We start from the raw sequence: 139,911 nt of genomic DNA on the forward strand, positions 1-139,911 counted from the left end.
CTTCGTCCCCACCCAGTGTTGTCACATCGGGGAAGCCGGCTGGGCCATCATCACTGCAAGTGGTGGACCATCACACACACACACGCAACAGGTGGGCCCACGTGCTCAGGGGCCTTGAAGGTCCCAAGTCCTACAAGCCCTGCAAACCTCTGCTCTTTACCCAAAGGAACTAACATGACGGTGATCACATGACCCACCTTGCCTAGAACAGTCCTGATTTGTGCCCAGCTTCTTAGTGTCATTTTTAACAGCATCCCCATTTGCCTACAACATGTCCTCGTTTGGTTCATAGATTCCATGGTCACCCTAGTTCTAATGGCCTAGGTGTTCTCAAGACAAACACATGTCCATCCACGGGCTCCCCACTCCATGGAGAAGTCTTCAAAATCTAGCAAGTTAGATGTTTTTGGTTCTTCCCTGGAGAAGATCATGAAATCTATGAAAAGACTAATTGACGATAACAGTAAGGTAAACTTAGAGAGTCTCATCACTGTGAGAGATTAAATTGTGGGGTTAATATTCTGAATTCTACTTTAGGAGAAATGTCAACGTTTATGCCTCCCACGCCACCTCGTCCCCGCTCTGCCTTTCCAGCGAAGAGCAGGAAAGCAAAATCGCACTACGAAATGATAATAATGTGCAAAATATGTTGATTGATCTTTCCTTGTGGGAGAAGAGGGAGGTGGAGAGGAAAGGGGATCCTGGAATAGAACAGGGAAGGGGGAGGAGAGGATGTGATGACGGGTGGAAGGACGGATGGATGGATGGATGAAGGAAGGAAGGAAGGACAGCAGGAGGGAAGGAGAGGGGAGGGGTTGGGTGGGAGGAAGGGGAAAGGAAGCAGGAGGGATGAGGTGGGAGAGTGGGTGGAGGGAGAGAGAGAGGGAGCCAAGTGAGGGTAAGTGTGATGTGAACAGCACCTGAGCAGAAAAGAAGAGGAAGAGTCAGTCGTTACCATGGTGATGTGGGCGGGTGGACACTTGATTTCCAGTCTCCAATTCTAACCACAAGCAGAAGGACGTTTTGTGGGGTGGTTTCAGCAGTGACACTCTCAAGTCATTGAAATCAAAATAAAGATGGACCCACCTGTGGATTGGAGGCAGGTGAGGCAGGGTCATTTTCCCCATCTGCTTGTCTTACACCTTCCTCTTTCCATGTTGATCTTTTTTTATATTTTGTTTTCTTGTTTTTTTCAGAAAATCGATTGCTTCTTCTCAGTATTTGTTATTCCCTGGTTTGAAAAGTATAAAGTTCTGGCCAAAAACTGCACGGATGGCTAGGTGTCCCAGAGTGCAGCCCACACGGAGTCACTGTGTGTAAAAGAACCCTGCATTAAACAGCAGTTCTCAATATAGAAAATAAATGTTGGTCAGCCTATTCTCTTAATGCTTTGAATGTTTATGATTCCACTCTTTTTTCCCCAAAATTCTTCAACTCATAATAATATGATCTGAAGGTCTTCTGGGCTAGGGCAGTTTGGGGGTCCAAATGAGGTGACATGTATAATTTTTGGCCTTATAGCCTATACCCGCGGGATAGCAGACCTTCAACCTCATCCTTATATCAAGTAGGATTCTTTAGATTTTAAAATAAGGAGATGAGAAAAAGGAGAAGGAGAACGAGGGAAGATGCTCTAATTACTTAAATGAACAGCTAAGAGATACTGGCAAGAATGCCTGTGATGGCATCTCTGAGGGACCCAATGAATCTTGCTTGCCTAAAGTGTGAAACAAGGGGAAACAAAGAGAAATAATGCAAGTAATTGAAAAGAGGAGGGCCTTTGTTACTGGTAAGAGCTAGGTTGGGAGATGTGCCTTATTTTTGCAGACACATGCACTTTCTGATACCAGACTCCAGAATTAGACTCACACCTCCAGCATCAGCAACATTGGACCAGAGCAGGTCCCTTCCCAGAGGGATTCCTCTCCCAGAATTGGCAAGGAAACCGTGGGCGCCTGTGAGAGGAGGAGGACGTGGGTATAACGCCCCGTTTATTCTTCCCAAACAGACCCATCTGATGAATTCCTGCAGGAGGGGAATGATCGAGGGCAGAGTGAAACCAGGAGTGCTGCATTAAAGTGGTGCCCTTTTCATGGATGTCACATTAGCAGTGAGGAATAAGCATCCCTCACCCACCAGCTTGATTCAGTGTTTCAAATAATGTCATCAGGCTCAGCTCTCCCCTCGACTTCCTCCATGTGGTCTCAAGACGGTGCCAGCAGTTCACTGGGTCACATCTGCCCTCGTTCACATCCAGTAGGGAAAGGACGAGCCCATCCGCAAGAGTTCGGGCAAAAGCCTTGGGGTTTAATATCGCAGGGGAATTCTAGGGACTCTGTGGAAAACACACCAGCACACACAGCATCCATCAACCGGCAGAGAGAGGGAGCTGGGGCATTTATCCCCAGTTACTGGCTGCAGGACAGCTCCTGTGGGGCATTAATTCCCTGGAACCTCTGGCCTGGGGTGGCTCAAGGGCAGAGCAAACAGCCAGAGGTGACAGGGCACAGGTGTTGGAATCTGGAGCTGGTGTGCACAGAAGGATGAGATGTGAGAGGGCACAGGCAGAACACCAAAGGGACAGGTGAATAGTGAGCTGACAGCGGCCACCCACGTCCCCACCAGCTGGAGAAGGCTGGAGCTTTGAAAGAACAATGTTTTTCAACTTCTACTCTCCCTATGAAAGTTCCGGAGTCCTCAGGACCCCGTTTCAGGTGGGACCCAGGTGAGAGTTCCCTCCGCCAACTGTCTGGGAGAATGCTAACCTACAATTTCTTCATCTTTAAACAAGAATGACAGTACCTAGTTCTTGGAAGAGTTGCAAAAATTAATGATGATAATGCTTGTAAGTTGCTTAACACAATGCCTAACACAAAGCAGATATTCAAACAAACAGTGACTCGTAAGAATACGGGCACTAGCAGCCTAATTTAATACTAATCAGCCATGCAGCTCTCTTCCGGCACTTTGGTTACTATGTCTGGAGGTGAGGGTTGGAGGGGAGAATAAAGGAAAGGTAGGACATTTGTGCTCATTGATTTTGGATTTCTCAGCCCAGTGGGTTTTTGAAACTTTTTTTTATTTTGAAATGTAGATTCACAGGAAGTTACAAAGCGTACAGAGCGGTCTCTTGTACCCTTCATCTAGCTTCCCGCCATGGTTACATCTTTTGTAATTACAGAAAAATATCACAAGCAGGAAATTGACACCGTACAGTGTGTATGTGTGTCATTTTGTCATATGTGTTGATTTGTGTGGCCGCCACCACGAAGACATTCTGCACTAACCCCTCTGTAGTCACACCTTTCCTTCACCATGTCAAACTCCCAGCAACCACTCACTTCTCCATCTTTATTACTGTGGCAATTCAAACGTGTTGTGTAAATAGAATCATACAGTGTGTGCCCTTTGGAGACTGGTCACAATGCCCTTGGGATCTATCCAAGTTGTTTCATGCAACAGTAGTGTGTGCCTTTTAATTGCTTAGTGGCATTCAATGGCATCCTCAGTACCACAGTTAACTATTTACTTATTGTAGGTGTGTTAGTTGCTTTCAAGTTTTGGGCTATTACAAATGAAGCTTCTACGTACAAGCATGTAAGGTTCATGTGTGGACCTAAGTTTTCGTTTCTCTAGGTTAAATGCCCAGGAATGTAATTGCTGACTTGTACGCTAAAGTATATTTTAGGATTTTTTTTTTTTTTAAAGAAACTGCCAAACTTTTCCAGAGTAGATGTATCGTAATGTTCCTCTCTATCCCTGGTGATAGTCTTTGCCCTGAGGTCAACTTCATCCGATATTAATATAGGCTCTCCTGCTTCCAATTAATGTTCGCATAATATAACCTTCTTCACTTTTTTACTTCCAACCTACCTGTATCGTTATATTTAAAGTAAGTTTCTTGTAGACAGCATACAGTTGGGTCACTTTTTTAATCCACTCTATCATTATCTGTCTTTTAATTGGCTTGTTTAGACAATTTACATGTGGTTTGTACATACCATGCATGACATTATTAACATGTCAGGGCTTACGTCTATTTTACTATTTGTTCTCTGTTCTCTCTGCTTTTTATTTGTGTTTTCTTTATTCTTCCTGTGAGTTTCTTGAACACTTTTTTAAGAATTCCACTTGCACATATCTATACTGTTTTTAAATTATTTATTTATTTATTTATTTATTTTTGGCTGTGTTGGGTCTTCGTTTCTGTGCGAGGGCTTTCTCTAGTTGCAGCGAGTGGGGGCCACTCTTCATCGCGGTGTGCGGGCCTCTCACTGTCGCGGCCTCTCTTGTTGCGGAGCACAGGCTCCAGACACGCAGGCTCAGTAGTTGTGGCTCACGGGCCTAGCGGCTCCGCAGCATATGGGATCTTCCCAGACCAGGGCTCGAACCCGTGTCCCCTGCATTGGCAGGCAGATTCTCAACCACTGCGCCACCAGGGAAGCCCTATACTGTTTTTGAGTGTATCTCTGCATAGCCTTTTTAGTGGTTGCTTAGATGTTACATTATGTATATAAAATTTGGTCTACTGGTGTCAGTATTCTACCAGTTTGAGAGAAAGTTTACCTTCCTTTACATTCCATTTCTAGAAGTTCAGCCAATAGGCCAGCCTTGGCTGGGATGTTAGGATCTGGACAGAGTTTCCTTTGGAGGCTCCTGGCCTGTGATGTGGGGATAAGCTGCCGTTTTATAGGGCTGTCAAGTAAGGTAGTGAGGGCAGCAGGCAGCACCAGGCCCCCAGGCAGCCCCCAGTGACATCAGATTTGCAAAACCAGATGCTTCCAGCTTCCCTCTTTTTTGCACAAGAATTTCACCACCTTTAACCCTTCACCTCCATCCTCCCCTCTGCCTCAGGCCCCTCCGGCAAATGTGAGTTTCTGGCTTGTGTGTTTACTCTTGCCCCTCCGGAAACACTCTCTCGAGTTGCCATTGTGACTGATGGTGGGACTGCTCCCTGGGGAGGAGACCAGCTGGTCTGGGGGCACATCTCAGCCCACAGCCGCTCCCTGTGTGTGATCCAGGGCACACCTTCTCTGCTTGACTGTGAGTCACATGACGGAAGACACCGTGGGTCTCACTCCACCAGCAGTGAGCCCGTGAGCGGCTCGAGAACTCTCTGTCAGGAAGACCACCCCACGGCCAGCCCAAGACACGGGGTCCTTGGAAAGGCCTGCTTGCAAAGTCGGCCTTGGCTGGAGTCTGGGAACTAGGACGGTAAACCATTCCCGATATAAAACTTTCCCTAAGTGATAAGAGGGCCTCACTAGGTCTACAATGTTTATACAAACAATGGGATTTATGCTGAGCACCCGCTTTCTTTCCAGAAATCTGAAATTTCGGTACATGCTGGGCAGAGGCTGCCTATGTGAGCAGCTCCAGTGAAATCCCGGGGCACTGAGTCCCTGGGGAGTTTCCCTGGCACACAATTTACCTAATTCTTGGAAGAATGAGGCGTGTCCTGTGTGGCTGCCCCCGGAGGGGACCCTGGAATCCTGTGCCTGGTTTCGGGGACTTCTCCCCACGAGCCTCTTCCCTTGGCTGATTTTGTCCTGTATCCTTCACTGTAAAATTCACAGCCCTGAGTATGACTGTACACCTGCCACGTCCTGGGAGTCCTCCTAGTGAATTCCTGAGCCAGAGGGTGGGCGTGGGGACCCCTGGCACACTCACAAAGACAGGTGTCAGTCACAGAGTTGTACGTGCGTGGGACAGAAACTGGGGTCTCCAAGCTCAAGTCAGGATGTGCCTGACGCGTGAAAAGCCTCAGAGGTGCGGGCTGGAGGTAGAAACTAAGTGACGAGCTTCCCCCAAAGGAATAACAACCTTCTACTCAAACCACATCAGCCGCCTAAAGACCATTGACTCTGGGCATGAGTGTGTGAGTGCACATGTGTGAGGTTTGGGTGGCTGTGATTGTGCATGTACGTGTGAGCGTGTATCGAGATCCTGATGAGGGATTCAAGGGCCTTTCAGATTCTACAATGCAAAGCACACAGCACGACCACTCAACGTTTCATCAAGGATCTTTGCACATGTGCACCTAGGCGTCCAGACAGGAGTTGTTCCAGAGCTGGTAGTGGTTCATCCAGGGTACAGTGTATACAAGAAAGTCACAAATGAAACTCTGTGGAAGGAGAAAGGAAACGGACAATCAGCTTTCTGGGAAATATTTTTTTGAAGGCAACAAAAATTCCTGTCCCCACCCCCAGCCCCTGCCTGGGGAGTCTGGACCCGGCCTGACACGTGGGCAAGGCCAGATCTACTCACTGGCACATGCTGGGGGTGAGAGGGTCAGCCGAGCTGGCACAGGAGTGTCACCCTGGGCTCCCCCGCCCAGTCCTCCTGCACCTGCCAGCTTGCAGGAGGTGCTGCCAAGAGGGACCAGGAGGAGGACATAGGTTGGAAGACAAGGAGGTGACTGGACAATCCACGTGGACCCAGCGGTGCAGACCCAGACACAACAAGGTCCCCGAGGAAGGTAAAGCCGCTTCCACCTAAGGGCCGGGGAGTGTGCCAGGTGGGTGAGGCGTCCAGTGGCCGGGAGGCCAGGGGCCAGGGCTGTGCCAGTGCAGGGTGGGGAGACACCCAGTCAGAGGGCTTCCCTTCCCCCTCTCCCGGCCCCAGGCACCACCGGTGGCATCAGGCAGCCCTGGGGCTGCGTCCTCGCTCCGTCCCAGCCACACGGCCGCCAGAGCTTCTGACATCCTGTCCATGTTTCCTTGTAAAACGTTTATTCCCCCCTTGACTGGAGCGCCTTCTCAGACAGCTGTGGGCACACACCTTCTGCAGCTTCTTCTTGCTCTGAATGGGGCACCAAGGGTTGTTCGTGCTGTTCCTCTTGCACTTGGTCCGGCTAATTTTCACTGTGACCAGGTACTCTACACCTGTCGTCAGCTACCAAGAAGCAAAGCCTGTTAGATTTGTTTGTTTGTTTGTTTGTTTTTTAAATATTTATTTTGGCTGCGCCAGGTCTTAGTTGTGGCACATGGGATCTTTAGTTATGTCATGTGGACTCAGTTGCGGTATGCATGCGGGATCTAGTTCCCTGACTAGAACTAGATCAAACCTGGGCCCCCTGCATTGGGAGCGCGGAGTCTTACCTACCGACCGCCAAGAAAGTCCCAAAGGGCTGTTAGTTTTGACTCCAAGCATTGCTGATGCTCCTCAGGAGGAGCTGGGTTGGAGAGTGAAGTCCCAGGAGCCTCTGTCCCCATTCCCTCCTCCCCTCCTGGCTGGAGGATGCCCAGTGGTCCCCAGTCAGCGCCCAGCATGTGCGGAGCCCGGTCCCTGCTCTGCACCGGCTCCACTGCTGCAGCCACAGGTGGCTTCTCACCTGTCTCCCGCGCATCCTTGGGACCAGGGAGGCAACTTGGCTGCAGCCCCATCGTACCCCCTAGTCTGCACAACGGTCCTCAGAATGCATGGATGGATCCTCATCTGTTCCCTGGGCTCTGCCTCTGTCCTCTTCCTCCCTCCCCACTGCCTTGTCCCAAAGTCAGTGGTCAAACCAGTGAGAAAGCTGGGCACTCTCTGGGGTGGCCCCTGGGAGGACAACCCCCAAAAAACCTCAGGGCAGAGCAGCAGGGGAAGGGGCCTGGGGCAGGACCACCGCCGTGGTCCCGGCAGCCACTGGAAGGACCTCAGGATGCAGGGCTTCTGGCTCTCCATCGAAGGACGGCTCTATCCAGCTTGTAGGGCTGGTGCCTAGACGTTTCACACTGACCCTCAGCACACCCCGCATGTGTGAAGAAATTAAAACACTGGTGGCAAATTTAACTAACATTTCAGAGTGCACAGTGTTTTCTTATTCATTGTTAGGCTCGTTAGTTAAATAATAATAGGAATAATCGTGATGATACAAATGTTTTCACAGGTGCCGCTTCACTCTTATTCTGCCCACTTTGCAGGTCAGGAAACTGAGGCCTGGAGAGTATGGATGGTGCTTGACCAAGACTCCACGATTAGGAGGAGCTGGGTGTCAAACCCAGAAGGGGGACCAGGAGCCCAGCAGAGACGGCCACCGCATCCCCTCCCTGCCCTCTGTGAGGTACAGATGGACACAATCACGGGGCAGCAGGCGATTGTCACCCAGCTACCCAGGGGTGCACCCGCTCTGTCCACTAATCCGGCTGAATGACATCAAAAGTTTGCTTATAAACAATGATTTCAGTTAACTGTTAGTGATAAAGGACCAACTCCACACGACTGGTCTCCTTGGGTTCCAGCTTCACCCCAGAGACTGATGGGGGAGAAAATGCCAACTTGGGCAGAATTTGGTGGATGGCTGCCACCTTGTGGCCATGTCACCTCAATGTCCTTGGTGCCATAAGCCGCCGTCTTGCAGCAAGAGTGTGTGACTCAGGCAGACAGGCTGCTGTCCACCCCCTGTGTGGCCCCTTAGCGTCACACTAGCACTGCCCGCCTGCCCTGCCCCACCCTGACTGGTTTCTGTGTTCCTGCTGTCCCTCTCTCTAGCCCTTTTCTCCTAGTCAGATTTTTTCCAAATCCAGTTAATTGAACGAAGATGCATTATTGCCTCTGCCCTAACTCATATAGTTTACTATCTAAACTTGAGGGCAGGTTGGACCAACAAAAGGGGTTTTTTAACAACTTTTCTTTCCTCTATTATCCTTCAATTGATGTATTTCAGAGAAACTTTATATGTAAAACAAAATGAGAGATGACGTGCACCTCCAGGTTCCTATAGGAGCCTACTAGAGGTCCTCTGTGTCATTCTAGCTTTCTGAAGGACACAGCTAGAACATCCAGACTCAGATTTTACAACCCTGGACATGGAAAAACTATCGCTGAGGGGAACCTACAGAGAACACTTATGTTTTGCCAAACGACAGGAATAATAAAGGAGGCAAGACCATCCTCATTTGCTGCCCTTCTGGCAAATTTCTGAATGAAAGCGATACTTCCCTCGGGAGAGCAGCTAAGGAGCTCAGGGACACTTCCGTTCAAATGAGAGTAACCTCGGTGCTCAGGCGGCTCTGGGTCTGAACAACCCTGCTCCCGGGAAGGCGCCCCCTGGTCCCCTCTGGGAGACATACCTGTGCCCACGAGGCCCTGCTCACCCGCTCTCACCTGCACCTGGCTTCGGAGCAGCTGGTCCACGCGGAACAGGTAGGAGTCATTGCTGTTGTTGTTGTACGTCTCCATGAAGAAGGCGAGGGTGGAGTTCACATTCTTCGGGCTCGTGGACTCCTGGAAGCCGCTCCACTGTTGCAATTGACCCAGCCTGGCCACCAGGGCCAGGGCCGCCAGCAGCAGCAGAGGGTTCCCCCAGGGTCCAGCTCCCATCTCTGTGGCCTCAGAAGCCTCCTCTCCACCGGGCCTTCCAGGTAGAAAGGTGCCAGCCTCGTCCACTCACCCTCTCTCCCCGCAGCCGTCACCCACGCAGGCTTCCCCAGGAGATGCCCGCCTGCCATAAAACAGAGACTGAGGCCCCAACCCCTTCCTTCGGGGCCTGCCCATGACTTGACCGGAGGACCCGCCGGGGAAGTCTTCCCGCGCGGCTGCCCAACCCGCTGTTAGCTCGTTCACCTTTCTTGCCTCTTGGGTTCTTCAGTGATTGAGGCAAGTGTGATTTCCAAACACCCACCAAGGCGGGCAAGACCCTCTCGTTACCTTCACACCCAGTGAGGACAAAAGCCCCCAGAACAGACCCCACAGGCAAGAAGAGCTGGTGTATCAGACAGAGAAGGGCCATTGGTGGGACTCGGGGCAGGCCATGGAGAAGGTAGTGTTTGAACTGGGATGCAAGGAATCAGGGACACAGAACGGGATACATTCCTCATTACCTACAGTGGGTTCCAGCTGTCTAGCCCGGCCATCCACTATTCCTTGCTTCGTCTAGACACTGGATCTCTGACACCCACTCACCACAGAGTTCAGCCTGCTGGATCGCACTGTGCCTGCACCCCAGCGCCAGCTCTTACCATCTTGGTGTGACACCAGCAGAACTTTGTGAGGTAATCCCAGCCCTTCTGTGAGGGAGGAATGAGCTGTGGGCCTTATTCAGAAATTAACCCTGCAGACCCCTGAAGGTTAGGTGTTGCCCGTGTAGGGAAGGGAAATGTCCTCTCCCTTCTTTGGGTCTCTGGCTGGGCCTAAGAATTAAACTGACAGAAGGTAGATGAACAGGAGACAAGTATACAAACTTTACTGGCTTTGACATGTACGTGGGAGACTTCACAAGAGAATGAAGACCCAGAGAAGTGACCAGAACGGGGAGCTTTCATGCTTTGTAGATAGGGACACAATAAATCTGTGAAGTTGCCAAGACAAAGGGGTTGGGCTCAGGGTGCCCAGTGGTGAAGGGGTAACAAGTTAGTTTAAGCAGTCTCCTTGGCCCTGCCTTCCCGTCTCTGGTTACCAGGACATCCTCTATCTTCATGTGCAGAGAGGGGACCTTTCACTTGGGACATTGATCTCCTGTTTCAGGGAGGAAGGGCCAGTGGGAGGTCAGAGTGACCTTCCTGCTTCTGCCATTTTTTCAGACTCCTCCAGCTTAAGACAGTCCATAAGCCAAGGTGCCATATTTGGGGGTAGCATGTCCTGAACCCCATCACCTGCACCCAGAAGCCTGTAAGAGCTCCCTTTTTTTTTTTTTTTAAAGTGCTTCTATAGCACCTTGTATTTTTTTTTTTTTTAATTTATTTATGGCTGTGTTGGGTCTTCGTTTCTGTGCGAGGGCTTTCTCCAGTTGCGGCAAGCGGGGGCCACTCTTCATCGCGGTGCGCAGGCCTCTCACTATCGCGGCCTCTCTTGTTGCGGAGCACAGGCTCCAGACGTGCAGGCTCAGCAATTGTGGCTCACGGGCCTAGTTGCTCCGCGGCATGTGGGATCTTCCCAGACCAGGGCTCGAACCCGTGTCCCCTGCATTGGCAGGCAGATTCTCAACCACTGCGCCACCAGGAAAGCCCAAGCTCCCTATTTTTAAAACACTCATTAAGGTGGGATGCTGAATGGGGTTCTGCTCCAGAAGAACATTAGTGGGACAGTTGATGAAATGTGGATAAAGTCTGTAGATTAATAGCATAATACTGCTGATACAAATAATCAATAACCAATCTGTAATAGGAAGAGAAAAGAGTTTTATCTGAGCCAAACTGAGGACTATAGCCTGGGACTCAGCCTCTCAGATAACTCTGAAGAACCGCTTCGGAGAAGCATGGTCTTCAGCACAGTTTTATATCTTGTCAGAACAAAGAACATCAACAAGTCAGGGATACATTCCTTCAAGGTTTCAAAAAAAAAAAAAAAAAACCTGGATCAGAATGCATACAGAGAGTCAGTACAGCCTTGGCACCTGGGAAGGGAGTCTTATCATCAAAGGAGTCCCAGCATTGACGTCCCAGGGAGGAAGGCATTTATCTCTGTCTTCAGGCATTATTTACTTCTGGATAACGTGCCTTTTTCTTTAATGATTAAAGCAGATATGCAATGTATGTTTGATGGACCACAAACAGGCTGTTTTAATTAGCAGAAAATTCAAGTCAACTCACGTATAAGCCAGAATGACTACCTCTTACCTCAATATGTGAACATTTCTTCCATTAGTAAGAATGTTAACTCCCTGGTTTCCACCGTTGTCCTGGAGTTATGCAGGATGTTAGCATGAGGGGAAGTGGGGTACAGGGTATATGAGTACACTATGCTATTCTTGTAATCTTTTTTGTAAGTCCGAAATTATTTCAAAATAAAGGTTAAAGTGTTCAAAAATAAATAAATAGGATCTTGGACTTTGAGAAGCAGCACGATATGGCGGGGGAGGCACAGGCCTTGCAATCTGGCTCTCCTGGGTTTTTGCTGGGTTCGTCTCCCCAGCCTCAGTTTCCTCATCTGTAAGATGAGAACGGGGAAAACGACTAATCTTGGATTGGGGTGGAGACAATCAACGTAGGCGAGAAATCTGTTTCTCAAGCCAGGCAAGAACACCCTCCATGTTAGTCTGTTGTGACTCTGAACCCACACGCCGAAGCCCGTGGCCTGCCGGACCCCAAGTGTCCTGGAATCCAGACCACCCTCTGGCATGAAAGTCCTGCTAGGACCTGCCACGGTGTCCTCCCTGACCCCACGGCCTTGCAGGGCTTGTCCAGCTGGGGGAGGTGGCCGCTTTGGAATACCTGAGCCTGGGCGGCCGGAGTGCCATTATGAAACAGATACGGAAGGACTGAGAGGGATGTGCGAGATGCTTGGGTCTGGACCAGCTCAGCCTGCCCTGGACGTCTGGGTGGACAGCCACCCTGGACATGCCATCAGACTGTGGACCTGAGGAGGGGAAGGTGACGTCCGTGAGCTGTGTTAGAAAACCCGTGAACACGGGGCAACGCACACACCAAATAGATCTGCTTAAGAACTGTGGGCCTTGGCGACACCCATAAATTAAGAGAAAATGGGACTCTGGTGATTTCCATGGAATGAGAGGAAAATATAGACCCTGGCTATGTCCATAGAATAAAACTAAAAGAAGCCTTGTCGTGTCACTCCCGGAGTTCTTGGGCTCATGGCAGTGTCACTCCAATCCACGCCTCCATCTTCACATGGCCTCCCCTGCCTCCCTTGGTCTCAAATCTGTCTCATCTTTCTCCTATAAGAACATCAGTCTTGGGGCTTCCCTGGTGGCACAGTGGTTAAGAATCTGCCTGCCCGCGCAGGGGACATGGGTTCGAGCCCTGGTCCGGGAAGATCCCACCTGCCACGGAGCAACCAAGCCTGTGCGCCACAACTACTGAGCCCACGCTCTAGAGCCCGTGAGCCACAACGACTGAGCCTGCCTGTCACAACTACTGAAGCCCACGCACCTGGAGCCTGTGGTCCGTGATAAGAGAAGCCACTGCAATGAGAAGCTCATGCACCACAATGAAGAGTAGCCCCTGCTCACCGCAACTAGAGAAAGCCCACGCAGCAACGAAGACCCAATGCAGCCATAAATAAATAAATAAATTTTATAAAAAAAAAAAAAGAATATCAGTCTTATATAATCTCATCTTAACATCCTTCACTTCATTAGATCTGTAAAGACTCTGTATCCAAGTCAGTTCCCATTCTCAGGTACTAGGGGTCAGGACATGGCCGTATATTTGGGGGGTAACACAGTTCTACCCACTGAAGCGCCTATGGTATAAGAAGAAAATTGACAGTACAGGGTCGTGTGTTTTCGTTTCTGTGCCTACTATAACACAGCACCACCAAATTGATGCATTAAAACTATAGAAATGTATTCTCTTGCAGTTCTGGAGGCCAGAAGTCTGAAGTCATTTTCACTGGACCAGAATCAAGGTGCCGGCGGGGCCTGTCCTCCCCCAGAGGTTCCAGGGAAGAATCTGTTCCCTGGCTCCTCCAGCTTCTGGGGGCTGCCAACGTCCTTGGCTCGTGGCCTCATCACGCCAATCCCTGCCCCTGTGGTCACGTGGCCTCCCTGCTCCTCTCTGCCTCCCCCTTATGAGGATAGAGGGGCGACACTCAGAGCCAGACTGGAGAATCCAGGATGTCTGCCCACCTCAAGATCTGGAACTTCATCACTTCTGCAAAGTCCTTCTTTACCGTTTAAGATTATGTTCACAGGTTCCTGGGGTTAGGATGTGAATATCTTGCGGAGGGACGTTATTTAGCCTATCACACGATGACTAGGGGAAAATCGGAGGCTGATTATATCCATGGAACAAGGGGAGGACAGGGGCCCTGGTCACGCCCCAGGAAAGGGAGAAGGGGAATGAACACATCCGAGGAAACAGGAGGAAATGGGAGGAAATAGGAGGCCCCATCAATTCTATACCTAAGGGAAAAGTAGGAGTCCCGGTCATGCCTGTGGAATGAGGAAAAAGCAGGGCTACGGTTCTCCCCAGGAGTAAGGATGCAGCAGGGCATGATCATGGACTAAGGGGAAAATGGCATCCTGGTCCCATCCACGGAAAGGGAAGAATAGGGGCCGGATGACATCCACGGGGCAAGATGAATCAGGCAGCAGTACTCCATCCATGAATCAGAGGGAAAATACAGAGGACGGATTGTTTCCATAGTTGAGGGGGAAACTGGGGCCTTGGTCATGTCCACGGTAGAAGGGGAAACAGGGGCTTGGTTAAGATCATGGGATAAGGGAAAATAGCTGGAACACGCTGCGGGGGAAGGCAACAACTTAACGTCCATAAAATAAGGGGAAACCGTGGGCCTGTCATGTCCATGAAATACGGTGGGAATAGGGGCCTCTGTCCACAAATTAGGAGAAAAATATTGAGACTGATAAAATGCATAGAAAGGGAGAGTATGAGGCCTGATTGCTTCGTGGAGTCATGGGACAGTGGAGCCCTTGGTGTCCAGCAGTGAGAAGAAAAGAGAAGACGCGGCTATGTCCGGGGAATAAGGGGGAACCCACGGCCTGGGCAAGTCCATGAAGTCAGAGGAAGGGGCCTGATCACATCCATTAACAGGGCAAACAGGGAACCTGGGCATACCCATGGGATTAGGGAAAGGAGGGTCTCTGGACGTTTCTACGGGAAAGGGGAAAATCGGTATAAAGGAAAAGCTCAGCTTTCCACCTGTGTAGGAAAAACCCATTTCTCCCCGACTGTGTCTTTGTTTCCCATGAATCTCCTTTACTACTCCCACTAAACACATCTTCTGACACTTCTGGTTCCCAAATAGGTGGGTGTTTTCCCCACAACAAGCAACTCCCTGTGACACTGGCTGGACGTCCTACAATTCAACTCCATTCTGACACCACCTACCTGGAGATGGCATCAGACCCCACAGGGTAAGGGTTCAGGCCTGCAAGACGCCCCCCGCCCCACACTTCTAGGACAACCGCAAGTCCAGTTCGTCACCTGTGCTTCTGACTGACCGGCTGGAGATCGGAGGTCACCATGACCCCCTCCTCGGGTTCGATTAATTTGCTAGTGAGGCTTACAGAACTCAGGGAACCATTTACTTAGGTTTACCAGTTTATTATAAAAGGATATAAGGATAAAGGATACAGACAACCATCCAGATGCAAGAGACACGTAGGGCAGGTGTGTGCAGAGGGGTACGGAGCTTCCACGCCCCGCCCAGGCACCACTCTCCCAGCACCTCCATGTGTGCACCAACCCCGATAGTCTCTGTATCCCATACTTTCGGGATTTTATGGCAGCTTCATCAGGTAGGCATGATCGAACTCCATTTTCAGCCCTTCTCCCTTCTCAAAAGAAAGCAGAGGTAGGGCTAAAAATCCCAAGCTTCCAACCATGGCTTGGTCTTTCTGGTGACCAGCTTCCATCCATCCAGAAGCCACCCAGAGTCACATCATTAGAACAGAAGACACCCCATCACCCAGGAAGTTATGGGGTTCCAGGAGCCCTGTGCCAGGAACCAGGGGCAGACACCAGTATGTATATTTTCTATTATCTCACAATAGGGAACTTGGTTATGTCCATGAAATAACTAACAGGGAACTAGAGGCCCTGGCTCCGTATCTGGCCCAATCATGTCCACAGAACAAGGGGAAAATAGAGGACGTATTTATTTCCATGGAATAATAGGAAAATATGTTGCTTGGTTACAGCCAAGGGGTAAGAGGAAAATAGGGAGCCTGACTATTTCCATGGAATAAGGGTACATTCGTTGATTATGTTCATGAAAAGTGAAAAATGGGAACCCTGTTCTTGTCAATAGAAGAAGGGGAAAATATGGCCTGGTTATAGCATGGAAATATGGGGCCTGTGTATGTCCATGGAACAAGGGGTGGGAAGGAGGGAATGCAAAGGGGCATGAGGAAACTTTGGGGGGTAGATGTGTTCATTTTTATGGATTGTACAGATGATCTCAGGGGAGATTCGTATGTCAAAGCTCATCAAAGTGTGAGTTTAAATATGTGAGTTCACTGTATGTCAATTATACCTCAAAAGAGCAGTTTGGATGGATGGATGAGTGGGTGGGTGGAGAGGTGGATGGAAGGACAGATGGATGGATGAACAGATGGATGGACGGATGCATGGACAGATGGATGAATGAGTAAGTGGACAGGTGGATGGAAGGACAGGTGGATGGATGGACAGATGGATGGATAGGAGGATGGATGGACAGTTGGGTGGATGGAGGGATGGATGGATGGATGAGTGAGTGGGTGGGCAGGTGGATGGATAGAAGGATGGATGGACAGTTGGGTGGATGGATGGATGGATGGATGGATGAGTGAGTGGGTGGGCGGGTGGATGGATGGATGGATGAAGGGTGGGCAGGAATAAGCACAGAGCTTCCTGTGGAACAGACACTCAGACTGGAGTCCCCCTCCTGCCACCACCCCTTTTCATGACTGGTACCCGGGCCACTGAGTGGGAAAGGGCTGCCCCTGCAGAGCCTTGCGGGGCAAGGATGAGAAGAGTGAGGTCTGTACCTTGGCCTCTTCCACCTGCCTGGACCCAGGCTACCTTCTCGTCTGCTGCCATGCCACCCAGAGGAAGACAATAGTTGGTTCTTAAGAAAGAGGAAGCATCTTTCCCAAGAGTCCAACAAACCTGACCTCCTGACTCACAGGCTGAACCTGGTAGCAGAGCCATGGCTGCACCAGTCACGGTGGCAAGAGGATGGGATTCATCTCAGATGAGCCCTTGGCTGGTTGTGTGTGGGTCAGGTAGCAGGGATCCAAGGGGGGCCCCTCTGTGAGCTGCACAACTTCCTCGTTTTGCTGTTGCCAACCAGGCTTGGGATTTCTTTATCAGCTGCTCCCAAGGGAAGATAAGCAGGAAATGAAACTGCCTTCGCACTCAGCAGAAAGGCTCTGCTTGTGAGGCTGGGGTCTGGAGACAGGAGTTTCCTGGCTGTGGCTTTTAACCCACTGCCTGGTCCTACCTTGGTCATTGCTGTGTCCCCCACCCCTGCTGCCCTGGTCCCATGAAGTTCTCAGGGCCAGCACAGATCACCCTGGTCAAAACCTCTGCTCGTCGTGTTACGCTCTGTCTGGACATCTGAAGTGGGGTGCCATTGCTCCCCAAAGTGGGGGGGGGGGGACCTGGAGGTCATGTAGCAGGTGGGAACCCATGCCCTAGGGCGCCCGGCATGCTCCAGGACAGGTTGCCAGGTAGAGCATCCCCTGCCCAGCCAGGCTGGGTCCAGACATCCGGGCTGGTCAGTGGTCAGTCTGGTCTCGCTGTGTGTCCTGGGCTGCTGTGAAGGGGGGCGCTGCCCAGCAGGGGCTGAGGTGGGGCAGCCTCGCCACTGTGGCTTGGCCATTGCTTTACCTCCTGAGTCTGTTTCTGAGCCTGTAAAATCGGTGTCATAGGAAGCAGACTGTGAAAGTTAAATGATAAAAGGTACAGAAGTGCCAGCATGGTGCCTGGGTCAGGGCTTCAGCTGTTTTAATAAGAAGGAGGAGGTGAGGCAGGTGGACTGGCCCCAGGCTTCTGGCCATTCCCTCCCTCCATCCCTCTGCCACTGCCGGCCTGGGCCTGGGACACGGGTCACAGTGTCACGCTCTCTTAGGGACCTGCGTCTGCCCCCGAGCCTCTTCTCCTCTATCTGGGGGAACAAATGAGCCCTTGCAAACAGCAGGCTGGCTTCCTCTGGGTTCTTCTCTCCACCGTCTTTTTGTTTTGTTTTGTTCGTGTTTGTGTCTGATAAGCTCCGCCTTGTCCCCTAAATAGTCCTGATCTGGCCTGGCTGCTGACCTGGATGTAACCCAGGCAGGAAGCCAATCTATTTGAGGCTCACCCTGCCACCAGAAACCCTTCAAAGAGAGCCCAGCAGGGAGCAGCCCCGGGATGGAGGGGTGGCTGTCCCGCACGCTCCCGGCGGAGGCTGCAGGGGACACTGCCAGCCGCCAGCGGCAGCCCTGATCCCTGGGCTGCAGCAGAAGGACGTGGCTAACCCCGACTGGAGAGGCCTGCTGGCCCCGGGGAGCAGGCCAGCAGCAGAGAGCCAGCAGTGACGAGGCGGAGCTCCAGATGGCTTGGAGCTGGCACCACCTCAAAAGGCCCAGCGGACGTTTGCTTTTTCCAGACTAGGACACCTGAGAAACCATGGGACTCAGAAGGTCAGAGAGGTCACAGGGGCTGGCATTCTGTCTCCATGGGGCTTCCACCTGGGGACCGAGGGTGGCGGGTTTGTCACACGCCGTTGTCCTTTGTCACATTGCTTTTCTGCAGACGGTGTCCATAATCCTGCAATGTTGGTTTACCAATTCCTAAGCAGGCTACTCCACTTAAACAGCCATCAGGCCCCATCCTGAAAGCAAAGAAAAGGCACCCAGGCCCTGCAGGCCACTGGCTACTTCCCTGCTGTCTTTCTGGTTTTCTATGAACAAACTACTGTCCTCCTGAGGCAGTGAGCAGCAAAAGCTGAAGAGGACCCAGACTTTGTTGTAACCTTCAGTTCTTTAAGTCCTTTGCCCATGTTTTCTATTTGGTTGTTGGTCTTCCATTGATTTGTAGAATTTCTTTACCCTTAATAATAATTATCTGAGGGCAAATGTGCTGCAAATATCTTTTTCTGGGTTGTGGTTTTGTCTTTCTGTCGGAGTCATGCAAAGTTGGTGAAAATAAATCTTTCATCTTAAGGGAGTGAATATCGATTTTTTCTCTTATGGTTTGCAGTTTCGATGTTTATTTAGGAAATCAAGGTCATAAAGCTTCTTTCCTGTATTTTCACTTAAAACTTCTTAAAGTTTAGCATTTCACATTTATGTCCATAACCATCAAGATTTTTTTGCATGGTGTGCTTGCTAATGTTTGTTTAAAATTTTTGTGTTCATGTTCCTAAGAGAGACTGGCCCAAAATTGTCCTTTCTCACACTGACCTTTTCTGGTCTGGGTTTCAAGGTTATAATGTCTTCAGACAAAGAGCTGGGGAGTGTGTCTGTCAGGGTCCCAGCAGTAAATAGGATACACTAGCAATAGGGGGGCTTATTTATGGGGTGATCTACAATGCTGCAAGGGCAAGGGAGCCCAGGGCATAGGGCCATCATTTGCTACGAGATGAGGGGAGCCTCAGCTGGCCACCTGGTCGGGGGATGTCCCTTTCCTTCTGCCCTCCACCACAGGCTGGGCACCTTTTTGGCCAGACACAACAGGAAGTCAGAGGTCAGGGCCCCATTGATGGAGTCCGTACAGGTCAGCACCACAGGACAGACAGCACCTCACAGATGGGTGGTGAGTGGGGCTGGGGGCAACGTGATCTGACACAGGGAGATTTCTCTGTCTTAATTCTCAGGAAGAGTTGCTAGATTTTTACTTTATCCATTTCTTTTAGGGAGTGGGAAAGAGAGATTCCCTGATCTGACTTCATTTCATTGTCTTTACCAGATACCCTCCTAATGTAGTTGATTTTCATCATTCGAGGTAGTTCCGTTCTGTAAAGTCAGCACATACCCTAAATTAACAAAGACCGAACCATCGCCATCCCAGAGTAACATAGGTTTGCTTCCCGTGAGTGTCTGGTCACCCATCAGTATGTCACCATCTTGTATATGAAATATATCGTTTTATTTGACATCTCGTTGACTCATTAACAGGGACTCACAGCCAACAGCCCTGTAACTCGTGCCTGAACGAAGCTTATCCAACAGACGTGTTTCCTCTGGAGGGCATGGCCCGCCTTCTCCCCTAAGGACGCTAGATAGCACTTCAGCACCATGCTCGGGGGCCGGTTTAAATAGCGAAATCGCCGACAGAAAGTACAAAATGTGAAAGATGTGGCACTAAATAGACTACGAGAAGGACAGTCATTTACAATACGAGACCAGCGTGTGGACTCGTCCTCGTGTGCATCGAGCACGCCAATATCTCCTGCTCTGCACACGTCTGCAAATGACCGCAAAAGTGCCCTGGGTGTTGATTTTGGTTACAAATAAATGTTAGGGAATTGGCACAGTTGCAGGCACAGAATCCGTGGGCAACAAGCATCACCAGTGTTTCCGGATCCCGTCACCAGTACAGAGGGGCGGAGTGTGAAGAGGGGCTGACACCACACCTTAGAGAAGCTGAGTCCACGTGACCGCTGCTGGGAAAACGCTTCTTGCACTTTGGGACGGCCCTGAGTGTTTTGGTAATAGCCAAATGTGACAAAACCCAAATATGCCACAATGGGGAACGGATATGTTAAATTCAGTGCAGTGAACTATTACCCATGAACAATCAATTACAAAGACTTGTAGCAATGTAGAAAATGCTTCTTTCCTAAACAAAATACAAATATACACCCTAATAATTCCTGCATATTTGTAGGCTTAAAAGATATTTAAAATATTTATTTTATTTTATTTATTTTTTAACTCTATTTTATATTAGAGTATAGTTGATTAATAATGTCGTGATAGTTTCAGGTGTACAGCAAAGTGACTTACTTATATATTTTCCCATTTAGGTTGTTACATAATATCGAACAGAGGTCCCTGTGCTATACGGTAGGTCCTTGTTGGTCATCCATTTTAAATATAGCAGTGTAAAAGATAAAGATTTGATAGGAAAACATATTTGTGAAAAAGAAAGTCTCAGGTAGGTAGAAATATGGGTGAAAATTTTTTTCCTAAAATTTCATTTAATGTGGCATTAAATAATAATGTGAAAGGAGGGACTTCCCTGGTGGTCCAGTGGTTAAGACTCTGTACGCCCAATGCAGGGGTCACGGGTTCGATCCCTGGTCAGGGAACTAAGACTCAGTGCAGTCAAATAAATAAATAAATAAATATTAAAATAAACAAATTCCATTAAAAAGATAATGTGAAAGGATATCAGAACAGTCCAGGAAATAAACTATTTTTTCCCTTTAAGCCATTGTACCTGTAGCTCAGAACCATAACTTTGAAAAGAATTATATTAAGCTGAAAGAAGAGAGGTCTTTGAACATATCATATGAATAAAAGTTGTGTCATCTTTGTTTTTATGCCTATTTACCATATTTAAAAGCATCAAGCTAATTTCAAAACACGTTTTAGAGTTTCATATAGATTAATTAGAAGAATAACATTAACAACAATACTATTTTTTCATGAGTATTTATTTTAAGATTTTCTATGTTTCCTATAACAGATATTGTGTATTAAATTAATTTTACCTTTTCTAATTCCTTGTTCTAAATTTTATAAAATAATTTCTTAAGGAAATGTTAAATAATATTAACAAAGCCGCCTTTGGGAATATTTCTAGAAATTTTGACATGGTGTGAAATGTCTCAAACATACACATACCCAAATGTTGTTTTGAAAAGTAAAAACAATTGTAATAAAAAAACACAGATCCAATGATTCCTCTGAAGCTCCCCATTCAATTGCTCTTGCGTTTTGCAAGTCCTTGAGGAAAATGAAAAGAACCACTGGAAATAAAGTAATTAAATTCTATCCTTAATGCTGCAAAAAGTACAGAAGCCCAACCTCATCAACAAGAACAGAGAACATTCGTTGTCCTGATTTCGTTACTTGGATGCTTTTGGATGAAGGGCCTTCTGGAATGGCTTCCTTTTTCCCTCTTTCTAAAGGGGAGCAGTGGATGGGGCCTGGCTTTGACTGGCTGCCTCTGAGCCACTCATGCTGCAGATGGAAGCGAGGCCGAGATGTCCTTGGAGGAGGCAGCTGAAGACGGGGCAGAGCCTGTCAGGGCTCCAGGGCCCTTGGAGGCAAGGGCGGCTCCCAGCTTGGGGGCTCCCGCTTCCCGGCTTTGTCAGCACAACCAGAGTGGACCAGGGTGGGGGCTGGCTCCCTGAAACCTAACTGTGGAGGTTTTAACATGTCTGCAAAGCCTTTGAGACCCTCCCCTTGAACACGGGTGAGTGATTTCCTTCCGGGAAACGGAAGTGATGCCTGGAAACTTTGGAGACTAGGTTAAAGGTGATGGGGCTGCTGCCTGGGTCCCGGCCCCCAGCACCTTTGGCTCTTTGGCCACCACGTGAGTCCAGAGAGAGCCTGCGAGGGGCCACATGAGTCTTCCCACCCCCGGCACCAGGTGAGTGGGAAGAGTCAACCCCAGCTCCAGCTACACCCTCACTGACAGACCCCGAGTGAGACGCCAGACATCCCAGGCAGCGCCTCGACCACGGGGGATGACAGTGACAAATGGCTGTTGTGGTTTTATACCACGTTGGAAGTGGGAACCAGAGCCCTGCGTCTGCAGTGACCCACAGGTGAGAAGCTCGGCTGATGAACTTGCAATGAGCACGGGGGCCGGAACGCACCTACTGGTCCTCAGCACACACTCTCCCCGTCCAGACTGGTGTCCTCCCAGAAGCAGACCTCGAGACAAGGATTCTAGTGAGAGCAGTTTGTGGGGAGGTGACACCACTAGGCAGCGCCAGTAGGGGTGTGGGGACAGGGCAGGGAAGGAAGCCAATGCAGGGCGGGCACCGAACAAGCTACCTTCTCCTTTCGGCAACAGGGGCTCATTCCCACTGAGCGCCTCGGGGGAGAATGTAGAACATTCCTCAGCTGTCCCACCAGAGGGGTATTTTATCCTCCAACTTCTAACAGTCGCTGATTGAGGGCTGCTCCCAGGAGGCAAAGGGGCGTGAATTCCCCTGTTCATGAGGTTAATTACCTCCCCCTTGCCTCCCGCAGCATCCAATCAGAGCAGGCTGGAAGGCCAGAGAGAACTGTCAGGAGAATTGCAGGTGCCGGCAGGTGGGAGCTGCAGGCACAGGAAGATTAAGTGCTAGTCACCGTCGGAAGTTTCCTACTGACTTTGGAACAGAGGGTGACACTAGGTAAGCTGTACCTGGCAGCTGCCGCCTGGCCACTGAGCAGTCAGAGGCACCCTGATGCAGGCCGCAAGGGCGCCCGCTGCCCCCGCAGCTGCTGGCTCCACACGGGACCCCCATGCTGCAGCCCCTCTGCGAGCACATGCAGACACCACACCTGGATTCCCATGTGGGTCACGTCCTGACCCGCCTTTCCTAGAGCTGCAGCTGTCACAGGGCCTGTGTCTGCCTTTGCAGACCACCTCTCAGGTGGGTGGGTGGACACGCCATTCCATCTACTCCTGTGTGTCTGTCACCTGGCCTGCTCACAGGGATAGGCCTGCAGCTTCTGCCTGGTTCCGTCTCGTTCGGGGTGAAGCTCCTCTTTTCCAGCTCCATCTTCTCAGAAGCTCTGAAGCCGTCTTCCTCTTTTCTTCGAAGTGTCCAGAGCTGCCGAAAGGCAAGGTATGCACAGGCCAGTGTTGTCCACTAGAACTCTGTGCAGTGATAAAATGGCAGCCACTAGCTACATGTGGCTGTTCAGCAGTTGAAATGTGGCCTGACTGAGGGGTGAAATTTACATTTCATTTCATATCATCTGATCTAAATTTAAGTGGCCACCGTCCTGGCTGGCACAGGTGCGGGCCACGGCTCCTTCGGATCTACTCCAGGGCCTCGCCGCCTCCTTGGTCCACTACAGCTCCTCCCTCCTGCTTTGAGGATCCCGCCTCCGTCCCTCTGGTCAGTGCTCATTCTGAGACGTCTGTCCCTCTGCCCTGCCGCCGGGAAAAGAAAACACGCACTTGACACAACAATGAAGGTTTGAAGTTTTTTCCCACGGGGGTGTGGTCTGGGGGGAAGGCTGGGAGTGCCCGTGAGAAAGAAGAGACTGAGTGAAATACCCAGAAACATCAAAACTGTCCAGATGTCCCCCTGCCACCCATCACGGCAAGTTCTGGTTTAGAGGAGGCGGTCCATCCTGCCTCCTTCTCTGCTGACTACAGATTTGAGAATCTAGAATTGCATGCTTCAGAATAGTGGTGTTCTTTCTTAAACGTACACTTCCTAGACTCCAGCTCCACAAGATGCCAATACAAAGAGCGAGGGGCTTAGGGATCAGTATTTCTTGAACATCCTTTGGGAACTGCTTTAATCAACACACTCACGCTGCACTGGGAGTTTTCAAGTTGCACCCTCCACCAAATCCCCACAGACTGCTCTGCTTCTCGACTGCTCGTGTCCACTTTTTGCAGTTTTTCTCTTTACTCCTGCATTTACTTCCTCTAATTTCCTGCTTCCTTCTTCACCAATACTGCTCCAGATTAACTTTTTGAAGTTAGAATAATGCATGTAGTAAAATAAACTCTGCCTGAGGATCTGAGGCTTCCTTCCGTCTCTAGAGTGGCTGCACTTCAGGGACTCTGTGACATACGCTTTAGTGACCTTTCTTATTAGGAGTTTGGCCCTTCTTGCCTTGCTCTCCCAGTTCAGGCTTCATTTGCTTAGATGTATTTTGTGTGCCAGTGCCCACAGTGTATTTATTAATAGTTTGAAACTGTCTCAAGTTCTCATTTGGCAGCGATTTTCATATTTGCTTCACCACCTCTGCTTTAGCATTGCCAAATGTAAATGGTCTAGACTCTGCATTAAAAAATAACTCCCTCTGACCTTCCAGGACAGGCCTGGAAATCGTTGGCACAGGGTAGCATCTATCTACAGCTACTTCTCCTAGGAGATTATAAATTCCTGACAGGCAGAACTGTGTCCCAGGAGACCCACTCCACACTATGGCCAGCATTATGTAAAGAATAAGAGAGCTCAATGGCTCACATCCATTGAAAAGAATTCAGTCAATAAAAACAGAGGATTATGCACATATCCCATATATGCAAGTCTTCTTTAACCAAGGAAGAGGACCGACAGAAAGCTACAATATGCGGAGACTGAAAAACAACTCTGAATTTTTTTAAAAAAAAATTTTATTTATTTATTTATCTTTGGCTGCGTTGGGTCTTCTTTGCTGCACGCAAGCTTTCTCTAGTTGCGTCTAGTGGGGGCTACTCTTCCTTGTGGTGCACGGGCTTCTTGTTGCGGTGGCTTCTCTTGTTGCGGAGCATGGGCTCTAGGCGCGCGGGCTCCAGTAGTTGTGGCTCGCGGGCTCTAGAGCGCAGGCTCAGTAGTTGTGGTCCACAGGCTTAGTTGCTCCACAGCATGTGGGATCTTCCCAGACCAGGGCTTAGTACCCGTGTCCCCTGCATTGGCTGGCAGATTCTTAACCACTGCACCACCAGGGAAGCCCCAACTCTGAATTTATATTGGGGCAAACGTTTCCTTCTTAAATGCCTTGCTCTGAAGATAAACGTGGTTCCTCCTGCTGCTGGAGCTGGAGGGTGGGTGGGCGGAGCATCGCAAGATTATTTCAGCTGCGTCCCTGGCCGCCTTACATCACGCTCGCGGAATTCGCGGGCAGTGAAGCTTTCCAGCCTGCCACCCGCCGTGTCCTCATCCACCCCGTTGTCCCCGCGTCCCTGTCCATCCCCTGGCCACGGTCGTGCTGGGCAGAGACTCCTGATCCAACGTGATGCTTGAGCTTGAGGCGGTCTTCTCTGGAAGCCACGGGCTCTTTTCCGTTCCCCACATCCTTAAAAGATTAACGTTCCCCTTCGCAGAGGGCCCTACAGAGGGTCAGGACCCCCACCTCCAGGCCCTCGACGCCCGCGGGCTCTGCGGCCTTCTGGGTATGGTAGTGGACGCCTCGCTCGCTCCCGCCGCCAGAGTGCGGCCTGGACTACAACTCCCGACAGGTTGCACGGCGCGCCTCCGCGCCCCGCCGCTGCGAGAGGACGGCCCGGGCGCGGCCTGGACTGCAACTCCCGACAGGCTGCGCGCCCCGCTGCTGCGAGAAGACCGGGAGGCGCGGGAGGCGCGTCCGACCCGGAGAGGAGGTTGTGGCGGCGGTCGCGGCTGGCGACATGGACAACGCGGGGAAGGAGCGAGAGGCGGTGCAACTAATGGCGGAGGCCGAGAAGCGAGTCAAGGCCTCCCACTCCTTTCTCCGAGGGCTCTTTGGGTGAGCGCCGGACCGCGCGTGCCCTGAGCGGGGGTCTCCGTCCTTGGCCGGCGGTCCCCCCACTTCCCTCGGGGCCCCCCAGAACGCCCCAGGGCCCCCCCCCCCACTCTCCAGGGACCTCCTAGGACCCTCGGAGTCGCCCACCTGCCCTCCAGGGATCTCCTGGAACCCCCGGAGCGCTCCCCACCCACCCCCTGGAACCCCACGGCGCTCCAGGGGCCCCCAGGCGCCCTCCAGGGATCCCCTAGGACCCTCGGAGGCTCCCCCCCCCCCCCCGCGCGGGTGCGGAGTCCCACCGGCCGCGCTGGTGTGCGTGACCCTTCCCGCGGCGGCCACACCGGTTTGTTATTTCGCCACGAGTGAACCGACGTAGCTCGGGAGACCCGTGCGGGCGTGAGGCACCGGGGAGCGGCGGGTCCCGGACCCCCAGCCCCAGCGCCTGGCCCGCGGTCTGTGGGGGGCGTCGGGCTGGCGGTGGGGCCGCGGCAGCCGCATTCCACTACCCGGTGCCCGTGCGCCTTGCGCCAAGTACAGGTTTAATAAATATCCGTGGGAGGAATGAGTACGTTTTCTCAAACTGGTGTCTTTCCTTCACTGGAGATTGATGTGATACCCAGGGCCTCCTGTTGGATTAGGGATAACGCAACTCCTCTAAGTCTGCGTCATTTGGGAATCCCGTTCATTTCCTATAATTCTTCTGTGCTCTCCTAGGGAAGGTCTTAAATTCGGACTTCCCAAAAAGCAGAGCCTGCATCGACAGTCCTTGGAAGAATTCTGGGCGGTTGAATATGTGAATGATTCAGCTGTTTAGGATGAGAGAGGCAGAAAGTTCGTGGTGGTTTACTCTTTTTCCTTTTGGAAGTGAAAGGTCCTCGGCCAACACCCAGAGCATGTTTTTATTCTGAGAAGGACCGGGGATCCGTATTTAACTGTTGCATTATTAGACGCAGTTTTATTTCTGTACAAAATCGGTTTGGAATTTGCTAGTCTTGCCACCTTCGGTCTTTTGGTAATACTTTACCGTTGTTGATAATCTCCAGGAAATGCTCCTATGCAGGTTTCATGCAGTGCACGTAGTGTAGGGTGCAAAGATGCAGAAAGGTAAGGGTTCCTGTCCTCAAAAATCTCTCGGGGCACTTATCCCAGCTGGTTTCTAAATTTCTCATGTGATGTGTGGTCTGCATTGTAGCAGTGAATTATAAATTTGTTCCCCTTTAAAAGTTATGGCAATACATAAGGAGCACTGCCTAATACTTGATGCTAACACCAAACAACAGCTCCTTTCTCTGGTTGTTCGCAAAACAATTACAGTTTATTTATATAAAATGTAATGTCATAGCACCTCAAGCTGGGAGGTGATCGTAATGGCACAGCGTTTCAAGTCCAGATGTGCTTCCCTGGAAGAGAATCTGTAATTGGCAGAGGAAAAAAGCCGGAGAGCACTTGATGCTTCTCAGGGGCGTGCTCCTTTCTGTGAAGAGGTGTTGCGTTATTGTTTTCGTGAAAGTAGGCCAGGTCTTGAATCAGTAATCCTTAAGGGATTTTAAAAAGGCCTTTTGCCTTTCTTCTCCTTGGCTGTTGATCACCTGTTTCATTGGCAGGCTCTATAGGAAGACTTCATCCTCACCATTCACACTCAGTTTGCTTGAAAGTCATTGCATCCTAGGTCTGACGTGGATCCAGTAGGTCAGTTTATTATCCTCGCTTTGGGACCTCGGGCAAGTTCCTTAGCCCCTCTGTGCCTCAGTTTCCTCGGCTATGAAACGAGGGTAAGAGAAGTATATCTCATAGTGAGTGAGGGTTTTTTGAGTATATGCTTGTAAAACATTTAGAGTCATTGAAGATGGGGATTATGAAATATTAATTAGTATCTTCATCAAAATTTTCAGGCCCAGTTATTTATCAAGGAAGCAGCCAGACAGATCAAAGCAGGATTTCGGACCCAAAGACCTTTTGGACTGTATCATTGGTCTTTTAATGAAATAAAGTATTTGAAAGAGCTTTGCACCATGTAAGGGTTATTTATACTGTGGAAGACTGTGTTTTTAGTAATACTTGGCTCCAGAAAAACTTGGGGGAGAGGGTACTCAGAGTTCTGTGAGGTTTAATAGCGTTACATAATTCTTTGAAGCCAAAAACCAGGCCTAGTTTCTCTCTCAGTGACAGTGGGAAGACAAATTCTGTATCAGTTTCAGTCGTTCAGAATCTGATGTTACATCTAGCATCACTTGCACCTGTCATCACCCTTCTAAGCCGGGATGTATGTTACTCCACCCTGCCCCCACTCCCTTAGCCAGAGAATTTTCCCATCTACTTGTTTTCCTTTATTTAAACCACAGTGTAATCTATCTTCATGTCAGGCTCCTTAATTAACAAAACATACCTGCATGAGTATCACCAGTATCACCGAGCCCATCTGTTTAAGGGCTGACAGTGCTTTAAAGGGGGCAGGGTGATGCTGTTTGGGGCTGTGGCAGCCATTACAAGGTGCTCAGTGTACTTTACTGCAGATGTGTCACACCACGGACTCATTATCCCAGCTGCAGGTTAAAACCTGTTAGAAGTGGGTCCCCTTCACTCAGTGTTGATCCACCACCCACGCTGGTTTTGTGGCAATGCTGTATTCTCACTACTGTTCTGTAGCTCTTCCTTTTTTGTTGCTTTCAGTAAAATTAGATGAAAATATGCATTGTGTATTCCTGAGAAAAAGTCAGTCATGCATTCTTCTGTGTGTAAGTCACAAGTCTAGGCTTGTCTGCAAGATGTCAGTGTTCCTTCCCCGCGTCCCCCTGCAGGAAGGGAGCTGCTGAGGGATGCAGCCATCACAAGAAGCCACTGTCGTGGTGGTCTGTCTTTCTGTTTGACTGCCAGTTAAACAGTGATGTGTTTTTGTAGTTGTGGAATGAAATTAAAACTTATTCTTTTGCTGACTGAGCTTAGTATAGCAAAATTACCACCAAAAGAGTTGTGTTTTGGTTTCATTTGTTTCCAGAGATGAGTTATTGAACTTTGTAGTTAATTTCAAATTTTAATTTAGCATCTTAACTACTGGTATGATGGTTAGCTGACCTGGGTCTGACAGCAAGATAGCTTTGCATTTCTCTTGTTATAGGAGACCACACTGGGTACACTGCCCAGTGCACATGGAGAGAGTGGCTTAAGGCTGACCGTGGGAAGATGTTCTGGATGGTTAATGCTTCCTTCTCGGGCTCTTGAATGTTCCCCAGTCTCAAAGCTTATAAGGAGCTGTAAATCTGGCAGTGTTGAAGTAAATTTAATGAAAGGCCCTGTAGGGTTATCTTGAAATAACTGTAAGTTTATAATTTCTTAGCTAGTTGTGAAAATTGGGAATATTTCTTAAGCATTATAGGCCATTATCAGTATTCTTCACTCAGCTTTATTTTGGCAAAGATTGTGTTTAAATTTTGCCAAAATATGGTGGGGGCATGTGAAAGTATTTATAAAGCATTTAGGTCTGCCTCAGTTACAGTAGATATTCAAATGCAGATTAAACTTTTAAAAAAAACATTAAGCTCAGATTTACTCAGAGACAGGTAGTATAGTATAAGAAATATATATGTATATTTACTCTTTATTTCCTATGTAATAAGAAATAGAGGACTTCCCTGGTGGCACAGTGGTGAAGAATCCGCCTGCCAATGCAGGGGACACGGGTTCGAGCCCTGGTCCGGGAAGATCCCACACGCCGCGGAGCAACTAAGCCCATGTGCCACAACTACTGAGCCTGTGCTGTGCTCTAGGGCCCTCAAGCCACAACTACTGAGCCCGCACGCCACAACTACTGAAGCCCGCGCACTTAGAGCCCATGCTCTGCAACAAGAGAAGCCACCACAATGAGAAGCCCACACACGCAAACGAAGAGTAGCCCCCGCTCGCCGCAACTAGAGAAAGCCTGTGCGCAGCAATGACGACCCAACACAGCCCCAAAAAAAGAAAAAAACAGAATAACCTATATATTGAATAATTATATATTATATAAGGTATATTATGTATGAGCCATAATAATATATACTATTATATGTAAGAAGACCAAATATAGATTCTAGTTTACTAGCTTGGTGATCCTGGCCAGGTAAATCATATTCAGAGCTTCTGTTTTTTCGGCTTTTGAATGGGCAGAGGGAAAGAATTTACTTGTCAGAGTTGTAAGGATTGAATGAGGTATCAGAATGCTTATTAAGCTGCACAGAGCTATATTACTGTTACTTACAATCATTTGGTTTCCTAATTTGAGTGTCAATGTCAAGTTACAGTTTGCATATCAAGTGATAAACTCTCACAAGATAGGCCTTTTTCTGTCTGCATTTTTGCAGTGTTCACCATATATTCTCTCATTCTTGTGAGCCCTGCGAGGTGCAGAGTCCTTTACAAGAAGTAGGGAGGACTGTGGTGGCCTGTGGCTCTAGGATGTAAGGTCCTGGGGCGTCTGCCTTAGTTGGTGGCTTTGGCCCAGCGCTTCGCGCAGCATGTGGCTATGGCAGGCGCGCGTGGACTATGGTGAATGCAGATACAGATGTTGATTTGTTTTCTTGTACTCTTTTGTGTAGTTTCAAGAGCAAAGGTAACAAAGAGCGGGGGAGTTCACGTCACTTTCTTCTGTTTTCTTGAATATGTGTTTGTAGTAAATCCATATATGGTAGGAAAATGCAAGGAGTACAGAAGGGTTTCAGTTGAAAAGTAAAATTTTCCCTGAGTCCTCACTCTCCTAAATCTTACTCAGCAGAAGTAACCATTTAACTTTCTTTTTGATTCTTTTGATGGTTATTGCCATAAGTCTAAGTAATTTTAGAATACTTCTACTACCAGATTTATTAATTTTAGATAATATTTGTCGATCCTGCCACATAGCTTATGTGGCAGTGCATTTTCTCCTTCACCTCTTGTTTTTAGTTAATTCTCAATCTCCAAATATTATCTTTTATATGTAAGTAACATTTAAATTTATAATTCTGCTTTAAAAATTTTTCAGATATTTCCCTATTTCTGTGAGTTACAGAGTGGCCGTGAGTATCATGTCCAAACTGGGATATTTTTGAGTTGCGAAGAAAACGGGTATATCCTAGGAGTGTCCCCGCAACCAGGACGGAGGATCATCCTAGTTAAAGGCGACTCTGTAATCTATTTTTATGCTTTCACTTTACATTTATTTGATTAGATGATAAAATGGGTAAAACTTCCGTACCTTAAGAATTTTCAGTTAGTGATGCTTGTGAGTGCACAGTAAGGAGACTTTGAAAATAGAATCTCAGAGTGTTAATCACGTCTGTATTTGAATAGAGCTTATCGTAAGTAATGGTAATTTAATTAAAATCTAACAAATAATAGATTAATTCTTTCTTGGGTTAAAATATGTTTTTCACAGTAAGGAAGTATCTTCCAATTCGGTTTTAATGGGTGTTTTCATTAGGGATTGAATGAGGGCCTTTTCAATAACTGTCAGGTAAGCGTGACTTTTTTTCTTAGTTATTAGTATATTAACTAATGGATAGCCTCATACTGAACTCTGCTTGCATCCCTTGAATAACCCCTCTGGATTATAATGTATTATTTTTACTGTGGGATTCTGTTTTTAAATATTTTACATCAAATTCTTTTATTTACAATTCTTTTGTGTATAGTTTTTCTCAGATTGAAGTATTGATGTCACAGGCACTCATGTCACAGGTACTCTCATAAAAAGAATTTGTAAGTTTTTCTTTTTTCCCATGCTCTGGTCTTTGGATTTTTAAATAGAATCCTCTTACAGTGAAATCATCTTGGGCTTTTTGGTGGGTATTTCTTTGATAACTTTCTCTTTTCTCCCTCTGGAATTTATAATGTTTAAACTTTCTATCTCTGCTGAGGTCAGTTTTGGTAAATTGTATTTTACAAAGAAATTATTCATTTCATCCAAGTTTTAAAATTTATTTGCAGAGTTGTGCAAAGTAGTCTTTTATGACTTTTAAAATGTTATTGCAGCAGTTATTTCCCTCTTTTTACTTCTTATGTGTTAGTGCTTGTCCCTTTTTTGTCTTGATTCTTTTTCTTTAAACAACTGATATTTTGACTTATGAGTTTTACTAGTTTCTTGTTTTCTACCTTATTAATTTCTCTCTTGCCTTTATTACTTTCTTTCGTTCTTTTCCCTTGGCTTTTTTGGGGGGTGAGGGGTGGTATTTAATTCATTATTTCTATTTTATTTATATGGATCCAACTATTCATGGATGAATTTTCCTTTAAAACTGTATTACTGTTTTAATTGCATCCCATAGATACTGGTATATAGTGGTTTTATTTTAATTTGTTTCATCTTTGACCCAGGAGTTCTTTGAGGGTTTTGTTCCAGGTAGAAGGACCTTTTTTGTATATTATTAATTTCTAGCTTCATTTCATTATGATTAGAGAACGTACTGAGGTTTTCTTTGCCACCTAATGTGTGATTGGTGTTCATGCATGGTCCATGTGCCCTTAAGAAGAAGTGGGTTTTCTCTTTTCAGAGTGTATGACTTGCTAGAGATCCCTGAGGTCTGGTTACTGATTATGTTTTCTAGGTCTTTCATATCTATATTTTTTGTCCACTTGACCTGTTTTGGACTAAAAGGGGTATATTAATATCTCCTTTTATGAGTGTATTTCTGTCTTCTTGGATCTATTGTAATTTTTTTTCTTTTTTTTATTGTAAAATACTCATAACATTTACCATCTTAGCCATTTTTAAGTGTAGAGTTCAGTAGTATTAAAGTACATTCATATTGTTGTGCAGCCATCACCACCATCCCATAACTCTTGTCATCTTGTAAAACTGAAACTCTATATGCATTAATAACTCCCCATTCTCTGCTCCCCCAGCCCCTGGAAGCCACCGTATACTTTCTTCATGATTTCAGCTGTGCTGAGTACCTCATATAAGTGGAATCATACAGTATTTGTGTTTTTGTGATTGGCTTATTTCACCTAGCATAATGTCCTCAAGATTCATCCATATTGTAGCATATTTCAGAATTTCTTTCCTTTATAAGGCTGAATAATATTCTGTCGTATGCATATACCACATTTTGCTAATCCATTCATTCATTAATGAACACTAGGATTGCCTCCACGTTTTAGCTATTGTGAATAATGCTGCTATGAACATGATTGTACAAATATCTCTTCAAGACCCCGCTTTTCATTCTCTTGGGTATATACCCCAAAATGAAATTGCTGGATTATATGGTAATTCTACTTTTAATTTTTTGAGGAACTGCCATACTGTTTTTCCACAGTAGCTGTACCATTTTACATTCCCACCAACAGTGCACACAGGTTCTAATTTCTGAACATGCTTGTCAGCACTTGTTATTTTCTGTTTGTTGTTTTTTAAATTAATGGCCATTCTAACAGGTGTGAGATGATATCTCATTGTGGCTTTGATTTGCATTTCCCTAATGATTAGTGATGTTGAGCATCTTTTCATATGCCTGTTGGCCATTCATATATCTTTTTTGGAGAAATGTCTATTCAAGTCCTTTGCCCATTTTTGAATTGGTTTGTTTTTTTGTTATTGTTGAGTTTTAGGAGTTCTCTTTATATTCTGGATATTAATCCTTTATCAGGTATGTGATTTGCACATATTTTCTCCCGTTCTGTATGGTGCCTTTTTACTCTGTGAATAGTGTCTGTGATGCATAAAATTTTCTTAATTTTCATGAAATGCAATTTGTCTATTTTTCTTTTCTAACCTGTGCCTTTAGTGTCATATCCAAGATATCATTGACAAATCCAGTGTCATGAAGCTTTTGCTATTTTCTTCTAAGACTTTTTTGTTGTTTTTTAAGTATCACATTTAGGTCCTTGATCCATTTTGAGTTAATTTTTGTGTAAGGTGATAGGTAAGGGTCCAACTTTATTCTTTTGCAAGTCAGTATCCGGTTTTCCCAGCACCGTTTGTTGTAAAGACTGTCTTTCCCCTGTTGAATATTTTGGCACCCTTGTCAAAAATCATTTGTCCATATATGCAAAGATTTATTCATGGGTTCTCTAGTCTGTTGGTCTATATGTCTTTTTTTATGCCTCTACCACATTGTTTTGAGTACTGTAGCTTTGTAGTAAGTTTTGAAATCAGGAAGTATGAGCCCTCCAGTTTTGTTTTTCCTTCTCAAGATTGTTTTGGCTTTTAGGATTACTGTAATTTCTGCTGTAGAAAGGTGGCTGCCAGGTTTTGGTACATAGATATTCACAATTAATATAATTTCATTTGAATTGTATCTTTAGCATTATGAAGTGAATTTCTTTATTTCATTTGATACTTTTGAGCCCAAATTCTACCTTGTCTGATGCCAGCAATCCCTGCTTTCTTGTTACTTGTGTTTGCCTGTTTTAGAGCTGTGTTAGGTAAGAGGATTATACCTGATGCCTGTTGCCATGTGGCCTGTGCTGCCTCGCCCCAGGGAGAGGGCACCTCCCCTCCCCGTTGAGTCCAGGCGCAGTGGCCTGAGTCCAGGCAAGGTGGCCGGGACTGACTTTGAGGTAGGAAGTGAGAGCAGAAGCTGCAGGGGTCATCTGTGCTTCCGTCATGAGAGGAGTACACCCGATGGGGGCCACATTCCAGAACAGAGAGAAGACCCACAGAGAAAGAGCCAGCAGAGTCACAACCAGCACAAGGTAGAGTGAGAGAGAGAGAAGCTTTGGGAAGACTGGGGGATATTTCTTGTTGCAACAACTCTAACAAACGCAGGTCGACATATTTGGCAAACTCCCGACCAGCTCTTTATCTTGAGGCTTTCAGAATAGCTTTATTTTAGTTGTGTCTGTCATATTGAGCACAGAGTTGGGCTTTGTTTGTTTAGATTTGTGAGCAAATCTAAAAATCTTCAGCACATTTACATTATTGGTATGACTGGCATATGGATGATTTTTAATTCTGTCATTTTGTTATATTTGTTATGGACAGCTGACCCTTGAACAACATGGGTTGGAACTGCGTGGGTCCACTTACACGCAGGTTTTTTTCAGTAGTAGGTACTGCGGTGCTGCCCGATCTGTGGAATATGAGGGTGCGGGCGGGGGACTGCGTGTTTGGAGGGCTGGCTGCACCAGGGTCAGCGCACCAACCTCCCGCACTGTTCAAGGGTCAACCGTATTATGTTTTATTTGCAGTTTTTCTTCACGTGATCTCTTTCCTTTGCTTTTTATTTAGGAAATTTTGTAATTTTATTTTACTGGCTACCTTTATGCTATGAATCTTTTTTAATACCCTTCGCTCGGTTTCCTTACTTAGGCATCTAGTATTTTGTCTGCCCTGGAAAAAATCCATTACCTACCTATGTGCCACTCAGAGAGGGTGTTCTACTTACCCCTTTATCCAGGGTGTGTGTGTATCGGAGAGGTTCAGTTATTCTTCCTCCGCTTACAGTGGGGTTATGTTCTGATAAACCCCTCATAAGTTGAAAATGTATTTAATACACCTAACCTACCGAACATGATAGCTTAGCCTGGCCTTCCTTAAACATGCTCAGAACACTTCCATTAGCCTACAGTTGGGCAAAACAATCTAGCACAAAGCCTATTTTATAATAGTGTTGAATGTCTCTTGCTATTCATTGAATAGGTACTGCAAGTGAAAAGCAGAGTGGGCATCTGGGTCCAGAATGGTTGTGAGTGTGTCGGTGATCACATGGCTGACTGTGAGTGCAGCTGGTGTCCCTGCCAGACCCATCACAAGAGAGGGTCTACTGCATATCGCTAACTTGGGGAAGGATCAAAATTCGAAGGCTGGTTTCTCCTGTACGCTCCGCCTTCTATCAGTACGTTAGTGCGGCTTCTTTGATGACTAGGGTCATGGGGGTGGGTTGGGGCTTGCTGCCACTCCAGTTCTGCCTCCTCCCGTTTCCTAAGACCCTGAGTTTATTTCCACTTCCGCTTTCTTTCCCTTCACTGCCAAGCCTCCTCTCCCCCTCCCTCCCGCAGAAGCACATCATCTGGAGTCTGCCGCCTCTAGCCAGGCCACCCTTCCAGCCCCCCAGGTGCTCCAGGTCTCATACCTGCCTCCTTGACCCCACTCTGCGGCACCCCCTTGCCAGGATCTTGTGGTCTGTGAGCTGCTGTTGCTGGGACCCTGCCGCACCCCCTCTTGAGTCCAGCCGTCCCCTCCTGATTTCTAGCAGGGGCTGTGTCCCTAGCTCTGCTAGTTCAGGGTCTTTATTTCCCCAGCTTTATTTAAATGAAGTCTTGTTGAATTCTGTCTGCTAGTTTTGCTGTGAGTGTATTACGGGTGGTTGTATCTGCTCCTTGTTGATCTGTGTGGTTCTGGAGGATGTGAGGACGTGCTTGTATTTAGGCAGCCATCATTGTCCTATGGGAATCACAAGTCTGAAAGATTAAATTCAGTTTAAAAATTGAATTTTTATAAAGATTGAAATTAAATATAAAAACTTCTCTTGGCAAGTCATGTTGTGTGTGTCATTTCTGAGTTTATCCAGTAATTCCTATTTTTGGCTTCCTTGTAATATTTAAGTATCTTGGTTTGTTTTACTAAAAGGTCCAGTCTATATATATCTCCCCTCTTCAAGGGAGATGACTCCTCATATCAAGTCAAGGCATTGGGACTATTACCAAAGAAAGTCCAAGTAGCTTTCTTTGCTGTACCTGTTCTTGTAACTTTATTTTAGCAAGTTATGCTTAAATGCAGATACTTTTGTCAGACAGTCTTTAAATGTCTCAGATTGTTTCCTGTGTCTGAGAATCTGTGATTATTTTTTCTTACATAAATGGAAATAAAGTGAGATGTTCTCAGAAGATGGAATCCCAGGGTCCAGGGCAAAGCACTGAGGCCACCTGTCAAGTTTGAGGCCCCAGCTTGTCTTCTGCCAGCTGCTCTGGGGGCGGTGCTCTGGGGCTTGGAGCTGTGTCTGCTCTTGTGGGGGGAGGGAGGGAAGCAGATAGATGCCTGCGTTTGTTGGTAGGCAGTCCACTCCAAAGCCTGCGTGCTTGCCACTACTCCTCCTGTTACTGGTTTGTGAAAAAGCAGAGGACTTCAGTCAAGCAGGTACAGGAGTTTGGTATAAGAATTCAAATGAGCTCTAAGAAAAGTATCTCCCTGGGGCCTCTGCATTCCACCTGCTGCAGGCACTCTGCTTCCTCATCACATGGAGGAAGCTGGACTGTTTACAGTCATATTAAACCCAGAACTAAAATAACCCTGAAAGGGTTAAGTTTATGTAGGAAAACTCCCAAGTTTTAGAATCTGTGGAGATAACAGATATGAAGTATCAGATGAAAGTAAATTGCTTGTTGGAGGGTAAAAAGTAGAATAAATAGTTGTATATGGCTGTGATGTTGTGATACATGAAATATATATTTGTTCTCCACCCTGGGTTCCTGGGACAGAGCTGGTAAAGGCTTGCAAGACCCTGAGTGGTGAGGGTGAGAGGGGCGTCTTGTTATTCATAATAAGCCCCTTTCAACCCTACCTGGGTTATGCTAATGAGGTGACTCAGGGTGGGTCCTTGATGGCTTCAGGATGGGGGCTGGTTGTCAGAGGAAGCAGCCAGTGATTAGAGGGCTGGAACTTTCAGTCCCACCCCCGAGGGGATTGAGTCAGTCACCAGGGTAGTCAGTCTCTCTGCCATGAGCCTTGTAAAAACCCTACACGACAGGGCTCAGAGAGCTTCCGGGTTGGAGACACGTGGAGGTGCTGCTCCAGGGGAGAGGGTGCTCCTGGGGGGAGGGGGGCTCCCGGGGAGAGGGGGCTCCGGGCGCCCTCCCGACACGCCTGCCCTGTGCCTCTCTCCCGTTTTGCTGTTTCTCAGCTGTGTCCTTGATAAGAAACCAGCGATAGGAATGTGTTTCTCTGAGTTCTGTGAACCCTTCCAGCAAACTATCGAATTTGAGGAGGAGGTTGTGGGAACCCCTGATTGTAGCTGGTCGGTCAGAAGAACGGGGGGCCCAGCACTTGCAACGGGCATCTGAAGTGCGGGTGCTCAACCTGTGGGGTCTGTGCGGAACTGAATTGAATCACAGGACATCCCGCTGGTGGCCGCTGGGAATTGGAGAGTTGCTTGGCATAGAAAACCCACGTTTGGTGTCAGAAGTGTTGTGAATAGAGAAACTGTTTCCTTTAATGGTAGAGATATTTTAAACAGACTTTGAATTTTTCACTTCTTTTCGGGAGGCTTTCTGTATTTGCTTGTTGTTTTGAGGGACACGTGGGAAAACTTGCAAATCTGTGATGTGGGCTGTTTCTTCCATGCAGACGCTGGGTCTTCAGCCTCGTGACTGAGGCCTGTGAGCCAGGCCCTGTGCTGGACCCTGTCCCGGCATCGGCCTGGTGGCTGGAGTGGTGTCACTAGTGAACGAGGAGGAGGAGCCTCTCCCAGGCCCGGGAAACTCAAAGTGATCCCTGTGTTCAGTCTTTCCACACGGTTTGACAGCCCTTCAGGGTGTTCTGGTGATGAAGCTGAATTTTGTCTCTAGTCCTGCTTTGGCATCATTACAGCTCTGTGATTGTCACGCGGTAGGACACTTCTGCTCCAGATCTCGTGGGTTAAGAGCAGCGTTCTTTCCGCCTCAGCAGTTGCCCCGCTTCTCTGGGGCATATCTCTTGGTGTGTGTCGTTGGTCCCCACGGCTCTTGATTTGGTGTCTCTGGCCCCCACCTGCGCACGTGCTCAGTTGCAGTTTCCCGCTGCCCCCAGGTAGCTCTCACTCACCATGAGGAAAATGCAAGACTTCGGATGAGTGGAGGATTAATAGGCTTGTCTGCGTGTAGATGTCATCGGAGCTCTTTGGAATAACGGGCTGTGATTTTTCCCAGGCTGATTTTTTTTCCTCCTAAACATTAAAATGGGAACAGGTGGGGGCCGGGGGGAGGTAGTGAAGAGAGGCAGGGGCTTGCAGGCAGGCTCGGGCCCAGCTCTGCCGCTCCTGGGGGCTGGGGGAGGCGTGTGACTCTCACCCCATCTCCTTGGAACCTGGGGTGGGGATGTTAGACACTCTCAGACTTCTCCAGCACTGAAGTTAAATACTCTTCTTGGCATTCTCACCTCCTCCTGGGTAAGGACTTTGTTTTCTTCGTGATTTCTGGCAGGTCAGTGCCATGTACTGTACTATATCACTTTATAATGTAGACTCCCTCAATGAAACTTGTTTCTGTTTTTGAGGATCTTCTACCTCACTTATAGGGGCTCTGGGTAATGATCAGTTGAATTATTTGAATGTGAATTCTGAATATTTGTCCTTAAAACTTATAAAAATCAACGTTCATGGGTGTAGAACACAGTAGGCATTTGGAGTGACTTAAAAGTATATTTTTTTCATGAATTCTTTAAGTTATGTCTGTTTATGACACATGAGTTCTCTGGTGCTTTTAACATGAGATTTTTTCTGGTGATTCTGTTTTAGGAGAGGTGAGGCAGGGTTCATTCATTATTTTTATAAACATCGCTGAACCTGTTATCAGGTGTCAGCTCCACCACTGACCTTGGCTGGATGACCTTGGGCAAGCCATTGACCTCCAGGTACAGTTTTCTCTTCTGTAACATGGAGATCTTTTGTGGTCGTTGTAATAATGAAGATGACGTAAGGCATGTGGAAATATGCAGCATAAAACCTAGCATAATGTAGGTGTTCTATTATTCCTAGCTGAACCTGCTTCTGAAAATAATAGGATAAAGTACATTTTAATTAAGCTAGTTTTATTTGGAAACCTTTAATAAGAACGATTGCACTGGACTTCCCTGGTGGTGCAGTGGTTAAGAATCTGCCTGCCAGTGCAGGGGACACGGGTTTGAGCCCTGGTCCAGGAAGATCGCACGTGCTGGGGAGCAACTAAGCCCATGAGCCACAACTACTGAGCCTGCGCTCTAGAGCCCGTGAGCCACAACTACTGAGCCCACGTGCCACAAGTACTGAGCCCACGTGCCACAACTCCTGCAGCCCACGTGCCTAGAGCCCGTGCTCTGCAACAAGAGAAGCCACTGCAATGAGAAGCCCGCGCACCGCAATGAAGAGTAGCCCCTGCTCGCCACAACTAGAGAAAGCCTGCGAGTAGCAACGAAGACCCAACGCAGCCAAAAATAAATTAAAAAAAAAAAAAAAAGAATGATTGCACTATAATTACAGTTCGTGATTCCTGGTACATGTTAGAAAAATAAGACACAGAAAGTGGCAAGCCTTTGTTAGCTCCAAGGAGCTGTGGCTAAGATTGAAAGCTTTCTCAAGTTGGGAATTTTCCACTGGGATAATTAGCTTTTTTTTTTTTTTTTTTTTTTTAATGTAGCTTTGAAGTAGAGAAAAAGGAACATGAAAGTGTGAGTGAGAGAAGGCTTTGCCTATTCTGACGCTTCATTTTTGGTGTGGTTTGTTGCCATCCTATCATTGGCTGTGTGACATAGCTTCCAAAGGGTTTTTTTTTAGAGGGAAGGGGAACAGCTTTATTGAGATATAATGCACATACCATACAATTCACCCGTTTAAAGTGTCCAGTTGAGTAGTTTTAAGCATATTCACCAAGCTTTGCAACTATCACAACAAGCAGTTTTAGAACATTTTCATCACCCCAGAAAGAAACTCTTTACCCTCCCCCCCTCATTTCTCTCTAGCACTTCCAGCTCTCGGCAACCACCAGTCTGCTTTCTGTCTTTGTAGACTGGCCTGTTGTAGACCTTTCATGTGAATGGTGTGCTCCTCTGGGACTGGCTCTTCACTTCACATGATGTTTTTTGGAGGCTCGTCTACGTTGTAGTATGATCAGTACTTCATTCCTTTTTATTGTCTGGTCTCCTCCATTGTGTGTGTACCTCCTTTATCATTTGATGGATGTTTGGGTTGTTTCCATTTTTGTCTGTCATGAATAATGCTGCTGTGAACATTTGTGTACAAGTCTTTGTGTGGACTAATGTTTTCATTTCTCTTGGGTATGTACCTAGGAGTAGAATTTCTGGGTCATATAGTAACTATGTTTAACCTTTTGAGCAGCTGCCAAACTGTTATCCAAAGTGGCTTTTTATACAATTTGCCACTTGGACCGGCAGTATATGAGGGTTCCAGTTTCCATACATCCTCCCTAACACTTGTTAGATCTGTCTTTTGATTCTAGCCAGCCTAGTGGGAGTGAAGTGATATCTCGTTTGTGGTTTGATTTGCATTTCTCTGATGGCTGATGATGTTGAGTATCATTCATTCATTCATTCATTTATTTATTTATATTTTTGGCTGCGTTGAGTCTTCGTTGCCACGTGCTGACTTTCTCTAGTTGTGGCAAGTGGGGGCTACTCTTTGTTGTGGTGCACGGGCGTCTCATTGCGGTGGCTTCTCTTGTTGCAGAGCATGGGCTCTAGAGCGCAGGTTCAGTAGTTGTGGCGCATGGGCTTAGTTGTTCTGCGGCACGTGGGATCTTCCCGGACCAGGGCTCGAGCCCGTGTCCCCTGCATTGGCAGGCGGATTCTTAACCACTGGGCCACCAGGGAAGCCCTGGGTTTTCTTTTTACTTTTAAGTCTGAATAAACATAGTGCTGAACTCTTCGATGTTAAAAGTGTCAAGATGTCTTTATCCTAATTTCCTTTGAAAACTATACTTCTCATTTCTCAGAATGAGTAAAACTTCAGTTTTCATGCATGGAAAAGACTCTGGTTGAGGGTGTAAGCCCTGGGTCCTGCCACATCTGTATTTGAGTCTCAGTTCTGTGACATCCTTGCTGTGTGGCTACTTTCTTAATGCCTCAGTTTCCTCATCTGGACAAGAGGGATAATTAGAGTAACTCCTTTGAACAGCTGTTAAGGTTCTCTGATGCTGGTCTGGCGCATAGTAACTGCTCATTAAATGTTTATTATTTGAAGGAGGAGGGGAGGATTAGGGATGTGGATGGTTGTTATAGTAAAACTTAACCTCATTTTAAAATTTTTCTCAGAGGAAACACAAGAATAGAAGAAGCTTGTGAAATGTATACCAGAGCTGCAAATATGTTCAAGATGGCTAAGAATTGGAGTGGTATGTATAAAGTTTTTGTTTGTTTGCTTTTTAGGCAAATAACTTTAAAATCACTTTGAAGGAGGAAATGACTGTCTGCCTTCCCCTTAGAAAAACTGCTGGCTGTGGACCGGGAGAGGGGGGCCTTGATCTGAGGGAACAAAGCTTGAAATCCTGGCTGAAGTTTAAGCATAGAGGCTGTGTCTGTTTTAGTGTCTATAAACCACTTCATACAGTGGGCATGTGGTGATTAAAAAGACTTAAAGTTACTTGGAGTTAAGAATAGTAATCTTTGCTTTTTATTAATGTGCTTAAATAAATTCAGTACCACAAGGAATGAAAGCTGTAGTAAAACATATTGAAAACAAGTAGGATAAACAGGAGAGTCTGCTTTTGTTTACCTAAACCTTGGTGGAGAATTTCTAACCGTTCCTTACTCTGATAACTGATTGTGGTCCACTGAGAAATGCAGCAGTGGGAGGTGTTATTTCTATAAACCCTGACAGACTCGTCAGTTTCTAACATAATGCTTTCTACTGGGGGAAATGACACAAAATAAAATCAGAATTCTTTTCATTGTTCTGAGAGGGGATGGCTCTTTCTAACACTGATTTGAGAAACAAATTTATCCTCTACCCCTGGAGAAAGAAGTTCTGTGCTGGGGTTTTTCTGTAGTGCAGGTGGAGAGAGCCTTTGACGGGGCAGGACGTGGGTCTCCAGCCCCCTCGCACCTGCGGATGACCTGAGGCGGGGCCTTGCCCTCTCTAAGTGTGTTTCCCCGTGTGCTTTCCCAGCTTGATCGAGATGTCAGTGACACATCGCATCATGTAAGCGTGAGGTGTGCGGTGTGACGATTTTCCCCCTTGCTTTTAAGGCTGACACTTTAAAATCATTTCAGTGAAGAAAATGCTGTTGAACTAGATGACCCTAAAAGGTCCTTTCTGGCTGTAAAATTCTTTTTATAGGTTTAGTTGTAGGTTAAAAACGTATGTTCTGTTTCCAAAGTGCATTTACACCTGAATTGTAATGTATGTTAAAATGGAGGAGAAAAGAGTATTAGTATTCACATCTTCTGTTTGGTTCAGGTCCTGTAATCATACGTAAAAAGTGATCTTATCTAAAAAGACCCTTTATTTATTTTATCTGGTGACCAGATGTTCTAAACTTTGGAAATTCCTTTCAGAGGGGCATTACGGGTTATGTAACCGAGGGGGACGTGTGTGCACTCCTCACCCCGACCCCAGTGATCTCTTGCCTGGACTGTTACCTCCCTGCTTCTTTACTTTCCTAGTGTGTTTTAATGAAGAAAACAAAGTAATCCCGTTAAATCTTAAGTCAGGTCATGTTATTTCACATCAGAGCTACAGTCCTTCATGGTGCCCTTCAGGATCTACTCGATCTCCCATCCCCTCCCGACTCTGGACGCTTCTCCTGCCCACCCCCTCCTTCCCCAGCTCTTTCCTCTGAGCCTCTGCCTGTGCTGTGCCCTCCCTCTGGCACCCTCTTCCCTACAGTAGGGCGTGGCCAGTCCCTGTTTTTTCCAGGTCCTTCTACAAATGTCATCGTCGTCTTAGTGAGGTCTTCCCTGGCCGTCGCTTTTAAAGATAGCAGTCCTCTCTTTGGGGAAGCCCTGTTCCCTTTTCTCCGATGCCCTTACCACCATCTAGCAAAAATAAATGAAGTACATTTGTTCAGTTGTATTGTCCGTGCTTTGATTATGTTCTAGTGAGCTGTCCCTCACTAGAACATAAACCTTAGAAAGCCAGGGTGTTTCTGGGCTTTATCTCTGCTCTACCTACAGGCCCTGGACCAGTATGTGCAACATGATAGATACTCAGCATATTTGTGTAGTGAATTAATAAGTATTAGGTTCTTTGAATTTGGGATTAACAGATACACACCACTATACATGAAATAGATAAACAACAAGGACCTATTGTATAGCACAGGAAACTATACTCAATCTTTTGTAATAACCTATAATGGAAAAGAATCTGAAAATGAATATATATAACTGAAACACTTTGCTGTACACCTGAAACTAACAGAGCATTGTAAATCAACTCTACTTCAATTTAAAAAATGGTTAAAAAATGAAATAAGAAACTGAAAAAAAATCTGGTTCTTTGAAATTACTTCCATGTCCTAGTGGTGGTGATCGTGACACCACTGCATTTGTTTATAGTTTTAGAAGTTCTTTTGTAAACTAATTCATCTGCTACTCCAGTTTTGAGAGGTCATCCTGGCAGGTGTTAGATGTTTACAGTTGAGGAAATTGGGCCTGAGAAAGTGTGTAACTTTGTCTTTAAAGGAGCATGTATTAAACCACTTCCGAGTTTGGAGAGATGGAGCTGGCGTTTGTTAGCGGTGGTTGGAGTGAGTACTCAGACTGAAAAAGTGAGCCAGCATCTAGTCTTGGAAGGTGGGAGCGTGAAATTGTAAAATCAAAGCTCTTAATATTGTCTGGGGAGGACTTCCCTGGTGACGCAGTGGTTAAGAATCCGCCTGCCAGTGCAGGGGACACGGGTTCGAGCCCTGGTCCGGGAAGATCCCACGTACCGCAGAGCAACTAAGCCTGTGCGCCACAACTCCTGAGCCTGCGTGCCACAACTACTGAAGCTCGCACGCCTAGAGCCCGTGCTCCGCAACAAAGAGAAGCCACCACAATGAGAAGCCCGCACACCGCAACGAAGAGTAGCCCCTGCTCACCGCAACTAGAGAAAAGCCCGCGCGCAACAACAAAGACCCAACGCGGCCAAAAAATCAATCAATCAATCAGTAAATTTATTAAAAGAAAAAAAATCATCCGGGGAAGTGGAGCCAACACGGCAGAGCCTGGATGCCGTGCTGTTACCCTCAGCCTGGGAAGGATGGACCACGATTGGTTCTGGGACGGCCAGCACAAATAAACTGTGAAAAATTAAATTATTGGTGGGAGAGGGAGGATTCGGTTGTAAAAGAAGCGATGACATTTAAACACAGCAAAGCACAGGTGTTCTCTAAGGACAGATTTACGTGTGATAATGACAGTGGCCAACACCCGTGCACGTGCCTGGGGCCAGGCCGTTCTGAGCGTTTTGCCTAGAAGGTACGAGTGATGGCTACACGCTTCTGAGGCTGAGCCCATCAGAGCCACTGTTTGGCCGCTACGTTCCTGAACTGCCACCGGGAAGTTCACAGCTGCCCGGAGGACCTGGGTGCCTGCCCACCACCCTGGCAGTGGCTTGGCCCCTCCTCTGGGCCTCTGAGTTCACGGTCCACCAAGGTAGGGGTCAAGGCCTGGCAGGCAGGCTTCTGCAGTCCCAGCTCCAGCCTCAGGCCAGTGTCTGCTTGGACTGGCAGGGCCCAGGCCACGCTGGTGGGTAAATATTTTCAGAAGTGCCTGGGCGCTCTTCTGTCTTGCACAGAGCAAGACTTGAATCTGGGCAGCCTGGCTCAGGGGTTGTGCTGCCTCTTCTCCCTTGGGTGACGGTCCAGAAACCCCAGTGGGAATTATGTAGTTTCCTCTGGGAGTGTGGTTGGGACACGGAGAGCCACTGAAGCTTCAGTGGAATTGACTGTTCTGTTTCTGAAAAGAAATTTAAAGTAAATGTTTAATACCATCAGGGTTCTTAGGCGTCTGTCACTATTTTTTATACTTTTCTGAATGTCTTTGAAACGTTTATGACTGAAAATTTTTTTTAAGTACCAGGAGGTTTTGTGATACTCTTGGTGGTGCCTCTCCTAACGGGGCGAGCTCTTTCTCCATCCCTGCTAGTCCTGACTTCCGACTCCAGACCCTCACGAGCCGCCCCCAGTCCTGGTTCTCCCCTGCGCTTGAGGACCTCATGGTGAAGTGGGTTCATCCTCGTCCAGGTCCCATGCTGACCTTCACAGCCTCCTGGGCGGGCCTGACCTCTTCCGCCCCAGCCCGGTCCTTCCTCCTTTGTTCCTCCATTTCAGCCCCACCAGAAGCCACGTTTCCTGATCCAGAACCTTTTCTGGAAAAGCTGAGTGCGTGAACCTCTCACGCTGTGCCCCCGGGCAGTACCCGTGTGACTGCGGGGAAGTGTGCCAGTTCCACACCAAGTGGGACATGCACAGTTCAACCTCATGGGTCTCTGTCAGACTTTGTCGTAAACTTAGGAAAGAGCTTTGACTTTCGAAATTGTGGGCCTCATCCTCACTCCTTGAGAGCCTGCTCTATCTGGGAGCCTTTGTCGCTGTTTCTCCGGTGATGCCAGCAGAGCCAGTGGACACAGAGAGATGGGCGGTGCGCATCCTCGCCTGCGGGCCCTCCCAGCCTCACGCCTCCGCGGAGACGCCCTGTTGGTGCGGGGCCTGTGCCGGGGACAGAGCTGAACACTCGCCGCCGGGCGGTCAGTGTGGAAGGAGGCCTGGGGCTGAGAGGCGCCCTTGTTGCTGTCCCCCTGGGTCCTGGGCGTCTTTGTGGCCACCCGAGGTGTACTGGGTCACAGGCCCGTGTGCTGCTGTCAGGGATGGGGCCTTCCCCAGGCAGGCGTGGGCCCGGCTCCTGGAGCAGGGCCGCTCTGCAGGGTGCTTGCTCCTCTGTGTTAACTTAGTCATGTGTCTTCTTCAGCTGCAGGAAATGCGTTTTGTCAGGCAGCCAAGCTCCATATGCAGCTGCAGAGCAAACACGACTCCGCCACCAGCTTTGTGGATGCTGGGAACGCCTACAAGAAGGCAGACCCCCAAGGTGAGCCGCGCTCTGTCCCGTGCCCGCCGGACCTCCCGCAGGTTGTGCTGCTAGAGCGAGATGCTCGCGCTTCAGGACGGTGGAGATTTGGGGATTTTTAACTGCAATCATCTGAAGCTTTTATGAGGAGAAAATCTGTTAAATTTATCCAGCTTAGTGCTCAACACCATTTTCTTGAACTCCATTGTGGAGTTGCATTGTGGACAGTTTTTTGGAAATTAGCGTTAATTTTATCTAAGTCTTATCTTAATTGTGTGAGTGTGTACATCGCTCACTAAAGGAAACGAGTGTTCCCTCGCTCCCGAATAGTGTGTGTGGAGATCCAGTTAATGGGAGGTCGTAAAATCCTGTAGTTGAAAACAGCTTATTCACACGGCATTCATGTGACTTCTTTAAAAAGTGTTTTTCAGACACTTCAGGTTTTGAGGAAAGAATGATCTTGGGTATTCGAAGAGGTGAAGTTTTGCAGACGTTCTTTCTTTTTCAGTTAGAGGAGTGCACACTTAGCGCCTGAAGGCCTCATCTCCTCCCTCCACACGTGCACTGGTGGTTGTGGAACCTCCCTCCTTGTTTCAGCAGCCCGTTTAACACAGAAATCCCAGCTCTTGTGAATATATCACACTGAAATAAGCTACTTCAAGGGCTGTGGAACCTCCCTCCTTGTTTCAGCAGCCCGTTTAACACAGAAATCCCAGCTCTTGTGAATATATCACACTGAAATAAGCTATTTCAAGGGCTGTGGTATAAGGATTAGCCACAGTTTATTTTCCAAAGGGGAAAAACTGGGCACAGCCTAAGTGCACAGTAGAATCACCTCACATCAGTATTTCAGAGTGTGCTGCAGGCACTGAACCCCTGGCTTCAGGGTGTCTCACGGACCTGGGAAATGTTCTCACGGCAGCTGAGGAACCATGGAGAGCTGAAATCTGAAATTCACAATACGTCAGTGCTCATAGAAATGCATCCAGAAAACACAGGGAGGAAAAGTGCATCAAATTCCTAGAGGGGGGTTTGAGTGGGTTTTGTGGGTAGCTTTTCTATTTTTCTGTATTTTTAAAGGCATAACAATCCACATTTCTTATGCAGCTTAGGGGGAAATTGCTTTTATTTACACTCATCTACTTATCTTTCTGATCCTTCGGTCAGGCCTTTTTGCTCTGCTGCCTCTTTAGAGCAAAAGCAGTAAACTTGGAGCCGCCAACCGCTTGCCAGCGTTGTAAATGCCACCGTGTGGTGGGGAGCTGTCGGCTCACTGTTTCAGAAAATGAGTGTCATTAGCACTCTCGTTTATTAGATTTTTTCTTCCTATTGGTATTTGTTAGTACACCGAAAGTTAGCGTCTTTTAACACTGTACAAAAAGTACTGTCTTTCAAAATTAATACGTACACGTGATGCCAGCGAGGGGTGCGCTGCACTTAGGCTTTAGTGGATAGATTGACAGGTGGCGATGACACTCCGTGGACAGGCTCCCCGAGGGGCTGGACGTGTGTTTGCTTCTCGCCAACCACCCTGCCCCGCCCCGCCCCGCCCCAGCGGGGCCCCTTAGCCGTGTAGAAGCAGCCAGGAAGACAGGCTCAGCGAACCCTCTGACTGAATGGATTTTTCATTGTTTTTCTTGAATGCCTTCGCTTCAGAGGCTATCAACTGCTTAAATGCAGCCATCGACATTTACACAGATATGGTAAGACATGCCTTGCTTGAGCGGCCGTGGGGTGGAACCCTCGAGATAGCTCACGGTTAACCGGGATGTGACTGCTTTGTTTCCTCCCCAGGGAAGGTTCACGATCGCGGCCAAGCACCACATCACCATCGCGGAGATCTACGAGACGGAGCTGGTGGACATCGAGAAGGTGTGCGGACGGGGGTGGGGGGCGGGCAGGGACCCCAGGCCCCCCTGCAGTGGACTCGTGAGGGCAGAGGGGTGCGCGCGCAGACAGGGTCACGTGGAGACCTTGGGCTGGGGCGGGAGGGAAAGCCCTGCCAGCTCCCCAGGCTGCCTCCCTCCAACTGGGGACGGCGTTTATATAAAACCGAGCGCCGTGGGAAGCAGGCGCGAGTCGGGGAGGAACGGCTTGCACTGTCTGGGGTGGACGCTGAGCTCTCAGAGGTCACCCTTCACCCCGTGCTTGCTGCTCGCGCTGGACCGTTGTCACTCTTGTCTCTCTTCCTCTCCTGTTTCACCTCTTCCCTCGGCCTCTGGAGCACGGCCCCTGCTTGGTTCTTTGCCCCCCACCCTTGGCTGGTTCCTCCTCTCTCCCCTCGGGGCTGGGCCCTCATCCGCTCTCACTGTGCTCGCTCCCGTGGTCCTGTCTGTGCTCACGCAGCATCGCAGCTTGAAGTGTCCCGTGTACACTGGTAACTCGCCATCCTCGTTCGCAGGAGATCAGATTGTTTCTCCGCTGCTTCCAGCCTTGCAGGTGGCCTCCTGCGCCCCACGGATTGGCCCCTCACCCAGCGCCTTTCAGGCTCCCCTCCTCCTCCTCCCGCCTTGCTCTCCTGCTCCCCCTGCAGCAGCCACCCTGACCTCTGCTGACCTCTGCTGACTCTCGCACAGGTGTGCTCCGCCTCAGGGTCTTGGCGCTGCTTGTCCCTTTGCCCTGAGCTCTTCTCCCGCATGTCAGTTGTCCTTCAGAGCTTTGCTCATTTGTAACTGGGATGAGCACTATCACAGCCACCTAGTTAACACTGGGACCTCAGCCCTCACGGGGACACACCCGGACGCCTCCCCCACCTCGGTGGCCCCCTTACAGGCGCTGTGATGGCCTGCTCACCATCCCTGTGTTGCCGTCTCCCTCCACTGGAGTGGGTGCCCCACGTCAGCCCGAACCTTCCTGTGGTTTACCAGTGTGTCCGAGAGCCCAGGCTCTGATGAGTGAGCAGAGGATGCCCTCACTGTCAGGCTGCACCTGCCAGAGCAGCCGGAGTCTCGGGTGGGGAGGCCCTCTCAGTGCTGCAGTCAGACAGGCCTTGTTAACGTCGCCCTTTGACTTCATGCTGATGCCCCTTGTGGTCACGCAGCTCAGAACTCTCTGGCTCGTTTCATGGACTTCGCTTTGAGCCATTTTTGTCCTACTGTGCCATGCTCTTCTGAGGCTGCCCTTAGACCTTGACTACGTCAGGGCCATATGCCCCTTCTCTGGGGGGAGGTCTTCTGCAGACCCAGGAGGAGGTGATGAGCCCCAGACCTGCACCCTCCTTTGTTCCCTGGTGCAGAGTCGATGGCAGAGCAGGAGGAGCTGAGTCTGGGTGGCTGGGGTGGGCTCCACGTCTTTACTGAGCTGAACCACCTTGAGGGGATGAGCGCTGGGGGGCAGAGTGTTTCTGCAGCCGAGGCCGCTGCGTCCGCTCCTGTCCTCGGTGGTCAGTCCTCTGTCTTCCGGGGTGGTCTTGGGCAGCCTCTTTACTACATGCGTCTCCAGAAGATTCAGGGCGGATAAACGACCTGTGGTGAACTCTTGTTTTCCTTCTTCTTGAACAAAGTTGACAGCTTGTCACGGGAGCTTCTGCAGCCTGTCACCCACGGTGTTCCTGCCATTCTGCAGGTTGCCCATGGGCAGCACCTCCTGGCGCTTACGTGGGGCGTGTCACGGTGCGTCGTAAGGACCACACCACTCAGCGCACGCGTGGGGTCAGCTCGTCTTGTTCCCTCATGTTTGGGCTCCTGTGTCTAGAAATGTCCTCACCCTCGCCTCCATGGCGGGACTCCCCAGGTTGTGTTGGAGGCGCATGATGTTTGTTTGAAAAATCAGTTACACTGAGGCATCTTACGTCTGATTCATTATGTTTCTTCCCTGTTAATGTGGCCACGATGTGTTCCCTGGTTCACTCAGATTTTAGCTGGTGAACAAGGAAATGTGAAGTTCCATAAACTCACGTTACTCCTTTGACTTCCAAGTAAAACATTAATATAATAATAATCAGTAATAATCAGTGACCCAGAGGAGCTCTGGCTCGTGTCCGTCTCAGCCCCTGGAGAAGGTGATTTCGTGTTGTCTGTTACAGTGTAGGGTAAGTGTCTATGGCAGGTTCTCAGGGCGTAGGTTCTGAAAGAATGATCCCATCTGAAGGCTGTTTAAGGCTGTTTCACCTACGAAGTGGGCTCTTGAGCTTGACCCTTAGCTGTTGCGTTTGCCTTAAGACTCTGGTGGTGACCGCAGTCCTAGAGCCCAGTCTCTGCCTTCAGGGCCCAGTGTTCTCCAGCACCGTGACGCTTACCAGACTCCCCAAGGAGGAGTATTGTGATTCCTTTGGCATGCTACCCAAATTACAGGATAATAACTGATTTTTGTGTCTGGATTTATTGTTAATGTGTGCTGTTGTTATTGGCGGCTGTGTTCTACTTTTGATATTTATTATCATCCTTGAGATTGTAAGATACTCTGGGCTGATTTCTAACGTGTAAGGGTCGACTTGTGCCTGATTAATGTCACTACATGTTAAAATTCCACACTAGTGTGAACATCCAAAGATAACCCGTGCCCAACCTCTTTTCTCTGAAACTTCTCTGTTAAGCGCTAGGTAAGTTTTTTTTCAACTAGTTTCTGTCAAAACTTGGGAATACCATGAAATTTGATTAGTGGTTTAATTAGCATTATTAATTATTAGAAACCAAACAGAATTTTTCTTTTACTATGATAAATCTAGCTGTAGTTTAGAGCTATAACATCTTGATGAACCAGTGTCATTATTTACTAAGTGTCAGGTTAAACCATGTCATCCGCACTTGGCCTTTTTTTTTACCCTCCAAAACAGCAGTTCCACATGGTTCAGCCCAGCACTGTTCCCTGAGTTCTGGGCGGTAAGAGCCAGGAAGGTGAGTAGTACGTATGCTCCCTCCCTGGGAAGAGGTTATACAGCCTGATACTCTTTACACAGTGATTTGTTATTGTTTCCCATACTTACCCCATTATTACGATGGGAAAGGGTGCAAAGTATTTCAGAGAATGAGGACAGTTCAGAGATAATGTTTGATTAATCAGAAATTCATGGGAAACCTTTCTTTGGTAGGCATTCCCATCAGTCATGATGGTGCTGGTAGTGTAATCCGGACCGCCTGTGAAATGCAGCTGCCCACGTCCCCTCAGCACCCGTTTGCTGAGCACCCGCTGTGTGACAGGCGTCGCACTGGGCTTGAGAGCAAAGCCGCGTGGGCCTGCCTGCCCTCAGAGCTAATGGTGTAGTGGGAGAGTAAAGCGTGCGCGCGCGCGCGTGTGTGTGTGTGTGTGTGTGTGTGTGTGTGTGAGAGAGAGAGAGAGAGGGCTCTGACTGTGCTCCAGAAGGGTGGATTCCAGGTGTTTCCTCCACTTGTCTGTATTTGTATATACTCTTTTCTGACTGTTTTTATTTACCATTTCATGAAGAACTTTCGTACTGATACTTTGTATCGTTATTCTTCATCTTAGCCGGGTAGCCCATTATGTTTAACCATGGGGTCACTGCTCCAGCAGGCACGGTTCTGCTTTCTGAGCTGTCAGGTGCTTGATTTTACTAAGTCTTTTTTTTTTTTTTCCCTAAATACTTTAGAATGTGATTTTTTTTTTAATTAATTAATTAATTTTTATTTTTGGCTGTGTTGGGTCTTCATTTCTGTGCGAGGGCTTTCTCTAGTTGCGGCAAGCGGGGGCCACTCTTCATCGCAGTGCGCGGGCCTCTCACTATCGCGGCCTCTCTTGTTGCGGAGCACAGGCTCCAGACGCGCAGGCTCAGCAGTTGTGGCTCACGGGCCCAGTTGCTCCGCGGCATGTGGGATCTTCCCAGACCAGGGCTCGAACCCGTGTCCCCTGCATTGGCAGGCAGATTCGCAACCACTGCGCCACCAGGGAAGCCCGATTTTACTAAGTCTTAAGCCGCAGCATGACCAGGGCTTCTAGCTTTCCAAGCTGCAGCCTGTTTCCTCTCCACTTGATTGTTCACAGCTCCCCCCATCTTAGGTGGACGGCAACACCTTTATTCTGGATGACCCTTAGGTATCCGTGAGGAACGTCTGTGCTGCTGCAGCAAGCCATAGATCTGAATGGAATAGGGCCTCACACGTCTCTGAAATAACAGTCCACTGTCACTGCTTGGGGTTTGGCGGTGGTGGGGACATCACTTGGGAACCAGGCTGACAGAAGGGCTGCCATGTTCAGTTTGCGGCTTCCAGCATCACTAGACGTGGCCCTTGCCTTTCCAGCTCACGGGAAGGGGACAGGCCTGGAGAAGGCTGCAGAGTCAGATGTGTGGGCCACGTCTGGAGGTGGCCCACAGCGTGTCTGCTTACATCCCATTGGGAAGGACAGGTCACCTGGCTGCGCCTAACTGCAGCAGGCCTGGGGAGACGGGGTGGCAGGGCATTTGTCGGGTGGGAGGTAGGGAAGAAGAGATTTTGATGGACAGCAAGCCATCTGCTGGGAAGCGCATGCTTTCTTGTGTTCCCAAAATAAATCAGGCCGGGTTGTGAAAGATTTGTTGCTGGAAAAGGTTTATTTATAGGAAAAATATCTGTGCAAATGTAGTTTTTAAATGCAACTCTTCAAACAAATAGTTTGAATAAAACGTGTGTGTGTTTGCAGGCTATCGCCCATTACGAACAATCAGCTGATTATTACAAAGGGGAAGAATCCAATAGGCAAGTATTATTTTTCTTGATATAATTCAGTGGGTTTTGTTACATGTAATAAAAGACAGACCTTCACTCTGCTCTGGGAGCCCCTTGCATCATACCACGTGAAGGTGCACTGAGATGTCTTGTCATTTCTCTTCGGGAGTGTTTTCTCTCTGCTCTGGTTCTCGGTTTCAGCTCGGCTAACAAATGTCTGCTGAAAGTGGCTGCGTACGCCGCCCAGCTGGAGCAGTACCAGAAGGCCATCGAGATCTTCGAGCAGGTGAGGCTGCAGTCTGCGCAGCTTCCGGCAGAAGGCATTCTGAATCTTCTTTTTAAATTCAGCTTTTTATTTAGTAATGATTTTTATTGAGATATAATTCATGTATCATGTAATTCAGCCTCTTAAAGAGTACGCATCAGTGAGTTTGCATATATTCACAAAGTTGTGTAGTCAGCACCACTGCCTGGTTCTAGAATACTTCCATCATCGCACAAAAAAATCCCATCCTCCCCTCCTCCCAGTCCCGTGGTGTGTGAGTCCGTGGACGTGGAACCTCGGATATGGGGGGCCGACTGTGGGATTTGAGCATCCGTGGACACTGGTATCTCAGTGGTCCTGGAACCAGTCCCCCTTGGATACCGAGGGGGGGACAGTAATACTCCACAGTTTGGAGGGGTCACTCCAAACTGGATACCGAGGGGTGACTGTAATACTCCATAGTTTGTTTAACCATTTGTCAGTTAATGGACATCTGGGCTGTTTGCATTTGGGGGTATTATGAATAATGCAGCTAAGAATATTTGTGTTCAGGTTTGGGGGGCATGTTTGCGGTTCTCTAGTTTATATACCTAGAATTGGGATTGTTGGGTCATGCGGCAAGTCCCTTTTTAACTATCTGAGGAACTGCCAGATTGCACCATTTTACATTCCCTCTGTCAGTGTGCACATGTTCCAGCTCTCCACGCCTCACAAACACTTGTTTTCTGTTTTAACAATAGCTACCCTAATGTGTGAAGTGATATCCCATTGTGTTTTCGATATCCATTTCTCTAGTGATTAGTGATGTTGGGAATCTTTTCATGTGCTTATTGGTCATTTGTATACCTTCATCGTAGAAATATTTGTTGAGTTTCTTTGTCCTTTTTTTAAAATTTATTTATTTATTTATTTTTGGCTGCATTGGATCTTCATTGCTGCACTCAGGCTTTCTCTAGCTGCGGCGAGTGGGGGCTGCTCTTTGTTGTGGTGCACGGGCTTCTCATTGTGGTGGCTTCTCTTGTAGCAGAGCACGGGCTCTAGGCACACGGGCTTCAGTAGTTGTGACGCACGGGCTCAGCTGCTCCGCGGCATGTGGGATCTTCCCGGACCAGGGCTCGAACCCGTGTCCCCTGCATTGGCAGACGGATTCTTAACCACTGTGCCACCAGGGAAGTCCCTCTTTGTCCCTTTTTGAATTGGGTTGTTTTTTTCTGTTGAGTTTTAGAAGTTCTTCATATATTCTGGATATTAATTTCTTATTAGATATGTGATTTGCAAATACTTTCTCCCATTCTGTGGGTTGCCTTTTTACTCTGTTATTAATGTCCCTTGATGCATAAAGTTTTAAGTCCTGATGAAGTCCAATTTGTCTGCTTTTTCTTTTGTTGCCTGTGTTTTTCATGTCAGATCCAAGAAATCATTACCAAATCCAATGTCCTGAAGTGTTTCCCCATGTTTCATTTTAAGAGTTTTATAATTTTAGTTCTTAGGTTTATGTTTTTCATCCATTTTGAGTTAATTTTTGTACGTGGTGAAGGTAAAAGGTCCAACTTCATTCTTTTGCGTGTGCACGTCCAGTTTTCCCAGCGCTGTTTGTTGAATACACTGTCCTTTTGCCGTTGAAGGGTCTTGGCACCCTTGTTGAAAGTCATGTGGCCATATAAATGAGGGTTTATTTCTGTGCTCTCTATTCTATTCTACTGGTTTTCTGTCTTTATGCCAGTACCACACTGTTTTGATTACTGTGGCTTTGTGTGGTAGGTTTTAAAATCAGGAGATGTGAGTCCTCAACTTGGTCCTTCTTTTTCAAGATTGTTTTGGCTATTTGGGGTCCCTTGCATTTCCACATGAATTTTAGGATCAGCTTGTCAACCTCTGCTAAAAAGTCAGCTGGGATTTTGATGAAAGTATTGTCATTTTAACATTAAGTCTTATAATCTGTGAACTCAGGGTGCTTTTGCATTTATTTAGATCAGCTTTAATTTTGTTCAACAATGTTTCAGAGTTTTATAGTGTGCAAGTATGGCATATCTTTGGTTAAATGTACTCCTCTAAGTATTTTATTCTTTTTGATGCTATGTAAATGAAATTGTTTTCTCAATTTTCTTTTCTGATTTTAATTGCTAATTTTATTTACTGCAACTTTGCTGAACTTGTTTACTAGCTCTAATGAGTTTTTATGGATTCCTTAAATTTTCTTTATACAAAATCATGTCCTCTGCAAGTAGCGATAGTTTTACTTCTCTGATCTGCGTGCCTTTTACTTCATTTTCCTGTCATTTGCTCTGGCTTGATCCTCCAGAACGATGATCAGTAGAAGTAGTAAGAGCAGACATCCTTGTTTTGTTCCTGTCTTAGAAGGAATGCATTCAGTCTTCCACCATTGAGTGTATGTCAGCTGTGGGTTTTTGCAGATGCCTTTTATCAGTTTGAGGAAGTTTCCTTCTCCCAGTTTGTTGTTTTTATCATCAAAGCATATTGGTTTTTGTCAGGTGCTTTTTCTGCATCTTTTGAGATGATCATGTGGTTTTTGTCCTTTATTCTGTTAACATGGTGTCTTTCATTGCTTGATTTTTATCTGTTGGCCCAACCTTCCATCCCTGGGATAGATCCTGCTTGGTTGTTGAAAAGTTTCAGGGTCTCCAAGAGCACCTTCAGGTTTGATAATTCTTTGGAAGGACTCACAGAACGCAGTGAAAGCTGCTATATTGCAGTTATGGTTTATTATAGCTGAAGGATGCTGACCCAAATCAGCCAAAGGAAGAGGTGCAGAGAGGAGGTCAGCAGAGCCCTGAGTGTGAGCGTCCTGTTGTCCTGCCCAGACTGGGACTGTGGAACTGTGCAACTGTGCAGACAGCACTGACCTCTCCCAACAGCGATGTGTGAAAGCGTGTGTAGGGTGTTGCCACTGGGGAAGAAACTCACCTGAACATGGTTGGCCTTATTCTGCAGTCCCTCCATAGGTTGAGCTAAACTACATGGTCTAAGACCCCTGGGTAAACAAAAACACTCTTTCAGGCAGGACATTCCAGAGGCTTAGGGATTTTCTACCAGGAATCATGGGCAAAGGCACTTTGGACAAAATTAATCCTTTACTACATAGTTATGGTGTGTAATCCTTTTTGTAAGTTGCTGGAATTAGTTTGCTAGTGTTTTGTTCAGGATTTTGCATCTGTATTCGTAAGGGATATTGACCTTTAATTTTCCCTTGTAATGTCTGTCTGGCTTTGGTAGCCAGGTAATACTGGCCTCAGAATGAGTTAGAAAGTGTTCCTTCCTCTTCCTTTTCTGGAAGCGTTTGTAAAGGATTGGTGTTAATTCTTTAGACATTTGGTAGAATTCAGTGATTTTGCTCTATCGTTCTGTTTTCAGTTTCATTGATTCCTATTGTTATCCTGATTTCTATCCTATTTTCTTCAGATTTATTTTGCTCTTCTTTTTTAGGGCACTGAGGGTAGAAGCTTAGCTAATTGATTTTCCTCTTTGTTGTGTGGGCATTTTTAGTGCTCTCAATTTCCCTCTAAGTGCTGCTTTGACTGTGTCTCACAGTTCTGTTACATTGTTTTATTTTTATTTATTTTATTTATTGATTTCCATGGATTATTTATCAGTGTTTTGTTTAATTCCCAAGTGTTTGGAGGTGTTCCTGTTATCTTTCTGTTGTTGATTTCTAGTTTGATTCTGTTGTGGCTGGAAAATACACTCTGTGTGATTTCAATTCTTAGAAGTTTGTTTTATGGCCCAGAATATAGTCTTGGCATATATTCTGTGGTTCTGCTGTTGCTGGGTGATATGTTCTATAAATGTTGATTAGCTCCTCTTGGTTGATGGCGTTGTTGAGTTCTTCTGTATACTTGCTGATTTTCTGTCTATTTCTGTTGTTGAGAGTGGAGTGTTACAGTCTCTAACTATCACCGTGGATTTGTTTATCTCTCATTTCTGTCAGTCTTTGCTTCACAATATTTTGCAGCTCTGTTTGGTGCATACATATTTAGGATTGCTGTGTCTTCTTGTTGGGCTGACCCTTTTATCATTATATAGTGTCCCCCTCTGTCTCTGGTTATTTTCTTTGCTCTGAAGTCTATCTGATACTAATATAGCCTCTCCAGCTTTCTTTTGATTGATGTTTACATGATATATCTTTATACATCCTTTTTCTTTCAGCCTGCCTATATTGTTATAATTGAAGTGCGTTTGTTGTAAACAGCATAGAGTTAGGTCATATTTTTAATCTACTCTGCCAGTTTCTGTCTTTTAATTGGTATGTTTAGACCATTCACATTTAATGTAATTATTGATGTATTAGAACTAAAGTCTGCCATTTTATTTTTTTTGTTTTCTGTTTATCCTCTGCTTTTTGTTTTTCTGTTTCCTTTTTCCTACCTTCCAGGGGGTTTTTGATTACCTGTAGTGTTTTTGGGTGTATCTCTTTAAATAGCTTTTGTAGTGATTGCTATAGGTATTATATTTACATAAAGTATCACAGGCTAATGGTGTCATCATTTTTTCAGTTCCAGTGAAATACAGAAATCTTACCTTACTTTCCGTTCCTTTATCCTCCCCCATCCAATATATAATTGTCTTTAATTCCTCTACACACTTTTAGAAACACATCAGTCACTGTTACAATTTTTACTTCAATCATCCAACTTAATTTAGAAAACTCAGGAGGAGGAGAAAAGCCCATTGTATTTTCCCATATTTTGCTTAATGTGTTCTTTCTTCCTGATGTTCCAGGATTCCTTCCTGTATTTTGTTCTACTTAGAGAACAACCTTTTGCTAATCTTTTAGGGTAGGTCTGCTGGCGAAACTTTCTCTTGGTGTTCTTTCATCTGGGAATGTTTTGATTTCCCCTTCATTCCTAAAGCATATCTTCCCTGGGTATACAATTCTGGGTTGACAGCTCTTTTCTTTCAGTGCTTGAAAAATGTGCCCTTATGACCAGCGTGATTTCTAATGAGAAGTTTGCTGTCATTCAAGCTGTTTTCCCTGTAGGTGAGGTGGTGTTTCTTTCTGCTACTTTCAAAAAGTTTTTCCTTTGTCTTCAGTTTTCAGAAGTTTATGTGGCTTAGCATGGGTATCTTTGCTTTTATGCTGTTTGGATTTCAGTAAAATTCTGGAATCTGTAGGTTTATGTTTGTTTCTTGCCAAATTTAGGAAATTTTCAGCTGTTATTTCTTCAAGTGCTTTTTTAGCCACTCCCTCTTTCTCCCCCACTTCTGTGGCTCAGACAGCCCAGATATTATGCCTTGTTTTATCATCCTATATGTCCCGATGCTCTGCTCCTCTTTTCTGGGTCTGTCTGCTCTCTGTTGTTCAGACTGAGTAATTTCTAATGTTCTACCATCAGTTCACTGAGTCCTTCCTCTGTTCCATGGGATCTGCTGTTGAACCCATCCACTTTTTATGTCAGTTATTGTGTATTTCAGTGCTGAAGTGTCCACTCATTTCTTCTTTGTATCTTCTGGGGTTTCTTGCTGAGAATTTTTCTTCGTTGATGCTTTGGTTTTCCTCTGGTCTCAAGGAATTTTCTAATGGCTTGTGGAAGCATTTTAGGAAGGCCCCTTTAAAATCTGTTAGATAAGTCTCACATCTCTGCTATGTGAGAGCTGTCGTTTATTAGTTGTCTTTTTTTTTTTTGAATTTAATTTTTTTATACAGCAGGTCCTTATTAGTCATCCATTTTATACACATCAGTGTATACATGTCAATCCCAATCGCCCAATTCATCACACCACCACCCCCCACCACTTTCCCCCCTTAGTGTCCATACGTTTGTTCTCTACATCTGTGTCTCAATTTCTGCCCTGCAAACCAGTTCATCTGTACCATTTTTCTAGGTTCCACATATATGCGTTAATATGCGATATTTATTTTTCTCTTTCTGACTTACTTCACTCTGATTCGTTGTCTTTTTTTCATTCAACTTGAGATGTTCCCTTTTCTCGGTATTGCAAGTGAGTTTTAATTGAAAACTGAATATTCTTACATTGTGTTATACCTCCTGTCTCAGCTGGTTTTCTTTGGCACTGAAGGGGTATGGCCTCGCTCCTGCCAGGTGGAGGTAGGGTTCAAGCTCCCCACCCGACCGCCTGGTTACCAGCAGGTAAAGGTGAATCCATGCCAGCTGGGAGATGAGGGGGCCTCTTTCCCACTGGGAGGAGGTGACGCAGGCCCCACGTGGTCTCCAGTGCCTCTGTGATGGGGGCGCAGGCTGGCTCCTGCTCTGGCCTCCTTGGCAGGAGAGTGGGGCTCTCCCAGGAGGATGGGCATCTTGTCTTCCTCTTTGGCTTTTGCTGCTGTGAGTGGGGTGGATCAGAGCAGGTGTCATCTAAACATTTTCTGTCTTGCTAGCTGCCCCTCTCCTGGTCCTCTGGCTGGAGAAAGCAGGCTTTCATCTATTCTCTCTCTTTCTTTCGCTGCACCCACCGGCATTTATGGGTTGCTGGCTTTTTCTGTTCCAAGTCAGGGATTTATGCAAGAAAAAGAAAAACCAGGGGAACTCCCTGCCGTGTTTGCCCTGTGTCCCTGGCTGGTCTGCTCCTCTCTCCACCTTTCAGTCTCCCTACGTTAGTTTCATATAAAAGATCCAGGGCTTTTAGTTGTACTTAGCAGGAGGGACAGAGGACAGCACATCTGTTCCATCCTCCTGGATGTGGAATTCTGCTGAGTCTTTTTTTAACAGGTCAGCACTTTATGTCTTAAATATTGGTTTTTTGTCTAGTAACATTTCTGGTACATGGCTTTGGGTTGTTAAAAGAATGGATTTCATAGCTTAACTAACGTAAGATGCAGAGTACTTGCTAAAGAGTAGATGAGGGTCAGCATGCCTAGTGTAGGAGGGCAAACCTTTTCACTCTGACCCCACTTTCTGTGCCTAGGTTGGGGCCAACACCATGGATAACCCTTTGTTGAAGTACAGTGCAAAGGATTACTTCTTTAAAGCTGCCCTCTGTCACTTCATAGTGGATGAGCTGAATGCCAAGGTGAGGGCCCCTGCGGCGTGGGTTCTGATGTGCTTCACCCCTAAGCACAGGTGCTCAGCCGCTGTCCGTGATACCCGCTCGGAGCAAGACTGTGCTGCGTACGTGAAAAGCAACATGGAGGGTGACGCTCTGACCTGTCCTGGCTGTGGTACCGCAGCTGGAGTGACAGCTGCTGAGGCTCTTCTCTTAAGTGAACGCCCCCTGGGGGCCACACTTCCTTCAGTAGTTTTGGTTTAAAGAAATTAGGGGCTGAGGGGAGACAGTAAAAGCAGAATCATGTCTTTTTTTAAACTCAGAAATGGAGTTGGGGTGAGGGTTGGGAGAAAAGCAAAGAGAGAGCTGGAGGTGGAGGCAGGGACAGGGCAGCCTTGGTGTCCTCGGGGTCGGGGTTAGGGCCCCGGGCTCTGGGCAGAGCCTCCTCCAGCGCGTGAAAATAGATGCCTGCTCTGGGAGGTCCGAACATTGGATCTGGCTCACGTGGTCTTCCCCACAGCAACCTCATTTGGAAAAACTGGTTTATAAGTTTATTCTTAACTGAAATTGAAATTCACAATAAACAGGTTTGATCAACACAGGTTGATTTTGATGTTGAGTCTGATAATTAAGTAGGATGTAAATAAATCGTACTGAAGTTAGTAGAATGTCAAAGCTTCGTTTCCTGGTTCAGTGACTCAGATGTTAACGAGTGGTTTTCTTTCCCAGCTTGCTCTGGAGAAATACGAGGAAATGTTTCCGGCGTTCACTGATTCGAGAGAATGCAAGTTATTGAAAGTAAGTAGGTGGGGCTGGGATACAGTGACGTTTTCATCCAGTGAATCTGCTCACTGAGCAGCCCCGTGCCTTCCTGCTCTTGCACACTAGGCCTCAGGTGCCGTTAGGGTCAGGCGCGCACTGCTCTTAACCTGGCGGGTCAGGCACGTTAGCACAAGGCTGGATCCCTGACTCGGGGTAACTCTTGACTTGTATTTGAAAATTTCCCCATTTTTGTAAGTCATTTGGCAACATCGGTTAGTGTGATGCGAAGGCTATTTCGTATTTAAAGTATCCATTCATAGATGGAACTTTTTAGCTTACCAAACTAATTTTTCTGTATTTATGTTCCCAGAAACTTCTAGAAGCTCACGAAGAGCAGAACAGTGAAGCTTACACGGAAGCAGTACGTTCGGTTTTGGGATTTAGCATGTTCTCTGAAAGTTTACATTACAGAAACAACTTCTCCCTTTCATCGTGTAAATGCTGAACATTTATTTGGACATTATTGCACTACACCTATGTTGTGTTTTCCAAAAGGCATGTTTTTAGATCCCACCAGCCTTCACAATTAGACAGTTCTATGAGCTGTGCTGAATTTAGCTGTGAGGCAAATACATATCACATGATGTTATGACTTGTTGTTTGGATGTTTTCTATGGAAAATAATCTGATCCATAAATAAGTGTCAAGTAAAATCAGTGAAATCTAATCACTTAAATTTAAAACATAAAAACAAAGCAATGAGAGTTTGTTATTCTTGGCATAAAGTAAATGGGAAAATTATTTTTACATTCATCAATTTCCTGTTTTCCCATCTTTTTCCATCTTATGTTTATAATCAAGCGAATTTCTTAGTGTCCTTCATTAATTCATTCATCCTGGCTTTGAAGCAATAGTGGGAAGGCGAGGTTTCCCCTTTAACTTTTGTTGCCAAACCCTTTTCATCCTATGAAAGTCCATTCTTCGATAACTTGTGGAAATGAGTTAAAGGAATTCTGCTTCCACATGTTCCCTCGCTGCAAATACGTTTGTTTGTGTTCAGTGGATACTGGAGCCACATTAATTTTCCATGTCCCCTTGTTCTTATGCAGGGTCTCGTGTCCTTTGTCACGCTAAACGTGCTCTTCATCCAGTTATAAAGGCTGTTATGGAGTTTTACCATTGCCTGTTAGCATAAGAGCAATATAAAAAAAGTTTCTAATGAAGAAAGTTGTAAACTGGAATGAATGATTTTAAATGAAGAAAGTTAGTGGATCTGTAAATGTTTAAGCAGTGTGGGGCAGTGTAGTTCTGTGTTTGATTGTATTTCCATGGAATGATTCCTGTTCCTCTTTCCTTAAACCAGGTGAAGGAATTTGACTCGATATCCCGCCTGGACCAGTGGCTCACCACCATGCTGCTGCGCATCAAGAAGTCCATCCAGGGGGACGGGGAAGGAGACGGAGACCTCAAGTGAAGCGCTGTGTCTCTGTGGCATGCCGCTGAGTCCTCTTTAGTTTCGTGTTAGGGCCAGTGATCATTATGGGATGCCCATTCAATGGCTTCATTTTGTTGCACATGAGCCTGATGATGTGTGTGTGTTTAAGCCGCCATGTGTGTCACCATGCAGCGGACGGGTGGGCGGCTCCTGTGTGTATTGCGAGCGTGACAGGCTGTTTCCCGCTTGTCAGTCCCCAGAGTTTTCCGAGAACTGCTTCCGAATCTTACTCCTGTTATTTTGATACGTGCAGAGCTCCTGTTTAATTTTGCCACATATTTTTATGTCCTTTTTCCTGGACTTGAGTACCCAACCCAGTTCTAACAGATGCTTTGCATGTTCTCCGTGAACTTGCACCCGGATGGATTCTCTAAATTTGTGTGTTTAGCGTAGGATCGTTGTTAGGAATGCGTTTATGACTTTCCTTGTGAGAAATTATTTATCCTTTTTGTTATCTTGTGATTCTTTTGATGGTGCTAGTGACCAGTTTCTTTGCTTTTTATATCGTTCTGTAGCTAATATGCATGTGAGAATTCAGATCAGCCGGGCCTGCCAGCCGCTTACAGTGGGAAAAGAGGGAGCTTCCTGGCACTGCCTAGTAATGTGTGTGGACGCGTGTGGAGGTGGGCCTGATCTCACATACAAGTGCACACACATACAGGATCTGGAAGACTTGGGCGTTTTCCTTTCCTGGAGATGGTGTCCACTTTTAGTTGGGCAGGACCCTTGCTTCATCTTCATAGAAAGGTGTTTGAACTGGCACATCCCTTTACTTCCGTGTTCACACACTTTTCCACGTTGAGAGGGCACCTCGTGTGCCCTCTCATGTACATGCTTATCAGGGCTGGGAGGTTATCTCAGTCGAAGCTTGTGTGTCATTAATTTTAATTTTTAATTGTGTGTCATATACATTTTATCCATTAATTGGATGTGATGGGCTTGGTAGGCTGAATACGGTACAGAGGTTTACTGTGCTCAGTTGGGAAAAGAACCCCAACTAGCTTCTGAGGGGACCTTGCGCTTAGCTGATGGAGTTGTTTTAACTTGTGTGTTTGAATTCTGTCCTATTATTTTGGCTTATATATGTGCTCTTTTGACTTGTGAACTTGATCCCTGCGCATAATGTTATGTGCCGACATCGTACTTTAGACGTGGTCTTGTTTCCTGAATCTCCTGTGTGCATATTTTTAGGCACAAATGATTTATGTTTGATGTGTGTTAATTGCCAGGTAATGACAGTGTTGACAGGTAAGTGGAATTTCCTGTGTCCTGTCAGTGTTAGCTGGTATTTGAATGGTGTTTGCATTTTTGGACGGTCCTCGACTGGGATTGGTAGCTGCTGTTGGGCAGAAATAGAGGGTGTGCCCAGGCTGAGGGCTGAGCGGGGAGGAAGGCTTGGGGATGGGGAACAGGTCCGTCTGGGATGAAGCAGAAAGTGGCAGGAAAGGAGGCTGAGAAGGGCCGGCTGGGACCCGGTCACGGAGCAGCCCTGTGGGCGGCCGTGAGGATTCGGTGGCCGTAGTTGCGGGGTCGCTTGTGCAGGCTGTGCTGGTGGAGAGGCAGGGCAGTGATGTCACAGTGTTGGCTGAGGGCAGCGGGAACGGACCAGGAGACGCGGGCGCTCTGACCTTGGGCCCTGGCATCCGATGAGGATTCCTTCCTTCCTTCAGAGGTCTGGGATTCTCAAAAGAAAGCTGGCTGTCAGTTTCGGGACATTTTGGGATGGAGCCGCTTGGTACTTCTTCACTTCCTGTTGGAACTATGAAAAAACGCTTGGAGAGAAAAGTGGGGTTTTGTTGCTCTACCTAATCCAGTGCCAACCGGCCAGAAGCACTTGGGTGAGATGAGCGTGGGGCCTGTGTCCTCCAGCTGCAGGTCTGTCCCACCTGAGGGGCTGTAAACCTCGCCTCCAGCGTGTGCGCTCTGTCGTTAGTCTGGAAGGTTTGTTCCCACTTGTTAAAGGAACCTGGTCTGACCACGTAAAGTAAAAAGCAAATGATGTCTTTTAAGGCAGTTTGTTTATTAGCTTTTCATACTGCACCCCTGACAGAAGACCTGTGGTTTTGAGAAATAGTATTGGCAGTGTTTTGTCACATCAGAGTTGTTTGTGTTGAAATGAACACTGGGATCAGTGCCTGGGTTAAGATGTTTTTGTTTTTAATATTTCACGTGAAAAAGAGTAAACTGTAATTGTAATGGCTAGAGCAGACCTGCCAGAACGTAACAGGAAAAGGAGCAGAAAAAAGTCCCATTAACAGTATCCAGACTTTCTCCCTTGAAATGTTCCATCAAAGTGGGCAGTGCTGTGACTCAGAGCCCGGGTCAGGTTTCCAGGATTTATAGATCGTTATTTATGAACAAAGTATAATGACTATTTATGTTACAGTCCTTGTGTTTTAGCAGATGGTGTTTAGTTCATTGTCAGAATGAGTTAAAATTTCTTACAGGAAAGCTTTGCTTTTTGTGGCAGCGTTTTTATAGCTTATGTGAATTCCTTTTTTATTTAATGATTTGAAAGCAGTATTCTTGCAGTCGTGACCCTGTGTGATGATGTCCCTGTAAACATTTATTGTTTCCTCTGATACCGTGCATTTAAGATGCCCAGAGGCAACCCCCATGGCTTTCTCGGGGCCTGTGGCACGCAGCCTGCCTCCCGGGGCCCCGGCCTGGCATGGCCCCTCCTCCGCCGCGCTGTTGGGAAGGGTGTATTATGAGAACTCATCCTGTGATGATAAATCCACCTTCGCAAAGAGTCCGTGTGTTTCATGTGAACCTGTACAGTAAATAAAGTTGAAGTTGTGAACGGTATGGTGAGTTTCCTGGTTGGTTTGCACAGGTCGGGAGTGGCTTCCTGTCCTGGAAGGTGGCCCCCGGGGTTCAGGGCAGTGGGCAGCAGCCGTCCGGGCTCTGCAGGCTCCCCGTTCCCATCCCTCCTGCTGCCTGGTCAGGGATCTCACTGGCAGGCTTGAAGGAGGAATGGCCCCTAGGAGACCTCGGAGGGGGAGGCCGGGGGCCCAAAGCCCCGTCTCCCCTGGTGGAGCCACATTGACTTGGCGCTGTCAGAGGGCCTTGTTCAGGTCCCTCAAAGATCATTTGAGGCAAATTCAAAATGAATGGTCGAACAGGCCGTCCCATCTAGGAATTCTGCCAAGTTGTTGATATTCAAGGTTACTTTCTCATTCAAATGTCTCTTCTGCTTCCTAACAGAAGCTCCCGTGGTGGGTTTTGCCAGCCTCGGTGAGGGTCCCAGAGGCCCGTGCAAACTGGTGGAGGGAAGTGGGCAGTTCCTGGGGCTCAGCTGGGGGGTGACGGATGTGCCAGGCGGCCCTGTGCCCGCATTCATCTGCCCGTCTTGGTGCCTGTGGACAAATGGACTTTCGCCTGAAATAATGTTACTTAGAGTGACAGGAACACCATCAAGTTCAGTTAAGGGGACAGACACTTGCTTGGTCTCAAAAAATGTCCCTGCTGTGGCAAGATATACAACAGGTTAGAATTAAATGATAACTTACACTCAAATTGGTCAGTTTAGATGATCACCTTTGGCAAAACCACATTTCTGTGAAGATCACCTTTAATAAAGGTTTTACCCCACCACCTGGCCAATTTTGTTTTCAAACTCTGTACAACAAATTTTGGTTAAAAGCAGAGGCAAGGGAGCTTTGGAGTCTGGGCTGAGAGCGTCTCCCACACAATGGTTGGAAGGCGCGAAATCGCCGCCTTGGTGGCCTGACCTGAGCGTCTGGGGCTGACAGTCACGTGGCAGCACAGCACCTGGATGGGGAGAAACGGAGACGCCCCACAAACCCCCGAGATGAGATGCATCTTCGGCAGGGTTTGGGGCGGCAGCCCTCCTGTCCCCTCCCGGGAAGCAGGGAAGTGACCGTAGATGGAGGAGCCTCTGAGGCGCAGTCACCATGGCCGCGATGAGGCTGGGCCCCTCCGCGCCGCCTGGCACCAGCTACCGAGGCCGAGCGCATGCGGGGCCAGGCCTGTCACGTGTCAGGAACACACGTGCGGTGCACGGAGGTGGCGAGACTCCAAGGACCAGGGAATTAAGGAAGCTGCCTGTATGAATCAGGAATCTTATTTCTGTAGAACCTAAATTCTAATAATGGAAATAAACTTAGACTTGCAAAACTATTTTTACAAAACATTTATTAACACATTAAAGTTTTCTGTAGAATTTCTAAAGAAACAAATTCAAGACAAAAATTATTCCGAGAGGTAACAAAATAATCTATTATTTAAATTTCTTCTCATCATTAAGATGACTTTACCCCAAGAAACAGTTCATTAGCCGGGCAGGTTCGTTCTCCTTTCGAGAGTAAAATGTGTGTGAGAGTCACTGTTTTGCTCTGTGAACACAAGTGGGCGACGCTGTCACAGCTGGAGGTGGATTCGGTACTGCCGCCTGCAGCCTGTGTCAGCACCTGGGACGCCTTCGGCACCTTCAGTGTTGACGTCACCGTCTCACGGGGAAGAAAGCATCCTCGGTCTTTTTCTGGCATCTCGTGCAGCTGTGTCTTCATCCCGGACTTGCATAAAGTACCCTTCCTCTTAGAAAATGACTGTTTTCACAGCAAGCGTAATAAATTAAATGTAAGAAAAAGAGCAACTAGTGACAATTCCCTTTCTCTTTTTACCTGGGTCACACATGAGTCAAAGCACTGTGCACGTGGCGACCTGCCCTCACCACTGGATCAAGAAGAGCCAGGCTGGGTAAGGACAGCGGAATTACCAAAGGCCAGCATGAGACAGAGGTGCATTTAAGACAAGGTTGGCGGTTCCATGGTCCACTCTTGAGGCTAATCAGAGGAGTGTACAGAGGCTTTTGGTCCCTTTTGCTGAATTCACTCACGCTCCCAGGGGAACGTGCGTGCCAGTGACTTGCCTGTGTCAGCGTCTAGACATGTTAATGAGAAATGCTGGGTTTCTGAAAATCACAGAAATTGTCAAAAAAACCTAGCAAAACTACCAGTACTCTGTGTTCTTAGATTGGCTACCACCACCTCACTGCTACTTGTGGATAAAGTAACTACACTATGTTTCAAGTGATCTCAAGCCCCTGGCTTAATTTTTCACACCTCTTTGCAAAAACTACTACGCTGTTTTCTGCTAGTCTTTGGTAGGACAGCTTTTTTAAATTGGATTTTTAGAAATGAAACCTGTAGCCACATCTCAGGTCATTTTATGACAAACTTCCTAGCTGCATGTGTGCTGTGAGCAGCTACTTTACAAGTGTTCAGTTTAGTGCCTACGAACGGGGCGGGGCAGACGGGGACAAGTGCAGTCATCTGTCTCTTTAGCCCCATTCCAGGGTCCCAGAGCACCTCTGACTGGCTTCAGTTCAACAGCAAAGAAACAGCTGAAAATAAATACATGGTCCCAGTTTTATTTCAGCTTGGCAGAAAAATAGCTTTAAAGTATCAGAAATAAACTTCCATGAGGAAGCTGAGCAGTAACCCCAGCCTCAGGAGCCTCAGGAATGTCAAGGTCATCAAGCATTAGGATGATTCCACCAGAATTAAGTGAGGTTATGTTAACTGCCTTGTTTGCTGATGAAGCGTGGCTGAGACCACGCGGATCAGGATTTCTAAGGGAAAGCATGAGAAATGGTTTGACAGAGACGTGCAAGTTAGCAGAAATTCAAGAAACTGCGGAAGCCATCCTTGCCCACTTCTTTGCCCACAGTTCTTGACCCCTGACGAACGCTCGCATCCAGCCCTCACGCATGCAGGCGCAGGTGCAAGGCTGGGACCGCGGGGCAGGTGACCCCGCGCTCTAGTCTGCGTGAGTCAGAGAGTGGAGCTGTGTGGGCCCGGGTCCGTCTGCGGCGTCAGCTCGCTCAGCTCGTTGATGGTGGTGGCCAGCAGCGTGTCCTGGGACCCCACTGGGCCGTCCGACTTACAGGCCGGGTCCGCAGGACTGTCATCGTGCACGGCAGGCATGCTGCCCTGCACGGTGGCCAGGTTGTGAAAATGGCCATTTTCTGCGAAAGACAGCAATTTATCAGAGAGTTTGGACGGCGTGTACTCTTCATCGGGCTGCTCAGTCTTGTGCCCATCGCCGTTCTTGGGAGAGCCGTCCACGATGACGAGGAAAGACTTCCATGGAGTTGTCTTATCGTGGATCTGCGGACCAAACGCAGAACAGAGAGATCACCCACTATGTCCCTAACCAGGATCTGCAGAGCCCCCAATTCGCAGCCACTGGTTACCAGGTACAACAGCCTTCTCCAACCGTCAGACACGTGTCTGCCACTGCGGTCCCTGCCAGAAAGGACTCAGCATGCCCCGGGCCCTGCTTCACCCCGCTTGGCTGCTCTTGCTGCAGGGGAGGGAGAGCCCCGCCTTCCCCTGGGACCCCCTTCCGGATCGAGGGCCTCAGGGAAGGGAGGGTGGGCGGCTATGCCGTCCAGCGACCGTCCCTGGGGGCCACCCTGGCCGCTCACCGAGGTGTGCCGCCGGAGCGTGGACTTGTCGGTGAACGTCCGCCCGCACGCGTTGCACATGAACGGCTTCTCCCCCGTGTGGATCCGGTGGTGGCGCTGGAGCGCGTTGAGCTGCGTGAACTGCTTGCCACACTGGTCGCAACAGTAGGGCCGCTCCCCTGGGAGGGAAGGGACGGAGGACACGAGAGCTACCGGCTGCTCTGGGCCGCCCCGTGTCCCGAGCCGCCACGGGGAGGGCGACACGGGCACGAGCAGCTGACCGTGCAGGAGCCCCAGGGGTCCGTGACCTCACCCACAGCTTTCCAGTCGTAAGTGACCCTGCGCTGGTGGGGGGTGTTCACTAGCATGTGCAGATCATCACCCCTAATTCTAATCTCAAGGTGTTCAAAGGTTCACACGTCCACATCCAGGTTCACACATTCATACCTTTCCAGTTTGTCAGAGCCAGAAACTAGACACTCAAAAATGTTTAAATGCTGTTAGGACGCACGACTTAAAGCTAAATTCCAAATAATTTTCCAGAAAATCTAAAACCTTCGGGATATTTTCTTGCCACACTGACCTCCCTTCTCTGGCGACATTCCGGCCATACCTGTGTGGACTTTGATATGCTGGTAAAGCGAATTCCGCTGAGCAAAAGTCCTGAAACAAACTTCACATTTAAAGGGTTTGGACCCAGTGTGGATCCTGTTGTGATGTTTTAAATACTCCTTGGAAGCGAAACTCTTGCCACACGTTTCACACATGAAAGGCCTCTCACCTACACGGAGACATGAGACACGAAGTTAGAAGTGACACGGGCGCTAGAACACGCAGAGGATGGGGTCCACCCTCCCAAGTGCCCTGGCAGGCAGCGCGTTCTTTTCTAGTTAAAACTGTCACAAAATCTCTGTGTCCAGTGCTCGCTACCTGCTGAAAGTTGGTGTAAAATGTCCCTGGAAATCCCAAGAAAGATTCCAGTAGATTAGAAATAAAGAGCGTATTCAGCCAGCTCACGTTTTGGAAATTCAGTCATCCCAAACAAGAAAAACAGTTCGACAACGGGTTTGGTGGAACAGCTGGACTTGTTCACAGGGCTTCTGTGGGTCTCTATCAGAACAGAAGCCCCTCGTGAAGGGAGAGGATTGTGCGGTGGACACGTGGGGCGGTCCTGGAGCAGCTCCCAGCCGCCCGGGGTGGGGTCAGGGCAAGGAGGGCGTCCACCCTTCACGCTGCGCAGTTGGGGCCCTCAGGGCCCACAAACCAGACTCCTGTCAGGTGTGCCCCGATTTCTCAAACATCAAAACAAAACTACTGGCTTTAATAAAATCCAAATATATTAGCATGTTCAATCAAATGACCGATTCTAACTTAATCCTTCGGTGTGGTCTGACCTCCCCCGACCCCAGTCTTCCATCAGACACCAATTCTGCTCATTTTAGTCTATTAATTCACGTCATTAAGTGGTTCACCTATCTCACCATTTGAACTTGAGGCTCACAGGACAGTCAAAGAAGTAAAAATTTTTAAACGGGAGTAGGAAAGAACTGGGTTAGCGTGATAAGCCCAGTACCCGACAGCTAGACTCCACGCGCCCCAGGGCTCTGAACCCCAGGAGCACTGCACAGAATCAGAATAAAGAGCTTAAACGTTCTCCCTCACCTGATGAAATCGTACCACAAAAATTCTGAAAACCCCATAATTCCACCACCTTAACACATCATGTAACTACTTTATATTTCTGCAGGTTTTCAATAAAGCTGGGATTCACTGTATGCTCAGCTGTGCATTTTTCAAGTCGACAGCCAAACAGGCGTTTTTCCTAATATTCAGAGACCTTAGTCAAAAGGGCCTGGGACGGGACAGGGTGGATGTACCCATTTACTGAACCACTTCCCTGGGGTTGGACAGTCAGGTTTTTTCTAATGCTCTGTTCTTAGAAATGGCAGGAAGCGGGATAATAGCATATAGCTTTTCCCATATTCTGAGCAATTTCTTTCAGAGGTCATGGCCACAAGCACACAGCACTGGAGGCAGCGGGCGTATTTTATGCATTTACTTATGCTCACTTATGAGACGGAAGAGCGTATCAGGGCTTTAACCTAAACCACTTGGCAGATGCCAACTTCTAAATTAAGAAAACTGCAGTTTTCCTCCTACAGCCAGGAAAGACATTCAATCATGACGGAGTATTTACCTGTGTGACACCTTTTATGATAAATCAGCATGTGGTTCTGAGTGAATCTTGCACCACATTCATCACAGACGAAAGGTTTTTCCCCCGTGTGAATTCTGAAAGCACAACATTCAGAGGGTAACTCAGGATGTGTCAAAGCTCACTCTGCATTACCATCTCCTCCCTCACCTGGGGAGACACTTCGCTCCAGGAGCCCGAATGCGAAGGACTGAAAGGTGGCGAGGCCCAGGACTCTCACCCCCAAGTCAGTCTCTGCCCGAGTCAAGACCGCCACATCCCCGCCAGACGCCGAGTCCCCCCACGTGCTGCCCCCAGGTGCAGGCACAGGCTGTGCCTCTGCAGGCTGTTTACGACACCAAACAGCACTGTGTGGTATTTATAAAGCTCCCTCATTGAAAATAGTCACCCACAGACACCTTAGGAACCATGGCTGACAAAAGTACCACGCGATCAAAATGTTTACCATCCTTTCCTAGTTTGACGTAACAGTCTAGGAAGAACTGTTATCAACACATGAAGCCAGCCGGTCCCTGGGGCGCATGCGTAAGCACGGCATTTCAGGGCAAGGATGGAGTGGCTGTCACCATGTTTACTGAGCCCTTCCCGAGCCAGGCTATAAATGACAGTAAAAGGACAAGGAACACGCAGCTCCCACCCCTAGACTGGCCCAGGATGACGGCAGATCTGGGGAGAGTAGAAAACTGCTATGTCTGGATTTCAAGCATAAGTACTGAGCACTGGAAGGGAATTTATTTAAAAACTGAATGTCACCCACCTACATTTCAAAAATCAGTAACTGGAATCCCTGTCCGTCCTAATCCTGGAGCTTAGACTGACTGGTGGCAGGCACTCTCCAAGCCCAGAGAAGTGTCGCCCTGCTGAGGTCTTCAGTGGGACTCGCCACCCAGCCGGTCACAGGACTGAGTCCCAAATGAAGGGTCAGGAAGGGGGATGGGGTCGTTGGCCCCATTCGGCAAGGGTGGTGGGAGGCCTCAGCACCAGGAGTGGGAGAGGCCCCTGCGCCTGAACGGGAGGCGTGGGTCCCCATCAGCCGGGCCCGCGCCCAGGGAGCGCCATGCCCGCATCTCTGCCTCGAGAGAGAATCCAGAGGCTCAAAGCAGCCCCCGACTTTGCGAGGGAGCGAACTGAAGTGACCCATCCCGCGAGGCAGCCACACCGGCCGCCTCCTGGCACGCCCCCCACGTCTCCACGTGCGCTCTGGGGTTCGAGGCGGCCCGTGCCTACCTCAGGTGGGTCTTGAGGGCCGAGGGCTGCGAGAAGGTGGCCGGGCACTCGGTGCAGCCGTAGGGCTTGTGGCCCGTGTGCGTGCGCTCGTGCAGCCGCAGCGCCGTTTTGGAGCTCAGGCCCTTGCCGCACTGCTGGCACTGGTGCCGCTCGCCGCCGCCCTCGTGCACCTGCACCACGTGCCGCTTCACGTCCTTCTTCCTCTTGAACTTCTTGCCGCACAACTCGCACGGGAAGTGGCGCTCGCTGCTGTGCACATGGCGCTGGTGGCCCTTCAGGTTGCAGCGGTTGGCAAAAGTCTGGCCGCAGGTGTCGCAGCGGTGGACCACCTCGGTGGCCACGCCGTGGTGGTGCCGGACGTGCTTCAGGAAGCTCTTCTCGTACAGAAAGGCCTTCTCGCAGCGCGTGCACTGGAAGTTGCTCCTCCGCCTCCCCGCCCCCTCCTCCCCCTCCTCCTCCTCGTCCTCGTCCTCCTCCTCCCCCTGCCCCGCCTTCGGCAGCACTGCCTCCGCCTCGGCCCCAGCCCCGCCGTCCTCCTCGTCTTTTGCGACTGTGACCAGCTCCTTCACCGTTCCCCCGGCGTCTGGGCTGGGCTCCCGGGGGCCCCCACGGTCCCCGGTGTCCTGCTCGGCACTCTTCTGCTGCTCTCGGAGTCGTCGAGTGTACTTCTTTTTAGGGATTTCCACGAACACCTTCCGCCCAGCCAGCCTCCCGCTAGCCCTTCTGAACTTGGGGTAGGGGGACTTAGCGGTCTCTTTTCTCTTGTCTGGCTTCTCCCTGGACTTCCTCGAGGGCAGATCTGGCAACAGGCTGTTGCCGATTCTTGCCGCTGGGGGATCCAAGGAACCCGCGACGCCGTTGGCCAGAGGGCTGTCTGCGGCCACACCTGCCCGAGCATCAGGGGTGACAGCAGCAGCGACCTGGGAGCCGCTGCTCCCTTCTGCCTCCTGAGACTCCGAGAAATTCTGCAACTCCAAAAGTACCGACTCTAACATCTGTTTCTTCAACTGAAAACAGGTTTCAGATAAGTCCAAACATTTCAGCTTTTCTGCCATTTCCAGCATTCGCTGCACCCGATCTTCCTCCACCTGGACCTTTGCAGTGTAGACGAACTCAAGAAAAGAAGCGAAGTCAGCCACCTGCACTTCGTCTAAGTAGACATTAGTCCTCGTGCCGTCCGCAGTCTTCTCATTAAGAAACACTTCCTTAAAAAACTTGCTGGTGGCTGCCAGCACCGCCTTGTGGGCCATGAATTCCTCCCGGACGCCCTGGTACTCCACGCTGACAGTCACGTCGCACAGGTGACCCAGCAGGCGGAGCTGGTGCATTTCATGCAGAAGGTTAAGCGGGGAGGACTTGGATTCCAGCAGAACTGCACCACTCTCCATGTTTCTTCTTCCCAGGAACAGCTTTGAAAACAAACCAAGAATTATTCATGCATGAACCTCTGAAGTAGAAGGATTAAAAATTATGAGGATTATATCAGTTCTTTAGAGGAAATAAACTGATTAATGACCTAAACCTAACTTTTTTCATGTACAGATTCAAGTCACGCGCCACTTCTTAGCATTTTTCTGAAGCCCTGATGCACCTTCATGAGATATTTGCATGAAAACAGACTAAGACTGCCCTAAAGTGATGATTAATGAAACACATTAAAGCAGTAATTGGCTTCTCTAGGTCATTTTGTAATTTACTTACAGACCCAGACCCCCAAACTAACAGAATTTATAGCAACAATAAATAATGTCTACTACTTTGATCAGGAAACCAAATAAAACAAAATATAATACATGGCGGCCACGGTCTGAGAGCAAACCTTGTCTACCTTTGAAAACAACCAACTAAACTACTTTATAAGAAGAAAATTTCATGGAAAGTAGCCCACAATTCACAGTCATTCTCCAACCTCGTTAAGTCTCTCCTAGTGGAGTCACCGTCACTGCACAGAAGCGATGCGGGTCACTGCGCCGGGGGGGCACAGCTGCGCTACCCCGAGCAGGGCCCTCAACCCCTCCGAGCCGCAGTGGCTCCCGTGCTGGAGACTGACAGGCCGTCGTGAGGGCTGCAGCCGCGCCGGCCGTCCCGGCGACCCTCGAGCAGGCGTCACGGGGGAGGCCCTGACAAGGTCACAGGGCGGCCGGGGCGGACTCGGGCCTCCCGGCGCACCACCTTCCCGCCGCCAGGCCCGGACCGCCCGGGGATCCGTCCTCCCGGACCCGGCGCGGACGCTCCCCCCGGCGCACCCGCCTTTAGCTCCCGCATCTGCCGCCCGCCTCCAGGCTCGTCCGGGTCCCTGAGGCCGGCCTCACCTGCCCGGTCCAGCTCCTCAGCGCCCGCCGGTCGGCGGGGCAATGGCCGCAGGTGGCCGCCTCTGCCCTCGTCCGCCGACAGCCAGGCCAGCCCCGACTCCCCGGCGGCCTCCCGGCCCGCGCCTGGCCCCCGAGCCCGACTCGGAGCCCAGGCCTAGCGCCCTCCGCCCCGCGGGCCGCGCACGTACCGACCGGCCGCCGCCGACGAGCTTCCGAGGACTAGGCCCCGGGACCAGCAGACTGCCCGACGGACGGGGGGCGGGGCGCGGCGCCGGCGAGGGCGACGCCGATTGGCCGTGGTGGGCCTGGCCCCGTCCGTCGCGGGTAGAGGAGGACCTGCGCATGCACGTCCCACTGCGGAGCCCATTCGGGAAATTACGTGATTCGACTCACGCTGCCGCCGTACGCCCGGCCGGCTTCGCAGGATTGCGTCACCCGCCGCGAACCACGGTCTGCGCCTGCGCAGAACACTGTGCCGGCGGCTCTGCGCTTCTCGCTACGCGGCGGGGGCAGGGCCGGCCCACCCCGAAAGTCACGTGACCTGCGGGGCACGCACGCTGTCTCGCGTGGGTCCCTCCCCGGCTCCAGCCCATGGGCAGTACAGCAGGTAGGCGGGTCCGCCGGATTGGGTGGAGCCCCTGGAGGAGCCGGGCGGAGAGAGAGGGCAGGGAGGTGGAGGGGCGGGGCGCTGGAGGAGGCAGGAGGGGGCGGGGCGGCGGGAGGAGGTTGCAGGAGTGGGCGCGGCTTGGGGAGAGGGCGCGGCGCCTCCACGTGCCGCAAGAAGCGGTTGTTGGATCCCCAGCGGAGCCTTGCAGAGTGGGCGGCTGAGTTCGTTCTGGGCACGCGGCAGGCGGGCGGGCAGTCAGGAGCTGAACCAGAGGCCGTCTGTGCTCCGAGAGCCTCCGAGCCTCGGGCTCCGGCCGCCACTCCCGGGTGTGTGCACGCCGTCGGCCGTTCGCCGGCGACCCCAGGGTACCGGCCCTCGCGTCCCAGAGGCTTCACGTCGCTACTCCGAGCCTCCGTTTGTCCTCATTTCTCCCAAACGCCCAGCGAACCCTGGGCCGATCTCTCATCCGGTGTCTTCCGGTTCAGTTTATGCAGTGTAGACAACATCCAGAAATGAGACAGATCCTCTGCGCAGTCATCATCTGGAACAGCGGTCCCCAACCCTTTTGGCACCAGGGACCGGTTTCGTGGAAGACAGGTTTTTTTGGTGGTGGGGGGGGGAGGTGACGGTTCAGGCAGTAATGTGAGCGATGGGGAGCTGCATATGAAGCTTTGCCCGCCGCTCACCTACTGTGCGGCCAGGTTCCTAACAGGCCGTGGACCGGTAGTGGTCCACGGCCCGGGGGTTAGGGACCCCTGATCTAGAACAACCCCTCTCTTACTGTCTCTGTCATAGCCTGTAAAGCATCTGCCTGAAGCGGCTGGAATGCAGTGTGGACACGGGGAGCAGGGCCGGGGTGAGAGGGTCCAGGCAAGGAGGTCTCGGACAGCAGCCTCTTTTCCATGCTGTCAGGGGGGGAGGAAAGGGAGCATTTGAAAATAACTGTACTTACCATCCTTCAGCGTCTGTGTTTAGGGCTATAAGCGCTTCCACAGAGTGGGAGGCCTTGCCCTGATGGACCCAGTGTCACTGGTAGAAGGAGCCCGGGGCCAGGAAGCCTGGAGGCCGTGTGGCAGAGGATGGTGCTCAGCTTGCCTGGGCCTGGCTCCTCCTCCACGCAGGTCACATGCCACCCGCCCTCCCTGCCACCTACGGTGACACCTGGCACTGTGCCCACCTGACCTCCCTGGGTGTAGTCAGCGCACAAGCCAGACCTTGGGGAAGTGGGTCGGCCGCTGTTCACAGTGGAGCCCAAACAGGACAAAGCAGTTCTACCATCTTTCCCGCCCTACTTTCTAGCTTCTGATTTGTACAAACCCATACAATCTCTACTTTCTGCTGCAGCTAAAAAACACGGCAGAACTCTGCTGGTTCCAGAACAGCCCTGCCCTCCTCACACACCTACGGGCTCTTCCTACCTCCAGGTGCACCCAGAAGTGGATCCTGCTGTCGCTCCCCATCTCAGGAGGATTTCCAGAAGCCATCCCAGTTCCTGGAGGCCGGGCTCAGCTCCAGGTGCACACGCTGAGTTTAGTCTTTCTCCAGCCTAGGACTCTCCTGCCCTCCCTCACTTGGGGCCCCGACTTCCTCCTGCAAATGGATCTCCTCCCTGCAACTTCCCCCAAACTGGTCCCAAGTCTCAGGATAATAAGAACAGAATGTGCTTGATGGTTACAGAAGGTGGGTCACTACTACCCACCCCCAGTTACTGGTATTAGTCACTTCTCACAAAACTCTGTGAGGGGGGTTAGTATTATTACCCCCATTATACAGATGAGGAGACTGAGGCACAGGGATGTTAGCCAACTTACCCAAGATCACACAGAGAGCAAGACAGAGCCAGGGTACAACCTCCACAGCTCAGCTCTGCGCAGACCACATGCCTCTCCAGCTACAGCAAAACAGAGCTGTCTCCTGTCAGATCAGGTAAACGTCAAAAGGGAACTAGAGAGGGTGTGATTAAATAGCATCCTAGAAATTCCATGTCTGGTTTGCATGAGTCCAAAAGTGAACACTGAGAAGTTGTGGTTTCTAAGATGCTGGGGGGACATGGGAGAACTTCTCACAAAAGCCCAGGGATCTAGGCCTACTGCCTGCCTGGCCGCATCACTTCCATCTCTCACCTCCGAGCTCTCCGGGGCCTGGGCCTGGGCATGGGTCTGCCAGTGGCCGCTATGAATACTGGTGTACAAGTATCTGAGTCCCTGCTTTCATTTCTTTTGGATATGTATCTAGAAGTAAAATTGCTGGATCATATGGTAATTCTGTGTTTACCATATCTGTTTTCCATGGCAGCTGCACCATTTTCCATTCCCACCAGCAGTGCACAAGGGTTCCAACTTCTCCACGTCCTCACAGATGGACTGAAACAATTTTAAGCAAGTGATTTTTACACATACACGGTGTCTTCAGCATGATATTCTATTTATTAAAACCCTAAATAGTTTCAAAAAATGGTCCTCAGTCTTCAGGATGTGAGCCCAAATAAAATGTCTCCTCTAAGAAAAGCCTATATGATAATTCATGATAGGAGATGGGAAACATACGAACAAATAGCACCTTATTTTTGGAAAGAGTTCAAATTCCACTAAAACATATATGTTTTAAAAATACATATATCCTCTTATCATGAGCATCACATTTGGATAAACTTAATCTGGCCACAAATGCTTTGAAATCAACTTTGCTTCAACACAGAATGTCAAAATAGGTGATGCACCGCTTTTTATAGGACAATTTCATATAAAACGTAACACCACTGCAGTCTTACTTTGTCACTAACAAGGATCCTGTCTAAGTGTTTAAAAGAGCACATGAAGTATTTAGAATGTGTTAGAAGTCCAAGTAGACGTAGAAGCAGCATATGTGGAAAAGAGCAGCCAGGATTCTGTGTTCTGCCCAAGTTAGTTAGCGTTCAGTGCTGAAAGGACTTCTTTATTTAGGGTCATAATAGCTTTAGTGATTGACCAAGTGAAGGAACTGGATATGATTATTATAAGTTTTATCTTCAGTTCCCTTTAGAAATGCTACCTGATCAGGTTCCAAGGTAGGAAGTACATCAGGCTATTCAAAGAAGCTTTGGAAAACAAGGAAAAAAACACCAACAGCCCAATGCAAAACTAACAAAGAACAAAGACAACCATGGCAGAGACAAGAGAATACTATAAAAAGCAATGATAAACCAATGAATACAACAAATTGACCGGAAGTTAAACATAACCTGTGATGTCGCAGAAGTTTGCATGGGAAATGCAATCTCAGGGGCAGTTGGAATAGATGTTTATCTCCAAGTAACGCCCTGTAGCCATCCTGAGGAAGTGGAGTGAACAACTTTCAGGTAATTACGTTAGTGAAAATTTGGAAACCATCTACTCGCCCAAAAGGAGACAACTGAATAATTTATAATATATCCATGCACATTTTAAAAAATGTTTAATGGAACTTGTGGTAATCATTCCACAATGTATGTTTATCAAATCATCATGTACACTTTAAAGATAATTTGTCAATTATACTTAAAGCTGGAAAAATGTTGAATTGTTTGATGCAATGCTCACTATGTTATAATGAATAAAGAAGGTACGCTATTTTACCCAGGAAATGATCTGATTTAAAAGCAAATCTATAGAACCAGACCGGAAGGAACTCGCCACATCAAATTCTAAACTGCCCAGGGAGGGGCGGAGAAGCTGTGCGGCCACCCACCCGACGCTGAGGAGAGGCGGGGCTGGGGCCTGAGATTCCGAGGCACTCACCGCCCACTGGCTGTCATAATCTCAGATTGTCACAGTCAATCTTCCGATTGGTCCTGGGCCGTCGCCTGATGATGATGTCGGCCGCCTTGCGTGTGCCCGGAAGCGTGCCTTGGTGGCCGGAGGACGCGCGGAGGCAGCTCCTGCGTCCAGGCCTCGGGCTGGTGGTCGCGCGATTTGGGTAGGTCAGCTCGGGCTTCCCTCCAGCCCTCTGGGCGGCGTCGCGGCGGCAGGTCGGGCGAGGTTTTCTTGCGCGGTCTCGGCTGTGCGGTCCACTGCGAGGTCAGGTTCCGGTGGGTCAGGCCAAGCGTATTAGGGCAGCTGGGGCTCCATCAAGAGTCTGAGTTTGGGCACGTCTTCACCTGCCTTCAATTTGGGCAAATATCCGGACTTCACACTAACTTCTCACAGGCCTAGGTGGGGATTTTTAAATGTTTAAAACATCCATTTTTGCGAGAACTCAGGATGTTTCAAAGCAGCATCTACTTGGAGACTTCACTGGTCAGGTCAGGAACAGGTCGGCCGCTCTCGGGGGGGAAAAGGCCACTCCTCGAGGTGCCCGCAACTTGAATACCCCTTACTTCTGGCTGCGGAAACAGAGTCCTGATTCTTAAGTGAGCTTTTAATTTAAAAAACAAGATGGGCGCACTGTATAAAAAATGAAGTCCAAGGACATTCGGCAGCAAATGCCTTGTCTCCACGTTAAAACTCTAGAACCCAATCCTTAAGGACAGCTGTCCTTACGTTTTTGCCAATCCTTCCAGAAGGTCCGTGCAAACAGAGCAAGCCTATATGGAATTTTTTTTTTTTTTTTTTAAACACAAAGCAGTTTCCTCATCTGTAAAATGAGATTGAAAATGGTGCGAAGTACCTTGAGCAGTTCTTGGGATGTTGTTCTCGCTGCCTGTGACAACTGTTGTCAATATTCCACGAAGCTGCCTGTGACAACTGTTGTCAATATTCCACAAAGTGTTTGAACTTCGTTTTCTGACTACCAAAGAAACTCAAAGATTGTTTCATATTCGTATCACGGACAGGTTTGCCTCTTCTTTTCAAGCCCCCTTCTGAGGGGCTGCGAGCCCCCGCTGTGTTGAAGTGCAGGCCTGAATGCTAGCTTTTAACAATCTTTTTCTTTGCCCTATAGAAGGCCCTGGTTCTGAAATTCTGAATAAAGCCACAACAGGCTTGTGTGTTTGGGGTTGGCTCGGGGAGTGTTTGAGGGAGGGGACACCTGGTGGGAGGGGAGGGCCGAGTTGCCTTGGCTGGGCCTGCAGGAGAGGAGAGCAAGAAGAGCTGCAGCAGGCGTGCACACACACATACGTGCACACCATTCCTTAGAGAGACCGTGAAATAGCTCATCTTCAGGTTAAAGCAGGAGATTCAGGTTAAAGCCTTGTCCTTTCCCCTCCCACCTGGCCTTAGTTAGAAGGCAATGTTCACACTTCATACAAGTCACGGTAAATAAGCCGACTGACCCATCCCCTGTCACACCTGCCTCTCCGAACCGGGAGGCGACAACTCAACAGTAATTGCGAGGCCGCAAGCAGGACGGCGGCAGAGGACAGGCAGAGAGTGTCTTCATGTCTGGATCCAAGTTGCATCTATATTTACTTCAGGGTGGTTTTCCGGGAGAAGTTTCAAGCCCATCTTGTGCCTCATTTCAAGGAGGAAACAGGTGAGATCCTGATGTAAGCAGCTTTTGGCAGGAAAGAGCTCTCCGAAGGGGCACCCTTTTGTCTTGTCACTTTAGCAAAGCTATATTGTCACTAACCTTAAACTAGGCGCCCCCATGCTCTACTCATCTCCTGCTCTAGCACACCTATCGAATTTTGATCACACAGTACCTTGCCTAACCTGTTGGTTCTTTCCGTAGATCAAAGAAATAAAAATGAAGAATAATTAACAGGTGTACAGATCTATTCCCTAACTTCCCCTCAGTAATGGCACAAATAAACTGTGAACAAGACAACATCTAAAGAAAAGATCACATTGGGAATTCCCTGGTGGTCCAGTGGTTAGGACTTAGCACTTTCACTGCCGGGGCCTGGGTTACATCCCTGGTCGAGGAGCTAAGATCCTGCCAGCTGCATGGTGCAGCCAAAAAATTTTTTTTAAATAAAAAAGATCATGAGGAGTTGACAAGCCTGCACACTGTGGGAGATGGCTACGAGCCTGATACCCTAGCTCCATGATTAACTGACATTACTTCCCCTTTTCCCTTTAAAACTTTCATGGCAGGGAATTCCCTGGTGGTGCAGTGGTTAAGAATCCGCCTGCCAATGCAGGGGACACGGGTTTGATCCCTGGTCCAGGAAGATCCCACATGCTGCAGAGCAACTAAGCCCATGTGCCACAACTACTGAGCCTGCACTCTAGAGCTGGCGTGATACAACTACTGAGCCCACGTGCCACAACTACTGAAGCCCGTGCACGTAGAGCCCGTGCTCCGCAACAAGAGAAGCCACCGTGATGAGAAGCCCGTGCACCGCAACGAAGAGTAGCCCCCGCTCGCTGCAACTAGAGAAAGCCCACGCACAGCAACGAAGACCCAACGCAGCCAACAAAATAAGTAAATAAAAAATAAATTAATTTTTAAAAAAGAATTAAAAAAAAAAACCTTTCATGGCGGAGCAGCATCTTTAGAGGTGGATTTCAAGGACACAAGTCTGCCTTCTCCCAAGATTGCCATCTTTCTGATCAAAACAACATTTTCCATTTCTCCCAACACTTCCCTCTCGAGTATTGATTTTGAAGCATTGAGCATCTGGAGCTGAGTTCAGTAGCACTGATGTGCTTGGGAAGTCGAGGAACAAGGTCTTTCTGGCCTCGCCTCCTGATGGGCAGGACAAAATTCTCTCCTTAGGAGACAGCAGCGAGGGTCTGTGCTTCATATCAACCTGGTCAGTTCTGAGGCCCATTCCAGCTAAGAAGGGGCACATGTCCCCTCTGTCGCCTGGGCCTGTGCCTAGGCCCCGGCCACACTCATTTCTGGGTTCTCAGCCACCTGTCTCCGGACCAGCATTCCTCTTTGTCTCTGCACCGGTACAGTAGGGACCAAGCACCATGGCTATCCAAGTTGAAATTAACTGGAATAAAGTATAAACCCAGTGCCCCAGTCACACGAGCCACATTTCGAGTGGCTGGGGGACATGTCCGCTCACCAGGCCCAGTGGGACAGCCTGACGCCCTCCTGCTCCCAGCACTAATGGGGCCACCCCACTCCACTCCTCGCCTATTTCTAGAGGCCACCGTACTGTTTAGAGTTTACTAGTCTGTGGCAGAAATTGGGCTGAGGGTAGGGTAACCAACTAGTTCCAGTTTTCCTGGGACTTTCCTGATCATAGCATTGACAGCCTCATCTGGGAAGCCCCAGTCCTGGGCAAACCAGGGTGCTCGGTCCACCCACAGAGCAAGTGATGTCCGACCGAGCTCTCAGTGGGATGGGGTCAGAGGGCAGTTCGTGCCCTTCGGTGGGGACACCCTGATGACACGTGGTGCTCACTTGTAGATAGGACGGTCCTGCATTCACCTAAATCCCCCCGAGGCCTCAAGTGTTAGAAGGCTCTGTGCCTGCGCCCCCTCAGCCGGGCTGGAGCCCCTCTGGCCCCCTGTGCCCACCTCCATCACCCCTGAGTTTCTCAGTCATGAGCCTTTGGAGGGGAGCATTCTGTAAGAGGAGTTGGCTGTCTCTGAACCTGGGATCTCTTCTCTCCTGGGGCACTTGAGTGGGTTTTCTGAGGCCCCCAACACTGCCGAGATCTGGCCTTGGAGAACGGACCTCCTGCTCTGGGGGGCTTTTGCTCCCCTAGCAACTCTATGAACCCTGAGGACCATGTCCGCCTTCCTCTTGGCCTCTCCCAGGGGCCCAATCACCCAGTGCCCGAGACAATCCCCAGGCAGGGCTCCGGGCTCAGGCCTGCATCTCAGCCAGGGAAACTGACCAGGGCTTGCCCTTAAGTACAAGCTGCCCCCCGTACAGCAGCCTCTGTCCTGCCTCCTGCCCTGTTCCTGTCCCACCAGCTCTCCGTCCAATCCCCAGGGTCAGGCCCCTTTGCTCTATCAGAGGGGAGTGAGATCCTTCCCGACACAGCAGCAATGCCCGCCTTGCCCAGCCATCCCCAGTGGACGCCACGGCCCCAGGCTAGAGGTCCCTGCTACCTGTGCAGCCTACACATCAAATTCCCCCTTTCCTAATCCTGACCCACACCCCTAGCCAGACCTTTTGTCACAGATTTACCTGGGGAAGCCACATGTCCACAAGATCTCATCTATTAATCAAAGGATGATGGAAACGTCTAGTTTTCTTCTCTTTCTTTACTTGGAGAAATGCAGTTAGAGTTGGTCCTCAGGGTCAATAAAACCAGCATCCAATTCTGATGCCCCCCAGCCCCACCTCAGTACTTCTTCCTCTTAAAAGCAGTTCTCCTCCTTCTCTTTGTAAGGGAGTAGGTCAATGTAGCTGCTTCATTTACAAGCAACTCCAGGTATCTCACCTGTTCTCATCCATGTAACTCCCAGCACAGGTGCTAAGGGAGGGCCCAGCACCTCGTTAGGGGATTCTGATGTGCTCTAAAGTGTCTTAATGGACAGCTAGGTTGTTTTTGTAAAATGCCAATGCCAGCCCCACCCTCAGATATTCAGAAGTAGTTGGTCCGGGATGTGCAGCCTGGTGAGTTTTCGAAGTGTCCCAACGGATTCCTGTGTGCACAGGCTGTGAGCCCGGCTCCCGTACACCTGTGTGCACACCTGTGCCTGGGGCAGGTGCTCAGCCCTGGACCTCAGCCCCTGCAGTGCCTTCTGCTGAGCTTGTTGCCTTTAACCCTCCTTCTCTTGCTCCCCCTCTCCAAAACCTACCAAACACATCAGGTGAGGGAAAAGAAGCAACATTCATATTATCATTTTATTCATCAGAATTTCCAGAGACAGGGTCTCTACTGGGCAAGTAGAAAAATAGAGAATTTTACTACTTTGAAAAGGCAGCTATGACAAGTGTACGCCGCGAAAAGGGCCCCTGGGACTCGAGGGAGCACAGAGTTCAGTCTGGGGGTGTCTCCCCATGCCACTAGCAGGCCCAGTCCTGGAAGCGGAAGCAGTCGCTGGCAATCTTCCACACTGTGTTGCTGGGCGAGGCCTGGGCTGTCAGGATGAAGTTCTGGTTGAAGTCCCGCTGTTTGTTGCCCTCAAACTTCACCGTCCCACAGATCACCACGAGGACCGTGGTCTGGCTCGGGGTGGCTTCATCGTGAACAGGCTGGCAGTCTACCACGTTGATTTGGAACTCACTAGAAGGCAGCATCTCAAAAAACTCACTCAAGGACTCTTGTCCCGAAACGGCGTTGCCGTTCCACACCAAGGTGGCCGTGCCCATGTACAGGCGGGACAGCAGCCGCCGCCTCTTGTCCATGGTGGTGTAGTACACGTTCACGAACTCCTCAGCGGCGCGGCAGGCCTGGTCCACATAGGTCTTGAAGTCCACGGACGCCATCTCTGGCCCCGCTGAGGAAGGCCTCCACCCAGGTGCTTCCTGTACCTGGGGGAGCTGGGCTGTGGGGCGGCAAGGTGGAAGAGACCCTGTGTGAATGCCATTGTCCATCCTGCCGGACAAATGAATACTCCTCCTCCTCTGTTGGTGGCAGAACGACTACACATGGTGGAGAGATGATTCTAGGTGCACACTGTTGCTGACGCCTGGTCTGACTAGGCCTCAGTTCGCTCACTTTAAACGGGACCATCCCCAGCTGTGCATAACTGCAATGTTGGATGAAAAGAAGCCGTGTACACCACGTGCTTAGTTAAAAAGCCTGAGACCCACATGGTCCGCAATGGTAGCTATTACTATGAATTTTAACGGTTTCGTTTTATAAGCTGTAGTACATCTGATAGTGGGAGGCCGCTTTTTCCTGGAAGCATGGAACAGCTGTGACTGCCCTAGAGAAGGGGGTAAAGGGACCTTCCTGGCGGTCCAGTGGTTAGGGCTCCAAGCTTCCACTGCAGGGGGCACGGGTTCAATCCCCGGTCGGGGAACTAAAATCCCACATGCTGCGTGGTACGGCCAAAAAAAAAAATTAGAGAAGCAGGTAAAGATGCTGCACCCTGGGGAAGGGAACAGTGGCCCAACAAAGGCCAATCAGTCTATCCTCAGCTCACCTACAGGGTCTGGGAGGGAGAAGGCAGGTTTCCTAAGAGAGTAAGAGAACAAATGCCATGAGGACAGGACGGGACCAACATGGTGGCCACAGTCCTCATGACGGGCTCTAAGAAGCTAAGCTGGTGCCAAGCTCCTGGGAGCACAGGGGAGCCCCGTGAGCCACGGAAAGACAGGCCAGATGGAAGAATTTCTATGGGGTGCAGGATTGTGGCAGCAAGGAAGAATTTCAACTGTAGCCGAAATGTCACATTTCCTTAAAAAAAGGTCCAAAAGCACAAAGAAAAATTATTATTATCTTTTTTCAGGGTATGGTACAACTATTATAGCTGTATTCTTTTTTGCACGATTAAAATATTTCACTAAACAAAAACCCAACAGAGGACAACATTACTAAAATAGTGGATAGGTTTAGATTTACAAACTTAAATACTGAATATTTTTTAAAATTTCAACAACCTTAAAAAAAAAAAAAAATCTTATGAAAGAGATAAAAAATCCCAGGCAGGGTTGGGAAGGAGTCAGGCACTCTTCAGGGCGGAGGAAGGTGTAGGCCTGAGCCTCCAGGAGAGAACTAGCCAGGCTGGGCAGGAGCTCCCACCTAGAAAGCAGCGCTGGGTACCGAGCGCTGATGCGGGGTCCTGCCACCCCCTCGGGGACCTCAAGTCCAGCCTCGCAAACACTCACTCCAAGCTCCTATTTCCTAGCGCTTTACATTCGTACACCACGTCCTTTAATGGTCACCGAGACCAAATGAGGGTGTTACTGTAACAACTTCGCTAATGAGAAAAGAAAACTCACGTGTGGACGGAGGTCACACCCCTGATCTGTCACTACAAGAACTTGTTGCCGGGACGACGCGGTCCTCTCACTGGCTCCTGCCCTTCTGGGGTCCAGTCTGGGGCTCAAGGTTCCGGGACAGCCAATTTGTCATTTCCCCCTGCGGGCCTGTCTCCCTCGCTGGACTCCCCATCAACCGGCGTCCACTCGATTCCCCAGCACCTCGGGCCTCCGCCTTGCAAACGCAGCTCACCCAGCTGCCCGCCCGGGCGTCTGCAGGGAGGGAGGTCGTTCCTGCGGGGCTGCGACCGGCCCAAGACCCGCTGCGGGACCAGCCGGCATCCCCACCACGCGGGGGCCACCTACCTGAGCTGAGGGGTACCGACCTACGCGGGGGTCACCTACTTGAGCAGGGGACACTTACCTGCACGGGGTCACCTACCTGCGCAGAGATCACCTACCTGCGCTGGGAGGGGATCACTTAACTGAGTCGGGGGCACCGACCTGCGGGGGTCACCTACCTACGCGGGGGTCATCCATCTGCGCGGGGGTCACCTACTTGAGCAGGAGGTACTCACCTGCACGGGATTAGCTACCTGCCCGGAGGGCACCTACCTGCGCTGGGTGGGGGGCACCTACCTGAGTGGGGGGCACCGACCTGCGTGGGGCACCTACCTGCGCGGGAGTGACAGCGGGGTGGCAGCCCTAGTCAGCGCCGGACAGCGTGGGCCTCAGTCAGCCGGGTAGGCGTGGGCGAAACGAGCCGGGTCGGCGCAGGCCGGCGTGGGCGGCTCCGGTCACGCGGGCCGCGGCACAACGGACTTTTGGGCCGGGTCCGCCGAGGCTCCGCGCTCCTCCGCTGCTCGCCCGAGGCGGCGCAGGAAGAGCCGCCTCCAACGAACCCCTTCCTCCCGGGACCCGCCTGGTCCGGTCGGCGCCTCCGCGGGTTCCCGCGCGCGGCCCGCTAGCTCCGCGCAGACGCGAGTCCCCGGCCTCCGCCCCCGCCCCGTGACGGGCAGCTGTGCCAGCCAGTGGGACGGCGGACCGCAGGCTAGCCCCGCCCAGGTGTGGCAGAGGCGAGGAGGGGCTTCCGGGAGAGACGCTTTCCCAGAAGACCACGGCAAATCCGCGCTCGAGTCTTCATTGGTCAATCTGGGTCACAGACTCCGGCCCGACTTTAGGTGGGGCCTCTGATTGGACGAAGCTCCGCAAGTCCCGTCCTCGACTCTCGGGGCGGGGCTGTCTCGCGGCTGCGCGAAAGCCGCCGGGCATGAGAAGTTTATTGATGCCGTTGCGTTTTCAGAGTGTGTGCGTTCCACCCACCTTGGCTACGCTAGGGCGCACCTTTGCCTGCTTTCCTAAGGGGAAGCTTGCTCTCAGTGTTCAGGACAAGTTTAGAAACTGGGTGGGCTCTTCCATATAGGCGACCCCTCCGCCCCCAATGAAAAGTGTGGATTATAAACAAATAAGTTGCAGGCTAAGTAGAAAGGTGAATTGAACTCGCATCTTTGGAGCCGTATTCACACTTTACAAAGCCCGAGCCAGTGAAATTGGAGTTTAATGTACAAAACTCCGAATCCCTAGAATGAAAATGAGAGTTGACCTGCATGTCCACTGGGTTGGATGTCGCACAGCTTTTAAGTTTCCTTATGTTTCCCATGTAAGCCCTTGTCATTTCATTCTCATAGCTTCGGGGGAGGTATCATTATTCCTGATTTTATAGACGAGGAGGCCGAGAGACAGAAATTAAATGACAGCCTGGAGTCACAGAGCCACTTCAGTCCTAGAAAAGCTGGTTAGGAGGACATTAATCCAGCGCTAAGTTCTGGTGAAAACACAAGGCTTTAAGCCTGAGAGGCAGCAGAGCCAGCAGCGGGAGGATGGGAGGGCAGGAAGCTTTCAGATTTGTGTCTCCAGCATCTAAATTGTGCCTGACCCACAGCAAGGGCGCGATAAATACTGTTTGAATGAACAGACAGGGCTGGGTTCGATTCATTGCTCCACAACATTCTAGTTGTGATGACTCTTCTCTAACATTTAATCCGTTGCTCTTGGAAGCAAGCCTGTTTTTTACTCCCCCTGTGGTCCTTGAGTTTGGGAGGTTAGAGACACCGCTGGCTCCAAGGGCACAATTCTGGAGTGGTGGGATGCCTGGTTAGGGCCACTGAGCCTAGAGAAGGAGTTTGCCAGGGGATTTTGGAAAAGATGATGTTTGTCCTTCTCCTTCCGGACATGTGATGTGTGCTGCTGCAGCCATCTTGCCACGCTGAGGGGGGCGCCCTTGTATCATGAGGCAGACCGGAGAGATGGGGAGAAATCAAGAGTTTGATGACTGTTGGGAACCAAATCAACTCTGAAGTTTAGACTTTCTAATTTCAAGAGCCAGTAAATTCCCTTTATTTTTATTTATTTTTTTTTTTAATTTATTTTTTGGCTGTGTTGGGTCTTCGTTTCTGTGCGAGGGCTTTCTCCAGTTGCGGCAAGCGGGGGCCGCTCTTCATCGCGGTGCGCGGGCCTCACTATCGTGGCCTCTTTTGTTACGGAGCACAGGCTCCAGACGTGCAGGCTCAGTAGTTGTGGCTCACGGGCCTAGTTGCTCCGCGGCATGTGGGATCTTCCCAGACCAGGGCTCGAACCCGTGTCCCCTGCATTGGCAGGCAGATTCTCAACCACTGCGCCACCAGGGAAGCCCTCCCTTTATTTTTTAATACTATTAAAAATTGGGCATTAACAAACGTATTTGTAAGTTAATTAGTGTACTAGCAGAGTGATTGTGCAAGTGAGTTAACCTACCTGAGGCTCAGTGCCTCACCTGTAGAAGAGGGACAGTAATGCCATCATTTCCTCGGGTTGATGTGAGGAGCTAATGGAGGAGGCTGTGGTCAGCGCTTAGCCCAGGGCCGAGCACAACGCAAGCATCCAGGAAACGTTGGTGTATTTTGACATTTTGCATCGGCAGCAACTTCCTTATTTGCCAGCAATCCTTCCAACAAATGGCTTTTAAACTTGGGACAAGTGTACTGACAAAGTGGTAGGATTTGTCACCAAATCACATGGGCGCCTTCTGGAAGATGAGCCTGGCTTGAGCAGCCGTGGAACCAATGGCCCATTTGCCTCGTGGAGTCTGTCCAGGGAGGAAGGACACAGCTGGTCAGACACGCTGAGCTGCTGGCAGCTCTGAAGACAGGCTGGGATCTTTGGGTCTGTAAACACAGGGCCGAGCTTTCCGAGTTGTCAGCGTAGTTCTCTGGTGCAGGATCTGATGACATTTGTTTGCTGCGAGAGGCTGCGTGACTTGGAGCTGATCTCCGGGGGTCTACGGTGATGGCTGGGCAGTTGTCCCTCCAACACGTTGCCTCCAAAACAATCATGTGTTGTTTTTTCCCCTGCCTTAGAGAAATCATCTGAGCTGCTGCTGGACCAGGGTGAGCTGGGGCTGCATTTCTGGAAGGTCACTTGGGATGAGACTTTTAGGGAGATTCTGGGAAGGCAGGGAGAATGGAGGCTCATTAGCTTAGGAGCTGAGCTGTGGCCGGAGCCGAGAGGGGAGATGTGAGCAAGAGAGAGGGAGGGACGGAGAAGGGCAGCTGGAGTGAGGTACGTGTGCACACAGCTACACACTCACACACACACACTCACACATGCACGTACACACACCCCAGAGAGGAAGCAGCTGAGCTTCCCCAATAGCCAGCAGTGGGGGAGGGGCTGCCTTGGAAATAGACCCTCCAGTCCTGGTCGGGCTGCCCGTGCTGGTGTGGCTCAGGGCAGAAATGAGCCTCCCTGCCAAGCCCTGCCCCGATGGATCTCAGATTCCCGAGCAAATAAATGGTCGTTACCTGGTTATGCACCGAGGCTCGTGTGGTCTGTTGTGCAGCACCGTCGGAGCCCCGCTGAGGCCCTGTCCTAAGGCCCCAGGAGAGCCTCCAGCCCAGCACCTCCCTTTTTAACTTACACCTGTATGGCCTGGGTGGGCCACTTGCTGTTAAAGGGACCCTGAAGACCCCACCAGGTCTTCCATGGCGACACGGCCTCGAGGAGCTGCCCACAGTCCGAGGCCGGCTCCCTCCTCATCTCTAAAATCAAGCCCTGAGAGGGAGGTTTGTTCATCTGCAGCCAGAACTAGCGTCCCGGGGACTGGAGCACCCCTTCCCCCCTTTGAGACTAGCACGTTCTCCGTGTGAGCAGGGTAGGTGGGAGCCACAGCAACGTGGATGGTGTGGGTGGGGTGCGCCGGCTCTGGAGCAGTGACCAGAACAAAGAGAGGCAGTGGATGATATGATCCCAGGGGTCTGCGTTCCCAGCAGGGAAAGTGTCACCAGGGGGACCAGACGGAGTCCCGTGAGCACAGCTCCTTCCAGCAGCACCACCCACATTTGCCCTGTGAGCTTCCCACCCTGCTTCAGTGTTTCCCACTTGGCTGATAGATCATAGCCGGCTGGCCCGAGCCTCGTTTCTCTTCAGGATGACGTGGCCCCTGTCTGCTCCAGTCAGTGTCTCGCTGACCGAACTCTCAGGGCCGTCTGATTTCTCTGCTTCTCGGCAGCACCCCTGAATGTTGCGTATGAATTGCTGTTGTGTGGCAGATCCAGAGCAGGGATTCAATGCAGACTGTAGGTTTGGGAGGTGTGGGAGCACTGCTGGGGAAGAGGGGCGTTGAGACAGGATGGGTATGATACTGTGATTTACAATAAAAGGTACAGATTTGCTCTTCCTCCCCTTCCTGGCATAGAACTCCGAAAACCCTTGGAATTTCCTAAGTGATAAGAGCAATAAAGTTGTCTTTTGTTGTGTTAATGAGGTGACTTTGGGGACCACACCTAAGGGTGGGGCTGGTTTGCAGAAGAACCAACCGGGTGATGAGAGGATTAAAGGTAGAACTTTCAGACCCATGCCTGGATCTCTGAGGAGGCGAGGGGCTTGGAGGTTGAGTTCAATCACCAATGACCAAAGATTAACCAATTGTGCCTGTGTAATGAAGCCTCCAGAAAAACCCAAAAGGCAACGCATGTATGTGGAACCTAGAAAAATGGTACAGATGAACCAGTTTGCAAGGCAGAAATAGAGACACAGATGTAGAGAACAAACGTATGGACACCAAGGGGGGAAATGGGGGGTGGTGGTGGTGGGATGAATTGAGAGATTGGGATTGACATATATACACTAATATGTATAAAATAGATAACTAATAAGAACCTACTGTGTAAAAATAAATAAATTAGGGCTTCCCTGGTGGCGCAGTGGTTGAGAGTCTGCCTGCCGATGCAGGGGACACGGGTTCGAGCCCTGGTCTGGGAAGATCCCACATGCCGCGGAGCAACTAGGCCCGTGAGCCACAACTACTGAGCCTGCGCTTCTGGAGCCTGTGCTTCGCAACAAGAGAGGCCGCGATAGTGAGAGGCCCGCGCATCGCGATGAAGAGTGGCCCCCGCTTGCCGCAACTAGAGAAAGCCCTCGCACAGAAACGAAGACCCAACACAGCCAAAAAAAAAAAAAAAAAAAATTAGAAACTATAAAAATCTATACACCAAACCAGAAGGAGGAGGCTGGGAGGGTGGTGAGCCTGGAGGGGGCATGGAAACTCCACGCCCTTTCTCCACACCCTGCCCTGTGCATCTCTTCCATCTGACTGTTCCTGAGTTACAACCTTTTATAACAAACCAGTGATCTAGTAAGTAAAGTGCTTCCCGGAGTTCTGTGAGCCGCTCCAGTGAATCAAACCTGAGGAGGGGGTCGTGGGAACCTCTGATCTACAGCCAGTTGGCCAGAAGCCCAGGTGACGACCTGGACTTGTGACTGGCATCTGAAGTGGGGGGGGGGGGGTCTTGTGGGACTGAGCCCTCAGCCTGGGGGACCCAACACCATCTCCAGGTAGATAGAATTGTGTTGAACTGTCGGACGCCAGTTGTGAAGACTCCCACTTCAGTGAACCTCAGGGATGATAATGTTGACCTTTTCTGACCCTTGTGACTTCAATCAGCTAAAGCTTGGAGTCTGTCCACCTTTGCCCTAATTCTATGCCGAGGTCTCCTGCCCAGGCCCCTTCATGAACATGCATATACCCTTAGCTTAACACTTCCCCAGTCTTGCTGATGGGGAGACACTCCTTTGGGAAAGATCCTCCGTGTTCTCTTTACTTCCTGCAAGCAATACATCCCCCTTTCTCCTGCCCTTTGGCTTGGTTGTGTCTTTTGGCTTGATACCCACCAAGAAGCGGACCCAGTTTTTCAGGTAACAATCCCACCTGGAGGCCAGAGAGGGAGATAGAGTTGAGGTGTCTGCACCCAACTCCTGAGGGTCAAGGGCTGCGGGGAGGGCATCATTTCCTGGTACCACGGGCTAAGGCAGGCGTTGTAAGGGATGGGGACCCCCATGCCCAGTGTCCCTCACTGGCCACCCCTTGCGGGCACGGGGTGGACCTGTGGGGTGACTGGTGCCAGTGTTATCGCCCCCAAACGCCCAGCCGAGTGTGCTGTGTCCCTCCTTAAGCCATGACTGCTCCGAGCTGACCACCCTGGGAAGAGCAGAGCATTTCCTGGTCCCTGCCTTCAGTGAGCTGACCGTCAGCGTGAGGTCCTCAGGGAGAGGTGGCCTCGTAAAACTGCCTGTCCCCTGGGGCCCCACTTCACACCCGCACCCACAGCATGGCCCAGAGTCCACGGAGACGTGTGTCTAGAGAGGCAGCGCTCCACCTTGAGAGGCCGAGGTGTCCAGGGAAGACGGGACCAATGCCGAGGAAGTGAATAAGGAACCAGAGTCTTAGAACTTTCCTTCCCCCTGGCAACCTGGGGAAGCTACATAGAGCCGACAGTAGGGGTCTCCACGCTCTCCTTCCTGGATGAGGGTCCTCTGGCCACAGACCCCGGCCTCACCCAGGGCGAAGCAGGACACCCCGGGGGTCAACACCCCAGAGCTGCCCTCAACAGTGACAGATGGGGGCTGGAGGATAGATAGCCCAGCTCCTGAGCCCCGGGAGGGGCGTCTCTGAGGATGCCCGCACCGTCCCCAGTCGCCCTTGGAGCCGGCCTGCCCTCAACCTTCCCATGCCCAGCACATGCGTCCTGAGGCCACCTCCGCATTGCCCCACTCGCATGGGAATGATTGTTGGGGTCACTGCTGGGGGAACCCAGCCTCAGCAGTGAGAGAGAAGACAAGACTGTCTCAACATCAGATGTCCTGGGGAGTCTCCAGGGGGTCCTCCTGGCACCTTGCAGGGTCAGTACCTTGGCTACCAGGTATGTTGCAGCAACAGCAATAAACAGAAATAAACCCAAACATACCTAACAGACCACAAGCATCAGGACCCTCTGGAGGGCTTGTTAACTCACAGAGGCTGGAGCCTTTGCCTCGGTTTCTGCCTCAGGAGGACGGAGTGAGGCCTGGGGTTGCATTTCTAGGGGTTGCATTTCTAACTAAGTCCCAGGGCTCGCTGGAGCCGCCAGTGCTGGTCCAGGACCACAGGGAGAACCACAGCCCTGACCAGAGGACAGTGCCTGGGGATGGGCTCTGAGGGGCTGCAGGGTGAGGGCTGGGAGAAAAGCCCCTTGAAGTGGAGGCTTCCTAGATTCTGCTGATGGAAGTAACCCTGCAGCCCACACCTGGGATTCTCGTGATTTTAGCATCTTAAATCGGGCATTACTTTCCACTCCCCTGGCAGTTAGTTCAGACCTGACTACGTACCTGGTTTCCCCACCTTTGACGCTGTCTGGACTTTCCTGCCCTTGGATTCTGAGCTGCTATTCAAGCAATGGCCACAAGAGTGTGGTCCAGACTTTGGAAAGAGCTTCTGCACGCACGTCTGCTCAGCTCAGCTGCTCCAGGGCTGCGAGGACAAAGCAGCTCTGTTTTTCCCAGATCAAACCCGGGAAAATGTGGCAAAGCCCAAGACTATCTCTTGTGGCTTGGCAGTGGGTGTGCCGAGGGGCTTTGGGTTTTTCTTTACGGGGAGGAAGTGTTGGGAGCCTTTGGGAAAGCGGATGCCCTGTGCCCTCCTGGAGCTGCAGAGCCGGTCCCATGAGGTGAGATCAAGCAAGTGGTCCACCAGGGCTGGGGTCTGCTGCCTCCCAGAGAAAGAGGAAAAGGTGTCCCCAAGGGAGAGGGCCTGATGGTAGACAGTGGCCGGCACACTGGGCCACAGCTTATTGTCACCGGCACAAGCCCTGCGCCAGAGATCTTCCCACAGCCCGGGATTCTCTCTGTTCTCGTCAGTTTTTCTTGAAACCTGTGCTCGTTGCTTAGGAACGAACCTTGCAATTTGGAAGTCAGATCAGATGATGCTTTACTTTAAAGAACTGTGCAGAAGGATTGCAAACTTATCGTCACTCACTGCTCCCAAATTGCAGAGATTTTGGGGGTGGGGGGGTGGGAGGGGTAGAGGGGGGAGGCAAACGGGTGCTCCACACCGAAAACTGATTTTCAAGATTCTGAGTGAGAAGCTGTTTTTACTGTCCCAAAGAATAACTACTTCCATCTGTGTATGGCTTTATCCAGAAAGCTCCGCAACAGTTCTGTGAGGGAGGTTTCATGACTATTTCCCTTTTATAGAGGAGGAAACGCAGGCTGGGAGGGTGAGGTACCAGTCAGCTTGGCCGCTGTAACAAAGTACCATGGGCTGGATGGACTTAAACAACAGAAATCTATTTCTCCCAGTTGTGGAGGGATGGCTGAGACCACTTAAGAGCTACTCTTTTAGCAATTTTCCAGTGCACAACACAGTATTAACTACGGTCGCCACGCTACACATTAGACCCCCAGAACTTATCCAACTTACAACTGGAAATTGGTGCCCTAGGCCAGCGTCTCCCCATCCCTGCCCCACGTCCAACCTCTGGTTCATCATCATTCACTCTCTGTTTCCGTGAGTTTGGCTTTTTATTTATTTATCTATTTTTCTTTAAAAAGTCTTTGAATTCTTTTATTTTATTTATTTTTAAATTAATTTTTATTGGAGTAGAGTTGCTTTACAATGTTGTGTTAGCTTCTGCTGTACAGCAAAGTGAATCAGTTATCCATATCCATATATCCACTCTTTTTAAGATTCTATTCCCATAGAGGTGAGTTTGACTTTTTGAAATTCCATATGTAAGTGGCATTATACGGTATTGGTCTTTGCCTGACAGCGTAATGCTCTCAGGGTTCAGCCATGTTGTGGAAAATGGCAGGATGTCCTTCTTTTTTTATGGTTGAATAATATATGAATATTATTTACATTTAAATAAATTTATAATTTATATAAAATATAAAGCATCTTCTTTGGTTCCATTCTCCCCCTCGTTGTTAGCTTACGAGTCGTGCGTTTAGAGGAATGGGGCAGACGAAAGAGAGGAGAGGATGGGAGTGGAGTGAGTTCAGATACAAGCAGTTTGCAGAACAAGCCCACTGTGAGTGGCCCCTGCCAGTCGCCCGTGCGATGGGCTTTCGCGGCTTCCCAGGGAGGCTCGGGCAGGTGATGTAAGCGGGTTTTCACACTGGGCTCGGAACACAAGCAGAAACACTGTAGGGCCGTCACAGGCCGTCCAGAGACACCGTTCAGGTCGGGTGCAGGGACAGACGTGCAGGTTTGCTTTAGGTCCTCATCTGCAGGCAGGGCCTGGCCCCCGAGAGCCTGGTCTGCTCCAGACCTGCCCAAGGCCTGTCCGGCATCCAGCGAGCACAGGGAGGTCTGGAGAACCCGGGGACACTCGCAAAGTATTTTCGGAAGGTCAGTCGAGAGGGTGGGGCCTGAGCTCCTGGCAAGGCTAGGAGAGGAGGGTGCCTCCAGCTTCGTTATATGATAAGCATGGAACATTTTCCTTGGGGAAAACAATGCCCGCAATGCGGCTTTGCATTGGGAAGAGTGGAAACGCAGAAGGAGCCAGAAAAGCCCAGCCCCAGTTCTGATTCTTCATCTCTTGACTCCTCCCTCCCTCCGTCCTTCAAATGTCAATTCTACTTCCTGAGCACTTTTGAGGGGTGAGTGGAAGAAAGCAGGCAGGTGCACAGACAGGTAGGGCCTTGGTTTCCCCATCTGGGTGGCACCCGACGCTGCCCGGGTGGCCTCTTTGCCACCAGTGGACGCCCATCCAGGTGCTGGGGCTACGGTCAGCTTCCTGGTGTGTGACCTGGGCTGTCACACAGGGCCCTGTGCTCAGAAGGGCCCTGAGCTTGGTTCCATGCTTTGCGGTTGTGTCTTAGAATCTTAACAACTTCTGAGCAGGGGACCCCGGGTTTTCAGCCTGCACTGGACCCAGCAGATCACGTAACCATTCTGCCTGGGGCTTTGGTTTTCCTACCAGTGGAGGAAGAAGGGATTGGATTGGGCCTGGGTCCCGGAGAGAGAAGGGCATGGCATCTGAACTCAGCGCCGTGGATGGGCTTGAGCAAAGCCAGAGGCCAGGGATGCTCTTCAAGAGAGGAACCTGTACGGACTGTGGGCAAAGGCCCAGCTGCTTCGGGGGCCAAGTGACCGCATGTGGGATATGGTTGGAGAGAGGGGCGCCTCACAGCACGGGCGCCCAGGGCTGCTCCGGCATCCAAATAGTGCGGAAGGCCTGGAGTGGACTGTGGGGTGCTGGCCAGGGCTCTTCCCGAGTGGCAGGTGGTTTGTGAACAGCAGAAAGAGACCAGGAATAGCCACAGAGGGGACGAGGGGCATAGTGGGCAGATGCTGTGCCCCATGGCCTGTGGGCCACGTGGGGCTGTCTGCTGTGTGTGTGTGTGTTTGTGTGTGTGTTGCGGGGTAGTTGAGCCCTTCTACTGGCACATTGGTACGTTGGTACCCTGAGAGCTTCGAAGCCCAGAGACTTTGGGGACAGGTTAATGGGAGTCTGGGGCTACTGGCTCATGATCGCTGGGGGACTCAGAGCCTCAGTGTTGAGATCATTAGGCAGGAGCCGGGCCTTGTAAATGCTCGGGAAACAGGAGCTGCCATGACGACTGCTCTGCAAAACCTGGCCGTGATCCTACAAAGCTGACATCAGAGCTCGGAGAGCCTGGATTCTCTGCAGCCAAATAGGACGTAAGACAGGACCTTCAGAGTCGTCAGGAAGAGTTGCTCCCTTACACGGAGGGAACTGGGGCCCAGAGCTACGTGGTGTCATTCCCGGGCAACCCGGACAAAAATCCCCACCTCCTGGCCCCAAAGGGAGCTCTTCCCCGCACCCCCCCGTCCACCCTCCCCCCCAGTGAGAGCAAACTAGGCCACCGAAGTCACTTTTAGGCCTGCAGGCTGGTTTTCTCTTGTTACAAAGTCCAGTTTCGGGGCGCTAGTGGGCAGGGCTAGTGGGCAGGCCACTCGGGTTCATCTTCAGGTCTCGGTTCTGGGATCATTAACTGGGAAGCTTCCCTGAGCCTCTCAGCCGCCAGGTGGTCCTGAGAGTAGCAGGTGAGACCGCCGTTCTCCGCTTCCCATCTGTTCCTTGAGCTCTGGTAGCCTTCCACGAAATCTCCCCTTTCGCCTAATTTGTCCGGCTTCAGATTCTGTTGCTTGCAAACCAGACCCCTGACTGTTTCCAGTGGCAGGGAGGGCCCGGGAGGGAGCGGGGGTGCGCGGGCTCGGCTGGCGTGGGACCAGGGGCTGGCGGCGCGGAGGTCCGGCCGGGGAACCACGGTGAATGAGGAGTCCATCTGTGACTCACAGGGTGCTGCGGGCTTTGGCAAGCCTCCCTGGGAAGCGGGGCGAGGTCCCCGATCCCATAGAACTGTCTGGCTGGGGCTCAGAGGTGGCGATGGATGCTGCTTCTCACTGCCTCGCCAGGTGGCACGAGTGGTCAGGAGGGGCGAGTCTGTGCTGGTCAGACCTCGGGCTCTTCTGCAAGTTTGCTCAAGAATCTTGAGCAATTTCTCCAGTGGACCGAGCCTGGAACCAGAGCGTGAAAACGCTCACTATAGAGAATAATCTGCAGAGGTAGGAGTTTTTGGTGCGCCAAAAACAGCGTGTTTGAGTGGATCAGCCAGGGTCCGCAGGAGCCTGGGGCGGCCCTGTTCTCCCCCCAAATAGCAGGGAATGATCTGACCTTCACCCCAGAGCCAGGCCAGGAAAGCGCGCTTTCTCATAGACCCGTTCACTGGGCAGGGGCCTGACACCCCCTGGCTGGGCCGAGTCTCCTGGACCAATGCGTTTGCAAGCGCGCTTCTGAGCTATGGAGTCTTGGGCGAAGCCACGGGAGGTGCCCCTCTGGCCCTTTGCTCAGGAGTTTGAAGGAGCCGCTAACACGCCTGTGAGACGTGGGGCAAAGGTGTGGCTTTGACATTGGGCCAGGCTCCCCTCCAAGGTGTAGCAGCCCATCCCCTGGGCACTGGAACCCTCTCTGGGGACATCTGCCTTCCTATAAACCTCCAGCAGAGCGCCACACGTGCTCTGTGCTCTGCTTGACACGAGAGAGGTGGTTACGAGGAGGGCCCAGTCAATCTCAGTGAGTTGCCGCCTTGCGTCCACGCCCCTTTGGGATGTGGCACTGCTCCTCCTCCCCTCAAGGTAGGGCCCTGTTTCTCTGTCCCCTCAATCTGGGTCGCTGTGATCTGCTTGGACCAGTCGAACGTGGAGGACGTGACACTGGGTAAGTTCTGGAGCCTCAAGGACCCTGACAGCTCTGGCTGTTGCTCTCCTGGAGCCCTGAGGCCTCCAGGGTGGGAGGACGCCTCGTCCAGAGAGGCCGTGTCGAGGAGGCTGAGTTGCCCCGGCCGACGGCCAGCACCATGTGCCGACCAGTCAAGTGTCAGCTGGATGGAGCCTCGCAGGTGAGTCCACGCGTTGGGAGAAATAACAAAGCACTGTTATTTTAAGCCACAAAGTACTGGCTTGGTTTGTTACACAGCAGAAAAAGATACACACTTGACTGTCTTTCTGGAGAGAGGCTGGAAGGTTCCATGTGGTCATTTTTTGTACTTTGAATGTGGCATCAGTTGTTGTATATTGATCACAGGTGAATAAACCACAGTCTACCTTTAAACAGAATTACCCAACTTGTGAAATTCACTCTCCATATCAACACTCGATAGTTTTTAGTTTTTTTAAACTTAAAAGTTTTGGACCAAAACTCCAGTTCCTTTCACATGTTCTTTCTGAACCAAGGATGACAATGAAGAATTTATTTTTACCGGAATCAGTTGTTGACATGTCTTCATGCCAAGTATTTGGGGGTGACATATCATGACATCTGGGCGTTGCTTTATATATTTAGCAATTATTTAAGAAAAGACTCCACTGCATATTCTACAGTTATCACAATCATTAAAATCGTTTTTCAAGAGTTTGTGAACATCTGCTAAACGTGATGATGATGAGAAGGTTATTGTGATTTGGGGGCTACACTCCCCGAATGTCCTCTCCATCTCCTGGGAGTGTGTGCCCTGTGAAGGTGCCGTAGGCTGGAGTTTAGGAGGAAGGACAAAGGTGGAAGAGAAACTCACCCAACAACCACTCTGGCGTTCCCACTAAACTCTGCGTGAAGGAGGCCTTAGCCTCCAGGGCTGCTCGGTTCTTGGACCTGCGAGGTGGTGGCATCCTCACCTTCGTGCCCTCACACCTGCCCCGGGTCCCGGCTGGGTTTCTCCTCACAGATGCTTGGGGGACTGTGCTGGAGGAAAGCTCTCCCCAGGTTCTTGTGAAGAGGGGACATAACAACAAATAAGACCGCGTCTCCGCTGAGTGCTCTGCAGAGAGAAGGTGAGAGACCCTGACAGAGGCGAGGGTTCCTGCAGATGTCAGTCCTGGTGCCGAGAGGCTGGGTGGTCCGCTTAACCCTATTCCCCGTCTGCCCAACCCTGACGTCACGAACCTCCACCCCAGATGGAGTTTTCTGAAGCCCTCCCCTCCGCCTCCACCCTCGTTGCCCTCGCCAACCCTGCGGGCAATGCCAACTCCACGTACAGGCAAGTTCTTGGAGAGCAGTGGTGTGTCTTGGTCACTCCTGTTTCTCAGGCTGGAGCTCAATGCTTGACCCAAGGCAGGTGACCCAACTTGGAGACGTTTGAAGTAGCTGAGGAAAGAGGTCACAGTGTCTGGGGGAGTCCGTGGCAGTGAAAACAGGGACAAGGGGCCATGGGTGAGGTGCATTTGGGGATCAGGACTTCCTGATGGGCCAGAATAGGGAGGACTCAGGGTCTCTGCTTTGGAGGAAGCGGGGGCCCCATCTGAGCCCGTTTGGAGCGTGAGGTCCACGGGGCGCCCAGGTGGGCGGTCCCGAGGCAGTCAGACAATGAAAACTGGAGGTTGGGGGAGAAATCGGCCCTGAGTTCTCATGGTTAACAGGGTTATTCCCATTCACAGAAATAGACTAGCTTGTCTGTAGTGGGAATTTCAAGGGGTAAGAAAGAGTGTTCGGGGCGAGGAGGGTGAAGGGCGGCTGGCATCTGGCTGAAGCTCCAACTGATGGAGCAAATAAGCTGGAGGAGAGGGGTGGCCGTCCAGGCTGGGGGACCCGAATTAGACTCAGATGCAGTTGAAGTTGTGGCATGGAGAGCATCCCAGGGGGAGACTTCTTTCTAGAAGTCACTTCCTTGTCATCATAATGACCCCCAGGGAGATGGGTGAAGAGGCAGAGGCCCCCTCAGGCCTCCCATCCGAGGTGTTGTCTCTGATTGGGATGCTGGACCACATCCGGCTGTGGGACCACGGCTGCAGGGATGCCAAGTCTGGAAACGACATAACCAGCTGCAGACGGACCTGCAGACTGAGGGGGACAGCGCTGGGCCTGGGAAGCGGGGCCTTCTGGCAGAGAGGGCAGGGAAGGGTGGGGCAGTGAGGGGGCACGGGGAGGAGGCTGGAGGGGCAGTGGGTGGGAGGGGTTGGAGCTCGGAGATGCTTGCTGACCGTCTGCCCTCTGCCCCGGAAGTTGTCCATTGCCACATAACACATCCCCCCAAACCTGGGCTTTGAAACAGCAACGACCCTTTACCATCTGCCACGGTGTCCCCGAGTCAGGAATTCAGACTCGACACAGCAGGACGGCTTATGTTTGCTCCAGGACGAGACCTCAACTGGGAGATGTGAGGGCCAGAGACTGGAGTCACCTGAAGTCACCCACCCACAAGCCCCCAGGGGCTGCTGGGTCTCAGCAGGGGCCCCATGGTGCCTCCATGTGGCCTGGGCTTCCTCACCGCATGGCCGGCCATTCCCACGGGTGAGCCTGTGGGTGGGGAGAGAGATTGAGAGGGAGAGAAAGGGAGACAGAAGGAGGTAGAGAGACAGAGACACAGAGTGAGAGCGAGAACGAGAGAGAGAGCATGCATCTCTGCAGGGTCCATGGGAGTTTCGGGTATGTGTTGCCTGGGGTGGGGACACTTGGATTTTCACTCACTGGTCCTCGGCTCCTGGAAAACCCATGTCACTCTCAGGGTGGGGTTAGATGGCTGATTTGGAGTGTTCTTTCCTTCTGTAGCAAATGCGTGTCTGGAAAAGACCTGTCAGAGGATACCGCTAAAAAGCAAAGCCTTTTGTCATTTTTCAATACTTTCTGTAATGTTGTGGTTATACGGTTTTCAGGATAAAAAGCTTGCCGTACTTTTAAGCCCAGATTCTCCCGTGTAAGAGTCACACAGTCTGGGGTGTCGTGCTGATAAAGGGGGTCCCTTTTTCTACCCTGTATCACAGCTCCTTGGCTTTTACGTGACAGAGCTAGGGCACCGTGTTTGGATCAGTGTGCATCAGTGAAGCTGCTACTGCCGATAAAAATCCAGGCCTGATGGGTCACGTGGCTACCCTGCATAAAATACAATAGTGAAGCAACCGACTCCCTGGGGATTTGTTGAGTAAATTTAGATCTTTGTATGTTTCAGATATTTTGCATATTTTTAATATATTTTGCAGTGGTGGTGAAATTTCCTTGGACTCTGGCTCTGGTTTCAAGGCATTGAGTGGATATGCAGTGATCGCCAGGGATCTGGAGGCTTGGCGTGGGGAGGGCCACGGTCAGCTGGAAAACTAGTTTTAACCGCAAACAGTCGGTAGAATGAGGCGGGCTCGGGTGGTCCCTGACTTCTGGAATCAGCAGCTGTCAACAAGAGTCCACAGGGTTCTGTGGTTTGGTAAACATTTTCAGGTGGCCAAGGGTTTCCACTCAAGATAAAGTGTGTGTGTAGGGACATGAGTTCAGGGTCCCCGTTGGTGCCACACCCTCCGTCTGGCTTCAGCTGATGGCATGAGGGGCCCCGGTGAGGAGTGTTAGGTGGAGACCCCTGTGCTCCATCACGAGAACTGGAGCGTGAATCCAGAGCCGGTGGGGAAAGTGTGATAGTGAGCATTAGGCTGAAACGTGAGAGGAGCTATTGGGGGAATCATGGGTCGGATACAGAATGAGAACGGCAGCAAGGGAGATGCCAGGGAACCCACAAGTGGGCACCAAGGAAGGGACGTGGCAGTTTGGTGCTTGGATGCTGCTCTCTGCTCGCCCCTGCTGTCCATCCCCATCCTGCCCAGTGCCCAGCAGACTGCAGCCCATGCCCCCTCCCTGCCTGGTACCACGCTGCATAGTGGCTGCACCCTTGTGGCTCCAGTCCCATGGGGCTGCAGGACCACAGTCCCCCCTTCAGGCTTAGGGCGTAAAGAGCTTCAGGTTGGTTGGGGGAGCATCAGGTGCCTCATCGGCCCTAGTTTGTTTCCTCACCCCTACATGCGTCTCCCTCCACTAAAGGTTCCATCTGAACCGTCCATGTGGAAGTCTGCTTTCTGCCAGCACTGCAATCAGGCGATAAGAAAGCTCTTTTCATCACGTCAAAGCGGAACAGGCTTCCTTGTGAGCTTCTGCAGTTAGAGATGCTCAAGGTGAACATGGGTCGTGCGTCAGCTCAGGAAGCAGATGCCAAGATTGGGGAGCAACTTGTCTGTAGAGGAGACGGGACTGAGGGGGCCTGTGCAACGTGGCTCTGACACCCATGAAAGGCGGGAGGCTTGGGGACATGGACCCCTTTCCTTGCCTCGCCTTGAGGTCCTCACAGTCCTGCAAACCTGCTTCTCAGCAGAGCCGTAAACATGGCTTCTCCTCACCCTGTTGGACTGCAGACGTGGCCCCCGGGAGATGGCCTTTGCAGGGACCCTGAGGTCTTAGCTGCCACTTCCTGTTGGGAAAACTCTCCTCCTTCCTTCTCCCTTCAAACTCTGCATCATCCGCCACATGATTTGTGCTATTTTGTTCTTTTAAGGTAAAATCTGTAGGGTAAGGAATCAGAGGTCCTCCAGGTATTTTGTCCAAACGTGGTGCTGCTGCCCGGGTGGGTCAGCTCGCTGGAGTGTGCTGACTCCCAGCCCTAATCTTGGGAGGAAGGGCCTTAACGTCTGTTGGAAGATGAGCCCCAGGGTCATGGTGGTCTTTGCTCGCCGGGAAGGCTCTGGCCAGCTGATTGTCACACCAACACCTTGGCTCTGAGACAGGCAGGACCCAGTGTGGCAGCCTTGCCCACACGAGGGTGGGCCGGTTCAGGCAGAGCAGGTGGGTGAGCGCCCACCTCGCTGTTGTCTTTCACGAAGGCAAGAGTGTGCAAAACACACGGACTGAGCAAGGCACCGGAATCCCTGGACACGCCTGGAGGTGGTGCAGTTCTTGTTAGTGAGAGTTCCTGGACGCGGCCAGACCGTAGGGGTTTCTGGCTCTTCCACCACTTCTGTGGTCCATTCCTGTTTAACAGTGTTTCCATGAGGCTATATCTTAGCTCATCAAGTTTCTTCAAGCGTAGTTCATGTCCCTGGACCTTTCCCTTAAAATAGCTGTCCCTCTGTGCCCCTGGGGGCCGGCCCCTTTTAGGTCCCGAGCGTGGAGAGCCTGTCCTCGTGGTGGGAGTGGATTCCTCCCGTCTCCTCTGACCTCGCTGTCTTTCTGTCGTTTTCTGCCAACAGCAACACTTACGACACAGCACAGACGCACAGAACATGCAAAGCTCGTGTGGCTGATTAGAGACGGCTGGACACTCTGCTGCTCTTTCCAGTGAGAAGTGGGGTCTGGTCCCCCTCCCTGGCCTCTGGGCTGCTGGACCCACAGACGGCGGCATGCATTTAAGTACGTTTTAGGCAGGCTTTAGGTACATTATGCACATTTTGCATGATTAGAATGAGAGGCAGTTGGCATCCAAGACAGGCCTCTTGCTATGGAAACGTGTCAGAGAAAGTGACAGAAACCACTTGAAATCATAATCGGGCAGGTATTTTTGATTCAGAGAAATAGGGTTTACACAGCTTCCCTCAAAGTAAAGCACAATGGAGGGCTCCTTCCCCCACCCTCCCAGTGGTCCCCAGGGACTCAGACGTCATTTGGTGGGGCGCATTGGACAGACACTGGGGTCCTTTTCCAGGGAAGAGAGTGGAACTCTGGAAAGTTCCTGTTCAGATGCTACCTGCCAGGGGAAGCTCCGTGACTCCCGGGGCATGAGTGGTCCAGAGGTCACGCCCTCCACATCTGACTGGGGGCTCATTGCAGGTCTGCGTTAGCTTAAACACACCTCATCTTTCAGGGACTTAAAAAGTGGGTTTCATCACAGATTTTTTTTTTTTTTTTTTTCCCAGTATATGCTTCCAAAAGCTACCTGCTTCTGAAGGAAGAAATCATTATTTCCTCGGAGCCTGGCTGGCCTCCGAGCCCCGTCACCACCATGTCCGTCTCCACCAAGAGAACTCCCTCTGCGCCGGCGCCCCGACACCTGGATCCTCTCTGCACGGCTCAGGGGCCCCCCTTCCTTCTGTCTCCACTGCCCTGCAGCCCAGGGTGGAAGGGCCGGGCTGAGGCCTGTGTGTGGGCAGCCCAGCTCCAGCTCTCCCAGAACAAAGAGCCTTTCCTCTGGCTGCCATCACTCCCAGCTTCCTCGTCCACCAGGCCAACAGCTGCCCCAGGCTTGCCCCCTCTGATTCTTTGCTGGGGAGTTTCTCTGAGGGGTGGTGGGAAGGGAGCGGGTAGAACCTTGGTGACCCCGCATGGAGGCCAATCTGACTCAGGGGCAGAGCTGCTGGAGGATTCAAGCCAAGCGTTCCAGGACAGCCTCAGGGATGGTCACCCAGGTTGGGGCCCGTCTCCTGGCTGCATGACCCATCCGAAAAGATGTGCAGGGGCCGGAAACCGGACCGCTCCCGGCCCCTCCTTGCTGTTCCTCCTCTGGGGCTCTGACAACCCCCTGTGGCTGCCCTGACTTCTCCAGTTGGGCTCTGATCGAGGGGGCCTCCCCGTCCCGGTGGGGCCCTTCCTGCCCAGGGTGGCCCCTTAGCGGCACACGGAGACCAGGCCTGGCCTCTCCTCACCTGGTCCGGCTCCTTTCATCGTGTGGGTGAATCGTTGCCCAAAGATCCAGCTCCAACGATGGAGGCAACGCCACAAGTCTGCCAGTTTGCTGGCAGGGAGGTTCTGGGAGAAGGATTGAAAGCGACAGAGAGAGAGAGAGAGAGTTCTTGTTTTGAAGAGTGGCTTCTCCTCTACAACGTGTGCTGTCCTGGGTGCAGAGCGCCAGTGGGGAAGCTGTTCTACTGCTCTCGCTGCTATAGGGCTGGGCCGGGCTGGGTTAGGGTCCAAGGCGGGAGGCAGCGCCCAGCAGGGAGCAGGGGGCTGGTGGGATTCGGGGCTGGATGGATGTACAATCAGGAAGGGAAGCTGGCTGACAGCAGGCCCAGCCCTAACCTGTCCCAGAAACAGGGAACCTTGCCTTGTCCTCCAGGGTCCCCTGGGAAGGGGACTTGGGCTCTCAGATCCTGTTTCACCAGGTTCCTCTGAGGAGTGAGGGTGACACGTGACACAGTGACACGTGACATCGTGGCCATGATGGGTCCTCGTGGTTGGCAGCAGAGTCCCTGTAGGGAAGAATGTTCTTTGTGGAGGAAATGCTTGAATCAAGGCTGAAACCACCTCTGGCCCTGTGATACTGTGATTTATCATAAGAAATACACGTTTGCTCTTCATCCCCCTCCTGGCCCAGAGCTCCTAAACCCCTGGAATTTCCTAAGAGATGAGAGAGATACAGGTGTCTCGCCATGTTAATGAGGTGACTTTTGGAAACACCTAAGGATGGGGACCCAACCATGTGATTGGGTCCTGACCTCTGACCTCAGGGAGGGAAGAGGGGCTGGAGGTTGAATCCATCACTGATGCCCAGTGACTTACCCAATCATGACTACATAATGAATCCTCCATAAAAACCCAGAAGGACAGGCTCAGAGGGTTTCTGGGTTGGTGAACACGTGGAGATTTGGGGAGGGTGTTGAGCCTGGAGGGGTCACGGGGGCTCAGCACCCCTTCCCAACCCCCGGCCCTGTGCATCTTGTCCACCGGCTGTTCCTGAGTTACACCCTTTTATAATAAACTGGTCACCTAGTAGGTGAAATGCCTCCCTGACTTCTGTGAGCCACTCTAACAAATTAATCAAACACAGGAGGGGGTTGTGGGAACCTGTTATCTATAGCTGGTTGGTGAGAAGCACAGGTGAGACCTGAGGTAGAAGCAGGGGCGGATGGTGGGGAGTGGGGAGCGTCCTGGGGGACTGACCTACTCTGTGGGATCTGATGCCATCTCGAGGTAGGTGGCGTCAGAATGGAGTTGAATTGTAGGACACCCAGCTGACATCAGAGAATCGCTGGGATGTGTTAGGAAGAAACCCGCACGCTGGAATTGGGTGCAGGATATTAGTCCCCTTCCCCAAGGCCTAGGGGTCTGCTGGTTCTAAGACTTCTCAGCAAGGGAAAGGAGTCTGGGAGGGTGGGATGAGGGGGTAAAGGGAGGGCCAGGTGGGAGGGCCTGGGAGACAACCCCTGGGTGCGAGCGCTTAGGCCCCAAACCGTTTCAGAGTCCTCTAAAATTTTGTCCAAAGACTACAGAAATGGTCCACAAGCACGTGAAGAGGTGCTTGCTTTCCTCAGACCTTGGGGAAATGCAGTTAAACCGCAATGAAGTTCCTCCACATGCCCGCTGAGACAGCTCCAGCTCACAGGCCGGGCCACGGCACCACCGCAGGGGGGCCTCCTCCCACTTTGCACCCTCGGCCCAGCCTGGCTCTGATGATCAGTAGCACCCCACTCTCCACACTTCCCCAGCTGGGAAGAGCTCCTCAGAGAAGAAAGGTGGCCGTGGTGCCCCAGGACCGGGAGACATGGCCACAGTGCAGATGAGGGTCGGCCAGGTCCATGTTTTGGGCCTAGCGTGAGCCACCTGTTTTTTTTTTTTTTTCTTTTTTTAAAGGGAACTTTATTTTTATTTATTTATTTATTTTTGGCTGCGTTGGGTCTTCGTTGCTGCGTGCAGGCTTTCTCTAGTTGTGGCGAGCGGGGGCTGCTCTTCGTTGCGGTGCGCGGGCTTCTCATTGCGGTGGCTTCTCTTGTTGCGGAGCGTGGGCTCTAGGCACGCGGGTTTCAGTAGTTGTGGCACATGGGCTCAGTAGTTGTGGCTTCCAGGCTCTAGAGCGCAGGCTCAGTAGTTGTGGTGCACGGGCTTAGTTGCTCCGCAGCATGTGGGATCTTCCCGGACAGGGGCTCGAACCTGTGTCCCCTGCATTGGCAGGCGGATTCTTAACCACTGCGCCAGCAGGGAAGCCTGAGCCACCTGGTTTTCCTGTGACCCCGGAGTGGCCGGTGAGCCTAGTACCATTGAAGGGAACTTTGTGCCTGGCTAAGAGAGGTGGGGGCTGGAGTCAGACTTATAAATATTTGAGAAAATAAAGCCTCTGTATTAGTTTGTAGCTGAGTAGAAATACCTCGGAGGACAGACAGAAAACAGGTCGTCTCCAAGGAAAGGACTTGGGTGTTGGGGAGCTGGAGAGGGAATTTTCACTGTGTAGCTTTTTGAATGTTCTGCCATATAAATGCATCACCTATGAAAAGATCAATGCAATTAAAGTTAAAACGAAAATAAAGAAATATGACTTTTTTTCACGTGCAAGTTTCTGGGCGTAAGATGTGAACCAACCACACGAAGCCTGGGCCTTTCAAATGCCTGCTGGAAGCAGCTACCAGAGCACCTTTGGGAAGCCCTTTCCTTTCCTTTTTTGTGTTTGCAGCACATGACACTGTGCCTTACACACAAAATGGGCAACATTCAATCATAGTTATGGGGTGTACATAAAATCCAAGTGTCTCTCAGCTCCTTGGGGGCAGAACCCCTTAGCAGGAGGGTTCCTGCAGGAACCCGGGAGGAAACGTCTTGTTGAATGACTCTCCACACTGGTCCCCGGCCCCCATCTGCCGGTGTGGAGCTGGGTGCTAACATCTGAGTGCAGGCGGGGAGGAGGGACAGACAACAAAGAGGGACGTAGGCGAGGCGTGTGTGAGCCACTCAGGGACACAGACACCGAGGGGCAGGTGGAAGCTATGCAGAGCTCACCGGGCACAGGGGGCATTGGGGAGCTGTCTGGGCGGGAGGGTGGACACAGAGGCCTGGAGCCTGAGCCTGGGCCGTGATGCAGGGAGAGTGAGAGGGCGGTGGGCACACAGCAACGGCGAGGGCGCTGGGAGGGGCAGGTTGGCCATGGGCTGCAGGAGGAGGCCCGCGTGCCCACTCAGCTTGTCCACCTTTGGGTTGTTCGGAGCTGAAGGGAAGTAGAAGAACTCCACGAGGGCTGCTGGGCCACGTGAGTTGTCTGGCTGGGGCCAGAATGGCCCCTCCTCACCACTTCCTAGGAAAGGCTGGGATTCTGCCCAGGATGAGGCCTTTCCAGGACTTGTCAGCTTCCTCTTCTTGGGAAAGTCAAGTCATTTGTTGGTGGTTTGGAGAACATCCTGCTGCCTTCCATCCGCTCAGCCCTGGAGGCCCCATCCTCCTGGCTGAGGTCCTGGAGACCATCAGACATTAGACATCTCACGGGAGCAAGGATGCCACCTCGGGTGGGGGCAGCTCTGTAGGGGGATGGGGACGGTGGTGGCGGCTGGGATGAAGCTGGGGAGGCCAGGGCAGAAGGAGCTTGTTTGCTTCCAACACAGCATTATGTGTCCACGGGGCGGAGGGGACGCTTGGGCACACTGCCCAGGCCGCGTCCCTCTGGGACACATGAGTGTCCCTCCCACCCCACGCTCCCTAGACATTTGCCAAAGAACAGACTTCTTCTTCTTCTTCTTTTTTTTTTTTTTTTGTGGGTCACAGCTAACCCTGTGGGTTGGGAAGTGTTCTATGGGGTGCGGAGCAGGGTGGGGAGAAATGTGCAGAAGACGCAATGTGGCTTCATGACAAGCCTTCCCCTCCCACAGTCGGGAGACAGGAGGTCGAGCGGCTGGCTGGACCTGGGGTTGGGCGGGTGGGTGTTTGCAGCCAGCCTGACACCGGGGGCGGCCGTGTCTCACTTTCATGTCAGCACTTGTTGGCCAGAGTCAGGAACAGAGAGTTTCCTCAGCTCAACACTAGCCTGCAGCAGTGTTTAGCACGCGGCACCGTCTCTCGCCAAGGACTTTCTGGAAGTGAGCGACCTGTAAGGCCAAGGGTCCCTGGTCTCCCTGCTGGCCTGGTGGCGTTCCCTCTCGTCACGGTCCGTCCCCACCTTCCCTAAGTTCCCACAGTGCTCCTTCGGCCCGGGAGGAGCCTGAGGGGACACAGACCTGACAGGTCTCAGTCCATGGAGCTACCTCACCAAAGAACCTTCTGGCTGGGGGGTGACCAGTTCTCCTTGATGAGGGGGACCCTGTGGCTGGTTTCAGGGTCTCTCCTGAGAGGAGGCCAGGAGGACCCACACTGCCTTCCTCACCCAAGGTGCAGCCCATCCTGGAGTCTCACGGAGCCTATAACAGGACCCAAAGGAGTTATGCTGCCTATTAGTAAAAACCGAGACTAAGTCGAAGCCACTCGATTTCAAAAACCAGAAATTCGAAGAAGAGAAAGAATATCTGTCCAGCCCCTGACTCAGAGTCCTGCCTGCTGCAGGTGCCACGAAATGCCAGCGCCCCCTCTTTGTCAGTTACCAAAACGCTGCCAGAAACAAAATTCTCCCAAAGTTAGAAGCGGAGTCCACCCAGGATCTCACACTTTCTAACAGCGATCATCCATAATTGAATTATTCTCGTATTTGATAATTGACTTATCAGGGAAGTGTACTTTAAAACATTTTTTTATTTTATATATGTTTTTTTATTGAAGTATAGTTGATTTACAGTGTTGTGTTAGTTTCCGGTGTAGAGCACGGCGATCCAGTTATACACACACGCACATTATTTTTCAGACTCTGAGAAATGTACTTTTGAATTACTGGGGCAGTTCTAACAAATTTTACCCAGATTTTCTAGAGTTTTCGGTTAACTAGATTGAATTTGTCGCAGCCTCATGGATGGCGGATAGATGAAGTTTTGTTATGTTCCCCCAAGCAGCACAGCCCACTCATCCACTGTCTAACTCTAGAGCAGATCAGCTGTTTCTTAAAAAGCTGGAAGTCAGTATTTTCGGCTTTGCAGGCTGCTGGTCTCATCACAAGGACTCAGCTCCGCTCTGGGTGATACATCTTCGGACCTGCAGCAAGTGCGAGGCCAGGGCTGTGGTCCAGCAAGGGGCTTCCGGTCATGGCTGTATTGCTGTCTCCTGCTCCTAGGGAGGTGCTATTCAGTAGGAAGATAATACGAGCCATCCATGTAATGGTACCCTTTCCAGTAGGCACTTTAAAAGCAAAAAGAAAGAAGTGGAATTAATTCTAATAATGTATTTTACTTAACCCAGTACACCTCAAGTATTATCATTTCAACACGTAGTCACTGAAAATGAGATATTTCACACCCTTCTCCAGCACAGTCCTCAAAACCTGGCGTGTGCTTTACAGGAAGGCACATCTCATGCTGGAGTAGTGTCTACGGGTAGAATGTGTGTCCAGGGGACCATGCTGGACAGCACAGCCCAGCCTTGGAGAGGACACTTCACAATGATGTGAGGTTCATCTCTGCTGGCCGAGTCTCCCATCAGCTTTCTGCTTCTTTCCTGGTTGGAAACACATTGCTAGAGGCTTCTCCACGTGGAGGGCCAAGGGGATGTGCTGGGGTGGGGTTCTGTGTGTGTGTATGTGTGTGTGCGTATATGTGGGTACATGCATGTGTATGTGGGCGTGTGCATGCACCTGTGTATGTATGTGCGTGTACGTATATATAATATGTGCATGTGTGTGAGTATTTAGCAACCATCTCCGTAGGAGGCAGGATTATGAGGACAAATCCCTGAGCCCAGGGAGTTACCAGGATACAAAGCGGGGTGGAAGGAATGCTCATAAAACACAACCTGAGGCGCGGGGCCTAACGGGAAGGGTGGGCAGGGCCGCGGGGCTACAGAAGCGAGAGGGAGTCCCGGATCCGGCAGCAGCTGTGTGTGCAGGTTGAGGCTGGTGCTGGGAGACCACGCTGGAGGCTCCTGGGCAACCCAGCCAGCCCAGGTCTCGAGACCTCGGGGAGGAGGGGGCAGGACAGGTCTGATCAAGGGGCAGGCGCAGAGCAGGTGGGCCGGGAGGGGCAGGGCAGGGTTGGAGAGACAGGTGCATGGGGGACGCGGTGCTTTTCCTGGAAGCAGACCATTGAGAGGGTGGGGGTGGGTCTCGATTTGGCTCCGTGGAGGGTGACCCAGTCGGCACAGATGCGTGGCTTCCTCCAGACACGTACCACGTCCTTAGCTGGAGGAGGGACGGAGGCAGAAGGAAGACGTCAGTTAGGCCCCATCAGCAAAGGAGAGGGCGGGCGCCGTGGGTGGGAGGGAACTTCGCCTGAACTTCTCCTCAATGATGCGACTTCGATTTAATTTAAAGGTCACGTTAGATTCCTATTAATGAATGGAGATTAATTCCTGTCTCTTTACTTAACATCCTGGCCTTTGCTATCAGGCACCTTCCTCTGACATTTTCTAAGGTCAGATGAATTTCTAAACTTTCTCGGGTAGTGCAAAGTCTTCTCCAGATGTGGGTGTATTGCAATATTCCCTTTCCTCACCTGCATCATGGTTTAAATAGGATTGTGCAATTACACTGGGTAGGATTTTGTTCCAAGTCCATGATGGGGGCGACTTCATCCACTGTGTTGTCCTTTAAGAAGTGCTGTCGGTCAGTCTGGTCAGTCCGAGAGCAAGAAGTCTCTGGAATGGCTCCCCGCCAATGACAAGCTGTGTGTTGGCCAGGAACCCCTGGCTTTGCTGGTCTTTTCTGAATGTGCCAAACGGGGGTGGGATGTAGACCCTGTCACCGGGTTGTCCCATCTGCTCCATGGACAGAAGGCTGAGGCTGGTCCTTCATGGAGGGGGTGGGCTCTCAAGAGGCCTCTCCCCCTTCCCCCTTAAAACAGAGAAGCACCCAGTTTTGGGTTCTATGCAAAGGTTAATTTGGGGGAAAGCAAATGCTTCATCGTTTGACAGCCAGTTCTCCTTTTCTTCCTGGTAGCAGCGTGTGGGTGTAGAGGCAAGTTATCGCCGGTTGTTGAATCCTGCCCCACCCTCCCATCTTTTTTTTTTTTTTTTTTTTTTTTTAATTTGTTGACAGTGCCGCGTGGCATGCAGGATCTTAGTTCCCTGACCAGGGATCAAACCCGCAACCCCTGCAGTGGAAGCGCGGAGTCTTAACTACTGGACCGCCAGGGAAGTCCCCACCTTCCCATCTTTTGCTGCAGCCATGGCAACCACGAGGGAGGCTGCGGATAGCGGGGCCACAGAAACACTCCCCTGAGTCGTCGGCTCACTGCTGGAGGACAGCCACCCGCAAGGCTGTGGGAGGAGCAGCTGGAGGTAATTGCCCTCCGTGTGAGGCCCTGGGGTCTGGGGCATTTGTCTCTGCCTCATGGCTTAAACTTGTCCTCCCCTAACACTGATGGAAACCACCCTACTGGGGCCAGCGTCCCTCCCAGCTCCACAGGCCCCTGCCATTCAACTTCCTTTTCCACAGACAGCATTGCTGTTCTTTGGTTGCAAGTTGAGAGACAGCCCAGGGCTGTGAAGGCAACAAAATGGTCCTGATCAGAGGCAGCAGAACCAAGAAAGCAGAGGGCTGTCAAGGCCTGCTGGATAATCCGAATCAGTCCTCGCTGAGGAGGGTCGGGGATGAAGAGGCCAGAGGGCCTGGGAGCGGGGAGAGGGCAGAGGTCTGGGTCTGGTAGGGAGGCAGCGGCAGGGGGTCTGGGCCTGGGGACCAGTTTGCAGCAGGTTGTGCTGGGATCCGGAGAAGAATGGGGGAAGGCAGGTGGGGCTCCACCCATCAGTGACTGGTACCAGGCCTGGCCTGCGAGGCTTTCTCTCCCAGGACAGGGGAGTGATGGTAAGGACTAGAATTCATAATGGTGTTTCCTGTGGGCTAGGTGCTTTCCCTGTGCCATCTCCTGTAGTCACACATCCCTGTGAAGTAGGGAAATTATCTATTTTGCTCATAAGAGAAAGGCCACTTGGCGGGGAGAATAATTAATGTGGGTCCCTTTCTTCCATTCCAAGCTGCCTTTCCAGGGAGGGACCCCCGAGACAGGGCAGGGTGCAGGCATGTCGGCAGCAAGATGGGTTCAAGGGTGAGTCGGAGGCGTCCTGCCAGGGGTCTCAGCTCTGGGACACCAGGTGGGACTCTTGTCGGTCCTGGCTTCTCTGGCTGGGGCTTTGGGGCTGAGCCTGGCTGGGGGGTCACCGTGTCCTATTGACCTGGGGCTTGGGTGCAGTGGTGGGGAGCCGGCCCCATTCACCATCTTTTGATGGAGTCGGAATTCCTTCTTTGGAACAAGGGTTCAAACTAAGAGGCTGTGAGCAGCGCTGGGATCCCTGGAGGCCTCCCCTCCCCCAGCCCGGGCTCCCCCTCCCCTCCCCCAGCCGGGGCTCCCCCTGCCCCGATGTTCAGAACCTCCGCCTGCAGGTTCACTCTGTTCCCTGGTTCCCAGCCCTCCCGCTGCCTCCGGTGCCGTTGCCGAGTGCTCGGAACTCTGAGAGCGGTCCCCTGCGGGTCAGCTGAAGCGGGACCACGCCCAGTGTGCGGGGCTCCTCCCACTTCTGTCCTGTCCGCCCTCCCTAAGGTGCTCACGCTACTCCCCTCTGGAGGGTTCACCTCCATAGGAGTTTGGGCATCTTACTCAGATTCTCTAAGATCTTGGACTCTGGATCAGTCATGCCAGAAGAGTCCGTCGAAAATCCCAACAGGCCCTCAGAGGGGACCGCATGTGTGAACGCCCGATCTCTGCTAGTGGTGAGGATGGGGAGTGGAGATTTCCAGATCCTCCTCCAGCTTCAATGAAACGTCTCATCTTTTTTTTTTCTTCATTTCAGCGGGAAACGTGCAAGCACGTTTGGATGGGATGAAGATGTTGAAAAGTTCCTCTCACAGCTCAGCACGAGCCCTGCAACTGCCCAGCGCAGGTCTGAGACATTACTCTGCTCACCACCCTGTGACCTTGGACCACCTGTGACCTTGGGGACTTTCTAACCTCTGTAAGCCTTGGGTCCCTCACGTGGGGTCCAGGAGGCTCATTGTCCACACTCCGCTGTTGGGTTCATGAGACCAGGTACCCGCCAGCTGCTCCCTGCCCTTGCCGACATCCCGACATCCCGATACCCTGCCCGGGTAACTCTCCTTGGAAGTAAATGTATCAGTGTGTGTCTGCTGGGGCTGTGGAAACAAAAGACTGCAGACTGGCACTCAAACAACAGAAAGGTATTGTCTCTCAGTTCTGATAAAAATTAGAGTAGAGAGAAATGAAGCAAAGCAAAGAAAAACAATGGAGAAAATCAACAGAACCAAGAGCTGGTTCTTTGAAAAGATCAACAAAATTGACAAACATTTACCTGGATTGATTAAGAAAAAGACAAGACTCAAATTACTAAAATCGAAGTTAATGTGGGGACATTACTACTGATTCTACGGCATGAAAAGGATTATAAGAGAGTATTATGAACATGTGAACATCAACAAATTGGGTAATCTAGATGAGATGGACAAACTCTGGAAAAACAAACCTACCAGGCATGAACCCAAGACACAGAACATTTGAATAGACCTATAAATAGTAAGATGATTGAATCTGTAATCAAACATCTTCCGCAAAGAAAAGCTCTGCTGCATTAGGCTTTACTGCTGACACTTCATGTATTAAAAACTGAGTTGGTAGCCGGGGAGAGAGATTCGGGATAGGAATTAAGTGATGAAACATCTGTGAAGGGAGGAAACAGGTCAAAAGAAGCAGAAAGCCTGAATCCCAGTGTGTAGGCCCATATCCTGTTGAATCCATCTCTCCGTCCGGGATAGGTTGGTCCAGTGAGACAGTTGTGTCTCATCTTGGTGGCCTGCTCCGCGCCCTTCCTGATGCTCCCATGGTGATGACGCCACGTTGGGCAGAGCTGACAGCTGGGCACCACCATCAGTGACTTCGAGTGGCTGCCGGGCCTGGAAGAACGTCCCAGCGCACCAGGGGGGGCGGGGGGTCACCCAGCACCTCACGCCTCTGGAATGAAGACATGATGTCACCCGACCCTGCTGTTGTTGCAGAAATGTTTTCCTGCTGATAAAGGTGCTCAGTCCTGATATCAGGGAAGCACGTGATGCTTCAAAGCAAACCCGAGAATGAACCCCTGGGTGCCCACTCTCTCCAGGGCCCCTTCTCCAAGCGGTGCCACACTGCGTGGGAAACATCTGGGAACAGGGTTAGGCTTCAGGATGGAGCCCCGGGGCCCCTGCTGTGTATCCCAGGCTTCCAGGTTGGTGTGTTTTGTTTCCCTAAATCTCTTGACAGTATTGGCAGAAGGTCTGCAGCCTGGAAACGGCACAGAATACACGGTGTCCCTCCTTCCCACCCTCTCTCAACCCCACAGTTACCCCTCAGCTGGAGAGTGGGGAGATGTTTTCTCAATCCGCCTCAGGAGGAAGAGAAAAGCAAGGGCGGAAAACACACACGGCTTTCTTACTCCAAACACAGCCTCTGAGGGGCCCCAAGGCAGGCTGGTTAGCGCCACACAAGGCCTGCCCTCCCCCTGCTCGAGGCCCATTACCTGGTCTCCTCCCCGATGGTCCCTCGACCCCTCCCCCCATCCCAGAGCTTCAGGCACCTCTGCCCCTGACCCTGGGCCCCATCCCAGCCCCTCCCGGAGGATTACTTTCCTAATCACTTTCCCCTGATTTTATTTTCACACACACCATTTTCTTAGCAGGCCTCCGCCTCTTTCTCTTACAAACATTTAAGAACAGATTTTAAGTAAAATGGATTTGGGATGTAACCGCACTGTGGTCCCTTAATGGGTGTTCTGCCCCTTGTTCATGGTGTCAGACGTGCGGGCTGCTGACCGGTGCTTGGGGACCCCGTCGGGGACAGATCAGGAGTCCCCCCCGCCCCAGTGCCTGCGCGTATGCTACAGGGGGCTGGGCCGGGGGCGCCTGAGCGCTTCCAGAGCGCTCAGGGTTTGCAGTGCTTAGATAGTGAGCACCCAAGGGGCAGCTCACCCAGCCCAGCCCGGGCCAGCGTCCTCATCGCCTCACCCGTCCCGCTGAGCAGGGTACCCTGCCCTCCAGCCCATCACGTCGTCCCTTGCCCTGGACGGCACGACCTCAGCTCAGGCACGTCTCAGGCCCAGCTTTTCGAGAAGCCGCAGTCCTGCTCAGGGACAGCTCAGGGCTGCTCTGCAACAGGCCTGCTGGTGTGACTTGTCCCCTCTGCCAAAGGTCGGCGAGGTCAGAGCCGAGACCGTGGACGACGTGAGGCTGGACACTCACTGACACCTGGGTGGAACCAGCCGGGCCGCGACAGGTGCACAGCTGCTCCTGCTGGGCAGTTCTGCCGTGGAGTACTGAAGACACCAGCCTCCTACACGCGTCACTTGTGCCGGTCTGGGTCCCGGCTGCAAAGCGACTGCAAATCTCTGAGGACCACTTGGTCCCCTGGCCATGGTTGCTGCCCAGGGAAGCAGGAGGTGAGCCCAGAGGGGGAGGCTGCTCCCTGGGTGGGGGCCGGCCTGGCTCCGGGACCCCTGGACGTCCAGATGCCGTCTACACAGGCAGGACACCTCCCTTCTGTCCCGGAGTCGGTGGCCTTGAAAGGGTTCAGGCAGCCGGAGCCTGTGGGTAGGAACTCTTCCCCAAACGTGGGCGACTGGCCACTTGAGGTAGGAGGGGGGCTGGGGGAGAGGAAGCAGGCCTGATTGGAGCCCCTCGGCCGGCGGTGGCCGTGGGTGAGTTCTTGCACTTTCAGGGCAGATGCAGCGGCTACGCTCACTATACCCCTGGGGGTGTTCCTGACGCCGGTCCTGCCGTCGGGTGCGGCCACCAAGCCCCCGTCTGCAGGGAGCGCCTGCCATGGTGGCTGAGTCAGGCCTGTCTCGCTCACACACCCTCACCTCCGAGGTTCGGGGGGCTGCCGGGAAGGAGAGCCTTCCAGAACAGCCTGGCACTGGGCGGTGGTTAACCCATGAGCAGGCACGCGTGTTGTGTGAAGAGATAAACCCTGGAGACACAGACAGGAATAGAACAAAGCTCAGTCCAAGCCCACTGCAACCCAGGAAACTCACAGGAAACGAAAAAGTAGAATTTCCTTCCTGTAAACAGAGTCCGAAGGAATGTGTCGGGTTTTAGAAAGTAGAGTGTCTCTGATTTCACCAACAGGATGAAATGGTGGCGGGGTAAGGGTCGGGTGGGCAGGGAAACCTTTGACAAGTGTGAGCGCGATGCTACAGGATCAAAGGTCAGAAGGGCAGAGTTTACCTCTGGGCCTCATCACTCCCAGGTTGGGGGACTGGCGAGTCACTTACCATCTTAAAATGTAGGCGGGGCTTCTTGCCCTACCAGCCACCTGCTTTGTCTACTACCTGCCCTACCTGCAACCTCCCCTACCTGTAACCTGCCCTACCTGCAACCTGCCCTACCTGCAACCTGCCCTACCTGCAACCTCCCCTACCTGTAACCTGCCCTACCTGCAACCTCCCCTACCTGTAACCTGCCCTACCTGCAATCTATTTTACCTCCTACCTGCCATATCAGCTACCTGTCCTACTATCTGCTCTACCCGCTACTTGTCCTACCTACCACCTGCCATATCTATTACCCTCTGTTTACTACGTGCCCTACCTGCTACCTGTCTTAACTGCTTGTTCTACTTACCACATGCCCTAAAAATCCTCTGTTCTCTGCTGTTCATCCCTCCCTCCCTCTTAACCCCTGGCAACCACCAATCTCTTTTCTGTCTCCGTGAGTCCGCCTCATTCAGAGTGCCATAGAGTCGCAATCACAGTAGCCTTTTCAGACTGGCTTCTTTCAGTTAGAAATCTGCATTTAAGGTCCGTCCATGAATTTCGTGGCTTGATAGCTCATTTCTTTTTGTCACTGAATAATGTTCCATTGTCCAAATGCATCCCAGATTACCTATCCATTTTAGATGCTAAAATTTCCCCCCCAACCCCCCAACCCAGACTGAGGTCTGGATCTGGTGCAAAGCTCCACCCAGCACCTTCATCTGACATTTCTCCTGGGACACCCACCCCGTGTTGGACTTTCTGCTTCTTGGATTCCAGGCTCCATTTCTTTGATTCCATGCTGTGAAGCACAGACTTCAGTAGCTTTTGGGAAAGAGAGAAGGGAAGGAAATTACTGAGGTTGTGCACATTTGAAAATGTCTGTACTCTACCCTCATCCTTAAGCAATTGGCTAGGTATAGAATTCTCAGTTGGAAACTATTTACTTTCAGAATTGAGAAGGTGTTGATTTCCGCTCCAGCTTCTGGAGTGGTGGTGGAGCAGTGGATGCCACGTGACCCTGGTTGTGGTGTAAACCCTTATGGTTTCTCCCCAGGATGTGCAGGGGCTTTTGGCGTGGGTCCGCGTCCGTCCTCCATGTCAGTCTCTCGGATGGAGCGAGCGCTCCCTGGGTCTGGAATTCCCTGTCCTGTGGCCGTGTCTGAGCCAGACCAGCAGCGCTTGTTCCACGAGTATGTGCCTGTGATGCAGCTGGCCGCTGCCCCGCTCCTGGCTGATTGAGTTGTCACCTTTGCGCGGTGACCGCCTGGGTCCTTGAGGAAGTTGAGTCACTTCCCGGTGCAAATCACAAACTGTCAAAAATGCTGTGCTTGCAACTGAACTTTCCACGTATTTATAGTAATAATGGCTTCACAGAAGCCAAGACAACACCCAGGCTCCGATGACACTCAATTGTGCTGACGGAGGAGCTGCTGAAAGACGGGCAGGCTGGTGGGGATCTACTCCGGGCTGGCCCAGCTCCATCCTCGCAGCCTAAGCGAGGGCTCCGGACTGAGCAGTGGAGTCAGGAACAGGCTGGCTGGATGGGATTCTGTCAGCTGGCATCTTGGATTCATCAGTCATCAGGCACTGCAGCTTCTCACAGATGGAGAGTTGCCTTGAATTCAGGCCAACCTTTGTCTCATCAAGGATGTGGTCTTTTCTGCTCTGAAGAAAGGCTTTTGGTGTTTGATGGGTAATAAGGCTGCTGCTTACCGAGAGGAATGGCGTGGGGCCGCAGCAGTGTTGTACTTTCCCCCCTGCACCGGGATGCTGGACACTACCCGCCCCTCCACCCCAGCTAAGATGAACGGAGCCACATCACCGCAACCCAGCAGAGATCAGACTCACGTCCGGGTCTTTTTCGATCCAATCCCCCATCTCTCACCACTGGGCCACACTGCCCCCGATCCTCAGATGCAAATATATGTGCTGACATATGAGAAAAGCTATGGGAACCTGTGAGGTGATCCTTGGGAGGGGAGCATGCTGGTGGGACATTTCTGCAGGGAAGAAGGGCCATGTCCACTTCAGACCAAACCCCACAGCATAGAAACTGCTCCTTTGGTGGCATGGGCCACTAGAAGGGGTGCCGAGCCCGGATGAAGGGATGGATCTGAGTCCAGGCTCCGGCACTTAGTGGGGCCTCCCTGGTCAGCTGCTCCGAGCCTCAGATTTTCCATCTGTAGGTCAGGGGTGAAGATGTGGCCTATTTAGGGTCACGGAGCTCTGTGAGAACCAAGGGGGAGTATGGTGTCTGCTAAGCATTTTAGAAACTGTGAAGCAACCCTTGCTGGTGGCCACGTGGACACGAGGATGGCTGTCCCCATGGGAAGGCTGTTCACTTAGGTAGCCAGGTGCGTTTTCTGCCCACGTTAAGTGACAGGACTTTTCACTTTTGCTGTTGGGAAGGAGTGCCCAGCATTTCCTGGGACTGACACTGGGACCCTTGCCTCGTGGGGAAGGGAGAAAGGCATGTCTTGGAGCCCAGTGTGGAAACGAGCTTCTTCCCCCCCCCGGGAGTGGGCGTGGTGTGCACTTTGCTCTGGCCAGGAGGGAGGGCCGGGTCTGGAGGAAACAGGAGGGGCTGGACCCATGTCCTCTTGCATCGCTGCCCCGTTTCACTGGTGGCAGAGACCTCTGTTTCTGTATCCACGAAGTCTGTGCCCCCAGGGTCAGCAATGGCTTCCAGGTACCATCAGCGATGAGTGACAGTGGGAGACGGCGGGGGGGGGGGGGGCGCACGGACAGAGAACAGTTTGAAGGAGTAGGCTGGAAACGTCTGGAATAAGCCTTCCAGGCTTAAACTCTCAAATTCGTTTTCCCAAGTTGCTGTTACTAATGGCAAATGCAGAATGACCTGCATAAGGTACAGGTTCCTGGGAATTTTCTGCAAAACCCTTCCCCGTGCTGGGCCTGGAGAGGACAGTCCGTCACCAGGGATCGAGCACTTACCGTGCTCACCGTTTTCTATGCATGACGAATGGCGTCTTCATTTCAAGGTGAGGAAACCAAGGTTTAGAGGGATTGAAGGGGAGTTGACAAAGTCAGACAGTAGTTGCCAAGTGGCCGGACTGAGGTTGGAAGCTGGGGGTCGGACCCAGGGTCCTCACTGTTTCACTTTGAGCAGAGACGTCTGGGTCACCTCCCACTGAGAGCCATGGCTCCTTTTGTGACCTTGTGTGACCTCGTGTGCTGCTTTCACATCGGACTGAGTTCCAGGCTCTCCTGGGCTGACAGCATCCCTCCCGATTCATGTCCCCACCCTCCCTCCCGCCCCTGGAACCTCGGAACCTCTGTGACTGTGACTAAAAAAGAAGGTCACATCTCAGAGTCACTGCCCTGTAATTAGTTAAGAGGGTGCCATCCCGGGGTAGGGCTGACCCTGAATCCAGTATGGCTGGTGTCTTCATAAGAAGAGACACAGAGAGAGACGTGCAGAGAGGAGACCGTGGGATGATGGGGCAGAGGTTGGAGAGATGATGCCACCAGCCCAAGACCACTGGGGTAGAAGCTGGAAGAGACAGGAAGGACCCTCCCTGGAGCCTCGGAGGGGGCGTGGGAGGGAGCGTGGCCTTGGCTTGGACTTGTGGCCTCAGGACTCTGAGAGAATGATTTCTGTTGTTTTAGGCCCTATCTATCAATACATTCGTGGTGACTTCTCACGGCAGCCCTGGGACACGGACCCATACACTCAGCACTCTCTGGACATGACCTGTCAGACCGCCTGCCTGTGGGGTCACATCGGATGGACTCTTTCCTTCCAGCGACACCTGCCTTTGGCTCTGGTTGCTGCTTGGCTGCCTTTCCTGCGAGGCTGGGAGGGTGAGGCCTTCCGCCCCTTCCTCGGAAGGGAGGGAGCTTCCTGGACCCGGTGTCAGAGGCTCTGAGTGTCATCCCGGGGGGCCTGCGTGCGGCCTTCGAGGGGCAGAGCTGGGACCAGCCCCGCAGCCGCTTCTCCCGAGGGTGCCACCTTCTTCAGACAGGTGGCGGGGGGAGGTCTGTGAGCCTGTTCTCTGAGGGACTCCAGGTCCCGGGATCCCACTCAACCCATCCCAGGCCGGCTGGGAGCCAGGTCACCAGCATCTGTGATTTAATATCTGAGGGCAGCCCGTGCCAGCTCCAGACCCCAAGTCCATTCTGAACTCCGTAGAACGCCCCAATCTGGCTTCTCTGATGTTTCCTCCTGACTCCTTGCTGGGGAGAACGCCACAGAGGTTTAGTGCCTTCTCATCAGAGAACTTGGGGTCATGTGACACCCCCTGACTGTGTTGGTGGAGGTGGCATCTGCCAGGTTCCTACTGTCAAGTGACCAGGCTTCCCTTTCCATACTGAGTCCACCTCAGCCTCAACAGGGAGAAGGGGGTCCTCACCGCCCCCCACCCCCCCAGGGAAATATCTGCATGTATTATCCTGTCCTCCTACTTTAAATTGCACCACCCCACTCCCCTCCCCTTTCCTGTTTGCTTATTTTACCCCAAGGGCTTAGCATTCACAGATGGCTGCTGAGTTGAGGTTCCCTGTGTCTCCCCACTGGACTCAGCTCCGGGGGTGGGGCTGGGAAGGGGAGCTGGGTGTGTGACCTGGGCAGCCTGTGAAGTGTTTCTGGGGCCACATTGAAGAACTGGGGTGATGAGACTGTGCTTTTAGGGGTTTGTGAAGGATGAATGAGAAAGTAAGGAACGGGTTTCGAACCAGTGGGTGTTGGAGCATTTCTTCAAAGGTTCTTTTTCTTTAGGGCAAAGCTGATTTAGTCTTATGTCTCATAATATACTGATTCCCCTCAAAGGAGGTATTTCCTTCCCTCCCTTTCTCCCTCCCTCTCTCCCTCCCTCCCTCATTCCCCGGTGTCTCTCTCTTCCATCCATTCCACGCTCCCTGCCAGCCCACCGGTCTCCGTGCAGGGTCTGGGCAGCGTGCAGATCGGACGCTGTCCTCCTGCACCTTTGTCCTGCCACCTGCTCTCAGATCCCAGCCTTCCTTTCAGTTTTCTCTCGTCGCCCACATGAAATTAAAGTTACCTTCTTGGCATAAGGTTATTTTCAGACCCTCCCTTCATGAGGCCTTGTCGCCCCTGGGGACAGATGCTAAAGCTCCCTCCCAGAGACCATTCAGAGAAAGGGCTGCCCCCAACCTGCCCCCTCCTTGCATTTTCTCTTCTCCAAGGTACGCTTCCTGCTGCTTCAAGCCCTCCCCCATCCACTGCTAAGTTCCTGTTAAACACTGTCAAGTTGCTCTGGCCCATCTTTTTAGTCTGTTGAGACTTACGTGGTACTGATTCTGTTCACAGACCTATTACCTTTTATTCCCGGTTACAGGTCAACCACCTCATCCAGACACCATATACATGTTTTATGGGATGAGACCTTCAAAGAGTAACCTTTCTTGGGACATTCAGAATAGAATTTATTTAGCAAAATGTTAGACATCTATTTATGGTAAAAAGCAAGGCTCCTTTGCCGACACAGTGTCTGTTTTTGCAGAGAATGGAATTTATCAAGAAACAAATAGATCAGCTAAAAAATATCCCCCCTGACCACCAATTCAGGATGGAATCGTAAAGAGCAATTCCTCAGTGAGGATTTTTATTATCTCAGATTATGTTTCTCTCACTTTGAGTCGTCAAAACACATCACATTACTGGATCCATTCTCTACACATCCTCACAAAGTTGCACCTGGATCGCATAGCTCTTCCCCAGTAAATACATGTCCCTTCCCTTTGATCAGTAGCTATTCCCCTGGGCACGCTCTACTAGCAAATATAGAAGTTGTCAGAAATTCAAATACAACATTGGTGATGAGAAATTGATGGCTCTGCAACGTCCTTACGATGCCCCCAAGGCGGTGTCATTCACTGAACAAGTGCCCGAGGTGTGACCAGGACAAGCCAGACACGGCACCCTAGGCCCTTCTGAAAGTTTTTAGTGGGCTAGAAGGATGTCCCAGGTGACAAAAATAAGCCCTCTAGGCCCAAGAAGTCAAAAGGAACCACCTGAGTTTAGTGCTCCCTTGTCTGGCCCACTGTGACCCTCAGAAGCTTCATACCTCCTCAAAGCAGCTGGGAAGGATTCTCAAATACACAGATGACAAGTCAGAGCCACAGAAGACAGGCATTGGACTCAACAAATGGAAATGACACTCGAGAAAACACAGCAAACAGAATGTGATTTCAGCACAGGTGCAAAGTGGTACCAGTGATAACCCCGTATGAGGAAGCAGCTTTCCAATTATGAGGGGAATTTTGGTATATTCAATAATGATACTTGGATTCAATTATGATACTTGGATATAACTTTGGAACAAAATTAGATCCCTTTCTAATATCATTAGTATTTGTAGAATGTATTTTTGAGAAAGAAGTAAATATAAAAACCAATCTGTAGTTGGTATGCATATAACATTCATGTAATAAGGCAAAATCTACAAAATTATTATAAAAAATTGAAAGTTTGGATTACATAAAAATACATTTTCAAAATCTTCTCTACGATAAAAGACATCATAAGCAAAGTTTTAAGGCACAGGAAAAACCTGGGAGAAAAACATCATACATATTATATATGTATCATATATACATATAAAGATTTAATACCAGACCACAGAAAGAAGTTCTAAAATCATTTTAAAAGGCTAACAACGTGGAGGCCAGGATATGACCAGGTTATTCAGAGGAAGCTCACCAGCCAATGTAAACATCACCACTGTTCAGGGAAATCCAAACTAAAACAACCATGAGATAATACTTTTCACCTATCAGACTGGCAAACATTAAGATGTGTGTGATGATTTCAAATGTTAGCAGAGGTGGGAAGACAGCTGTTCTGATTTGGGGAGAGCAAATCCGTACAGCTATTTTGAGAACAATTTGATGTATTTATTACAATAAAGAATAAGCACGGATTTTGACTCAGCGATTCCACTGCTCCGTGTCACTCTAGAGAAACAAGTGCACGTTGGCAGTGGAGGAAGATGATCAGGGCGGTGTTGTCACCAGACAGGAGCTCAGGTCGCAGGGGCTGAATGGGGGGGCTGGTTCATGGGGAGGGGACTCACGAGGAGGGACTCTCTGTATTTTCACATTGCTTGACTCTTCTGTAATGTATTCAGGTACTGATTTAAAACAATAAATTGCTAGGTGAGAAAAATAGATTACAGAATAAACTTGTTTTTGAACAAGTTTATTCTGTAATCTATTTTTCTCACCTAGCAATTTATTGAACAAAAATTTGAACAAAAATTATGCGTGGTCATATGTATAATACATAAGGGAAAGAAAACATCAAAACATTAGCGGTGCACAGTGGGATCGTACATAATCTGAGACACTTTTTGGTTTCACTTCTCTTCATTTCCTGATTTTTCTACAAAGGCATAGATTTTCTCTGTAATATATTTTTAAAGGAGGCCGCTGCCCGGGGAACCACCAGCACCCTGGGCTGATTTCCGAGCACCGTGAGCCTTGGGAGTGGCCGCGTTCTAGGCAGACCTCAAGCTGGCCCATTGGGAGGGGCCGGGGCCAGGCAAGAGGGGGAGTGTCACGGGCTGTGGGGACCTGTGGGATATCCAGACCCCACATCCCTGACCGGAGGTGCCCTGTCTCCCCTGAGGTCAGGGCGCCCCTCTCACACCCTCGCCATGAGCCTGGGGGCTGGGTGGGGACCACGTGCCTGTGCGTTACCCAGACCCCCTGCAGATTCTGCCATTTGCTTGGACTCTTCATGTGGTTTGAGCAGGTCTTAAATAGAGCAAGCCAGACGCGTTACTCCAGGGTGGACCGTCCTGAGGTTGACAGGACCCAGGCGGACGTGGCAGTGCACAGGGTACCACGACCACCCCTGCTGCCCCCTGTGGACAGTTTGAACCAGGAGGTCATCGCCCCCTCACTCATTGCCCCGCCTCCTGGGGTCATTGCAGGGGGCCTGGAGTTTCTGTGTGCGGAAGCCTCTCAGATGGGGATGGGACAAAGCAGAGCTGGACGGTCGTGTTTAAAAGGCACTCAATGACCCACAGGCTGCAGTGAGAAGGAACAGTTTCCAAGACCAGTAGGTCCCTTGCTAGGAGTCTGGACAAAGCTGTATGAGGAGCTTTAGCCACTCCAAGGGGACTCGGGGCCTGAGTCCAGAGTGAGGGCCCTGGACTCGGCTGTGGTTCCAAGCGGCATCCACTTTCTCGAAATCTGAACCTTCCCTGGGCATCCATAGCCCGCCAGGCCGGGGTCACAGTCACGCCCTCTGAGGAGGAACTGGCCCAGGAATCTGCTCTTGCTTAACCGGCCGGCACTGGAGGAAACACAGGTCTCCAGACTCCAGGTTTCCCAGGGATCAGATCCACCACTAAAGCCCTGATAAAAGGACACGTTGCTTTGGGGCCTTGGCTAAATTATAAGTATTATGCTTGAGACCCCCAAGTCCTGTAGGGTCTCCATGCAGGCGGGCTGTGTTAGAAATATTGGTGGTGGGCTTCCCTGGTGGCGCAGTGGTTGAGAGTCTGCCTGCCAATGCAGGGGACACGGGTTCGAGCCCTGGTCTGGGAAGATCCCACATGCTGCGGAGCAACTGGGCCCGTGAGCCACAACTACTGAGCCTGCGCGTCTGGAGCCTGTGCTCCGCAAAAAGAGAGGCCGCGATAGTGAGAGGCCCGCGCACTGCGATGAAGAGTGGCCCCCGCTTGCCACAACTAGAGAAAGCCCTCGCACAGAAACGAAGACCCAACACAGCCAAAAATAATAAATAAATAAATAATAAAAAGCAACAGTGTTAAAAAAAAAAAAAAAAGAAATATTGGTGGTAGGACAGGATTTCTGCTTTTGTTTCCAGGCTCAAGGAGATTTACTGAAAACCAGAACCTCGCGCTAGGTGTCTGGTCGGGACACGAGGTTCATGTCACTGTGCATCCTTCTGCATCACGAGAAGCGTGACCATCACTGAGAATCCAGTGGTTCCAGCGACTGAGGAAACAAAACCCTTTGCAACGCAAACCGTAGAGAGAAAATGTTTCTCATAAGCATTGGAGCAAATTGGGGAAAAGGGTGTACATGGGTCGCGGTGAACGTGACGGATTGCACCAAGTGTCGCTGGTGCAGCGGCCGCTGTCAGCGGGAGAGGGCCATCGCAGAGTCAGCAGATCCTTCTCAAAACATGGAGGCAGAAAGCCCTGCGGGTGGAACAAAAGCCACCTCCGTAGTCCTCTTCCAAAAGGTGGAGCCCAAATTCCAGACCGAGCTGAAGGTCGTGACCCTGGGACTGATTTTGCAAACACCAGCCAAACTGACTCAGGGCGAATGCGGGGCAGCAGGCAGGGGAGCGGGGTTGAAGGGTCCTGGCGGAGCTCCAGCGCGAGTGATGGTTCAAAGGACCCGCCCTGCCTAGACGCCTCGCGGAAAGTCGTCTGGCCCCTCAAGCCACGAGGCAGCCACAAGAGTGCCCCCACTGCTCACGCCCCGGCCACTGGGCCACGTACCAAGCCCCGCCCCCTCCCCGAGGGCTCTGGATAACTGGTGATTCTGTTACGCGGGAGCCCCTGCCGTGGGTCCTCCGCCACCGTCCACTCTCCTCGGAGTGTGGGAACATTCCTCATTCTCATATTCATCTTTTCGAAAAGATTCCTTTCCTCCAATTCTTCGTGAGCGGTGACCCCCAAAACCAATGACATAACAGCATGGTGCCAGGGTCACGGGCAAGGGCCTCTGTCTCTGGACTGTAAAGTAGCGGCCCATCTCTCAGACGTGCTACTGTTAATATCACTTATTTTAGAAGTTCTCCTTATATACATTGTTGGACAAATTCCACTGTCTCTCATTTGATTAATTCAAAGCCCGTTAGGATTTGGGGAGGACGCTGGGTCTCCATAGGGACAAGGCGGCTTGGCCGACTGGTGGTCTGCTGCAGTCTGGTTCTGCCACGTGTGACCTGGGCGGGGGCTGGACAGGGGGCAGTGGGCACACATCGAGGGCAGGATGGAGAATGGGGACTGTGGGCGTCTCCCCAGGACCTAAGGCTGACCACTGAGGGGCCAGAGGGTAAGGGGGATGCCCCACCAACTCACACCAGCAGTGACCACAGGCATTCAGAGAAATCAGTTGCCACCCTCCCTCCCACGGGGCCATCTCGGGGCCCGTCCCTGAGCTGGACACCACGGGCAGGTGTGGGGTCTGGTCTCGGGGGGCCGTGCTGCCTGGGAGCCTGGAGGGAGATTCTGCAGAAGTCTGGCAAGACAGTGGCTCGGGCTGGGACTGAGGGAGAGGGAATGTGAGTGGGTCGGGGACATATTTAGGCTGAGAATTGAGGCCTCGGGGCTGATTGAGGGGGGAGGTGGCAGCGATGGGGAAGTGGGTGACTATCTTTGTGAAGAGACGGCTCAGCCCCCCTCCCTTCCTGGCCCCCCAGACGTGGGCGGTTTATGCCTCCGGGTCACTTGGCTATTGCTTCACTCCAAACAATTCCATGGAGCATAAAACTCTTATTTTTTGAAAGCTGTAAACAATGACACATAGTCTAAATGGTCAGTGCCAAGTTCAACAAAATAAAGACTCAAATACATCAGAATTCCAACTTCCATGGAGGTGCCTTCTAAGAGAAAGATGCATTCTGGCCATTCTCTTTGATCCTCAAGTGAGAGCCCGTGTCCTGTGTTTATTGTCACTGTTGGTACAGACTGGCCTGGTTCTACATAAATTTAACTTAGTGGTCTCTTGGTCATGAGGCTCGTCTTCCACCTGTAGCTCTGTGGCTGAGAGCACCGTGCTTTGTTTTCACAGAAGCATTGCAGTGCGACAGGGGGAAATGAGGCCAAGCTGTGCCCCGGAGGGCTTCCTTGGTGCCACAGGGAGGGAAACCCTGTGTTCCCATGTCAGTTATCATAAGGACAAGGGCAGAAGTGATGTGTGAGGGGAGGGCAGGGATGAGAGGGAGGCGCCATGTGGACACCTGGGGGGAGCACTCAGGCTTGGGGGAATGGCAGGTGCAAAGGCCCTGGGGCAGGGAGAACAGCTGATGGGGCCACTGGGTTGGGGGTAGAGGCACAATGCAAATTAAAACAATGAGATACAAGTTCACTGCTGGCAAAGCGAGAAAAGTTAAAAGTCCAAGAATCCAAGCCTTGGGGACCAGGTGGGGAACTGGAAATTCTCAGACTCCACCGATGGGAATAGAAACGGGCTCGGCTGGAAGGCAGGGGTGGTCGCAGGTGAGAACCGGGGCTGCAGCTGCCGAGGTGGTGAATGGGGCATTCCAGGGTCCGCACCACGGCCCCGCCCTCTATCCCAGGGCTGCCCCAGCCAGGCCCCTAATCCCCCCATCCATCCATCCTACTCATCTCCCAGATGGAGCTCAACCCAGCCTGAAGGGGACCAGGGGACAGGGATGTAGGCGCACGTGGTCACTCGGACAGCAGGCCACAGCCGTGGTTTCCAGTCCCGTACAGCCTGGGCATGGATTCCAAGTGCTTCACTGGGTCTGTGGATGTGGAGAAGGGGGTGGAGGAGTGCAGAACTTAGAAGAGCAGAAACAGGACCGACCTCGGGACCCTGGGTGGAGGAAGGGGCACCGACACATTCTGAACGAGAACCCCGGATGTGGGACCAATGGGCACCAAGGCTGAGACCAGATGCCCAGGCCCAACACTGAGCTCACCCCGCTGTCCGTGTGGTCCTGGGCAGCTTCCTTCTGGCGTCCATGCCCCAGTTTTCTCCTCCAAACGATGGGATAACAGCAGCGGCTTCAGCCTTTGTGGGGACCAGTGAGGCGCCCCCACACAGGAGCCAGGAGAGGCATTGCTGTTGGAGCTGATGCTTCAGCTTCAGCCGCTGTAACCGAGTGGACAGCGAATGACCAGCCTGACCACAGAGGGGTGGGCGGTGTCTATGGGGAGAGTCTGCACCTTCTCCCTCTCTTCCTTCTCTTCCTCCTACAGGGCTGGTCCTCTCATACTCACAGCCCTCGTGGAGGCATCTCGTGATGTCAGCTCCAAGAACCTTTCTGGGCATTTAGAACAGGGGTCAGCAGCCTATGACCTTTGGCACAAATGTGGTTCCACCTGGTCGTGCACAGCCAGGGGTTTCGTTACTGGCCAGACCCGAAACCGAACTCAGGCTGTTCGTCGCTCAAAAGTCAATGTTCTAGAGACAAGGGCTGGTAGAAAGAGAAGGATGTTTTATCCAGGAAGTCGGAAACCTGGGGGGATGGCGGACTAGCATCCCGCAAACCGTCTCCCCTTTGTCAGTTAGAGGGAAAGGGGTTTTATAGGGAAAAACCGGGACATTTCAGGGGTGTATGACGGGGGCTACGTGCAAAACAGCACGCCAAACTATGCAATCATCTTGATTGTCATCTCGGTCGTGTGGTGTTCTGGTCAGTGTCATCTTGATTGTTTTCAGCACAGTTAATCTTCAGTTCCAGGGTCGGTTTTTTCCCCGTTTCCTTGAGACCACTTCTCAGAATTATGCAGGTCACAAACTCAGGGCTGCACGGGGTGGGGCAGCTGGTGTCATGGCTGCAGTCTGGTCATCATGAAGTTAGCTTTTTCCTCTGGTGGCGGTTATAGTATCTGCAAAACAGTTTAGGAATGTGTCTCAGATACTGTTATCTGTGTCCTTCAGGGAGGAACTAGCAGTCCTGTGATTCTATCGTCCTGATTATTAACTGCTTGAGGCTGCTCTTTTGTGACTCGGGGGGGCCTGGGAGACTTCAGCTTTTCTACAAATGAGAGGCAGGCAGAAGATATGGGGGTGGGAGCTGTCCCGGGGAAGGTCCCACAGGGTCCTGCTTGGTTACAGTTTTTACATTTTTAGTTTTTTTTTTTTTTTTTTTTTGGCCATGTCATGCAGCTTGTGGGATCTTAGTTCCCCGGCCAGAGATTGTACTTGACCCCCGGCAGTGGAAGCATGGAGTCCTAACTACTGGACTGCCAGGGAATTCCCAGTTTTTACATTTTTAGGTGGTTGGGAAAAAAAAACAAGAGGATATTAATATTGCATGCATGACATGGGAAAATTCAAAGTCCTGTGCCCACAAACCCCGTTTACTTGGTATACTGAGATGCCCACCTGCTTGTGTTTGCTTCCGTCTGTGTTCACGCCTCGGCTGCTGGTGACCAGTGTGACAGAGACTGAATGGCTCTCGAAGGCTGACCACTTATGTCTGCTCCTTGCAGAAGGCGACCGTGGCCGACAGGACTTCCTGGCAAGGAAGCCAGGTCAGCCCGAGTGTCAGCAAGGGTGCGGCCACCCTCTGTGCCTGTTTCACCAGCAGGGACCTCCTGACGTAACTTGGCTTTTCCTTTCCACTGCCATGATAACCCGTCTGGAAGCCAAGGGTGGACGGCACTCAAGAGAAGCTTGGGGATGCGGGGGACAAGGCGCCTGGAGTGACGTGGGCAGCTCGTGGTCAGAGATCCCAGGTCTGGTGGCCCAACAGCAGTGGCAATGCCTCCCTGCCGTCCCAGCCTCTGGGAATGTTCACCCACAGCTCCCGGGACCCTTTGGGAAAATCTTAACTCAGGGAGCTCTTTCCAACAAGCGGGTTGGTCACTTAACTGACCCACATTTATTTGGAAAAATGAAGGGGGTGAATTTTCTTCCTGGTTCCAGGCAGTGTTTCAGGTGGGGAGCATGTACGTTCCTGGGGGGGAGCACATAAGGTATGGGGGAGGCAGGATGGCATAATGAGAGGATGATTTCATAGGCAGACAGCGATGGGTGATTGGTGATGGGTTGGAATTCTGGAATCGTCACAGCTGTGTGTCTGTAAGTGGGGAACCCATGTTCCCGAAGCTGTAGTTTCTGCATTGGTTGAGCTGGGTATCAATAGGACACACCCAAAGAATTTGTCTTAAGGAATAAATGAGATGACATTTTGAGAAGAAAAGGAACCAACAGGCAGCATGGAGCACATGTCGCATACATAGTCATGGTCATTATAATAATAGTAAGACTAGTAACAGCGAAGATGGTGGAGAGCTCGTCGTTTCCTTCCCAGTGGGTGGATGGGAATCTTAGGTCTCGTCCAGGCTCTTTCTTCCTCGGGGAGGGCAGGGATCCTCTCGGTGGGCCACAGCCTGGCAGTCACCCCTTGGACGTTGTGTGTGGGCTGCTCCCCAGGGATCCGGCTGGCAGGGCTTTAGCAGCTTTACAAGGTGGCCATCTTTTGCTCAGCGTCCTGAAGAAACCTTCTGAGGTCAGCCTTATGGGCACGTGTAGAGGACGCTGGGGGAGGCAGCACTGCCCCACGAGCTCAGAAGCACCACATCCTGCTCTGCGTCCACACTGACCCCGTTGGCAAAGGCTGGCTCACCTGGCGTTCCAGCCCACGGAGCTCTCTACCTGGCTCAGGGAACCTGGACTGACCAGGCTAACAGAGAACACGGGAGACCCGCTGATGAGCAGGGTGGGCAGTTCCAACTCCCTCCAAACACCTGTTTTGAACCCACCTCCTGCAGGGAACTCTGTCTGATAACTGTTGGTGGTGCTGTCTCTTCATTTCCCTAACTTTTCATGTACTTTTCTACTTGACACCTCATTAGCAACTTAGTGTCTGTGCTGGGATTTAATTGCACTTCGTGACTTAATGGTGCATCGGGTCACATGTGGTAATGTCACTGTGACAGAGTCTGTTGCTGCTGTGCCCAAATCACCTCACCATTAACTTGTCAGGGCACACCGTCTCCAGCTGCCTGTCTGGACAGTTCTTTGTCTGAGGACTTTCTCTGGTCACTTTCTCTGGTCTCCGGTCACCTGATGCAGCTTTGTTGCCCATGGCAGGCTGGAAGTGCCAGGGAATTAAAAGCCCAGGAGGGCTCCCGACCCAGGGCTGGAGGGAGGGGTGGGTGTGTTAATACCCCAGCTCTCTCGTCTCAGGGCCGTTGCAGAGCGTGCTCTACACTGTCTCCCCACAAAGGCTGCACTGCAGTTGCCCACATGGTATCTTGCTTGATGGGACACTTTTATTTGCTGCCTTCCCTTCTTTGAATCAATTTCTCAGTCCCCTACCTGAGTTCCTGGGCTCACCTTCCAAATAAACTCGCACTTGGATCCTTAATCTAGAATCAGCTTCTGGAAGATCTCACCTAAGATGCCTTCTGAATTCTTCCATGATCAGCGGGATAATTGATGGAATGTCACGACCAGGTATCAGCACCATCCTGGCCAAACATGACCCTACCCACTCATCCTCTTTTTTTGTTCTGAACAATGACTTCATATCATAAGGCAAATGGTAAAATTTGGACTGAGTGGGAAGCCGGCTCTCCAGCCCCCGAGGTGTCCTGGAAACACAGCCTGGCAGCCGTCACCCCCGTCTCTGCTTTCTCTCCATTGTGGTGCATCCTCAGTTCTATTTGTTCAGGCCCCATAGTCCCCACTATCTGGTATAGTTTATCTGGAACAGTGTCTCTCATAAGTTTACCTGGAATCCTCCTCCGCCTGGGACACCCTCGGGGGCGGGGGGTTGGGGGTATTTCAGGCTTGCAGAAGGGTTTAACACCGAAAAAATAGTTCACAGTCTTTCTCCGTGTGACTTACCTGCAGGTCAATCACCTGCCATTATCCCTGACCATATCCATATCACACGGCAAGGTCTCTGCTACCTGAGCTGCTAAGTGAAAAGTGTGGACGAGTTTGACTTGTTAGTCAACTGCGTTTAACATTCTCTTAACTGAATTTATGTATTTAGTCATTAAGGATTTTAAAAAGTCGACTGGAAAAAATATTGCTCTAAAGGGTATTATAGGGACCATTGATGGAATTTAAATATGGACTATGCTTTAGGTAATAGAATTGCATCAATGTAAAATTTTCTGCTTTTGATAGTAACTTTATAGGTATGTAAGAAATTGTCCTTGTTTTTAGGAACTACGCACTGAAATTAGCAGTAAATTAGAAGACAGTTTCTCCTAATAACTCTCAAACAGCTCAGAAAAAAAATATAAATTCATATATATATACCTATATGTATCAGAGAGAGAGAATGATTAAGGAAATGGGGCAATATATAATTAACTGGTGAATCTGGGTAAAAGGTGAAGAGGAGTTCCTTGTACTATTCTTGAAACATTTTTCTTAAGTTTGAAATTATTTCAAAGTAAAAATTACAAAAAAGAAGTGTGCTGTGGACAAAGGCTATAACCAGAGGACCGGCTGCAGCACATGGGGAGCAAGGAGGGTCCTGCCACTTATCTTTCAATCACGACCTGCTTCTTGTCCTGTTTGCCTTAATGCCTTAAAGACAGGAAGGCCTTAGAGACAAGTGGGGGAGGCACAGAGTTCCTTCCTCCCCAGCCCCGGGGGCCAAGGCCCGCACCTGCCTGGACCGCGCTGCCCTTCCCCTCCTGCCACACGGTGGTGCTGTTGCAGACAGCTCGTCCACCTGCAGTTGTGCGGAGTGGGCCCCGAGCTGCCTGGCACCTGCTGGGCTCCTTGGACTTGGAGGGAAGGCTGACCTGTGACTATGAGGTGTCGTGGGGGTGGCCGATGTCCCCGGGGACGTGACAGGACTTCATGATGTTGGCATAGCTCTGGCCTCGATGGGGGCTGGGTTTGGTGGGGAGGAAGGACTGGGGAGGGCAGGCAGGTGGGCGCGCCTGGGTGGGCAGGGGTGTGGGTGTGCAATGCACTCGGAGCACGTGATAGTTAGGAGCAGAGAGTTCTCACGGAGTGTTTGACAGTTTGGGACCAGGGTGGTGCTGCCTGCCTGTGTGTGAGCAGAGCCCACGGTAGGTGCTTGATGAGTACACAGGGAATTACAGATTCCGCAGTGGTTAGACATCTACTGCTGCAGAAAGGGCTGAAGCCCTGCATCCGTCCTGTATCCAGACCTCTGCAATTTGACTTTGCAGTTCACTTGTTTCCTCTTGAAGCTGAACTGACTTGCTTTGGCCGATAGAACAGGCAGAAGTGATGCTGGAGCGGTTCTGAGACGAGGCCCCCAGAGGCCTCACATGCTCCCACCCTCCCTGTCTGAATGCTGACCAGTCACGTAAACAGGTCCATCCTGGCCTTCTGGAGGGTGAGAGGCTATTATGGCAGAGGTGAACTGTCCAGGCTCAGGCCGTCCGGGCCAGCCAGCCCCTAGCTGAGCCAGCGGCTCACCCAGACAGGGCGGGGGCCCAGCTGGGATCAGATAACTGCCCAGGTGAGCTTGGCCAGCTGGTGAGAAGAGCACAACCTGTTGTTCTGAGCCACTGTGGTCTCTGAATCATGTACCCCCCCCACCCGCCAAAAAAAGATGTCCACGTCCTAATCCCTGGAACCTGTGAATACGTTACCTTCCACAAAGGGAGAAGGATCTTGAGATGGGAGATTATGCTGGATCCTCCAGGTGAACATGATGTAATCAGAAGGGCCCTTTTAAGAGGGATACAGGAAGGTCAGACAGAGAGGAGGAGGTGTGATAACAATGACAACAGACATGGAGATTGGAGGGATGCAGCCACAGCAAGGAATGTCAGGCACTTCTAGAATCTGGAAGAGGTGAGGAATGCATTGTCCCTGCAGCCTCCAGAAGGAACCAGCCCCAGGCTGGATGTTAGCCCCATGACAACTCATCTTGGACTTCTGACTTCCAGAACTGAAAGAGAATAAATTTGTGATATTTTAACCATTAAATCTCTGGTCATTTGTTACAGCAGCAATAGGGAGCTTATACAGCCTCCAAACTTTGGGGCAGTTTGTTATGCGGCAAAAGCTAACGGATACATGTACATTCCGGTACTCTTCTGGATGCTTTACAATGAGAAAGAGAGGAAAGGGATGGTACTGAGCTGGATGGGAAGGGGCTGCACCGAGAGGCACCAAAAAGTAATGTTTCCCAGACATTCTGATGGAAATGTTTTACAAGACACTTTTTTTTTTTTCTAAATTACCTAAATCACCATCTTGAAGTCATTCATTTACTTGTGAATTGATTAATTAACAAGCACTTATACACCATGTCCTGGGGTGGGAAGTGAGACATTCTCTGTGCCCTCATGGAAATCGCTGTTGCCCCGACCAGGGCAACTCCTGCAAGAGCTGCCCGGCTTGACCATGTGCAGGGCTTTCCATGTAAGGGCTTCAGCCAAGTTTCCTGAGGGACCTGGCCTTGCCGCGCCCCCATCCACCCCTCTGCACAATTCCAGGTGCCCACCCCACCGACCACCCTGGCCGTCTGGCTGGCGAACTTCTCTCTCATTTACTTCTGACAAACAAGCCAGTCTCAAGTTTACAGCCACGTCTTCCTCCCAGCTGGGCCTCCATCTTTCCCCTTTGGCTAGGCATATGTGTGGATAACTGCTGGGAAAGCGACCCTCTCAAAGGCCTCCAGGACCCCCAGGCTGCCCTTGCTTCCTCAGGGAAGGCTTGGGAGTCTATGTTAGGCTTGGGCCCAGAATCCTTCATGCTATCTGGGGAATTCTCTACTCGCATCAGGAGCAAAGTGCTATGAGAACAAGGGTGTGGGCCCTTCCGCAGCCTGTCGGGTCACTGTTTTAGGAGGAATGGGCAGATTGGGCGCTGGCACAAAGGGGGGTGGGGGGACCAGGGAGAGGCCTTGGCATGGAGTGTGAGGGAGGGTGCGGAGGAGGAGGCTCCGGGGAAGCTCTGGTGGAGATTCTGGAGTTAGAATCTGCAGACACAGACCGACTCATGGCCTTGTCACAAGTCATGGAGAGCGAGGTGGGAAAGGACAGCAGAGGGGGGATGGGGACGGAGTCCGCAGGATGACAACCGAGGCCTCCTTTCGATTCTGCACAAGGGCGAAGGTGACCAATGGGGAGTGGGGGCCGTGGAGGGTGTCTGGGCTGTGGACCGAACAAACCCAGGGGGTCCAGGCTCCGAACATGCTGATGCCCGGGGCTCGGGAATCTTAGAGCACGCCCACCTGGCCTCCTCCCTCTGGGGTGGACTGGTCAGAGGTAGTTCACAGGATTGGAGAGTGGCTCTGTGCCAGCAGCTGGCAACGAACCCTGGTACCAAGACCACAGGCCTTGGTAGGTGCCCGGCTCAGGAAGCTCGTCTGTCGGAGAAGGTGGACCATTTCCTGCCGAGGCCAGACCTGTCTTCCGCCCAGCACATTCTGGAGCTGGTGGCATGGAGGCAACCCTGGTCCCCCAGCGCTGGCGCACACGCTCCCAGGAGATGCAGAGCCAGTGACCGTGAAGCCACAGGTAACGTGATTTTTGATTTTCTGAACAATGAGAAATGCACATGTCGTTCAGACCACACTGCAGGTGCCACTGGGCGGGAGGCCGTGCCCGCTGGACGGATGCCCTGTGTCTAATCTGGTCCCTGAAAGCAGAGCCATGGCAGGACATGGGGGCAGGGGGTGTACTTGGGGGTCCCAGGAAGCAGGAAGTGGGGAAGTGAGAGGGGCTGGGGGAGGGGGTGCTCATGAGCCGGGCCCGCTGGGGCTGGTGGGGCTGGCAGAGCAGTGCCCAGCAGGGCGGGAAGCCAGGCGTCTGCTCCCCATCACCTGTTCCCTGGATCATCATTCGTTGGTCTGAACCACATGCCTGCTGGGGCCTGGCTCTGGGGGTACGCCTGCGTTTCAGTTTTATTTTATTTTATTCATCCAAGAAGTATTTATCCTCTTCTCGCTGCCCCTGATGTCTAAAAGCGTTCTTCCCTCCATTTGGAGTCTAAACTTTCAGGTTTCAAGTTTTTTTTCTTGCTTTTCTTCTATGACTTGGTCATCCCATTGCCAATTCTCTGGGCAATTAAAACTATTATGAAGAGTATCTGCTCATCAGAGGTCAACAGACTTGGTAAGTGTTGCATGCGTGTGCGTGTGTGCACGGGTGTGCATGTGCACCTGGGTGCATGCACATGGAATGTCTATCCCAGCCAGGAGAGCGTATGGGGGAGACAGAGGGGAGGCGACAGCAGGGCGTGCTTTCTCCGCAGACATCAGAGCAGTCACGCTTCCAGGCCACGTTTCTGGGGACGGGCACTAGTTTGCTTTGGCTCATATCCGAGGATCTCACTTGGGTACCGTTTCTACATTGGCCAAGAAACAGGCTCTGAGTGTTTTGGGGCCGGGCAGGAGCAGACAAGGAACAGAAAGGCCAGCTCTCAGGTGAAGTGAAGGCTGGTGGACAGAGGTGGGCTTTGTCGGGTTTTGGGCTGGGGCTGGTATCACCCGGCTCTGTGGGGTCTCCACTCAGTGGGACCATCTGGACCAGGGCGATCCCCCCAAATCTAAAAACTCATCCCCCAAATACTAACACATTACGTGTGTATATGTGCACACACACATATTCTATACCCATGACACTGAAGTGGTATATTATCTGGATAATAGACTATCCATCAAAATAAAAAGATAATAGAACAAAGATGAAATAAACAACATTTAAAATAATTTGTATTATTTTTTATTGTGGACACAATCTCTCTCTCTCTTTTTTTTTTTAACTAAATGGTATTGAAAACATAAATATGATTGAATGATTGAACATACACTATTAGTTTTATAAATCCTGACCACACTTTCTGAAGCAGTGATTCAAGCTTCTGGGTTTAGGGCACTTTGGGACCTGGTTCTACAGAACCCTGCCCTGGCTGTTCTGGCTGAAGACACAGGCACCAGATTATGTTTGCAAGTTTTCTCAGTGTACAGATATGACGGTTTTTATAAGCAATGTGTTTATACTTTCTGGTAACAAAATCGCATGAGGATGGAAAACATTCTACATTTTTCAATCTCTCCGTGGGATGAGTGTCTGTGGAAAGCAGTCCCCTTTTTCTCCTCTGCGAAAATGCCACTTTTTCCTTGAAAAGACAGCTTCAGTGGGTTTATTTTTTCAGAAACTTTGCCAGGCTGCTCTCAGTGACTAGCTTTTGTCCACAGAGGACAGTGCAGCTAAAGAAGTGTCCACCTTTTTGTAAAAGAGAATTGCCCACCTGGTCTCTAGAATTGCTTGTCCGAGTGCACAGATCCACGCCAGCCGAGGGGCGTAAAGCTTTACAAGGTCACCCCCGTCTCATGTCAAAGTACTGCCAAGTTCCTCCCGTGTCTGTATCCACACACCAGACACATGAAAACCACCACATCGGGCAGAGGCCGCAGGCCAGCCTCTCCCCACTGAGGCTGCCCAGGCTTCCCAATGGCTAGTGGACGTTTGTGATGGTAGCACTTGTCTACAAGCATCAGTCCTTACACTAAGTACTGGGAGGCGCTCTTTCTTACATTCTGGTGACATTAATGTAAAGAAAGCCCTGGTGTCCTTTCCAGGTCTCGCTGGACTGTCTCGCACACTCTTAGGGTCACGCGGTCCACACTGGGGAACCCTGATCTAGGCTTAGTGCTGATGGGAAAGGATTTCAGTTTCTATTGCCTGAGCCAGCGCCTGCACAGGTGTCCTCCTGGAAACTGGCCCCAAACCTTCCTGGCACACTGGTCAGGGCAGATCCTCCCACCAGACTCTGCTGTGCTATCTCCTGATGGGTCACCAGGTACGTGCTGGGAACCGTAGATGTGTGTTTCTGATGCATGTTTATGATGTGTGTGAGTTTGTTAGGTGGGTGCATTTATTCCCATCTTAGAGATGGTAGGACTGAGACCACAGGGCGGAGAACGGCAGGGTGGCCCCGCCCCACGCCCCATCCACTAGTCCCCGGCCTCCATCTCACCTCCTCCCGTCAGCGGCCTGGCTCCTCTTCCCTTTGGCAGTGGGAGGGGCACCTCTACCAAGGCAGAGTTTTCTAACTCTTTCTGCAATGAAACATTGCCCTTCTTGCCGGAGCTGGTTCCAAGATGCCCTGTCCCTTCCCTCTCAAGGCCGGGGGAGGACGACGGGCATTTGGGGCCAAAGCCTTTTGGGGCTGTGGGTCAGAGCTGATTTTTCACAAGGCCTGGCCCTGGCCCTTCCTCGTCCTTCCCTGAGAACTGCCATTCGCAGGCTCGGCCGCTAGTTCGTGGAGCTGGTCTCTGCTCGTCGGCTTTGGGCTTCTCCACCAGGCCCCGGGGGCCTATGCAGCTCCTCTGGTTTGAGAGCTCCTCTGACCTATCGTGGACCCTAATCCCAAACCAACGAAACCCGTAGAGTTTATGTTCATATACTCCGCCAGCAAGGACTTCCTGTTTTTAAGTTCAGGAGATTTCTTTAAAAACACAAACAAATGGAAGATGTTTTGGACCTTGAGTAAATATTCCCTAAGAGCATTTTGTGTGAAACATGAATAAGCAACATATGGGCTATGTTTCCTTCAAAACACACATGTTTCAAGGAAAGGGAACTAGAAAAACACATCCTAGATTTCTGCTGAGAGGAAGAAGATCTGGAAAAATTACAAATATTTTTTTCCAGTGGTTAATTGGTTAATTATAGCGGCTAAATACAATTTCTGGGGCTGGTATTAGAGGGAGGTCCGCGCTGAAAGATCTCTGCCCCATCATCCCCCATCTCTGGCCCCCCTGCCCCGGCCCCCGTCCTCCATCCCCCACAGGGTCTGTCTCCACTGCTGGCAGAACTTGGCATCAGCCCCAGAACCCAGGCCCGCTAGAG

General features: G+C 50.7%; 5 protein-coding genes and 1 long non-coding RNA gene across 11 annotated transcripts in view; 3 read left to right on the forward strand and 3 right to left on the reverse strand.

Annotated features, from left to right (window-relative positions):
- Positions 1-1,280, forward strand: part of CST11 (cystatin 11) — a 2,592-nt gene extending 1,312 nt beyond the window's left edge. Inside the window, exon 3 of the mRNA XM_059898179.1 lies at positions 1,197-1,280. Coding sequence (XP_059754162.1) covers positions 1,197-1,280 — 84 coding nt within the window. The remainder of the gene's footprint in view (positions 1-1,196) is intronic.
- A 4,760-nt stretch (positions 1,281-6,040) lies between these two features.
- On the reverse strand, positions 6,041-9,306 carry CSTL1 (cystatin like 1). The gene is made up of 3 exons (XM_059898501.1): positions 9,091-9,306; positions 6,781-6,894; positions 6,041-6,124 (listed from the first exon to the last, which is right to left on the reverse strand). Exons 1-3 carry the CDS (start codon positions 9,304-9,306, stop codon positions 6,041-6,043), a joined length of 414 nt encoding a protein of 137 aa, XP_059754484.1.
- Positions 9,307-25,552: 16,246 nt separating this feature from the next.
- On the forward strand, positions 25,553-65,220 carry NAPB (NSF attachment protein beta). Of its 2 annotated transcripts, XM_059897673.1 has the most exons (11): positions 25,553-25,711; positions 41,598-41,677; positions 46,236-46,352; positions 47,988-48,034; positions 48,126-48,203; positions 52,905-52,960; positions 53,132-53,216; positions 60,078-60,182; positions 60,885-60,953; positions 61,288-61,338; positions 62,281-65,220. In XM_059897673.1, the coding sequence occupies exons 1-11, from the start codon at positions 25,614-25,616 to the stop codon at positions 62,389-62,391; spliced, it is 897 nt and encodes a 298-aa protein (XP_059753656.1). In that variant the 5' UTR covers positions 25,553-25,613; the 3' UTR covers positions 62,392-65,220. The 2 variants fall into 2 exon arrangements, with proteins under 2 accessions (XP_059753656.1, XP_059753654.1); XM_059897671.1 differs by lacking the exons at positions 25,553-25,711; positions 47,988-48,034 and having other exon boundaries at positions 41,599-41,677.
- Positions 65,221-66,555: 1,335 nt separating this feature from the next.
- On the reverse strand, positions 66,556-74,956 carry GZF1 (GDNF inducible zinc finger protein 1). 2 transcript variants are annotated; one of them, XM_059897398.1, is made up of 6 exons: positions 74,788-74,956; positions 72,288-73,696; positions 71,043-71,137; positions 69,459-69,626; positions 68,867-69,024; positions 66,556-68,546 (listed from the first exon to the last, which is right to left on the reverse strand). In XM_059897398.1, the coding sequence occupies exons 1-6, from the start codon at positions 74,941-74,943 to the stop codon at positions 68,211-68,213; spliced, it is 2,322 nt and encodes a 773-aa protein (XP_059753381.1). In that variant the 5' UTR covers positions 74,944-74,956; the 3' UTR covers positions 66,556-68,210. The 2 variants fall into 2 exon arrangements, with proteins under 2 accessions (XP_059753381.1, XP_059753382.1); XM_059897399.1 differs by lacking the exon at positions 74,788-74,956 and adding an exon at positions 74,600-74,781.
- Positions 74,957-79,021: 4,065 nt separating this feature from the next.
- LOC132348848 (uncharacterized) lies at positions 79,022-81,569 on the forward strand. Its single transcript, XR_009497574.1, has 3 exons — positions 79,022-79,139; positions 80,575-80,633; positions 81,197-81,569. It is a non-coding gene; the product is annotated as an uncharacterized LOC132348848 (long non-coding RNA).
- Positions 81,570-83,840: 2,271 nt separating this feature from the next.
- Positions 83,841-86,879, reverse strand: NXT1 (nuclear transport factor 2 like export factor 1). 4 transcript variants are annotated; one of them, XM_059896432.1, is made up of 3 exons: positions 86,559-86,879; positions 85,905-86,156; positions 83,841-84,502 (listed from the first exon to the last, which is right to left on the reverse strand). In XM_059896432.1, exon 3 carries the CDS (start codon positions 84,441-84,443, stop codon positions 84,021-84,023), a length of 423 nt encoding a protein of 140 aa, XP_059752415.1. In that variant the 5' UTR covers positions 84,444-84,502; positions 85,905-86,156; positions 86,559-86,879; the 3' UTR covers positions 83,841-84,020. The 4 variants fall into 4 exon arrangements, with proteins under 4 accessions (XP_059752415.1, XP_059752412.1, XP_059752414.1 ...); XM_059896429.1 differs by having other exon boundaries at positions 83,841-84,706; XM_059896431.1 differs by lacking the exon at positions 85,905-86,156.
- Positions 86,880-139,911: the final 53,032 nt, after the last annotated feature.

The sequence above is a fragment of the Balaenoptera ricei genome, chromosome 15 (genome assembly GCF_028023285.1).
Source record: "Balaenoptera ricei isolate mBalRic1 chromosome 15, mBalRic1.hap2, whole genome shotgun sequence".
NCBI classification, from domain to species: domain Eukaryota; kingdom Metazoa; phylum Chordata; class Mammalia; order Artiodactyla; family Balaenopteridae; genus Balaenoptera; species Balaenoptera ricei.

What these genes read in the sequence shown, in the direction of transcription:
- CSTL1 (XM_059898501.1), bottom strand. Translation starts at nt 9,306, where the DNA reads ATGGGAGCTGGACCCTGGGGGAACCCTCTGCTGCTGCTGGCGGCCCTG. An exon ending in TGCTCCGAAGCCAGGTGCAG is followed by an intron (nt 6,895 to 9,090) that starts GTGAGAGCGGGT and finishes GCTTCTTGGTAG; the next exon opens with CTGACGACAGGTGTAGAGTA. An exon ending in GCAAGAAGAAGCTGCAGAAG is followed by an intron (nt 6,125 to 6,780) that starts GTGTGTGCCCAC and finishes CTCCTTCCACAG; the next exon opens with AGTTTCATTTGTGACTTTCT.
- NAPB (XM_059897673.1), top strand. Translation starts at nt 25,614, where the DNA reads ATGGACAACGCGGGGAAGGAGCGAGAGGCGGTGCAACTAATGGCGGAG. An exon ending in CCATCGAGATCTTCGAGCAG is followed by an intron (nt 53,217 to 60,077) that starts GTGAGGCTGCAG and finishes TTCTGTGCCTAG; the next exon opens with GTTGGGGCCAACACCATGGA. An exon ending in GTGAAGCTTACACGGAAGCA is followed by an intron (nt 61,339 to 62,280) that starts GTACGTTCGGTT and finishes TCCTTAAACCAG; the next exon opens with GTGAAGGAATTTGACTCGAT.
- GZF1 (XM_059897398.1), bottom strand. Translation starts at nt 74,943, where the DNA reads ATGCGCAGGTCCTCCTCTACCCGCGACGGACGGGGCCAGGCCCACCAC. An exon ending in GCCCTCAAGACCCACCTGAG is followed by an intron (nt 71,138 to 72,287) that starts GTAGGCACGGGC and finishes TTGTGCTTTCAG; the next exon opens with AATTCACACGGGGGAAAAAC. An exon ending in GCATATCAAAGTCCACACAG is followed by an intron (nt 69,025 to 69,458) that starts GTATGGCCGGAA and finishes CTTCCCTCCCAG; the next exon opens with GGGAGCGGCCCTACTGTTGC.
- NXT1 (XM_059896430.1), bottom strand. Translation starts at nt 84,551, where the DNA reads ATGGACAATGGCATTCACACAGGGTCTCTTCCACCTTGCCGCCCCACA.